This window comes from Eurosta solidaginis, chromosome 1 (assembly GCF_040869045.1).
Source record: "Eurosta solidaginis isolate ZX-2024a chromosome 1, ASM4086904v1, whole genome shotgun sequence".
NCBI lineage: Eukaryota > Metazoa > Arthropoda > Insecta > Diptera > Tephritidae > Eurosta > Eurosta solidaginis.
In genome coordinates this window covers 185,820,396-185,964,574 of record NC_090319.1, presented here as the reverse complement: position 1 = coordinate 185,964,574, position 144,179 = coordinate 185,820,396, and the positions used below count along the sequence as shown (strand labels likewise).

Genomic DNA, 144,179 nt, shown 5'->3' with positions numbered 1-144,179 from the left:
TTGTTTGACCTTCTTCCAATTTGTGAGATAGAGATTATGGGGCATTCAATTGAGGGAGTCAGCTGTCGCCCCTTGCTGCTGACTCGCTTTAGCTTAACGATTGAGTGGACTTGGAGATTTGCTCATCTCCTTCAGCTCTGCGTTTACGGCCACCCACATTGTTGGAGCTATTGGGACCGGTGCTGCAATGTCGTGCAATATGACCTGGGTTGCCGCACTTGAAACATTTAATAACTCCGGCATTTTTCTGTTGTGATCCCTTCAGTGCTTCCAAAATTGTGTCTACCCATTCTGGCCTTTCTACTTCTATACGATGAGCCTTATATGCTGGTTTACTTAATAGGGAGGCAGTTTCCTGGGTCAATGCATGTGACACCGTTTCAGCAAATGTCAGTTTTGGGTTCGCGTATGTAGCTCGCTTCGTTTCCACGTCTCGTATGCCATTTATAAAACTCTGGATTTTTACCCTCTCGGTGTATTCCACGGGTGCGTCCGCATTTGCGAGATGAGCCAACCTTTGAACATCTGAAGCAAACTCCTGCAATGTCTCATTTGCTTTTTGGTAGCGGTTTTGCAACTCAATTTGGAATATCTGTTTTCTATGCTCGCTTCCATAACGTCGTTCTACAGCAGCCATCATTGCTTCATAATTGTTCCGCTCTCCTTCGGGAATCGTCTGTAGTATTACCGCTGCTGGCCCCTTCAATGCCACGAACAATGCGGCAACTCTATCTTCCGCATTCCACTTGTTCACTGCTGCGGTCTTCTCAAACTGAAGCTTGAAGACCTAGAAAGGAACAGAACTGTCAAAAGATGGAGTTTTTACCTTTGTATTACTCGCTGAAGCAGCCGGCCGATAAAGTTGCAATTCCTGTATACGACCTCTCAACGCATCCACCTCGGCCTCGAATTTTTCTTCAAACTGCATTATTTTTTCGTCCATGCGCGCTTCGAGTTTTGATGATATACGCGCCTCTTGTGCTTTTAGTTGTACTGTTATGCGTGTCTCTTGTTCTTTCAGTTGGGTTGCCATATATGTCTTTTGTTCTTCCAGCTGTGATTACATATTTGTGGATATTTGTGATGACATTTCTGTTATACGTGTTTCTTGTGCTTAAATCTTTGATGTTATTTCTGACGACATTTCTGCAATATGTGTCTTCTGTTCTTCCAATTGTGATGACATGTTGGTAGATATTTGTGATGACATTTCGGACATTTGTGCCGATATTGCAGCCAATATCATGTTCAGGTCTGTGTTCGCCATTGTCTGCGGTGTTTCATTTTTCTCTTCAATTTTTGTTGTCTCCTCACCATCAAGATGAAAGACATGCTCTTTAACATCAATGCCTTCTGCTTCCATTGCTTCTCGTAGCCGTGCCTGAAGTTCGAGTTTAACGCCGCTTGTATTCAATCCACGGCTCTCCAACTCCTTCTTCAGTTGCGGGATCTTCAATTCACTTAACTTTGCCATGTCCTTGTTGTCCTCTAGAATTTATTCAACAATTCCTCTTCTGACACCAATTGTAACGAATTTGTTTGCAAATCCTCTTATTTGCAATCCTCTGGTAAGTTCGAATCACTAAACTGTTGAATAAATAACTCCAATTTGTAATAATGCAAAATGGCCTTTATTAAAGTACTTCACAATAACAAACTGTGCAACGAATAGCTTGCTTAATAACCACACTGACTGATAGCTCAATGAAACTCTACTATTCAAAATAACACTGCTATTGCTCGCTAGATATCGTCTTAATCAAACTGCTTGACAACTCAAATCAAACTGAATTACTTCTTACTCGCTTGCCCCGCTTTTATAGTTTACGCTGCATACTTCTAGGCTCTTCGATTTCCAGAACTTACTAGTTGTTTCGGCTACAAAATCGCCAGCCACAACTACGTGCACAAATTATTGCTCTCTCTTGTGACAACTCAGATAAGATATATGCATGTGTTTGTGCATTGCCGCTCCGCTGCTCGTATACGTACATATGTGTAGACGCAATTATTTATTCGTTTATGTAGATACATAAAGATTGAATTATTGATGTGAATGTTTGTAGTTTACAGTCTCTCGCGCGCACATAGGCATATAAGTAAATGCATCTGTGTGTGACATCTCTCTGGGCTGCCTTATATATGTGTATACTTGATTTAATTATTAACGTAAATACTGCTTGGCATGGCCTTAGCATCGCCTTAGTGATGGGATAATTTAGTGATGCTAATATCCGTGACAATATGTTGGAAAGGCAGGCGTGAACAGTTGTTACTATCAGAAGAAAGTGATTGATAAACATTTGCATTTGGACAGGTTCATCTGATTAACATTTGTATGCTGTTAACGAAATTAACTTGTCATAGGTTGGATCGATTTTTTTCGTTAGGTCGGACCGAAATGTAAACTTTTTTTTCTAAAAAAAAATCATAACTCAAGAATGGCTAAACCGATTTGGGATTTCAAAATCAACTAACCATCATCTCTCCTTCCTTTATCTTTCCTCAAAATTTCATAGCAATCTTTCTATCCGTTCTCGAGTCACGGAGTGACAATTAAAATGTACACTTCTATTTATATATATAATACATTGGGAATTCCTTCTGTAAGTATGTCGTATCGTTGAACAAAAACATAGTAGAAAATTGTGGCAATGATGTATCATGTATTTCTCTCTTTAAATTTATTTTTTCAAATGTTCTTTCTTCGCTCATTTTACAGAATACATTTAGTGATTTCAACTGTATCTAATCGTGCGCACATGTTTTATTGTGTTTTTCATCAAATTTTTTGCAAGGTTTGTATTTTCGTTTTGTCTTTTGGACATATACGTGTGGGTGTATTTCGACCGCGCATTTTTTGTTTGCACATGTGCTTTTCGTAAATTAAATTTCTTGCGTTGAGCATGGAGTTTTAGTGAATTTTTTTCCTTTCTCTTGAAGAAAATGCTTCGAGCAGGACGTCAAAATATCGGCCGACATATGCGTAGTTGTTATGAAACCGTCAGTTGGATCACCTTATTATGGATTTGTGAGGGACGCTTGTATCGTCATCACGTAACTGCGGCGTGTGCACTGGCTCAATCTGGAGCTTCAGTTTCGTGGGTTCCTAAACGCAGCCGCGCGATCAAGCGAATTCCTCCCAAAACTAACGTTCTTAAACAATAAACTACACTATTTGCACACTGAGGGAAATCTACTATCTATGAGCCTAAGGGTGCCTAACGGAAAACCGCGTCTTCCTACCACCTTACTTGCAGCTCGTCCGTATAGGGTTTACGGCTGCTCCTAACCCACCCTACCATGGCCGGTTGGTGTTAAAGATGCCCCGTTAAACCACCTACACCTCCATCAGAATCAGACCAAAATGTTTAACTTTAAACAATCATAATCACAATTTTATTACGAACAAAAAGTTGTATGTGTAATCTATTATGCAATTAAAAATGAAATTACTTACGCAACTGGTAATAAATTGAGCAGTAATTTAAAGTTAAACTAAATAACTCGGATATTAATACTCTCTTTTTGGTTAATTCAATTATAGAAAATGCATCTTACAATGGTATTGGTATTTAACCATAAATTGATGTATGTGCGTTACACATAATCCTTTCTTTTTAATTTTAAATGTACTAGCATCATTTCTTGATGGGTAACTACTACTTATTTCCCTAACCTACCTCAACATATGTTTTTTGTTTTTTTGGCCTTGAACTTGAAATTTTATTCAAGACATATATTCATACATATATATGTACCTATATGTATGTAATTTTAAGTATATAGCTATGCAACAAAAATAGCAAACTAAATTTAAACTACAGAGAGTTAAAAAAGTCAAACGCAAAGAGATCAAACGTAAGAAAAATATCAATGAACATATTTGCGTACATACATACGTACATGTATGTTTGTAAGTACTTCCAATAAGATTTTAAGGAAGACAAAAAAATAACAATTTACCGTGCGTACTAGGCATGTATGTAGGCAAGTAGGTTCTAATTACAAACTAAAAATGCAGTGGCGTAGAATAATTAAGGGTACACCTTTATGTTAGCACTCACCCAAAATGTCAGCAAAGAAATCCCACGTAGCGTTGAAGGCCTTCTCGCTAGTGTTCTGCAGCTGATGGTGTATGCGGTTGTTAGGATAAAGGCTATGGTTGAGATTATAATCTATCCTACGCACTCATATTATTAATCATGATTAATTTTTAATCAATAGAAAAAAAAAAAATTTTTTTCCCGCAAAATAAAAGGAACTTGGGCTAATTTTATCGACTGCACTGTATAATAGCAGTTAGAAGCCCATAGAGGTTCTGAGCTAGAAAAAGAAGAACGAAAATTGTTCAACAACATTGATTATGAAAAGAAGCTTGAATGAAAATCGCTTATAGACTCCCTCTCCGGGAAATCTACAGTGGAAGCGAAAAGTAATTTGGCGACATGTTGAGGTTGCTACCATGTGGTTTTAACCTACATGATTACAACAACAACTTAAGAAATAATTATGTATATATAACTACTATGAACTTAAAATTGTGTATACTAAAATTCTTGATTCTTACTTATTGATGCTAAGTAAAACTAATTAACTAGGTATGCATTTCAGACGTATACTCAAGTCTTTTCTGCCGAAATGCTTTTTAAGTATGCTTTGAACGATCCAAAATGATTTGAAGTTTTCTTAGTATTTAATTCAAAATTCAAAAATCACATCTTTATCCTTTTTGTTCTTAATCCATTGTCGATAAAGCTAATTATGTGTGTTCTTGACTCCTTTCATTCGTTTAGCAAAAAAACAATTTGCATAAGTATATTATGTTTATAAGTTTGGATAGACGTCCAAGAAACTGTGTACTGTGTATGCACAGATATACTCAGCTACAGTAGAATTTGCTAGTATATTTTAATGTAATAAATAAATGCCGGCTTTCGTTTCGTTGAATTACGGTTCATCCCTTCGATTGGACAGGTATTCGGGATCCGAAAATTGGACCTTTGGGAATATTGTATGGAAGGTTGGCGTTGTAGAAGGATTTTCCTCTGTGGAGGGCAGAAACGGCGCTGTCCAGCACCTATGAAGAAAAAAAAACCCACTTACTAAGTTTTCACTACACTTTCCCAGACACTTGATAAGCCTATTATTTCTAAACACTTACCAATTGGTAGTCAGGATGGGGAAATCGTCTGATAGATTTCACAACTACACTTTAATTAAACTTCAACTCCTTTTTTGTTTTTGTTTTTTATGAACGCACGAGTTTAAAAAGAAACTTACTGGAGCAATGGTGTGTTCAGCTTGCAGTTCCACAGAAAAAGAGAGATAATTTTCCTGCGGAAATGGTTGCAAGCTGCGCGTGTAAAGGGAAAATCATATGGGAATGTCGATATCGTAAGACATATAGATAGATACAGATAGACTTTTAATATATTTTATAGAAAACAACTAAACTGTGGAAATTTTAATAAGAAGGCAAAAGGAAAGTCCGATAAGGCTATTTGGCTAATATGTATGTGCAGATCGTACCTATATAGTATATACATGCCGGTAATATGTACATATAGAAATAATTCTAGGCACATTAAAATCGAGATAAGTCAGCAAAAAATAGCAATAGGAAAAATGTTAACATGGGTATAAAGCTCAGAAATCTGTTGTAAGCCAGCACCCATGGTACATAGTGCTAACAGAATGTTACTTCAAAGAAGAGCACAAAGTATTGATGACCTGTCATAACAAAATGAAATACGATGTGAACGATATGCACGAAATAGATCTGCAGAACCACAGCGGCAAAGAAATCCAGCACGACCAAGACAAATACGACGTCGTGTTCTAGAAAATATGTATCGTCCTGCTTTTAATTACGATCCACAAATTGATTAAAGTAAAAAGTATATTGGATTAATGAGTGCGATATGTCCAGATTGTGAAACAGCTAAGTTTCTAGGTGAAACGGATGGCATGTGTTGTGCTAATGGCAAAGTGAAATTGCCGGCTTTTGAACTCGCAATCTTTGATTTTTGGAGTATCACTAATGTCGAAGCATTTTATGAATCATATACAAGAATACAATTCATCATTTCAAATTACTTCTTTTGGTGCTACAAAAATTATAAGAGACAATTTTATGCCGACATTTAAGGTGATTACTTCATGTGGAATATCTAATTGTTCTGTAGATCTAAGCAACAGTTTCTGCAATGTTTTTAAGGATTCTGATCCAACATCAATTACATTGCATACATATTACAGATTCAAGGTCAGATTTATCATCGAGCGGGTGCATGGTTACCATTTCCTGACGCTAACCATCAATTTTTGCAAATATATTTTATCGGAGATGAAAATCCGTGAGTTGGATGAACGTTGCACAATTGGCTCACATACAAAACGAGCGATTATTTGCGATCTCCAAAGATTGTTTCATCAGAACAATGAATTGGTGAAATTGTTCAAAACCGCTCTCGATCGTATGCCATTTGATAATCATAAAATCATAATCAGAGCGGTTAAACGCCTTTTGGTGAGCATGCGAGAAGATGTAATGTACCGACGATTGATGAAGTGGCAATTTTAATTCTTGGCGATCAGTTTCAATTCCGCGATATTGTACTTCATCGTAGAAATGAACAATTACAGCGTGTTTCGGAGCTTCCTCGCAGTTACGACGCATTACAATATCCAATTCTACATTGGAAAGGTTATGATGGTTACCGCTAGCTACCGCCAAGCTCCCAAAAATTTCAGAGTTGCTTTATATTTATCCTTTCTCATTCTCAGTGTTTTTTTCAACTGTTTTTTCTTTGTAAATTACAAACATATCTTTACCATTTCTATATTCTTATACTAGTCTATTTTCATTACCTTTCTCTTAAAAATTACTTTCATTTTCAAAAACTGTCAGGTAAAAAGCGAATCCGAACGTTTTGTCTCTTTCTGGCTTTGCGATGGGCTCTCCCATGGAAATTACGCGGGACTGACGGCTAGAGTTGTTGACACTGTCAATGATGGGGAGAAGGGCGTACGTTGGTCATGCATTAAATGCAGATCAGAACTATAGAAATGATCTCTTAAATATGAGCGGAGGTGGTGTCTTGCTAGCTGTACATTCTTCAATTCCATCTGAAGATGTTAATTTAGCCATCGAGTTTAAATACATCCGAATTCTAAAAGAAGATATTAACCTTCGACCTTTGGTGACATTGAAAAAAAATTACTACAAAAAATGATCAACCAACTGTGTTTAGGAAGTCACCACAAAATTGCAACAACGGAAATTTATTGCATTTGTGCTACTGCAATCCATAGTATTGAAGGAAAAAAATTACTTAAATTGAGCAACCTTGGTTAACGTTTCAAGGGTATACCAACTACAGCTATATAGCAGCGGTTCTTGAGAAGCCGCATTAAAATAACAATAAGGTTAAAACACCGGAGCTTTATGTTATTACATCTTTGTGTTATGGCAATTTACATAAAACGGTGAAGTACAGTAAACTAAGCCGAAATTAAATGAGACTACCTTGGATGACATCTGAAGGGTAATGAACTTAATTTTGCAACAAACGAAAGGGAACTTCTAGCTATTATATGGGCATTAAAAAACCTTAGATATTACCTGTATGGTGTAAGCCACTTAAACATTTTTACCGACCACCAACCATTAACGTTTGCAGTTTCAGATAGAAATCCAAATGCGAAACTAAAGCGTTGGAAGGCGTTTGTCGATGAGCACAATGCGAAACTGCATTATAAACCAGGAAAAGAAAATAATGTTGCTGATGCTTTGTCGCGACAACAGGTTAACATGTTGGAACAAAACTCAAATTCCTACTGTGCAACTATGCATAGCGAACAGTCATTGAGTTATACCATTCCGACGGTTGAAAAACCTGTAAATTGCTTCAAAAATCAGATTATTATTGAAGAGTCTGACAATCCATCTATACGGACTTTCATTATATTTGGAAACAGAACAAGACATGTAATTCAATTTCGTGACAAAAACACTCTCTTAGGTACTATTCAAGACCTTGTCAATACCAACGTAGTGAACGCAATTCATTGCAGCTTGCCTATTCTAGCCTACATCCAACATGATATAGTAAAATTATTCCCAAATACCAAGTTTAAATATGCCAGGAAATTTGTGACCGATATTTTTGACCCAAATGACCAACTTGAAATCATAATAACAGAACATAACCGGGCTCACCGCGCCGCACAGGAAATCGTACAACAAATTTTGAATGATTACTTTTTTCCAAAACTGGAAAAGCGAGCAAAAGAAGCGGTCGGAAACTGCAAAATCTGTTCAAGATCCAAATATAATAGACGTCATCAAAAGCATATAATAGCAAAAACACCAATCCCAGCAATTTTAGGAGAAATCCTTCACGTTGATATTTTTTCCACAGATTCTAAATATTTTCTAACTTGTTTGGACAAGTTTTCCAAATTTGCGGTTGTGCAAACTATACCATCCAGAGCAATTGTTGACATTAAGCCCCAACTCATACAACTTTTGAACATATTTCCTAACGCTAAGGTTCTTTATTGCGATAATGAGAAGTCTTTAAATTCGAATACCGTCAGATACCTTCTTGCCAACAGTTTCGGTATTGAAGTTGCTAATGCTCCACCTCTCCACAGTACATCTAATGGGCAAGTGGAGCGGTTTCACAGTACATTGATAGAGATTGCCAGATGCATGAAATTGGAAAGGGCTATTGACGACACACAGGATTTAATTTTATTGTCGACCATCGAATACAATAAAACAATTCATTCGGTAACTAACAAAAGGCCAATAGACATATTTCAACCTACGGCCGACGACACAAATATAAGCAAGGAAGTATCGGCACGTTTAAGACGCGCACAGCAAATAGATCTAGAAACCCACAACAAGGGTAGGGTAGAACGCTCATTTAAAGCGGGCGACAAAGTTATGGTAAAGAGAAATACCAGACTTGGCAACAAATTAACCCCCCTTTACGAAGAACAGACAATAGAAAAAGATTTGGGAACTACGGTTCTTATTAAAGGGAGGGTGGTCCATAAAGACAATTTGAAATAGGTCTGAATTGTATCCGAATTACAATCATATTTGATTTAACATAAATGTAAACATAGTCGAGAAAAACTCATTCTAATGACGAATAAATTAGTTTTTTTGTTATTTGAATTATAGATATGTAAAGGAAACAACACTAACATTTAAAAATAAATTATCTATCAAAGCATTTATCGAAAAACAACTTGTTCAGGAATAAATTCTTTTTAACAATTTTGTTACAACAAAATTTCATTCGAATTATTATCTAAATCAAAACGTATTGGAATAATGCCCAACTATAAATTTAAGAAAATAAGTAAAATGATGCTTCATAATTTGAGTTAATCCGGCATGAGTCCGTAGCAAAGATTTCGAATGACCGTAAACTGAGCATTTCACGAAGTTTAACTTTTATAAATACATATAAGATTTTGTACTCAACAATTCAGTTTTGAAAGATATATGTATGTAACGTAAGCAATATTTATGTATGTAATCTAGTATGTAAGAAAAATAGTACGAAACCTTTACCGCTTACTGCTAAGGAAACAGCTAAAGGTAATATGGCACGAGTTTGCCAATCAAAAACATTATGCAGGAAATTCCTTCTTACCGCCACCATTGGTTGACTACTATGCATTAAATCTTCTAACCGAACTGAGCCGCTCCTCTTGCAGTAACATTCTCTCCGAGGAGGGATTTCAAGCACAATTTAATGATGTGGTATAAAGTACATTAATTGTGAAGATATACCAAAATACAAGAAATCCCGGTCACAATGACCACCCATATAGTTCGATCTGCTTTCTGATGCACTCTATAGCATCACGAGTACAATACATAACGCCATCACCTTGACTTGCAGTGTAGGAGTAGGTGATGCACTCTTTAACATCACGAGTAGAACACTTCGCGACATCAACATCACTTGCAATGTAAGAATAAGTGATGCACAGTTTGACGTCACGAGTACAACACTGCGTCATCATCATCACTTGCAATGTAAGATTAAGTGATACACAATTTAACATCACTAGTACAATACTTAACAGCATAGCCATCTCTCGCAATGTAAGAGTGGGTTATTGCTGGGAGAGCTATCTGTTTGTATGATAACGGCCATTTCTTATTGGAATTCTTTCTCATTATGATAATAATGTTCACCGAATAGAGTATAATGTTTGCGGTGAACAACGTTGACTTCTGGGAGAGTATAATGCATGGTAGAATAGAGTAAGCTAGCGGTAACCTCAGTATTTTTGTATAATGTTTGTTTCATAGCGAAAACCAGTTTCTTGTTACAGCAGAGAGCAAGTAAGCGGTAGGCCAATTCTTATTGGAATTCTTTCTGATCAGATTTTGGTTGCAATTTGAATGTGAAGGTCGTGCGCTACGATATATGTAGTATTAGTATCAGTAGACCCTGTCTGAATTAATAAATAAAACTATTTAAAAAATTAAATAAAATACTTTAATTTATATGCACCATATTTCACTGTTACAATCAGTCAATTCGATGATAAAGCCCACGGACTCAATGATTGTTTTAGGCGACTTTAACCTGCCACATATATCTTGGAATACCGTTGATCACAACATTGTCCCCGTATCATCCAAGATGCATAACAATGACTTTTTGGATGGAATTACTGATCTTTACCTTAATCAGATCAACTTCTTTCCGAATAAGTATGGAAAATTCTTAGACTTAGCATTTGTTGACGACATATCTAAATTCTCTATAAATCGGTGTGAACCTCTTGTTTTGCCAGAAGACGTTTACTACCCTTCTCTTGAGATAACTTACGAAATCATAAGCAACGAAGTCGGCTGCACCAACAAAACACGTGTCTCTACGAGATGCTTTGATTTTTCCAAAACTAATTTCAACAATTAAAATAAAGAGCTTTCTGAGATAACGTGGCCTTGATATAAAGAGGATGTAGAGCAAAACGTTTTACGTTTTAATAAAACCATATATACTTTATTTGAAAAACATGTGCCCAAACGCACATGCTCGTACACTGAACCAGTGCATTCCTGGTTTACTAAAGATTTAAAAGCTTTAAAAAATAAGAAATCACGTTTATTCAAATTATATAAGAGAACCGGTTTATATTCTGATTATGCACAGTACGATATTTTCCGTCATAAGTATTTTGAACTTAATAAAAAGTGTTATAAAGCTTACATATGTAAAATTAAAAGAAGTAGTATTTGCAATCCGAAGTCTTTTTATGATTTCGTAAATTTTAAAGGCAGAACTAACGGGTTTCCTTCTGCCATGAAGTTTAGAAATAGCATTTCCAGCGACGATCAAAAGATTGCAAACTTCTTCGCTCAATTCTTTCACTCTATTTACTCAGCTGTGGTTGATTCATCACCTACAAATTATACGTATGAGCTCCATTCTAGTAACTCAATATATGCCCCACATTTGTTGCCTGAAGATGTTCTACTACATCTAAAGACCCTAAAAGAATCCTTCAAATACGGTCCCGATTTGATCCCAACATGTTTTCTTTCATGTGCGGAATACATTTACCAGCCCCTTACTGATCTGTTTAACCTCTCTTTAAAAAATGGCATTTTCCCGACGTCTTGGAAGGAATCTTTTCTTATCCCACTCCATAAAAAAGCAAGCAAGTCGTCTGTTGAAAATTATCGTGGAATAGCAAAGCTCTCCGCTATCCCTAAGCTTTTCGAAGCAATCGTTACTAATCACCTTACATTTTCGATTTCTACATTGATAGATAGTTCTCAGCATGGCTTTTGTAGAGCCAAATCAACCACAACCAATTTGCTTGAATTTACAACTCACGTCTTTAATGGGTTTAGAAAAAATCATCATACCGACGTTATATACTCTGATTTCAGCAAAGCATTCGACAAAGTACGCCACTCATTACTTGTTTATAAACTCGAATTGCTTGGTTTTCAACCTGGCCTAACTCGCTGGATCTCCTCCTATCTTTTCGGTAGAACTCAAAGAGTCATTTTTAAAAACATTTGTTCGAATGTCATCGATGTTCCCTCCGGTGTGCTCCTCAGGGCAGCCATCTCGGTCCTATTCTGTTTTTGATCTTTATAAACGATGTTTCCACAACTATAAAATATTCTAAAATTGTAATGTATGCCGACGACGTAAATCTTTTTAAGTCATACGCGCCAGTTGAAGAATGTTCTGTACTCCAGGCGGATTTAAATCGTTTAGTTACTTGGTGTGCTGTGAATTTTATGCCTCTCAACATAGAAAAATGTAAATCCATGTGTTTTTCACGTGGGAACATACAGCCAGCTTCCTACACAATTAATGGCCAAACTCTGGAAAGCGTTAATGTTTTTGTCGACTTGGAAGTTACAATGAATTGCAAACTTAGTTTCAACCCTCATATTAATGCCACAGTCAATATTTATTTATTTTTATTTATTTATTTAGTTTTAGCATTTGTGAAAAGATGGGTAAAAGAGTTTAGTGATCCTTACGTTACAAAAACCCTTTTTACATCATTGGTGAGGCCGATATTAGAATATGGATCGATAATTTGGAATCCGCGTTATGAAGTTCATGTGGATAGACTAGAATCAATTCAAAAACAGTTTTTACTTTTCGAGTTGAGAAATCTTCAATGGGACTCCTGCTTACACTCATCGATTAAAACTAATAAATCTTCCTACCCTTGCAAGTCGTAGAGAAATTCTAGGTGTACTATTTATGGCTAGACTTTTAAATGGATCGATTTCAAGCCCATTTCTTTTGAACGAAGTAAACTTGAATGTTCCATTACGAGTTTCAAAGCATTATAAACCTATAATTCTTAAACATTGCAGAAGCAATTTCCAACTAAACGAACCTTTTCTATGTTTGTGTGAAGATTACAACTCTCACTCGAGACTAATTGATGTTTCGGACTCGCTCTTTGCCATAAAAAAGACGGTTCTATCTTCTCTTAATAATTAAAAAATTATATTTATACTTTTAGTCTATTGTATTTTGTGAATCTATATTTCTCAGCTGATGAGTCTCTCTGTAGCTGAGCGGTTTTAAATCTCGGCGCTTAAGAAGTCACTGCCTCTCAAAGACAAGGTAACAAAAAAAATTATAAATAACACATAAATAAGAATTAGGATACAAACAAAAAAAAAAAAGTATCTATGTATGAAATAACAAAAAAAAAAAACAAAAACAGGATTAGCCTGGTTTCATCGGGCCACTTGAGGGCAGTGCGCTGCCACAACATCCGAGAAAAAAATATACCAATGATAGATCAAAGAACCGGTAAATAATATACTAATTATATTAATCAGATATTAAATAAAAAATTAATTTAAAATCGAATGAACATATTTTTACAGGTCGAGATGTTCAAAAGAAAGTTAGTGCAATTAATTATTATTCTTATCGACGGATGATTCGTGCACAAGAACAAAATTACATTCTGAGATGTGGTAAACTTTTTCACCAATACATTGTAGACATGTATGCAAAAATTGAAACTGAACGTCTCAGTTTCATCCGATTCCATCAAGCCAAATTGCGATCTGAAGAGTACATACATTTGCAAGATGCAATTGCGAATGATGCAAATGTGATTGATATTGGACGTCTGACGATATTACCATATTCTTATATTGGTATTCCACGCCACATGCACTAATATGCACAAGATGCTATGTCATATATTCGAAAATATGGCCGACCAGATCTTTTCATCACTTTTACATGTAATCCGATGTGGAACGATATAAAAAATAATTTGTTCGACGGTCAGTCACCAACAGATCGACACGATGTTACAGCACGTGTATTCCGGCAAAAATTGAAGGAACTGTTGCATTTATTTGTGAAATTAAGCGTTTTTGGAAAGGTACAATGTTGGATGTACTCGATTGAATGGCAAAAAAGAGGTTTGCCACACGCACACATATTGATATGGCTGGTACGTAAAATAACACCGGACGACATTGACAGCGTCATATCAGCCGAAATACCAGATCAAACCATCGATCCAGAATTATTTGAAGTGGTAACAAAAAACATGATTCACGGTCCATGCGATGAAATAAATATGAATTGACCGATGGAAAATGTTCAAAGCGGTATCCGAGAGCATTAATTTCCGATACCATGACAGGCAATGACGGATATCCATTGTATCGACGTCGATCATTTGAAAATAATGGTGAAACCGCGATAATAAGAGTGCGCAATCAAGACATCGAAGTTGACAATCGCTGGGTCGTGCCATATTCACCGATACTGTCAAAAGTTTTTCAGGCTCACATAAATGATGAGTAATGTAACTCAGTAAAGTCTATCAAATGCATTTGTAAATATGTGCATAAAGGAAGTAATATAGCTAGTTTTAGAGTAGATGGTGAAAATAGAAACGATGAAATCACTCAATATCAAATGTGGCGATACATAAGCAGTAATGAAGCAGTTTGGCCTACCTTTTCGTTTCCTTTGCACGAAAGACATCCTGTTGTTGTCCATTTGACAGTTCATCTGGAGAATGGTCAACGAGTTTATTTCTATACTGAGAATGTACAGCAGAGAGCAGCACAACCACCAGCAACTACTTTAACTGCTTTTTTTCAATTGTGTGAAATCGATATATGTTGATATACCGCAATATTACACCTGGAAAGCATCATCGAAAAAGTTCCAACGGCGTAAACAAGGAACACCAGTTGATGGTCATCCTGGTATTTTCCATACAGATGCTTTGGGCAGGATGTATACGGTACATCCCAACAATGCTGAATGTTTCTATTTGCGAATGTTGTTGGTAAACGTTCGAGGACCAAAATCATTTCAGGATTTAAGAACAGTTCACGGTCATTTTTGTCAGACATATCGGGAAGCATGTCAGCTCTTGCATTTGTTAAAAGATGACACTCATTGGGATGCAACACTTCATGATGCATCGATTTCATCTCATCCACAGCAAATACGAATGCTATTTACGATTATAATATCAACATCCATGCATTCGATTCCAATTCAATTGTGGAATTAATATAGAGATTACATGACTGAAGATATTTAAATTCGGATGCTATTATTTGACCGAGAGTTGCAGAGTGAACAACAATTCGATTGTGACGATTTACGTACATTTGTTCAATCCAACATCACCAAATTGAACAATCAACAAAAGGATATATATGACAAAATCATGCAAGCTGTTTCTGATAACACTGGTGGATTATACTTTTTGGATGCACCTGGTGGCACCGGAAAAACATTTGTGATTTCATTGATTTTAGCAACTATTGGTTCGCAACAGAAAAATGCTTTGGCACTCGCTTCTTCTGGAATTGCTGCAACTTCATTGGATGTACGACAAACAGATCATTCAGCTTTAAAATTGCCATTAAATATACAGGTCCAACCTGTAACATATCCAAAAATTCAGCGATGGCAAAAGTCTTGCAACAAGCAGCGGTCATTATATGGGATGAGATTTACGCGGAAACCGAAGGATTTTTGGCGGTGTTTTAATTTTATTGTCAGGTGACTTTCGACAAACTTTGCCCGTTATTCCACGATCAACACCGGCAGATGAGATCAATGCATGTTTGAAGTCTTCCCTTTTGTGGCGATACGTGAAAAAATTAACATTACACATAAACATGCGTGTTCAGTTGCACAATGATCAGTCTGCAGAGCAGTTCTCGAAGCAATTGTTAGAGATCGGAAATGGCAAAATTCCAATCGACAAAACAAATGGTTTAATTACATTGCCAAATAATTTTTTTACAATTATCCAATCAAAAAGAGGAATTGGTTTGCTGGGTAGAGCTTTTATTGTCGTTTTAAATCAGTGCACTTTGTTGTTTTTGTGTTACTTTGACGCGTTTCGACGCTTACTGCGTCATCCTCAGAAAGCTGTTTTATTTGAAAACTAGCAGACCCGCTGATGGATTGCCTGCGGAGCTTTTCAAGTACGGCGGCAAGGAGTTGGTAAGGCGCATGCAGCAGCTTCTTAGCAAAATATGGGCGGACGAGTGCATGCCCGACGGTTGGAATCTAAGTGTTCTTTTCCCAGTCCACAAGAAGGGGGATACTGCAAAATGCACCAACTATCGTGGAATCAGCCTTCTTAATAACGCATATAAGGCCCTTTCAAGTATATTGTGCAAAAGATTGAAGCCCACCGTGAGCCGGCTGATTGGACCTTATTAGTGCGGCTTCAGACCTGGTAAATCTACCATCGACCAGATTTTCACAATGCGCCAAAACTTGGAAAAAACCGTGAAAAGCGAATCGACACACATTACCTCTTCGTCGACTTTAAAGCCGCCTTCGACAGCATGAAAAGGAGCTGCCTATATGCCGCTATGTCTGAATTTGGTTTCCCCGCAAAACTTATACAGCTGTGCAAAATGACGTTGAGCAACACCATCAGCTCAGTCAGAATTGGAAAGGTCCTCTCCGAGCCGTTCGAAACTAAACGAGGTTTCAGACAGGGTGACCCCCTATCCTGCGATTTCTTTAATTTGATGCTGGAGAAAATTATACTAGCTGCAGAACTTAACCGCACTGGAACAATATACTATAAAAGCGTGTAATTACTGGCATATGCTGATGACATTGATATCATTGGCCTAAACACCCGTATTGTTAGTTCTGCTTACTCCAAACTGGAAAAAAAGCGGTAACCTGCTGACATCTAGCAAAGAGTGAGCGCATACGCGCATTGGCAAGCACGCTACTGTTGGCAGCCATAATTTCGAAATAGTAAAAGACTTCGTTTATTTGGGAACCAGCATAAACACTAGCAACAACATCAGCACTGAAATCCCGCGAAGAATCAATTTTGCCAATAAATGCTACTTTGGACTAGGCAGGCAATTGAAAAGTAAATACCTCTCGCGGCGAACGAAAATCATACTCTACAAGTTACTTATCGTACCCGTCCTGCTATATGGGCCAGACGCATGAACCATGACAACAGCAGATGAAGCGGCTTTGGGAGTGTTCGAGAGAAAAGTTCTTCGAAAGATTTATGGACCTCTACGCGTTGGCGATGGCGAGTACCGAAGAAGATTTAATGATGAGCTGTACGAGGTATACGCAGACATCAACATAGTCCAGCGAATTAAAACGCAGCGGCTGCGCTGGCTAGGCCATGTTATGCGAATGAAAGATGATGCTCCGGCCAAGAAAGTTTTTCTATCGGAACCCGCCTATGGAAGCAGAGGTAGAGGGTGGCCCCGAATCCGTTGGAAGGACCAGGTGGAAAACGATTTAAACTCCCTTGGTGTGGCCAATTGGCGCCGGTTGGCGGAGCAAAGGAGCGACTGGCGCGCCTTGTTGGACGGCCATAACCGTTTAGACGGTTAAGCGCCAATTAAGTAAGTAAGTAAGCAGACGCGGCAGACGTTGTTCTGCTTTAAATTTGGCCTATCTGCATAAATTTTAATAAGTTTTTTCCGTCTAACTCTGCCCTACCCCTCTACACTTTTTCCTAATATTTTATTCACTCCTCCCTCCGTCTTTTTCGCTTCATCTCCATCTTCGTCCCATTCTATCTCTTTATCAGTCTCCTTCTCTCTTTTCTCAACTCTCAAGTTTTTCTCCTTCATCTCTCATTGCCAGCCCCAGAGGGTGGTATGTATTTTGTTCCAGTCCCATTCCAAGTCTCAGTCGAGTACCGAAGAAGATTTAATGATGAGCTGTACGAGCTATACGCAGACATCAACATAGTCCAGCGAATTAAAACGCAGCGGCTGCGCGGGCTAGGCCATGTTATGCGAATGAAAGATGATGCTCCGGCCAATAAAGTTTTTCTATCGGAACCCGCCTATGGAAGCAGAGGTAGAGGGTGGCCCCCCATCCGTTGGAAGGATCATGTGGAAGATGATTTAAACTCACTTGTTGTGACCAATTGGCGCCGGTTGGCGGAGCGAAGGAACGATTGGCGCGCCTTGTTGGACGGCCATAACCGTTTAGACGGTTAAGCGCCAATTAAGTAAGTAAGTAAGCAGACCCGGCAGACGTTGTTCTGCCCTAAATTTGGCCTATCTGCATACATTTTAATAAGCTTTTTCCGTCTAACTCTGCCCTACCCCTATACACTTTTTCTTAATATTTTTATTCACCCCTCCCTCCGTCTTTTTCGCTTCATCACCATCTTCGTCTCATTCTATCTCTTTCTAAGTCTCCTTCCCTCTTTTCTCTTCTCTCAAGTTTTTCTTCTTCTTCTTCATCTCTTATTGCCAGTCCCAGAGGGTGGTATGTATTTTGTTCCAGTCCCATTCCGAGTCTCAGTCTCAGTCCCAGTCCTAGTCCTAATCCCAGTCCGTCTCTGGTATACTTCCCGGAAAAAAGCATAGTTAATACTAATATAGGCAAACTTATATACGAAATTTCACGCAAATCGAATAGGACGTATGTAAATAGGTGGGTAATATTAATTCTTGTCTTTATTTCGGCTTCGCATGCATATTTATCAGTTTTGCCAGGTTGATGCGACTAAATCGAATATCAATATGAACTTTAGAGCTCTCAGCAACAGCTTTCATTTGATATCCATAATACACACACATTCTAGGGGTATCCGGATCCATGTTTTGGCCTATATCTCGAGACCCTATTCACTCAGCGGTGTAAAACTTACTCTGTACTCTAGCACACATCAACAGCTTCAATTTGATACCCATAATATAAAAACCCATCCTAGGTGTACCCGGGTCCACGTTTTGGGCTATATCTCGATACCCTACCTTCCCAGTTGTATGAAAATTATACTGTACTATAGCACCCATCAAAAGCTTTCATTTGATATCCATATTGTATAAACACATTCGAGGGGTATCCGGGTCCACGTTTTGGCCTATATCTCGAGACCCTAGTCACCCAGGGGTATAAAAATGATCCTGTAATATAGCACTCATCAACAGCTTTCATCTGATATCCATACTGTATAAACATATTCTAGGGATACCCGGGTCCACGGTTTGATCTCAAGATCTTAAACACGTAGCGAAAAAAAAGGTAGACGTTGGCCGATTCTCAGACCTACCCAATATGCTCACAAAATTTCATGAGAATCGGTTCAGCCGTTTCGGAGGAGTTAAGCCTCTAACACCGTGACAGAAGAATTATATATATTAGATATAACAAATATATAAAAATTAACTACTTTTTCCAACATTAACATGAAAATTCAATCTTAACAATTATTATTTTCATTGATTATTTAACTAATTATAATATCACAGTATAAATACAAACAAATATATTTAACGAATTTACTGCAATTCCTATTATTTGCAACCTTCTGCTATTGTTCGAATCACTAAACTGTTGAATAAATAACTCCAATATTCAATAATAAAAAATGACCTTTATTAAAGTACTTCTCAATAACACTACTATTGCTCGCCAGATAGCGTCTTAAATCAAACTGATTGTCGCGCCTCTACTGTTGGTGCCTTTTATACTCTGTGATTTCTCGTTCGCATACTTTTAGGCGCTTCCAGAATTCACTTAGTTATTGCTATAAAATTATAACTACAGATGCACGTGTATAGCTTCTCATATGCGCGTGTATTTGTGAGCGACACTTCCAGAATTATAATTGCCTGCTTTTGGCAATTAATTAGTTAGATATAGATATCCTAGATAAAATTAAGGATACTCACGAGACCATAGCAGCCTCCATGATAAAAACCAAGCTCAAGGGAACAGCTAGAAACCTTTTGAGCACTAAAAATTCAATACTAGCAATAAAGCAAAAGTTCAGTTCAGCAATTAAAGGTGAATCTGTAGAAGTTTTGACGGCGGAACTCCTAAACATCCAACAGCGCAGTAAAACAGCTAACCAGTACACTGCCGAAATCGAAAAATTAACAAAATCGTTGGAGGGTGCTTACATATCTGGCGGTCTTGCGCCTGATGTGGCAACAAAATGTGCCACACAATCAGCTGTAAAAGCCATGTGTTAGAACTCGGCTAATGAAAGAGTTAAACAAATAATGCAAGCAGGAACGTTCACATCTATGAATGAGGCTATTTCAAAATTCACGAGTAGCTGTACTGAAATCACGGGTAACCCAAATACAGTGTTACGCCTGATGCGCTCACAAGGTAATTTCCAGGGTAACTCCCGAAGAAGCTACCAAAATAGTAATTATCGAGGTAACCAAAACCGAAGATATTACAGTAATGCTAACAGATATAATAATAGTAATAGAAAAAATAATAATTTCTCAAGACGCTATTTTGGAGGTCAGTCAAGATCTAATCAGAATAACACGATCAATCTCCGTAATATAAACCAAGAGGAAAATCAGCAAACTCCACTCCAACAGTAAACTCCAACGGTAATAAAGTATGTACATTCAACTTGCATCTAAATAGCTACATATCTTCCAATACCACTCTAAATAAATCAACTTCAACGTTCCTGATAGATATAGGAGCGGATATCTAAATAATAAAGAAGGGTCAAATTGACAGTACTGTCACAATAAATAACTCACAGATCACAGATTTAAAAGGTATTGGCCGAGGCATAAAAAGCACACTTGGAACAGTAAAAGCAGATCTAACAGATGATAGTCTTTTAATAGGACACACATTTCACATAGTAGAAGACAATTTCCCAATCCCATGTGATGGAATTTTGTGACTCGACTTCATTAAAAAATATAATTGCATTTTAGATTATAATAAAAATGGGGACAGCCTAATACTACGACCATCCCAGCAAAAATGCTTGGAGTAATTGTAAAAAGGAGCACTCATTTGTTGGTCCATTAGGAGCAAGAAAAAATTTTTGTGTGTTCGTTACCGTTCGATACTTTTCGTTGTGCCGCCAAACTGCTGATTGCGATCGCGGTGTCATTATGTGTTCGGTTTTTGGTGAAGTAACACCGTACGCTTAGGCCTTATTGTTTTAAAACAAAGAAAAAACTAGAACCTAATACAAAATTAACGAAAATTTAAATAATGTATACTTTATATTCAAAGCGTAATTTTAAGCGCCTTGTAAAGAAAGAAATTAATAGGCATAATGAAGGTGACGCTTTGACGAGTGAACCGCTTGAGAAGCCCCCATTTGCAAATCCTGCCTTCGCTGCAGATGCAAATTGTGAAATAGCTGCTCCAGATGCAAATCCTGAAATAGCTCAGGTATGAAATGAAAAGTATTTCCAAAAACCTGGCGGTATGGGTTGTAAAAAACCAAATCACCCAAAAAGCGTGTAGTGAACTCCTTAGCATATTAAATAATGGAGGTCTATAAGTTCTTATATGCAAGCAAACCCTATTGGGAACTCATTGCAATAATGAACTTTCAATCTTTGATATGCAGCCAGGGGAATACTTTCATTTTGGAATTAGTAAAGCTTTGCAGTTACTTGATGTTAATTTATTTCAAGTGAAAATATAAAAATTGATATATTTGTGGATAGGATTCCAATCGCAAAAGTTCTTCAAAGACATTGTTGGGCGTGGTACATTAAGCGAAATCATGTATTTAATACTAATGGTCAATAATTGTAACCACAATCATACTTTTGCATACTAGTTATACCTAAGTACACATCATACTTTGAATACTGGTTATACCTATGTACACATCATATTTTTGCATAATAACTATACCTATGTACATTTACCTTTTCATACATCTCAAGTAAGAGAGTACAATTTTCATACAGTTAGAGAGCAATCTAGCAGTATCATGTCATGAAATGTTAAATTGTAAGAATCATAGTTGTACTTGAACAAGCAAATAAAGAAGTCACAAAATTTAATTATCGTCGTTTTTACTTCTGCTTGCTTCACTCGCGTCATTGGCGACCGTGACAGGACTTTTATTAAGTGTCCAAAAAAGTCAAAATTTATAGTTTTCGTGATTTAACATACGATCAACGTCATTAAATCGAATTTTTAAACAAATTGTAATTTGACCAAACATTTCACTGAAGCGGTAAAATCAACAAACGTACTTATGTACATGGGCGAGCAGCTAACAACAAGCAACATTTACACCGTTCATCAAGTCTGGTGTTAAGCAAATCAAAGGGCGTAAGATTAAGCACATATAAATTGTAAGATATTACCAATATACAAACATATGTATTAGTAATCATATTATTATTATTTATTTGCTTATTACTGTGCTTAAAGTAAAATAGACGGTATAGTTCAATTGTTAGCACCCACCCAACATACAATACTCTCGTAATAATTTTTTGCAAAAACTTCGTTTGGTAACGTTTTCTGCATCAGCGTGGAAAGCCAATCGAAGGTCAACCGCAGCAACAGTGTTTCGTACCCTTATTTAGCATTTCTGTCGCTTACAAGGTAAAAATCTGGCAGTGAATCTCAATCGCCGTTAGTTTCTTATACTGTAGTCGCACTTGTTGGTTTTTGCTGGTCAATTCAATTATTAAGCCTTTGCGCGTCCACTTTAACTTGTAATACGATGGCGGGAGAAGACGAAGAACAATTATCGTCGCTCAAACAGCAACGATCCACTATGAAACGGAATATTAGCAATATGAAGGCCAAAATAGACAAGTTAGGGGAAACAACGGACCCCACAATTTTAGAATGTCACCTTCAAATCCTTGAGTCCTATTTTAAGCAACAATGCCATATTCAGGGACAAATTGAAAAACTTAGTGCAACAGACAGTGCCAGGAGTGATATCGAGGAGAGTTATATTACCGCAAAGGCAAAGATTATGCAATTGCTAAATAGCATTCGTCGTGCGAGTGCAGCAGAAACAAGTTTTTTAAATACATCGACTACACTCAGTACATTACATCATACCCGTCTCCCTGCTCAAAAATTGCCTAAATTTGACGGCAAATATGCCGAGTATAAAAGATTTTCGCTTACGTTTTCTAACCTCGTCGACAAAGACCCTACAATTCCAACAATTGACAAATTCAATTATTTGTTGGGTTGCCTCTCAGGTCAGGCATTGTCAGTTGTGGGGCAGTATCAAATCACTGAAGACAACTACACTAAAGCCCTAAAACGTTTGAAGGATCGCTTTGATAATAACACTTTAATCTTTCGCGACTACATTTCAACTTTGTTTAATATTTCACCCATGCAGAATGCAGATTCTAACTCGTTACGTCTCATCATTGATAAGGTTTCAGCTATACGTGCATCACTATTATCGTTGGGTTCAGAAACTGAAATTCTGAGTTCTGTTCTCATTCACATCGTTCTTTCAAAAGTAGACAAGGGTTCTCAAGCATCCTATGAGGAAAAACAAGACTATGACTCGCTTCCAACTTGGGAAGCATGTTATAAAATTTTAAATAGGAGATGCCAATTTTTAGAGAGTCATGCAAAACCCACGGAGTCTACTGAGCATAATCGTGACTCGAAACAAAGGTTGCATTCAAAAAAGGCTTCACACACATTTGTGAATTCTCATTCAACATGTGCTTATTGTCAAACAGCAGAACACACATTGGGAAATTGTACCTCGTTTTTAGCTCTTCCTGTGTCAAGTAGATTTGAATTTGTGAAGCGTTCAGGTCTTTGCATAAATTGTTTGCGAAAAGGCCACTCTGTAGCAAAATGCCCTTCCAAATTTAAATGTCGAGTTTGTAAAGGCATGCATCATACACACTTACATATATTTTCACCGAGTTCCGATGCAAAGCCTAGCACTGCTCAGCAGTCTTCTGAGTCAAATCCACCAGTCGCTATGGTGATACGATCACAAAAAAGAGCTATTATCCCAACAGCCATAATTCTAATGAAAGACAGTTTTGGGATTTTCCAAACCGTTCGGGCTCTGTTAGACTCTTGTTCCGAAGTAAACTTTATTACTGAAGAAACCGCTAAACGCTTGCAGCTGAAGCGACAAACATCGAATCAGGAAATCTCCGGAATCGGTGACGTTCAAACAACGTTAAAGCATGCAGTATATGCTACATTTCGCTCTCGTTTTTCAACTTTTTAACGTTCTACACAGTTTGCGGTAACTAAGAAAATATCGTCAATGCAGCCTAGCGAATATATTTTTTCAAAAAATTGGACTATTCCCGAAGGAATTAATCTTGCTGATCCATTGTTTTACAAACCTCAAAAAATCGATGTACTGATTAGCAGTGAGGTCTTCTTTGATATTTTGCGCGGAGAAAAGGTAACTCTAGGCAACGGTTTGCCTTTTTTAGTCAACATTTCTCTAGGATGGGTTGTAGGCGGACAATGTGAACAACCAATAACTCAGCCATTAACGTGCAATGTGGTGAGAGAAGTGGAATCTGTCGAGTCATTACTGCGCAAATTCTGGGAAGTAGAAGAGACTACTTTGCTGCCACCGCAACTATCCGAAGAAGAGAAAGCATGGGAAGAACATTTTCAATCTAATATTTTTGTACACTCCGACGGCCGATTGCAAGTGCGCCTACCATTTAAGGAATCTCCAGCAGCCCTTGGAAATTCCATTGACGGTGCGCGTAAAAGATTTTTTGCACTTGAACGCCACCTCTATCTCAATCCTAGGCTTCATCAGTCGTACTGCGAATTCATGGCAGAGTATCAAACTTTAGGTCACATGACAGCAGTTTCAGATACTCAGCTTGATAGTCTACATTACGTTATACCTCACCATTGCGTGCTACGCCCCGAAAGTACCACAACAAAGCTAAGGGTGGTATTCGACGCTTCAATGCGTACTTCGTCGAATAAAGCATTAAATGAAATTTTAATGGTTGGACCAACCATTCAGCAAGAACTGATTTTAACCTTATTAACATTTCGTCTGCATCGGTACGCACTCACAGCCGATATAGTAAAAATGTATCGACAGTTTCTTGTTGAAGAAAACGATCGAAACTTCCAACTAATCTTATAGAGAGAAACTGCAAGTGCTCCCCTGCAATTATTTCAACTAAACACAGTAACCTACGGCATGTCATCTGCACCATTTTTAGCCATACGCTGTTTAGCCCACCTTGCTGAAATGTATGGGAATCGCTACCCAGTCGGAGCAAGAGTGTTGAGAGAGGATCTTTACGTTGACGACCTATTGACTGGAGCCAACAGTGTAAAGGAGTTGCTAGAGATACAAGACGAAATTACTACTTTACTGGCACATGCTGGTCTACAGCTTGCGAAATGGAATTCAAATTGCCCACAACTAATCGAAAAATCCGCAGAAGAAATTCAGATAAAAGTAAGTGATGACAATGTTACCAAAGCGTTGGGTATGGTATGGAAACCTATGAGGGACGAAATCTGCTTTAGCTTTGAATCCAATGAATGCTCTATTGCAACCAAACGAACAATCTTGTCAACTGTAGCAAAAATTTACGATGTTTTGGGTTTGCTAAGTCCTATTACAATTCGTTGCAATATTTTACTTCAGGAGCTATGGATACAACACATGGATTGGGATGAACCACTCACACAGGATCTGTACTCAATGTGGTTGCAAATAAAAAATGATTTAAATTACATAAATGGTATACGAGTTCCGCGTTATGTATTCACGTGTCTTCAGGACAGTCGTCAAATACATGGGTTCGCAGATGCCTCATCTCGCGCATATGGGTGCGCCATTTACATTCGCCAATCATTCGCCGGAACTTTTAAAACCACTCTTCTCATCGCCAAGTCAAAAGTGGCACCAATTAAGGCTATATCCATACCTCGATTGGAGTTATGTGCAGCTGCGCTCCTCAGTAGGACATGGACAAAAATAAAGTGTAAGGTTTTGAAATACGTAAAAAACATTTATTTTTGGACAGATTCCAAAATCGTTTTACAGTGGTTGAAAATGCATTCTTCCACTTTGACTTAGCCAATCGTATTTCTGAGTTACAAGACAATACAGCAGGAGTTGAATGGAGACATGTCCCTACAAAAGACAACCCAGCAGACATGGTTTCTCGCGGCCACAGCGCGTCAGAACTTGCCAGTACTATATGGTTTACAGGTCCAAGTTTTTTGCAAAAGGAAGCGAAGAACTGGCCTCCAGTCGAAAATCAAACTGAAACACAAACAGATCTCGAGCGCAGGCGAAAAATCGCATTCACATGCAACACAAGTAGTAGTACTGTGGACATTATTCAAAACATAATTGAAAACACTTCTTCGTTCTTCAAAATTTTAAGAATTGTTTCCTTTGTATATCGCACCTTCAACAAATTTCCTCCAAATCGTCATATTAACCCGAAAACCGTGATACACATTCCAGCCACCGAATTGGATTATATCTTTTGGATAATAGTATCTGATATACAACGAATTCATTTTAGCACTGAGATAAATTGCCTTAAATCTGGCGGTATTCTCAAATCGGATCTCCAACGTCTTTCACCGTTTCTACAACCAATAAGCACACACGGCAACGTCAGATTTATTCTAAGAGTCGGCGGACGACTGAAAAATGCTGAAGTTCCCTATGATTGTAAGCATCCCGCACTTTTACCCAAATCACATAGATTTACTCATCTTTATATTGAATATTTGCACCGTAGCAATCTTCATGCCGGACCGAAAGTATTGCTTTGGTTACTGCGTCAACGAATTTGGATCGTGAATGGACGCGAAATCGTTCGCAAGGTTGTGCGCAAGTGTACGCACTGCTTTCATTACAAGCCCAAGGTTATCGGTCAAATAATGGGTGACCTTCCTGCAGATCGTGTTAAGGCTCAACGACCATTTTTTGTATCAGGAGTGGATTTTTGCGGCCCATTTCTCACATCTTATCGCTTACGAGGCAAGCCACCCTACAAAACTTACGCTGCCATATTTGTGTGTTTTTCATCGAAAGCTGTTCACATCGAATTGGTTTCAGATTTGTCAACCAATTCCTTTTTGCTTTGTCTTAAGCGCTTCATTGGTCGACGCGGCATCCCTTCACGTCTATTTTGTGACAATGCAACTAATTTCGTTGGCGCTAGCTCGCGACTTAAGGAGTTTACTGAAAAATACTTAAATGACACGGCGTTGAACGAAGTGATCAGCTACAGTAACGAAATTGGGATTGACTTTCGATTCATACCCCCACGGGCACCCCACTTTGGAGGACTTTGGGAAGCTGCTGTGAAGTCAGCTAAAACATTGTTGCTTAAGAATTTCGTTCAAGCTAATCTTACGTACGAAGAACTTCAAACTCTTTTCATCGAAATCGAAGCTGTGCTGAATTCTCGCCCGCTTACTCCGGTCTCAAATGATCCAAACGATACTGAGGCAATTACGCCTGCTCATTTCCTGATTGGAACGTCACTAAAGGCTTTGCCTGATATGCAGTTCGATGTAGATAAAAATATTTCATACTTAACATATTTTCAACGAATTACTTATATAAAAAATCAATTTTGGAAGCAGTGGACCCGTGATTATTTGTATACACTACAACAAAAAGGGAAATGGACCAAAGCTGAGCCAAATATAAAGATCGGGCAATTGGTGCTCGTGCAGGAAGATAACCTTCCCCCACAGCAATGGCTATTAGCTCGAGTTATCAGCGTAATTCCAGGGAAAGACGGCAAGGTGCGGGTAGCTGACGTACGCACGACTAAAGGTACAATTCGACGCGCTATCCATCGACTAGCCCCACTACCGGAAACCGAAGACGTTTGAAAGGGAGCCCTTTCAACGGAGGGAGTATGTTGGGCGTGGTACATTAAGCGAAATCATGTATTTAATACTAATGGTCAATAATTGTAACCACAATCATACTTTTGCATACTAGTTATACCTAAGTACACATCATACTTTGCATACTGGTTATACCTATGTACACATCATATTTTTGCATACTAACTATACCTATGTACATTTACCTTTTCATACATCTCAAGTAAGAGAGTACAATTTTCATACAGTTAGAGAGCAATCTAGCAGTATCATGTCATGAAATGTTAAATTGTAAGAATCATAGTTGTACTTGAACAAGCAAATAAAGAAGTCACAAAATTTAATTATCGTCGTTTTTACTTCTGCTTGCTTCACTCGCGTCAGATATTGTGGCCAATTTTGGGTGGACTACCCGGACGAGAAAGTCCATTTTTAAAAGGTAGTTACATTGGCCCTTCAAAACCCAAAGACGTGCGACATTTTTTGAGTGAATTCACCAAAGAATATTGTGACATTAAGAACCATGGTGTGTTAATCGGCGAAAAGTTGTGCAGCCTTGAAATAAGGCATTTTATATGCGACACTCCTGCTCGATCTTTTCTTACTGGAACGGTTGACCACACCTCCGCTGTAGGGTGTTCGAAATGTGAGCAGATAGCCTTCTATAAAAATAAGCGCTTAAATTATAGTACTAATATAGCAACAACAAGAAGTGATGAAGACTTTAGAATGCGGAAAAATTTATCGTTTCATCCACCCTTGTTTCAAAATGAAATACATCCCTTAGAAACGTTGGGAATTCGAATGATTTCCCAGTTTTCACTGGATGTTATGCATTTTCTTGACCTTGGAGTCACAAAAAACATGTTGTTGCTTATACTTAAAGGAAAGCATAACAAGTCAAGGCTTACTGCCTCACAAAAGTTGCAGCTAAATAGGCGTATGATCTGTGTTTCGAAAAATACCCCAAAAGAATTTTCGCGAAAAGCTAGAATTTTTGATGAAATCCATAGATGGAAGGCAACAGAATTTCGTCAAATAATTCTTTATACAGGCATTTTAGTATTTAAAGGGATATTAGATAAAGATATATATGAACTTTTCTCTTACTTCACATTGCATATCGTTTAGTTTCTTGCCCGGCAAAGAGTGAGGCAAACTTGGAGTGCGTTCAGCATTTAATTGAGGCTTTTGTTTCCGATTTTGCAATGGTTTTTGGTACCCACAGAGTTAGCTACAATGTTCATAACTTATTGCATTTAAAAGATTGTGTTCAAAACTATGGTATTGCCGACAACTACTCAGCTTATAAGTTTGAGAGCTTTCTGCAAACATTAAAAAGGGCTGTGAAAAAGCTTCTAAAATTGGGCAGCAAATAAATAACAGAATACTGGAAAGAGTTTTGCACAAGCCACCTAAAGTTCCCGATTTCGTTTTTGTAGGAAAACCCGGCAAAGACGTTGTGTATTCTAAGTACAAATTCGATCAAATCATACTATCCGTGAAGTCGCCTGACAGATATTGTTTTAATAGAAATATGGTTCCAATAAAAATAACTGGCTTTTTATTTAATGAGGGTTCTGAATGCGTAAGAGGAAACATTTTTACAGATCCAGTTAGTTTTTTCGATTATCCTCTTAACTCATTGTTTAGGCAGGATGCCTAACTTTTCCGTATCTGATTGCGATCCCCACAATGCAACTCTGCAAATCGATACGCGTTTTAATTTATAACCACCCACACCATCACCGCCACATGCATGTGCATGCATGTACATGCACGTGTATGTGTGCTTTTTGTCAGCACTCATGCATATGCACGTCGGGGTTGATGTGTGGGTGCCTTTCCCCTCCAAAACGGAGGATTTTGCGGGTCAACGGTTGTAGCTTTCAATACAACCGGCCTCTTGGATTCTAACAGCCAACGCGTACACGTCTGCCGCCAGCGATCTCTGCAGTTTTTCGACACTACAGTTAGGTAATATTATAATCAATTTATTTTAATATCTACAAATAAAATCACAGCTATTATAACGAGAAATCTCGTCTATTTGCTTATTTTCTATTCCATACACCTATTCCCCCTGAGATCGACCCCGGTGCGCCAACCTACCTCCAGGAGCACGCGCACCCCGGCCGAACCATTTGGTCCATCTTCACCAGGAATTTGGAACACAGTACCTATATACAGTCCACATCCGTACAAAAACATTATATGCACGCTTGGTTATACACTTTGGTGGTAAAATTATTGTGGTGATACTCAACAATTCTGATAAACACGTTTGGTGATACACTACAACAACATCTTGCAAAAACACTGAGCAAGCGACAGCCAGCGAAAGCCACTGCAACACATCAAGTCATCGTGTCACATCAGCACCATACAAATCACCAAAAAGTTCAAAGTAAGTGCAATATTTCTTGCCACATTTTTTTTTCGATTTAAATTTTCTTTTTGCATCACGTTAATTTCACTAGTTTCTTAATAAATTTTCGCACAAGATTTATTACACGTTTTTACACTTTTCGTCGAGTTCATACCAGCGCGAGCACTTATTATACAATACAATTTAACTTGGAAGTGGCGAGTGGCCCCCTTTATTTACACAAAAGACATTGGTGTTGCTTCCACCTGCTCCCTGTTTTACGGCACATATAATCTGCAAAGTCAGACAAAAATAAACAAATTAAAAGTAATAATCAATTTTGCGTAATTTTAGTAGTTGTTGGTTGGGTGATTCGCTCAGGTTTTCAAGTTTTATATCCCTTGATTAATTCGCTTTCCACTTTTCAACCATGAACATGGACTCCTACATTAGATTGCCGATCGAATAATCGAATTCGAGGCCGATTTTAATGATATCAATGCGGCTCTGCACACTTTACACACTCTTGCAATACAGCAAAAAGAGTTGCAAGCTAAGTGGGAAAAAGCAGAGAACGCCCTAGAGGAGTTGCTTGGCTCTGACACGCTAGACGCAAAGATAATTGCAGCGGTCAAATTCAAGCATAAAGCGGCATATGCCGTATTCCTGAGATGCATGTCGAACATGGCTGAAATGCAAACTAAATTGGAGGAGGAAAAAGATAGGGCAGTCAAACCTGAGGGAGAACGCGTGCGCGAACACAGTATCCGTCTGCCAGCCTGCGATACTGAGGTATTCAAGGGCGACTACCTATCTTGGCCAACGTTTCGTGACCTGTTCACGGCCATCTACAAAAACAACAGTCGCCTAAGCCCGGTAGAAAAGTTGTTCCACTTAACCAAAAAACCCAAGGTGAGGCAAAGGACATTGTCAAGAAATGTCCTTTGACAAATGAAGGCTTCGAAACAGCCTGGAAAAACCTATGTGAGAGGTACGAGAATAAGCGGATTCTCGTAAACACACAACTACAAATTTTGTTTAATCTAAAAAAGATAGATAGCGAGTGCGGCAGCTCAATCAAAACCTTACAGCGCGACATAAGTAATTGTTTAGCATCCTTAAAAACACATCAGATTGACGTTTCAAATTGGGATGCGATTATTACTTATTTATGTTCGACAAAATTACCTGAAAATACGTTGGCTCTATGGGAGCAGAGCATTGACCACAAAACTGACATATCTAAGTGGGAGGATATGCACAAATTCTTGTCAAATCGTTTTCAGACACTTGAAACCGTGTTTGGTTTTACAGGGAATGCCACTTCTAAAGTGCAAAAATCAAATGCGTCGCGCTAGTCGACAGAAACCCCTACAAAAAGACTTGGTGCTTTTCAAACAAAAGTATCCAAGCAACCAACAAAATCAATGCGTAAAATGTGCAAATCTACGGAGCACAGATTACGCAACTGTTCACGTTTTTGCGACTTAAACCCGGTAGAAAGGATTAAATTCGTCAAATCCACAAATGGCTGCCTGAATTGTTTATCCCCAGGACACACAGTGACGAGGTGCACCAGTTCGTACAACTGTTCCAAATGACACTCTCGTCAGCACACGCTCCTGCGTGCGGACACACTTCAGCAACCGGCGGTGCGCAACCCTTTCAAAGATGCGGATGATACCCCTCAACTTCGGTACAGGCACGGAAAAGACAGGAATCGGGACAACCACCTTCCTCTGCGAATCAGAATGTCAAATCTTGCCATGCCAATTCCAGCACAGGTGTGCTATTAGGAACTGCTCGCGTACACATTCACCATAATGGTACCGACTTCTTCGCGCGGGCATTAATTGATTCTGGGTCTGAATGTTCCTTTATAACTGAAAGACTGAAACGCAGAATCAATTTGCCAGCGAGGAAAATGCATGCCCATGTTTCAGGCATCACAAATGCGGTGTCAGCTCAGGTGAAAGAAGCATCCAACATCGAATTACGTTCACCAGTGTATCCCTGTTTCAGCCTGACTACACCCGTACTAGTTCTAGCGAAACTCACTGGGAATCTTCCATCCTGCCATATCAACGCAATGACTATGCAGGCATTCCCAGACTTGGTTTTGGCAGACAAGAGGTTCTACGTCAATGAAGACGTAGACCTCATACTTGGCGGAGACATATATACCCAAATTATAATGAGCGGTATAAAAAAGAATGTGCTAAACACACTTTTAGCCCAAGAGACAGTGTCCGGTTGGATACTAACCGGTCGTATCGAATCACCGAATCCAACGAAGGGCATTATGTCTTTTTACAACGAGGTTGCGTTAGACAACCAACTCAAAGCGTTCTGGGAGGTAGAAAATGTATCAAAAAATAAAATATTAAATGAAGAGGAAAGGTACTGCGAACATTATTTAAGGAAACAACGAAACGTGATGAAGATGGAAGATACACCGTATCACTACCATTCAGGCAGGATTACCCTAATAACATTAATTTGGGACCGTCCCTGAAACGCGCATGCTCTCAATTCTTTCGGAATGAGGGGCGACTAATAAAAAACCCAGATTTAGGTAACGAATATGTTCGAGTGTTGTCAGAATATGATACGCTCGGACATATGAGAAAATTAAAAAATAATATCCCATCCGACGATTCGGATCATTACTTCCTGCCCCAACACGCCATTATTAAAGCGGAAAGTACCACTACAAAGGTAAGCGTAGTATTCAATGCCTCGAGCCCTACGGACAACGGGAAGAGCCTAAATAATATTCTACTCCCAGGCCCAGTTCTACAAGCCGATTTACCCATACTTATCTTACGATGGAGACTATACCGCTTCGTATTCAATAGCGATATCGAAAAGATGTATCGTCAAATTTGGGTGAACGAAAATCACACCAAATTTCAATGCATTGTATATCGCACTTCCCCGAATGACCCTAATAGCCTCTACGAATTAAAGACGATTACCTTCGGAGTGAATCGCGCTCCATATCTCGCGAAAGGAACGCTCCTACAACTAGCAGACGACGTCTCAAGTTCACACCCTACAGCGGCTAGTATACTGCGAGAATACATGTATGTAGACGACGTGTTAGCGGGTGGACATACGATCACATCGACCATTAAAGCCAGAGATGAAATTCGTCAAGTCCTACACTCCGCGGGCTTTCCACTTCCCAAATGGACATCCAATTCAGAGGACATTCTAAGGGACATCCCCAAAGCAGACCTCCTCAGTGAAAACTTCCTGGCCTTCGAAGATACCAGTTCAGTTAAAGCATTAGGAATTCGATGGAATGCCCTCTCCGATTTATTTTATTTTAAAGCAGGGACGCTGGACAACCCGGAAAACATTACAAAGAGATCGATGCTATCAGCAATCGCCAAACTTTTTGATCCATTAGGGTGGCTGGCACCAATGGTCATTGTGGCAAAAATACTCATGCAGCGTATTTGGTTGGAAGGCACCGCTTGGGACGAACCAGTATCTACACGTACGCTGGAACGATGGAAAACCTTCACCGCCCAATACCATGAAATCGATAAAATCAGGATACCTAGAAGGGTCAACTTTTGACCAGGAACCGACATCGAGATCCATGGATTTTGTGACGCATCCGAGAAGGCTTATGCAGCAGCCGTTTACATGCGCGTGAAAACGGATAATGACATCGGGACAAACCTACTTCTAGCCAAAACCCGAGTAGCCCCAGTGAAAATTCTTTCTCTTCAACGATTGGAACTTTGCGGAGCCGTGCTGTTAGCGGAAATCACCGAAACAATTTTCAGGAACCTCAAGTTGGGACCAGTGAAAGTGCACCTTTGGACGGATTCAACTATCGTCCTCGCATGGATAAGGAAACCTCCGTGTTCCTGGTCCACTTTCGTCGCACATCGGATCACCAAGATCATCGACATGGTCGGAAATAAGGACTGGTTGCATGTAAATTCAGAATCTAACCCAGCAGATTTAGGTAGCAGAGGATTACCTGCGTCTGAATTGGTCAACAATTCGTTGTGGTGGCAGGGACCTTCTTGGCTGCAAGAAGAAACTTCCCAATGGCCAGCACAAGAGAGTGACTACATCACCTCCGTAGAGGAAAAGAGGGCGAAGACCTGCGCAACAACAACAGTAAATACTACCGATGTTCTCCAACGCTTTTCAGACCTACCTGGGGCTTTACGGGTGCTCATATACGTTATGAGGTTCTACCAAAGAACTCACCCCAAAACAAAAAAATCATTTTAGGTCGAGTCACCTTTAATCTCTCCTGATGAGATCAAATCAGCAACCCAACTCTTAATTAAAATCTATCAGAAACAACATTATAGTTCCGAATATAATGATCTAAAAGCCGGAAAACCAATTGCAGGGAAAAGTGCAATACTCTCACTTAATCCCTACCTAGACCAACATGGCATCATTCGGGTAGGAGGGCGACTCGGGGCGTCAAAGGACTTAGCTTTTAATAAACGCCACCCAATCCTCCTCCCATACAACTGCCGGTTATCCCGTCTGACAGTCCTAATGTTTCATCAACAAAGTCTGCATGGGGAAAACCAACTCATGTTACGTCTGATACGCACTCAATATTGGATACCTAACATCAAAACCATGATTGCTTGGTTTTCAACCTGGCCTAGCTCGCTGGATCTCCTCCTATCTTTTCGGTAGAACTCAAAGAGTCATTTTTAAAAACATTTGTTCGAATGTCATCGATGTTCCCTCCGGTGTGCTCCTCAGGGCAGCCATCTCGGTCCTATTCTGTTTTTGATCTTTATAAACGATGTTTCCACAACTATAAAATATTCTAAAATTGTAATGTATGCCGACGACGTAAATCTTTTTAAGTCATACGCGCCGGTTGAAGAATGTTCTGTACTCCAGGCGGATTTAAATCGTTTAGTTACTTGGTGTGCTGTGAATTTTATGCCTCTCAACATAGAAAAATGTAAATCCATGTGTTTTTCACGTGGGAACATACAGCCAGCTTCCTACACAATTAATGGCCAAACTCTGGAAAGCGTTAATGTTTTTGTCGACTTGGAAGTTACAATGAATTGCAAACTTAGTTTCAACCCTCATATTAATGCCACAGTCAATATTTATTTATTTTTATTTATTTATTTAGTTTTAGCATTTGTGAAAAGATGGGTAAAAGAGTTTAGTGATCCTTACGTTACAAAAACCCTTTTTACATCATTGGTGAGGCCGATATTAGAATATGGATCGATAATTTGGAATCCGCGTTATGAAGTTCATGTGGATAGACTAGAATCAATTCAAAAACAGTTTTTACTTTTCGAGTTGAGAAATCTTCAATGGGACTCCTGCTTACACTCATCGATTAAAACTAATAAATCTTCCTACCCTTGCAAGTCGTAGAGAAATTCTAGGTGTACTATTTATGGCTAGACTTTTAAATGGATCGATTTCAAGCCCATTTCTTTTGAACGAAGTAAACTTGAATGTTCCATGACGAGTTTCAAAGCATTATAAACCTATAATTCTTAAACATTGCAGAAGCAATTTCCAACTAAACGAACCTTTTCTATGTTTGTGTGAAGATTACAACTCTCACTCGAGACTAATTGATGTTTCGGACTCGCTCTTTGCCATAAAAAAGACGGTTCTATCTTCTCTTAATAATTAAAAAATTATATTTATACTTTTAGTCTATTGTATTTTGTGAATCTATATTTCTCAGCTGATGAGTCTCTCTGTAGCTGAGCGGTTTTAAATCTCGGCGCTTAAGAAGTCACTGCCTCTCAAAGACAAGGTAACAAAAAAAATTATAAATAACACATAAATAAAAATTAGGATACAAACAAAAAAAAAAAAGTATCTATGTATGAAATAACAAAAAAAAAAACAAAAACAGGATTAGCCTGGTTTCATCGGGCCACTTGAGGGCAGTGCGCTGCCACAACATCCGAGAAAAAAATATACCAATGATAGATCAAAGAACCGGTAAATAATATACTAATTATATTAATCAGATATTAAATAAAAAATTAATTTAAAATCGAATGAACATATTTTTACAGGTCGAGATGTTCAAAAGAAAGTTAGTGCAATTAATTATTATTCTTACCGACGGATGATTCGTGCACAAGAACAAAATTACATTCTGAGATGTGGTAAACTTTTTCACCAATACATTGTAGACATGTATGCAAAAATTGAAACTGAACGTCTCAGTTTCATCCGATTCCATCAAGCCAAATTGCGATCTGAAGAGTACATACATATGCAAGATGCAATTGCGAATGATGCAAATGTGAATGATATTGGACGTCTGACGATATAACCATATTCTTATATTGGTATTCCACGCCACATGCACTAATATGCACAAGATGCTATGTCATATATTCGAAAATATGGCCGACCAGATCTTTTCATCACTTTTACATGTAATCCGATGTGGAACGATATAAAAAATAATTTGTTCGACGGTCAGTCACCAACAGATCGACACGATGTTACAGCACGTGTATTCCGGCAAAAATTGAAGGAACTGTTGCATTTAATTGTGAAATTAAGCGTTTTTGGAAAGGTACAATGTTGGATGTACTCGATTGAATGGCAAAAAAGAGGTTTGCCACACGCACACATATTGATATGGCTGGTACGTAAAATAACACCGGACGACATTGACAGCGTCATATCAGCCGAAATACCAGATCAAACCATCGATCCAGAATTATTTGAAGTGGTAACAAAAAACATGATTCACGGTCCATGCGATGAAATAAATATGAATTGACCGATGGAAAATGTTCAAAGCGGTATCCGAGAGCATTAATTTCCGATACCATGACAGGCAATGACGGATATCCATTGTATCGACGTCGATCATTTGAAAATAATGGTAAAATCGCGATAATAAGAGTGCGCAATCAAGACATCGAAGTTGACAATCGCTGGGTCGTGCCATATTCACCGATACTGTCAAAAGTTTTTCAGGCTCACATAAATGATGAGTAATGTAACTCAGTAAAGTCTATCAAATGCATTTGTAAATATGTGCATAAAGGAAGTAATATAGCTAGTTTTAGAGTAGATGGTGAAAATAGAAACGATGAAATCACTCAATATCAAATGTGGCGATACATAAGCAGTAATGAAGCAGTTTGGCGTACCTTTTCGTTTCCTTTGCACGAAAGACATCCTGTTGTTGTCCATTTGACAGTTCATCTGGAGAATGGTCAACGAGTTTATTTCTATACTGAGAATGTACAGCAGAGAGCAGCACAACCACCAGCAACTACTTTAACTGCTTTTTTTCAATTGTGTGAAATCGATATATGTTGATATACCGCAATATTACACCTGGAAAGCATCATCGAAAAAGTTCCAACGGCGTAAACAAGGAACACCAGTTGATGGTCATCCTGGTATTTTCCATACAGATGCTTTGGGCAGGATGTATACGGTACATCCCAACAATGCTGAATGTTTCTATTTGCGAATGTTGTTGGTAAACGTTCGAGGACCAAAATCATTTCAGGATTTAAGAACAGTTCACGGTCATTTTTGTCAGACATATCGGGAAGCATGTCAGCTCTTGCATTTGTTAGAAGATGACACTCATTGGGATGCAACACTTCATGATGCATCGATTTCATCTCATCCACAGCAAATACGAATGCTATTTACGATTATAATATCAACATCCATGCATTCGATTCCAATTCAATTGTGGAATTAATATAGAGATTACATGACTGAAGATATTTAAATTCGGATGCTATTATTTGACCGAGAGTTGCAGCGTGAACAACAATTCGATTGTGACGATTTACGTACATTTGTTCAATCCAACATCACCAAATTGAACAATCAACAAAAGGATATATATGACAAAATCATGCAAGCTGTTTCTGATAACACTGGTGGATTATACTTTTTGGATGCACCTGGTGGCACCGGAAAAACATTTGTGATTTCATTGATTTTAGCAACTATTGGTTCGCAACAGAAAAATGCTTTGGCACTCGCTTCTTCTGGAATTGCTGCAACTTCATTGGATGTACGACAAACAGATAATTCAGCTTTAAAATTGCCATTAAATATACAGGTCCAACCTGTAACATATCCAAAAATTCAGCGATGGCAAAAGTCTTGCAACAAGCAGCGGTCATTATATGGGATGAGATTTACGCGGAAACCGAAGGATTTTTGGCGGTGTTTTAATTTTATTGTCAGGTGACTTTCGACAAACTTTGCCCGTTATTCCACGATCAACACCGGCAGATGAGATCAATGCATGTTTGAAGTCTTCCCTTTGTGGCGATACGTGAAAAAATTAACATTACACATAAACATGCGTGTTCAGTTGCACAATGATCAGTCTGCAGAGCAGTTCTCGAAGCAATTGTTAGAGATCGGAAATGGCAAAATTCCAATCGACAAAACAAATGGTTTAATTACATTGCCAAATAATTTTTTTACAATTATCCAATCAAAAAGAGGAATTGGTTTGCTGGGTAGAGCTTTTATTGTCGTTTTAAATCAGTGCACTTTGTTGTTTTTGTGTTACTTTGACGCGTTTCGACGCTTACTGCGTCATCCTCAGAAAGCTGTTTTATTTGAAAACTAGCAGACCCGCTGATGGATTGCCTGCGGATCTTTTCAAGTACGGCGGCAAGGAGTTGGTAAGGCGCATGCAGCAGCTTCTTAGCAAAATATGGGCGGACGAGTGCATGCCCGACGGTTGGAATCTAAGTGTTCTTTTCCCAGTCCACAAGAAGGGGGATACTGCAAAATGCACCAACTATCGTGGAATCAGCCTTCTTAATAACGCATATAAGGCCCTTTCAAGTATATTGTGCAAAAGATTGAAGCCCACCGTGAGCCGGCTGATTGGACCTTATTAGTGCGGCTTCAGACCTGGTAAATCTACCATCGACCAGATTTTCACAATGCGCCAAAACTTGGAAAAAACCGTGAAAAGCGAATCGACACACATTACCTCTTCGTCGACTTTAAAGCCGCCTTCGACAGCATGAAAAGTAGCTGCCTATATGCCGCTATGTCTGAATTTGGTTTCCCCGCAAAACTTATACAGCTGTGCAAAATGACGTTGAGCAACACCATCAGCTCAGTCAGAATTGGAAAGGTCCTCTCCGAGCCGTTCGAAACTAAACGAGGTTTCAGACAGGGTGACCCCCTATCCTGCGATTTCTTTAATTTGATGCTGGAGAAAATTATACTAGCTGCAGAACTTAACCGCACTGGAACAATATACTATAAAAGCGTGTAATTACTGGCATATGCTGATGACATTGATATCATTGGCCTAAACACCCGTATTGTTAGTTCTGCTTACTCCAAACTGGAAAAAAAGCGGTAACCTGCTGACATCTAGCAAAGAGTGAGCGCATACGCGCATTGGCAAGCACGCTACTGTTGGCAGCCATAATTTCGAAATAGTAAAAGACTTCGTTTATTTGGGAACCAGCATAAACACTAGCAACAACATCAGCACTGAAATCCCGCGAAGAATCAATTTTGCCAATAAATGCTACTTTGGACTAGGCAGGCAATTGAAAAGTAAATACCTCTCGCGGCGAACGAAAATCATACTCTACAAGTTACTTATCGTACCCGTCCTGCTATATGGGCCAGACGCATGAACCATGACAACAGCAGATGAAGCGGCTTTGGGAGTGTTCGAGAGAAAAGTTCTTCGAAAGATTTATGGACCTCTACGCGTTGGCGATGGCGAGTACCGAAGAAGATTTAATGATGAGCTGTACGAGGTATACGCAGACATCAACATAGTCCAGCGAATTAAAACGCAGCGGGTGCGCTGGCTAGGCCATGTTATGCGAATGAAAGATGATGCTCCGGCCAAGAAAGTTTTTCTATCGGAACCCGCCTATGGAAGCAGAGGTAGAGGGTGGCCCCGAATCCGTTGGAAGGACCAGGTGGAAAACGATTTAAACTCCCTTGGTGTGGCCAATTGGCGCCGGTTGGCGGAGCAAAGGAGCGAATGGCGCGCCTTGTTGGACGGCCATAACCGTTTAGACGGTTAAGCGCCAATTAAGTAAGTAAGTAAGCAGACGCGGCAGACGTTGTTCTGCCTTAAATTTGGCCTATCTGCATAAATTTTAATAAGTTTTTTCCGTCTAACTCTGCCCTACCCCTCTACACTTTTTCCTAATATTTTATTCACTCCTCCCTCCGTCTTTTTCGCTTCATCTCCATCTTCGTCCCATTCTATCTCTTTATCAGTCTCCTTCTCTCTTTTCTCAACTCTCAAGTTTTTCTCCTTCATCTCTCATTGCCAGCCCCAGAGGGTGGTATGTATTTTGTTCCAGTCCCATTCCAAGTCTCAGTCGAGTACCGAAGAAGATTTAATGATGAGCTGTACGAGCTATACGCAGACATCAACATAGTCCAGCGAATTAAAACGCAGCGGCTGCGCGGGCTAGGCCATGTTATGCGAATGAAAGATGATGCTCCGGCCAATAAAGTTTTTCTATCGGAACCCGCCTATGGAAGCAGAGGTAGAGGGTGGCCCCCCATCCGTTGGAAGGATCATGTGGAGGATGATTTAAACTCACTTGTTGTGACCAATTGGCGCCGGTTGGCGGAGCGAAGGAACGATTGGCGCGCCTTGTTGGACGGCCATAACCGTTTAGACGGTTAAGCGCCAATTAAGTAAGTAAGTAAGCAGACCCGGCAGACGTTGTTCTGCCCTAAATTTGGCCTATCTGCATACATTTTAATAAGCTTTTTCCGTCTAACTCTGCCCTACCCCTATACACTTTTTCTTAATATTTTTATTCACCCCTCCCTCCGTCTTTTTCGCTTCATCACCATCTTCGTCTCATTCTATCTCTTTCTAAGTCTCCTTCCCTCTTTTCTCTTCTCTCAAGTTTTTCTTCTTCTTCTTCATCTCTTATTGCCAGTCCCAGAGGGTGGTATGTATTTTGTTCCAGTCCCATTCCGAGTCTCAGTCTCAGTCCCAGTCCTAGTCCTAATCCCAGTCCGTCTCTGGTATACTTCCCGGAAAAAAGCATAGTTAATACTAATATAGGCAAACTTATATACGAAATTTCACGCAAATCGAATAGGACGTATGTAAATAGGTGGGTAATATTAATTCTTGTCTTTATTTCGGCTTCGCATGCATATTTATCAGTTTTGCCAGGTTGATGCGACTAAATCGAATATCAATATGAACTTTAGAGCTCTCAGCAACAGCTTTCATTTGATATCCATAATACACACACATTCTAGGGGTATCCGGATCCATGTTTTGGCCTATATCTCGAGACCCTATTCACTCAGCGGTGTAAAACTTACTCTGTACTCTAGCACACATCAACAGCTTCAATTTGATACCCATAATATAAAAACCCATCCTAGGTGTACCCGGGTCCACGTTTTGGGCTATATCTCGATACCCTACCTTCCCAGTTGTATGAAAATTATACTGTACTATAGCACCCATCAAAAGCTTTCATTTGATATCCATATTGTATAAACACATTCGAGGGGTATCCGGGTCCACGTTTTGGCCTATATCTCGAGACCCTAGTCACCCAGGGGTATAAAAATGATCCTTTAATATAGCACTCATCAACAGCTTTCATCTGATATCCATACTGTATAAACACATTCTAGGGATACCCGGGTCCACGGTTTGATCTCAAGACCTTAAACACGTAGCGAAAAAAAAGGTAGACGTTGGCCGATTCTCAGACCTACCCAATATGCTCACAAAATTTCATGAGAATCGGTTCAGCCGTTTCGGAGGAGTTAAGCCTCTAACACCGTGACAGAAGAATTATATATATTAGATATAACAAATATATAAAAATTAACTACTTTTTCCAACATTAACATGAAAATTCAATCTTAACAATTATTATTTTCATTGATTATTTAACTAATTATAATATCACAGTATAAATACAAACAAATATATTTAACGAATTTACTGCAATTCCTATTATTTGCAACCTTCTGCTATTGTTCGAATCACTAAACTGTTGAATAAATAACTCCAATATTCAATAATAAAAAATGACCTTTATTAAAGTACTTCTCAATAACACTACTATTGCTCGCCAGATAGCGTCTTAAATCAAACTGATTGTCGCGCCTCTACTGTTGGTGCCTTTTATACTCTGTGATTTCTCGTTCGCATACTTTTAGGCGCTTCCAGAATTCACTTAGTTATTGCTATAAAATTATAACTACAGATGCACGTGTATAGCTTCTCATATGCGCGTGTATTTGTGAGCGACACTTCCAGAATTATAATTGCCTGCTTTTGGCAATTAATTAGTTAGATATAGATATCCTAGATAAAATTAAGGATACTCACGAGACCATAGCAGCCTCCATGATAAAAACCAAGCTCAAGGGAACAGCTAGAAACCTTTTGAGCACTAAAAATTCAATACTAGCAATAAAGCAAAAGTTCAGTTCAGCAATTAAAGGTGAATCTGTAGAAGTTTTGACGGCGGAACTCCTAAACGTCCAACAGCGCAGTAAAACAGCTAACCAGTACACTGCCGAAATCAAAAAATTAACAAAATCGTTGGAGGGTGCTTACATATCTGGCGGTCTTGCGCCTGATGTGGCAACAAAATGTGCCACACAATCAGCTGTAAAAGCCATGTGTTAGAACTCGGCTAATGAAAGAGTTAAACAAATAATGCAAGCAGGAACGTTCACATCTATGAATGAGGCTATTTCAAAATTCACGAGTAGCTGTACTGAAATCACGGGTAACCCAAATACAGTGTTACGCCTGATGCGCTCACAAGGTAATTTCCAGGGTAACTCCCGAAGAAGCTACCAAAATAGTAATTATCGAGGTAACCAAAACCGAAGATATTACAGTAATGCTAACAGATATAATAATAGTAATAGAAAAAATAATAATTTCTCAAGACGCTATTTTAGAGGTCAGTCAAGATCTAATCAGAATAACACGATCAATCTCCGTAATATAAACCAAGAGGAAAATCAGCAAACTCCACTCCAACAGTAAACTCCAACGGTAATAAAGTATGTACATTCAACTTGCATCTAAATAGCTACATATCTTCCAATACCACTCTAAATAAATCAACTTCAACGTTCCTGATAGATATAGGAGCGGATATCTAAATAATAAAGAAGGGTCAAATTGACAGTACTGTCACAATAAATAACTCACAGATCACAGATTTAAAAGGTATTGGCCGAGGCATAAAAAGCACACTTGGAACAGTAAAAGCAGATCTAACAGATGATAGTCTTTTAATAGGACACACATTTCACATAGTAGAAGACAATTTCCCAATCCCATGTGATGGAATTTTGTGACTCGACTTCATTAAAAAATATAATTGCATTTTAGATTATAATAAAAATGAGGACAGCCTAATACTACGACCATCCCAGCAAAAATGCTTGGAGTAATTGTAAAAAGGAGCACTCATTTGTTGGTCCATTAGGAGCAAGAAAAAATTTTTGTGTGTTCGTTACCGTTCGATACTTTTCGTTGTGCCGCCAAACTGCTGATTGCGATCGCGGTGTCATTATGTGTTCGGTTTTTGGTGAAGTAACACCGTACGCTTAGGCCTTATTGTTTTAAAACAAAGAAAAAACTAGAACCTAATACAAAATTAACGAAAATTTAAATAATGTATACTTTATATTCAAAGCGTAATTTTAAGCGCCTTGTAAAGAAAGAAATTAATAGGCATAATGAAGGTGACGCTTTGACGAGTGAACCGCTTGAGGAGCCCCCATTTGCAAATCCTGCCTTCGCTGCAGATGCAAATTGTGAAATAGCTGCTCCAGATGCAAATCCTGAAATAGCTCAGGTATGAAATGAAAAGTATTTCCAAAAACCTGGCGGTATGGGTTGTAAAAAACCAAATCACCCAAAAAGCGTGTAGTGAACTCCTTAGCATATTAAATAATGGAGGTCTATAAGTTCTTATATGCAAGCAAACCCTATTGGGAACTCATTGCAATAATGAACTTTCAATCTTTGATATGCAGCCAGGGGAATACTTTCATTTTGGAATTAGTAAAGCTTTGCAGTTACTTGATGTTAATTTATTTCAAGTGAAAATATAAAAATTGATATATTTGTGGATAGGATTCCAATCGCAAAAGTTCTTCAAAGACATTGTTGGGCGTGGTACATTAAGCGAAATCATGTATTTAATACTAATGGTCAATAATTGTAACCACAATCATACTTTTGCATACTAGTTATACCTAAGTACACATCATACTTTGAATACTGGTTATACCTATGTACACATCATATTTTTGCATAATAACTATACCTATGTACATTTACCTTTTCATACATCTCAAGTAAGAGAGTACAATTTTCATACAGTTAGAGAGCAATCTAGCAGTATCATGTCATGAAATGTTAAATTGTAAGAATCATAGTTGTACTTGAACAAGCAAATAAAGAAGTCACAAAATTTAATTATCGTCGTTTTTACTTCTGCTTGCTTCACTCGCGTCATTGGCGACCGTGACAGGACTTTTATTAAGTGTCCAAAAAAGTCAAAATTTATAGTTTTCGTGATTTAACATACGATCAACGTCATTAAATCGAATTTTTAAACAAATTGTAATTTGACCAAACATTTCACTGAAGCGGTAAAATCAACAAACGTACTTATGTACATGGGCGAGCAGCTAACAACAAGCAACATTTACACCGTTCATCAAGTCTGGTGTTAAGCAAATCAAAGGGCGTAAGATTAAGCACATATAAATTGTAAGATATTACCAATATACAAACATATGTATTAGTAATCATATTATTATTATTTATTTGCTTATTACTGTGCTTAAAGTAAAATAGACGGTATAGTTCAATTGTTAGCACCCACCCAACATACAATACTCTCGTAATAATTTTTTGCAAAAACTTCGTTTGGTAACGTTTTCTGCATCAGCGTGGAAAGTCAATCGAAGGTCAACCGCAGCAACAGTGTTTCGTACCCTTATTTAGCATTTCTGTCGCTTACAAGGTAAAAATCTGGCAGTGAATCTCAATCGCCGTTAGTTTCTTATACTGTAGTCGCACTTGTTGGTTTTTGCTGGTCAATTCAATTATTAAGCCTTTGCGCGTCCACTTTAACTTGTAATACGATGGCGGGAGAAGACGAAGAACAATTATCGTCGCTCAAACAGCAACGATCCACTATGAAACGGAATATTAGCAATATGAAGGCCAAAATAGACAAGTTAGGGCAAACAACGGACCCCACAATTTTAGAATGTCACCTTCAAATCCTTGAGTCCTATTTTAAGCAACAATGCCATATTCAGGGACAAATTGAAAAACTTAGTCCAACAGACAGTGCCAGGAGTGATATCGAGGAGAGTTATATTACCGCAAAGGCAAAGATTATGCAATTGCTAAATAGCATTCGTCGTGCGAGTGCAGCAGAAACAAGTTTTTTAAATACATCGACTACACTCAGTACATTACATCATACCCGTCTCCCTGCTCAAAAATTGCCTAAATTTGACGGCAAATATGCCGAGTATAAAAGATTTTCGCTTACGTTTTCTAACCTCGTCGACAAAGACCCTACAATTCCAACAATTGACAAATTCAATTATTTGTTGGGTTGCCTCTCAGGTCAGGCATTGTCAGTTGTGGGGCAGTTTCAAATCACTGAAGACAACTACACTAAAGCCCTAAAACGTTTGAAGGATCGCTTTGATAATAACACTTTAATCTTTCGCGACTACATTTCAACTTTGTTTAATATTTCACCCATGCAGAATGCAGATTCTAACTCGTTACGTCTCATCATTGATAAGGTTTCAGCTATACGTGCATCACTATTATCGTTGGGTTCAGAAACTGAAATTCTGAGTTCTGTTCTCATTCACATCGTTCTTTCAAAAGTAGACAAGGGTTCTCAAGCATCCTATGAGGAAAAACAAGACTATGACTCGCTTCCAACTTGGGAAGCATGTTATAAAATTTTAAATAGGAGATGCCAATTTTTAGAGAGTCATGCAAAACCCACGGAGTCTACTGAGCATAATCGTGACTCGAAACAAAGGTTGCATTCAAAAAAGGCTTCACACACATTTGTGAATTCTCATTCAACATGTGCTTATTGTCAAACAGCAGAACACACATTGGGAAATTGTACCTCGTTTTTAGCTCTTCCTGTGTCAAGTAGATTTGAATTTGTGAAGCGTTCAGGTCTTTGCATAAATTGTTTGCGAAAAGGCCACTCTGTAGCAAAATGCCCTTCCAAATTTAAATGTCGAGTTTGTAAAGGCATGCATCATACACACTTACATATATTTTCACCGAGTTCCGATGCAAAGCCTAGCACTGCTCAGCAGTCTTCTGAGTCAAATCCACCAGTCGCTATGGTGATACGATCACAAAAAAGAGCTATTATCCCAACAGCCATAATTCTAATGAAAGACAGTTTTGGGATTTTCCAAACCGTTCGGGCTCTGTTAGACTCTTGTTCCGAAGTAAACTTTATTACTGAAGAAACCGCTAAACGCTTGCAGCTGAAGCGACAAACATCGAATCAGGAAATCTCCGGAATCGGTGACGTTCAAACAACGTTAAAGCATGCAGTATATGCTACATTTCGCTCTCGTTTTTCAACTTTTGAACGTTCTACACAGTTTGCGGTAACTAAGAAAATATCGTCAATGCAGCCTAGCGAATATATTTTTTCAAAAAATTGGACTATTCCCGAAGGAATTAATCTTGCTGATCCATTGTTTTACAAACCTCAAAAAATCGATGTACTGATTAGCAGTGAGGTCTTCTTTGATATTTTGCGCGGAGAAAAGGTAACTCTAGGCAACGGTTTGCCTTTTTTAGTCAACATTTCTCTAGGATGGGTTGTAGGCGGACAATGTGAACAACCAATAACTCAGCCATTAACGTGCAATGTGGTGAGAGAAGTGGAATCTGTCGAGTCATTACTGCGCAAATTCTGGGAAGTAGAAGAGACTACTTTGCTGCCACCGCAACTATCCGAAGAAGAGAAAGCATGGGAAGAACATTTTCAATCTAATATTTTTGTACACTCCGACGGCCGATTGCAAGTGCGCCTACCATTTAAGGAATCTCCAGCAGCCCTTGGAAATTCCATTGACGGTGCGCGTAAAAGATTTTTTGCACTTGAACGCCACCTCTATCTCAATCCTAGGCTTCATCAGTCGTACTGCGAATTCATGGCAGAGTATCAAACTTTAGGTCACATGACAGCAGTTTCAGATACTCAGCTTGATAGTCTACATTACGTTATACCTCACCATTGCGTGCTACGCCCCGAAAGTACCACAACAAAGCTAAGGGTGGTATTCGACGCTTCAATGCGTACTTCGTCGAATAAAGCATTAAATGAAATTTTAATGGTTGGACCAACCATTCAGCAAGAACTGATTTTAACCTTATTAACATTTCGTCTGCATCGGTACGCACTCACAGCCGATATAGTAAAAATGTATCGACAGTTTCTTGTTGAAGAAAACGATCGAAACTTCCAACTAATCTTATAGAGAGAAACTGCAAGTGCTCCCCTGCAATTATTTCAACTAAACACAGTAACCTACGGCATGTCATCTGCACCATTTTTAGCCATACGCTGTTTAGCCCACCTTGCTGAAATGTATGGGAATCGCTACCCAGTCGGAGCAAGAGTGTTGAGAGAAGATCTTTACGTTGACGACCTATTGACTGGAGCCAACAGTGTAAAGGAGTTGCTAGAGATACAAGACGAAATTACTACTTTACTGGCACATGCTGGTCTACAGCTTGCGAAATGGAATTCAAATTGCCCACAACTAATCGAAAAATCCGCAGAAGAAATTCAGATAAAAGTAAGTGATGACAATGTTACCAAAGCGTTGGGTATGGTATGGAAACCTATGAGGGACGAAATCTGCTTTAGCTTTGAATCCAATGAATGCTCTATTGCAACCAAACGAACAATCTTGTCAACTGTAGCAAAAATTTACGATGTTTTGGGTTTGCTAAGTCCTATTACAATTCGTTGCAATATTTTACTTCAGGAGCTATGGATACAACACATGGATTGGGATGAACCACTCACACAGGATCTGTACTCAATGTGGTTGCAAATAAAAAATGATTTAAATTACATAAATGGTATACGAGTTCCGCGTTATGTATTCACGTGTCTTCAGGACAGTCGTCAAATACATGGGTTCGCAGATGCCTCATCTCGCGCATATGGGTGCGCCATTTACATTCGCCAATCATTCGCCGGAACTTTTAAAACCACTCTTCTCATCGCCAAGTCAAAAGTGGCACCAATTAAGGCTATATCCATACCTCGATTGGAGTTATGTGCAGCTGCGCTCCTCAGTAGGACATGGACAAAAATAAAGTGTAAGGTTTTGAAATACGTAAAAAACATTTATTTTTGGACAGATTCCAAAATCGTTTTACAGTGGTTGAAAATGCATTCTTCCACTTTGACTTGCTTTGTAGCCAATCGTATTTCTGAGTTACAAGACAATACAGCAGGAGTTGAATGGAGACATGTCCCTACAAAAGACAACCCAGCAGACATGGTTTCTCGCGGCCACAGCGCGTCAGAACTTGCCAGTACTATATGGTTTACAGGTCCAAGTTTTTTGCAAAAGGAAGCGAAGAACTGGCCTCCAGTCGAAAATCAAACTGAAACACAAACAGATCTCGAGCGCAGGCGAAAAATCGCATTCACATGCAACACAAGTAGTAGTACTGTGGACATTATTCAAAACATAATTGAAAACACTTCTTCGTTCTTCAAAATTTTAAGAATTGTTTCCTTTGTATATCGCACCTTCAACAAATTTCCTCCAAATCGTCATATTAACCCGAAAACCGTGATACACATTCCAGCCACCGAATTGGATTATATCTTTTGGATAATAGTATCTGATATACAACGAATTCATTTTAGCACTGAGATAAATTGCCTTAAATCTGGCGGTATTCTCAAATCGGATCTCCACCGTCTTTCACCGTTTCTACAACCAATAAGCACACACGGCAACGTCAGATTTATTCTAAGAGTCGGCGGACGACTGAAAAATGCTGAAGTTCCCTATGATTGTAAGCATCCCGCACTTTTACCCAAATCACATATGTTTACTCATCTTTATATTGAATACTTGCACCGTAGCAATCTTCATGCCGGACCGAAAGTATTGCTTTCGTTACTGCGTCAACGAATTTGGATCGTGAATGGACGCGAAATCGTTCGCAAGGTTGTGCGCAAGTGTACGCACTGCTTTCATTACAAGCCCAAGGTTATCGGTCAAATAATGGGTGACCTTCCTGCAGATCGTGTTAAGGCTCAACGACCATTTTTTGTATCAGGAGTGGATTTTTGCGGCCCATTTCTCACATCTTATCGCTTACGAGGCAAGCCACCCTACAAAACTTACGCTGCCATATTTGTGTGTTTTTCATCGAAAGCTGTTCACATCGAATTGGTTTCAGATTTGTCAACCAATTCCTTTTTGCTTTGTCTTAAGCGCTTCATTGGTCGACGCGGCATCCCTTCACGTCTATTTTGTGACAATGCAACTAATTTCGTTGGCGCTAGCTCGCGACTTAAGGAGTTTACTGAAAAATACTTAAATGACACGGCGTTGAACGAAGTGATCAGCTACAGTAACGAAATTGGGATTGACTTTCGATTCATACCCCCACGGGCACCCCACTTTGGAGGACTTTGGGAAGCTGCTGTGAAGTCAGCTAAAACATTGTTGCTTAAGAATTTCGTTCAAGCTAATCTTACGTACGAAGAACTTCAAACTCTTTTCATCGAAATCGAAGCTGTGCTGAATTCTCGCCCGCTTACTCCGGTCTCAAATGATCCAAACGATACTGAGGCAATTACGCCTGCTCATTTCCTGATTGGAACGTCACTAAAGGCCTTGCCTGATATGCAGTTCGATGTAGATAAAAATATTTCATACTTAACATATTTTCAACGAATTACTTATATAAAAAATCAATTTTGGAAGCAGTGGACCCGTGATTATTTGTATACACTACAACAAAAAGGGAAATGGACCAAAGCTGAGCCAAATATAAAGATCGGGCAATTGGTGCTCGTGCAGGAAGATAACCTTCCCCCACAGCAATGGCTATTAGCTCGAGTTATCAGCGTAATTCCAGGGAAAGACGGCAAGGTGCGGGTAGCTGACGTACGCACGACTAAAGGTACAATTCGACGCGCTATCCATCGACTAGCCCCACTACCGGAAACCGAAGACGTTTGAAAGGAAGCCCTTTCAACGGAGGGAGTATGTTGGGCGTGGTACATTAAGCGAAATCATGTATTTAATACTAATGGTCAATAATTGTAACCACAATCATACTTTTGCATACTAGTTATACCTAAGTACACATCATACTTTGCATACTGGTTATACCTATGTACGCATCATATTTTTGCATACTAACTATACCTATGTACATTTACCTTTTCATACATCTCAAGTAAGAGAGTACAATTTTCATACAGTTAGAGAGCAATCTAGCAGTATCATGTCATGAAATGTTAAATTGTAAGAATCATAGTTGTACTTGAACAAGCAAATAAAGAAGTCACAAAATTTAATTATCGTCGTTTTTACTTCTGCTTGCTTCACTCGCGTCAGACATTGTGGCCAATTTTGGGTGGACTACCCGGACGAGAAAGTCCATTTTTAAAAGGTAGTTACATTGGCCCTTCAAAACCCAAAGACGTGCGACATTTTTTGAGTGAATTCACCAAAGAATATTGTGACATTAAGAACCATGTTGTGTTAATCGGTGAAAAGTTGTGCAGCCTTGAAATAAGGCATTTTATATGCGACACTCCTCGATCTTTTCTTACTGGAACGGTTGACCACACCTCCGCTGTAGGGTGTTCGAAATGTGAGCAGATAGCCTTCTATAAAAATAAGCGCTTAAATTATAGTACTAATATAGCAACAACAAGAAGTGATGAAGACTTTAGAATGCGGAAAAATTCATCGTTTCATCCACCCTTGTTTCAAAATGAAATACATCCCTTAGAAACGTTGGGAATTCGAATGATTTCCCAGTTTTCACTGGATGTTATGCATTTTCTTGACCTTGGAGTCACAAAAAACATGTTGTTGCTTATACTTAAAGGAAAGCATAACAAGTCAAGGCTTACTGCCTCACAAAAGTTGCAGCTAAATAGGCGTATGATCTGTGTTTCGAAAAATACCCCAAAAGAATTTTCGCGAAAAGCTAGAATTTTTGATGAAATCCATAGATGGAAGGCAACAGAATTTCGTCAAATAATTCTTTATACAGGCATTTTAGTATTTAAAGGGATATTAGATAAAGATATATATGAACTTTTCTCTTAATTCACATTGCATATCGTTTAGTTTCTTGCCCGGCAAAGAGTGAGGCAAACTTGGAGTGCGTTCAGCATTTAATTGAGGCTTTTGTTTCCGATTTTGCAATGGTTTTTGGTACCCACAGAGTTAGCTACAATGTTCATAACTTATTGCATTTAAAAGATTGTGTTCAAAACTATGGTATTGCCGACAACTACTCAGCTTATAAGTTTGAGAGCTTTCTGCAAACATTAAAAAGGGCTGTGAAAAAGCTTCTAAAATTGGGCAGCAAATAAATAACAGAATACTGGAAAGAGTTTTGCACAAGCCACCTAAAGTTCCCGATTTCGTTTTTGTAGGAAAACCCGGCAAAGACGTTGTGTATTCTAAGTACAAATTCGATCAATTCATACTATCCGTGAAGTCGCCTGACAGATATTGTTTTAATAGAAATATGGTTCCAATAAAAATAACTGGCTTTTTATTTAATGAGGGTTCTGAATGCGTAAGAGGAAACATTTTTACAGATCCAGTTAGTTTTTTCGATTATCCTCTTAACTCATTGTTTAGGCAGGATGCCTAACTCTTCCGTATCTGATTGCGATCCCCACAATGCAACTCTGCAAATCGATACGCGTTTTAATTTATAACCACCCACACCATCACCGCCACATGCATGTGCATGCATGTACATGCACGTGTATGTGTGCTTTTTGTCAGCACTCATGCATATGCACGTCGGGGTTGATGTGTGGGTGCCTTTCCCCTCCAAAACGGAGGATTTTGCGGGTCAACGGTTGTAGCTTTCAATACAACCGGCCTCTTGGATTCTAACAGCCAACGCGTACACGTCTGCCGCCAGCGATCTCTGCAGTTTTTCGACACTACAGTCAGGTAATATTATAATCAATTTATTTTAATATCTACAAATAAAATCACAGCTATTATAACGAGAAATCTCGTCTATTTTCCTATTTTCTATTCCATACACCTATTCCCCTGAGATCGACCCCGGTGCGCCCACCTACCTCCAGGAGCACGCGCACCCCGGCCGAACCATTTGGTCCATCTTCACCAGGAATTTGGAACACAGTACCTATATACAGTCCACATCCGTACAAAACCATTATATGTACGCTTGGTTATACACTTTGGTGGTAAAATTATTGTGGTGATACTCAACAATTCTGATAAACACGTTTGGTGATACACTACAACAACATCTTGCAAAAACACTGAGCAAGCGACAGCCAGCGAAAGCCACTGCAACACATCAAGTCATCGTGTCACATCAGCACCATACAAATCACCAAAAAGTTCAAAGTAAGTGCAATATTTCTTGCCACATTTTTTTTTTTTTTTGGTTAAAAATAATAAATAAAAAGTGCGAAAAATCAATTTGAAGTGCCATACGTGATTGTAATAACCCGCGAAAAGTGTGAAAAAACTGTGTAGTGCCAAAAAGAAAATAAGTGCAAACGCGGATCATTAACGTTGTTAAGATTCCTTGTGACTATCTGGCCTGTCCCCCCCACCAGCGGTAAGGCTCTACGGACACAGCACAAGGAAGAGGTACACATAACCTCACTTTTACATAGAATTTCACGCCATTCGATTTAAATTTTCTTTTTGCATCACGTTAATTTCACTAGTTTCTTAATAAATTTTCGCACAAGATTTATTACACGTTTTTACACTTTTCGTCGAGTTCATACCAGCGCGAGCACTTATTATACAATACAATTTAACTTGGAAGTGGCGAGTGGCCCCCTTTATTTACACAAAAGACATTGGTGTTGCTTCCACCTGCTCCCTGTTTTACGGCACATATAATCTGCAAAGTCAGACAAAAATAAACAAATTAAAAGTAATAATCAATTTTGCGTAATTTTAGTAGTTGTTGGTTGGGTGATTCGCTCAGGTTTTCAAGTTTTATATCCCTTGATTAATTCGCTTTCCACTTTTCAACCATGAACATGGACTCCTACATTAGATTGCCGATCGAATAATCGAATTCGAGGCCGATTTTAATGATATCAATGCGGCTCTGCACACTTTACACACTCTTGCAATACAGCAAAAAGAGTTGCAAGCTAAGTGGGAAAAAGCAGAGAACGCCCTAGAGGAGTTGCTTGGCTCTGACACGCTAGACTCAAAGATAATTGCAGCGGTCAAGATCAAGCATAAAGCGGCATATGCCGTATTCCTGAGATGCATGTCGAACATGGCTGAAATGCAAACTAAATTACAGGAGGAAAAAGATAGGGCAGTCAAACCTGAGGGAGAACGCGTGCGCGAACACAGTATCCGTCTGCCAGCCTGCGATACTGAGGTATTCAAGGGCGACTACCTATCTTGGCCAACGTTTCGTGACCTGTTCACGGCCATCTACAAAAACAACAGTCGCCTAAGCCCGGTAGAAAAGTTGTTCCACTTAACCAAAAAACCCAAGGTGAGGCAAAGGACATTGTCAAGAAATCTCCTTTGACAAATGAAGGCTTCGAAACAGCCTGGAAAAACCTATGTGAGAGGTACGAGAATAAGCGGATTCTCGTAAACACACAACTACAAATTTTGTTTAATCTAAAAAAGATAGATAGCGAGTGCGGCAGCTCAATCAAAACCTTACAGCGCGACATAAGTAATTGTTTAGCATCCTTAAAAACACATCAGATTGACGTTTCAAATTGGGATGCGATTATTACTTATTTATGTTCGACAAAATTACCTGAAAATACGTTGGCTCTATGGGAGCAGAGCATTGACCACAAAACTGACATATCTAAGTGGGAGGATATGCACAAATTCTTGTCAAATCGTTTTCAGACACTTGAAACCGTGTTTGGTTTTACAGGGAATGCCACTTCTAAAGTGCAAAAATCAAATGCGTCGCGCTAGTCGACAGAAACCCCTACAAAAAGACTTGGTGCTTTTCAAACAAAAGTATCCAAGCAACCAACAAAATCAATGCGTAAAATGTGCAAATCTACGGAGCACAGATTACGCAACTGTTCACGTTTTTGCGACTTAAACCCGGTAGAAAGGATTAAATTCGTCAAATCCACAAATGGCTGCCTGAATTGTTTATCCCCAGGACACACAGTGACGAGGTGCACCAGTTCGTACAACTGTTCCAAATGACACTCTCGTCAGCACACGCTCCTGCGTGCGGACACACTTCAGCAACCGGCGGTGCGCAACCCTTTCAAAGATGCGGATAATACCCCTCAACTTCGGTACAGGCACGGAAAAGACAGGAATCGGGACAACCACCTTCCTCTGCGAATCAGAATGTCAAATCTTGCCATGCCAATTCCAGCACAGGTGTGCTATTAGGAACTGCTCGCGTACACATTCACCATAATGGTACCGACTTCTTCGCGCGGGCATTAATTGATTCTGGGTCTGAATGTTCCTTTATAACTGAAAGACTGAAACGCAGAATCAATTTGCCAGCGAGGAAAATGCATGCCCATGTTTCAGGCATCACAAATGCGGTGTCAGCTCAGGTGAAAGAAGCATCCAACATCGAATTACGTTCACCAGTGGATCCCTCTTTCAGCCTGACTACACCCGTACTAGTTCTAGCGAAACTCACTGGGAATCTTCCATCCTGCCATATCAACGCAATGACTATGCAGGCATTCCCAGACTTGGTTTTGGCAGACAAGAGGTTCTACGTCAATGAAGACGTAGACCTCATACTTGGCGGAGACATATATACCCAAATTATAATGAGCGGTATAAAAAAGAATGTGCTAAACACACTTTTAGCCCAAGAGACAGTGTCCGGTTGGATACTAACCGGTCGTATCGAATCACCGAATCCAACGAAGGGCATTATGTCTTTTTACAACGAGGTTGCGTTAGACAACCAACTCAAAGCGTTCTGGGAGGTAGAAAATGTATCAAAAAATAAAATATTAAATGAAGAGGAAAGGTACTGCGAACATTATTTAAGGAAACAACGAAACGTGATGAAGATGGAAGATACACCGTATCACTACCATTCAGGCAGGATTACCCTAATAACATTAATTTGGGACCGTCCCTGAAACGCGCATGCTCTCAATTCTTTCGGAATGAGGGGCGACTAATAAAAAACCCAGATTTAGGTAACGAATATGTTCGAGTGTTGTCAGAATATGATACGCTCGGACATATGAGAAAATTAAAAAATAATATCCCATCCGACGATTCGGATCATTACTTCCTGCCCCAACACGCCATTATTAAAGCGGAAAGTACCACTACAAAGGTAAGCGTAGTATTCAATGCCTCGAGCCCTACGGACAACGGGAAGAGCCTAAATAATATTCTACTCCCAGGCCCAGTTCTACAAGCCGATTTACCCATACTTATCTTACGATGGAGACTATACCGCTTCGTATTCAATAGCGATATCGAAAAGATGTATCGTCAAATTTGGGTGAACGAAAATCACACCAAATTTCAATGCATTGTATATCGCACTTCCCCGAATGACCCTAATAGCCTCTACGAATTAAAGACGATTACCTTCGGAGTGAATTGCGCTCCATATCTCGCGAAAGGAACGCTCCTACAACTAGCAGACGACGTCTCAAGTTCACACCCTACAGCGGCTAGTATACTGCGAGAATACATGTATGTAGACGACGTGTTAGCGGGTGGACATACGATCACATCGACCATTAAAGCCAGAGATGAAATTCGTCAAGTCCTACACTCCGCGGGCTTTCCACTTCCCAAATGGACATCCAATTCAGAGGACATTCTAAGGGACATCCCCAAAGCAGACCTCCTCAGTGAAAACCTCCTGGCCTTCGAAGATACCAGTTCAGTTAAAGCATTAGGAATTCGATGGAATGCCCTCTCCGATTTATTTTATTTTAAAGCAGGGACGCTGGACAATCCGGAAAACATTACAAAGAGATCGATACTATCAGCAATCGCCAAACTTTTTGATCCATTAGGGTGGCTGGCACCAATGGTCATTGTGGCAAAAATACTCATGCAGCGCATTTGGTTGGAAGGCACCGCTTGGGACGAACCAGTATCTACACGTACGCTGGAACGATGGAAAACCTTCACCGCCCAATACCATGAAATCGATAAAATCAGGATACCTAGAAGGGTCAACTTTTGACCAGGAACCGACATCGAGATCCATGGATTTTGTGACGCATCCGAGAAGGCTTATGCAGCAGCCGTTTACATGCGCGTGAAAACGGATAATGACATCGGGACAAACCTACTTCTAGCCAAAACCCGAGTAGCCCCAGTGAAAATTCTTTCTCTTCAACGATTGGAACTTTGCGGAGCCGTGCTGTTAGCGGAAATCGCCGAAACAATTTTCAGGAACCTCAAGTTGGGACCAGTGAAAGTGCACCTTTGGACGGATTCAACTATCGTCCTCGCATGGATAAGGAAACCTCCGTGTTCCTGGTCCACTTTCGTCGCACATCGGATCACCAAGATCATCGACATGGTCGGAAATAAGGACTGGTTGCATGTAAATTCAGAATCTAACCCAGCAGATTTAGGTAGCAGAGGATTACCTGCGTCTGAATTGGTCAACAATTCGTTGTGGTGGCAGGGACCTTCTTGGCTGCAAGAAGACACTTCCCAATGGCCAGCACAAGAGAGTGACTACATCACCTCCGTAGAGGAAAAGAGAGCGAAGACCTGCGCAACAACAACAGTAAATACTACCGATGTTCTCCAACGCTTTTCAGACCTACCTGGGGCTTTACGGGTGCTCATATACGTTATGAGGTTCTACCAAAGAACTCACCCCAAAACAAAAAAATCATTTTAGGTCGAGTCACTTTTAATCTCTCCTGATGAGATCAAATCAGCAACCCAACTCTTAATTAAAATCTATCAGAAACAACATTATAGTTCCGAATATAATGATCTAAAAGCCGGAAAACCAATTGCAGGGAAAAGTGCAATACTCTCACTTAATCCCTACCTAGACCAACATGGCATCATTCGGGTAGGAGGGCGACTCGGGGCGTCAAAGGACTTAGCTTTTAATAAACGCCACCCAATCCTCCTCCCATACAACTGCCGGTTATCCCGTCTGACAGTCCTAATGTTTCATCAACAAAGTCTGCATGGGGAAAACCAACTCATGTTACGTCTGATACGCACTCAATATTGGATACCTAACATCAAAACCATGATTAGGGCAACAATTCACAATTGGAAAGTTTGCACTATACACCGAAAGCGTGCTCAGACCCAACTTATGGGTATTCTCCCTCGCGAACGCACGACTTTCAGCCGTGCATTCACGAATACTGGAGTCAACTTCGCCGGACCCTTCGACATTAAAAGTTACCGCGGCAGAGGGTGTCGACTATCCAAAGTCTGTGTTTGCCTGTTCGTATGTTTTTCCACACGAGCAATTCATCTGGAGGCCACTTCTGACCTCAGCACACCATCATTTCTAGCGGCATTTGCCCGTTTCATATCGAGGCGCGTATGCCCGAAAAATATGTACTCCGAAAATGGTACGACCTTTGTCGGAGCGTCACGATCCTTACGATCAGAATTCAAGACCTTCATCTCACAAGCGCGAGAGAACGCTGTCTCAAAGTACAGCCACCAGTCACTCACGTGGCATTTCATTCCTGCGGGCGCTCCCCATATGGGAGGGCTGTGGGAGGCTGGAGTGAAAAGCTTCAAAAGCCATTTCAAAAAGATAGCCTCACCACACAAATTCACCTTCGAGGAATTCCATACCCTCTTGTGCCGTATCGAGGCATGCCTGAACTCGCGGCCGCTCAGCCCGGCATCCAATGACCCAAAGGACCTCGAGCCACTAACCCCAGGTCATTTCCTCACTGGCAGCCATCTACTGGCTCCGCCAGAGCCGGATGCTAACGAGAGCCCGGCCTCGATGATCAATCGGTGGCAGAAACTCAAAGCCCTCGATCAAACTTTCTGCAAGCGATGGAAAACCGAATATCTCACCGAGATCCAGAAACGATACAAGTGGAATCATCCACAATCTAATTTAAAACCCGGGGACCCAGTTGTTATCAAAGAGGACAACCTCCAACCCAACGAGTGGAGAATGGGGAGAATCGTCAACGCACACCCAGGCTCTGATAACCGTGTGCGTGTTGTTGACGTTCATACGAACAAAGGACAAATAACTAGACCAATTACGAAATTGGTACTCCTTCCGTCCCACGACAAGGAGGATTAAATGTAAGGGGCCAAATTCCGCCTTACAAAACCCCAAAACAAAAATTCTATTTCCCCCGACTACCCAAAATCAGAGGCCCACGGTTGGTGATGGCATGGAAAGCATATTAAGGAACCCGCGTCTTCGTGTCTCTCTATCCCTAAGTCTGCGTTTCTCCCGAGCCATATATTATAATCCCCCCGGTCTCGTGATGGTGCGAGTCTACCGGAGGGGAATCCTAAAACGTACTACGCGATGGCAATGGGGAAAGGGAGCGCGGGACATAAAGACGCGTTCAACCACGCGCCGTGATGCCCCGCTATCCCTAAGCTTGTGTCTCTCCTGAGGCCCTAATTATAATCAACCCCCCGGTCTCGTGATGGTGCGATTCTACCGGAGGGCGATCCTACATCTTCTCTTTTTTTGTTCTCTACCCCCGGTCTCGTGTCGAGTCTACCGGAGGGAATCCTAAACCTGACTACTGGTGTGCAATGGGGAAAGGGAGCAAGACGCACGAAGACACGGGAGAGCTTACCAAAAGCTCGCAAACAAAAAGAATTTTTTTTTCTCTCTATGTTTTTTTAATAATGCTAACCGGGGGCCCCCTGAACAGAAAACCCCACAATTCACTCGGTCGCCCCGAGCGAGGGCACCAGAAACCACCCCATTCACTCGTTATCCCATAACGAGGACACCATAAAAGCCTACCGCAGAAGGGCGAACCTATCCGCCACAGAACCTAAAGGCTTTCAGCCCATTATCTTTCTTAATTCCCAGCAAATCAACCCAAGTTCACTCGCTCACCCAGAGCGAGGATCACAGAACACCTACGCACTCGGCCGAAGCCACGAGAGCAACCCAATTTATCAAATTCCTCCTACCACCCAATCGCTAATGTGAGGGTCCACCATCGGAACTTCCGTCTCAAAATCGACAGGCTTCAAAAAAAATTAGTTGTTTGGGAGCCAGGCCTGAAGTTCACTCCTTTTAAACCAATAGATCTTAACAGGCGAATAGGATTAAGAAAGTAGGGGAACTAGGGGATACGCATACCTTGTAAAAAGAGTATTCATATATCTGCTATGCCTTCTCTCTATTCCGGATCGCATCATGTACGAATAGGTGAACGCTTTTGTCATGCATATACAACATTACTATAAACTTCTCACTAGACACAGGAATTGGAGATGCGATATTCAACGTCCGTTCGAAACCTTTAGCTCGAACCATCAATACACACATATGGACATATACATTCAATAGTACATGGAGTTAGGTATGAAAGTCGATGACAACTCTTCACACAAACCTCCCTCTACCTAACTAACAAACAAATGCACACAAGAAGACGGACATGACCGCTTCCGCGCTGACCATAATCAGCAAACACAAATACAGAAGATTAAAAGATCCATGCGGCTGTAGGTATGTTGAAGGGTATGAGACGAACGAGGTGCTACTGTGCCACTTGTCACACACGACCAGGTAAATTCAATCCTTTTCATATATTCGCTGCAGGGATGCTGGCCAAGCAATGCGGCATCACCAGCAATTGCCATTGAAAATGTGAACAACCCTGAGCTCATGCCAGCCCATTTCATACTCCCTTATTTTTCATAACACAGTACATAAAATTTAACCGTTTTGAAGTGGTCTCCGTATACCCTATCGTTAGTTAGTACCACAGAAAACCTTCAAGTGGACGTTAGTAAGAATACTTTTAGTTAGAATACTTTTTTCAACTACTGTTTATGTATGCCCTTATACTTTCATACATTCAATATCTGTAGCCTATGGTGAAAGCTCCCTTACCCAGAAGAGTATCTGATACCCTTATCACTTGTGCCAGACTTGAACGAGGTTATGTTGCTACCAATAGCTATTAATTTCGTTGTTGCTATTACTTCACGCAGTATCTGCTACCCCTTAACACTGGTGGGGGGAAGTAGCAGACTGACGCAAAGTTTCCCTTATAACCCACTGGTGTTTAATAGTGGCGAGAGGTGCTACGACAGGGAGAATACCCAGACCTCCCGCAGCCATATTAATATAAATTTACAAAATGTTACACCCCATTACTCCCTCAATTGCACCAATACACTCCTTTGTGTAGATATGAAAAAAGAGCAACACCATTTCTATGAGTCGCAAGCTATAAAGAAATGATTCAGTTGAAGACTCAATCATTTTGTTTGTACGATACACCCTAATGTGTACCTTATGGCAATACATACATATATACGCTTATAGTAGCTATGTAGTTAGTGAGTTGAGCACGGTGATTTAACAAACATTCTGTATAAATGCAGACGATTTATTGCATCAAGCGGTCTACTGCTGTTGCGGAAAAATTTGCGAGTTATGATTTGCCTTCTGCAGGATGAATGTTCTGCTAACATGATGGTCTGGCTAATACTAATTTAGCACATACCAAAGGGTGGGTTTGTTGGTGTGTACACACACGTTAGGCTCTTTTGCTCCTCGCGTGCAAAATGCTGGTACGCAAAAGACCCGGTCTGTAATACTCAAGGATAAAGAAGAATAGGGAACCTTTTGGGATGTAGCCGCCTAATCCGAGCTGTTCTCACACGTATGGCAGCGCCAGAACGCATACTCAAAACTAATACCCTAGTGGGCTTACTGAAGATATTCGGCGATATATTTATTATTACAAGAACATTTTTTATAGCCTAAAACTCGATTGTCTCCAAAGCGACTTCAAATGAAATTTGCTAGTCGGTCACAAAAGAAAGACATCAATTCCTTTAAGCAGTACAAGCTTATTACTTTTATTAATTCTAAATATTCATTGCCGCGCATAAACACAAAAGAAAACTGATATAGCGTTCAACGCTCAACATAAAAAGAGGACCCTAGTTCATGTCCTCATCGTTTTGTAACCCAATTACAACCCCATCCATCGCGATCTCGTGTGCTGCTATTTCAGCACCGAAACAAAATTATTTGCAATCAAACCGCATCCTTGCACATTTCTTTGTATCTAATCTAACACACACGAAAAAAAAAACAAAAAAAAAACCAATTGGGTCCTTCGAAAATTGAAATTTTAAAATTATTTTTAATCAAACCGCATCCTTGCACATTTCTTTGTATTAAATCTGACACACACAAAAAAAACCAACCGATACATCCATATGCACATATGTTGTATGTACAATTGTGTGCACATGGGATCTACCTACTCCCATTGTAGCCGCTCCTGGTAAAACTTGATCACAAGCTGGAGACACTCAACATTTGCCCGGTCAACCGGCACCAGCTCGGTCTCCTCCTCACCTTTCCACTGGATAAGAAAAAATATCTCCTCAGTTGCGGTCATAGTGGCTCCCAGTATGGTTGAGGGTTCCAGCCCTCTATCAAATCCCGTCGCACCACATTTCCCCTTTCCTGGCGAAAAAAAAAATAAGTTTTACTGGCAGAGTAAACGAGCGTCTTTATATGTGGGTAGTTGACTTGCCCGAAAGCAAAATTTCGGTTATGTTGAGCCTATTTCAATTACATACACATATACCAAAAAATTTTGACCAGCTTAATCAAACCTAGAGGTTACCCTGTTCCATCTTCGCTGCCTCCTCAAATGCCGCAAGCATCGCGGGGCAATTCAAGTTCTCCTCCGGCACCCATGAATTCTCCCACTCGGTGCGACCATTAGCAACGCGCCTAGCCACAATACGTCGTACCGAATACTTGTCAGTCTCTGACATATTACTTAAGTTCGCCATACCTGAAAGAACAAACCAAAGAAGATGAAACCGATCAATATAATATCACACAATAATAGGCAGGCTGTTGCATGCAATTACCGATTATCTTAAGTTCCCTTGACGTCTTCATCAATCACAAAACAAACGTTACAACGCTTCTCGTTTTTTTCTGTGTCCCAAATCGACCTAAAAGAAAAACAACAATGAGTAAGCACACATAACTTTGTAGTGCATTATTTGCCAGTGTCGCTTGGAAAAAAAAAATTAAAACCAGCACCAGGTAAAGCGTGATATGGCCTTAAACGCACTTCACCAAAAATCAGCAAAGACTTTACCTGCTTCCACAGTTGTGTTTTGCACACTGCCACGCTTTTCAGCCTTCTCTGTCCAGCTGCGAATCTCCCCACACGGTTGTTGTGGATGGACAGTGTCGTTTTTTTTTCCGCGCCCTTTTGGGTTTCTATGTATACATATATGTGTGAAGCAATATGCACAAGCGGCCCCATATGTACATATTTGGTCGACCAGGGATGAGGATACAAATTCAATTGATAATAATGAGTGAGGTTTTTTGGTGAAAAAAGTCAAGATTTGACTCACCGCTGGGTAAATGAGTGAGCCTTATACTTCAGCTGCACTTATATCAGATATTGAAGGTATATTTGGCAAGTGTTGGCGTAAGTTGGCTCCTTCTACAATAGCGTAAGAACATGTAATGGCAAAAGCAGCCGAGTTCGTTGTTTTATCACAATCAGATGGCAAAAGAAAAGAAAAGTACATATTAATAATCAAACTATTTTACAATTTATCAAGTACTTATACTTTTGTCGTGATATGCGTACGCACGCCTGACGCTGTAGGAAATGAAAGAAAACGCAACGGGAAAAAATCGTGAGATGTAATCCCGTTGTTTCAATTCATAGGAATTTTTCCATTCAATGCACGACGTGTGTATGGATGTTCGTTGGTTCTGTCCGCTGCCACTGGGATATGTATAACCAACGTATGTATGTACATATGTATATTTGCCGATCTTGTTTTAGTGCTGCGTGAAATGACGCACGCTGGTACCGAAAACCCGCAAGAGAAACCAAACCGGGATCGATCCCTTTTTTGATCCATACTGACCCCTCGGGCAGTCCCAAAACATACTGACGCACAAAGATAAAGGCAAAATCCGATTCAAAATTAATCATGCTCGCATTTAAATTTTTTTGATTTTTTTTTTTTGGTTTTTTTTGCCGTCGATACTGCCTGGTTTTCTTTTTGGGCTGGGGGGCAGGACTTGTTGATTTCAACAACAAACATCATGAACACTCCGAAATCAAGCGTCAGAGTCTCAAAAGGCAAGAGTCCCGACATGGAAGATCCCGACATTACAAAATCCCGAAATGAGAAACAAAATTAACTTTCCTACGGCACTAGTGCGCCAGTTAGCATGACAAAAATTAAGCTGGTCGAAATAACGTCCATTCCAACAGCACTAACTAACAATCTAATACCTAATTAGAGTTCATGCAATATCGCGAGAACAAGCCTCACCCAACCAACCTCACGGCCACTCGCCCCTACACATCCACAAGAGGCCACACCTCGTCGAACAGAATGCAGTCGCCCCGAGAGCGACATTATACGTTAGACGCTGGAACGGAGACCTCGGCCTCTTCGTCCAGCCCAGAAAAACCTAAACAAAAAAATGCGTGTCTGGAACGAAGACTTCGGCCTCTTCGTCCAACCAAACAAAATAATGCGAATCTGGAACGGAGACCTCGGCCTATTCGTCCAGCACGATTGACCTTCTACGTCATATCACTTCATGGATTCTATATATATCTAAGAATTATGTATAACCAAAGGCAAGAAATATTCACTTTCCTCCACTTCTAATGTTTATTTTTCATCGTAGCTTAGGTGGCATGCTGCTCAAGTCGGGCAGGATTCCCGGTCACCCGCGACGCTGGCGAAATACGCGATTTAGGTTAAGTTTAGTTTTAATGCAAACGTTTTTCTCGTTGCTTTTCAGCGGTCGGAGATCGGTGGGGGTAAAACGATGTTGCGTATCGCAAGGGGGGCCGGCGATCCCCCCAATGCAACTCTGCAAATCGATACTCGATACTCGTTTTAATTTATAACCACCCACACCATCGCCGCCACATGCATGTGCATGCATGTACATGCACGTGTATGTGTGATTTTTGTCAGCACTCATGCATATGCACGTCGGGGTTGATGTGTGGGTGCCTTTCCCCTCCAAACCGGCCTCTTGGATTCTAACAGCCAACGCGTACACATCTACCGCCAGCGATCTCTGCAGTTTTTCGACACTACAGTCAGGTAATATTATAATCAATTTATTTTAATATCTACCAATAAAATCACAGCTATTATAACGAGAAATCTCGTCTATTTGCTTATTTTCTATTCCATACACCTATTCCCACTGAGATCGACCCCGGTGCGCCCACCTACCTCCAGGAGCACGCGCACACCGGCCGAACCACTCATTGAACACATTAGGTATTTGCACAGCAAAAACATTAGACAGTTTGAAACATATAATAAAACTAGACGATATATTGCAAATGCTTTTGTCTGCCTGAGGAAGATCATTTCATCTTCATACCAATTCTACATAATTGTCATGTATGAAGTGGTGAAACGCGCGTGGCCCTATTATTAATAATTATTTTATTAATTCATTAATTTGTGTATTTTAGATGAGCAAGTTGACATTTTCAGCAGCAAAAATGGATTGCCCCAAATTATACAGACCATCTGTGGGTGCGCTTAAATCGTTTGATATTGAAACAGTTGGTGAGTTAAAAAAAATTACATATTTTTAAATACACCGCTTTTCCTATATTTACCCACTCCCCATACACTCAGAATGTAACATGTTTTAAATATTTATACTCCTTTTAATTTCAACATTTTTCTTTTGCATTCGTATATCATACATTGGAGTGTGGAGCCGTGTGTAGAAATCCACGAAAGTGGGGAAAGCTTCTGACCGCCATTCACCTGGGAATGGCCAGAGCGATTCCTTTGCATGCGGTTCAAGCAGCTCATTACTGCCGGTCGCTTGCGGCCAATTATCCTCTGGATAGCCGCTAAATATCCGTTTAGCGGTGAGCTAATTTGAGAAGGCGACAACCTGGCTAGGCCACTATGACATAATCGGTTTAAGGGCTAGCCGGGGAAGATCTCATCGGCAGCGTCTGTACACCTCTAGGTGCGGCTGCAAGCGGGCGTCTGTCTTGGAGCAAGCGGCTCGCTATATAAACGTGCAAGTAATATTTTCACCCCCTGCTGAGCGGGTTGTGCGCTGGGCTTTGTACCCGCCATGTAAAACCATAATCCAATGAAATATAACAACAAGCCTCGGATAAATACACTCTCTATTGATGACGACCATGGCAAACGTTTGAAGGACAATGAATTGAGGGCATGCACCTGGAACGTCCGCTCCCTGAATGGGATTGGTGCAGATGCCCGGTTGGTTGATGTCCTCGTCAAAGCAAAATCTGACATCACCGCCATGCAAGAAATGCGTTGGACGAAGCAAGGAACAAAGAAGATCAAAAATTGTGACATATATTGGAGTGGCCATACGAATAAGCGCAGTTTCGGCGTCGGATTCGTGGTGGGAGAGAGACTTTGTCGCCAAGTGCTGGCGTTCACGCCTGTGGACGACCGTCTCACCGCTATCCGAATAAAAGCAAAATTTTTTAATATATCATTCATCTGCGCCCATGCGCCGACAGAGGAGAAAGACGATGAGGTGAAAGACACTTTTTATGAACAATTAGAACGCATATACGAGCGCTGCCCCCGTCATGATATAAAAGTCGTGCTTGGCGACTTTAACGCCAGGGTGGGCAAAGAAGGTGTTTTTGGCCCTACAGTCGGAAAGTTCAGCCTACACAATGAAACTTGTCCTAACGGACTGAGGCTGATTGACTTTGCCGGTGCTCGAAACATGGTCATATCCAGCACGTGGTTCATGCATAAAAAGATACATCAAGCTACATGGCTGTCTCCTGATCGAAATACTCGCAATCAGATCGATCACGTTGTGATTGACGGACGGCATGCTTCCAGTGTTTTAGATGTGCGCACGATCCGAGGACCCAACATCGACTCCGACCATTATCTCGATGCAGCCAAAATACGCACCCGCCTCAACGCGGCTAAAACCAAGGAACAAAAAACACAAGGAAAGCTAGACGTCGAAAAGCTTCAATCACAACAGACTGCCAATGATTTCGCAACTCGACCCTCACACCTGCTCTCTGAGAGCATAACTCATCCTGAAGGAATACAGGAGCAGTGGGAGCATATCTCCAAATCACTTCGTACTGCCGCCGAGGAAAAAATTGGTTACCGGCGGCCACGAAAAAACAACTGGTACAATGAAGAATGCCGCGTTGCAACCGAAAGAAAAGACGCTGCCTACAGGGCTACGTTAAAAGCGAGCGCGACAAGAGGAGTGTGTGAACGCTATCGTTAGTTGAAAAGGGAACGAGACGCCTTTTCAGGAAGAAAAAAGCAGTAGCAGAAAGGCGTGAGTGTGAGGAGCTTGAGCTGCTAGCCACCAGGAATAACGCCCGGAAATTCTACGAAAAAATACGGCGACAGACGGAAGGTATTAAGGCCGGGGCAAACTCCTGTAGGAATGAAAACGGCGACCTTGCAACTGATGTCCAGAGAGTGCTTAGATTATGTAGGGAATACTTCTCTGCTCTCCTAAATGGAGGCAGCATTTCACCGCGCAGAGATGAAGAACCCGATCACGCAATCGATGATTATGACGAAGTTAGAATAGCAATAACCAGATTGAAAAACAACAAGGTCGTGGGCGCTGATGGACTGTCTGCGGAGCTATTCAAGTAAGGCGGCGAGGAGTTGGTAAGGCGCATGCAGCAGCTTCTTAGCAAAATATGGGCGGACGAGTGCATGCCCGACGGTTGGAATCTAAGCGTTCTTTGCCCAGTCCACAAGAAGGGGGATACTGCAAAATGCACCAACTATCGTGGAATAAGCCTTCTTAATATCGCATATAAGGTCCTTTCAAGTGTATTGTGCGAAAGATTGAAGCCCACCGTAAACCGGCTGATTGGACCTTATCAGTGCGGCTTCAGACCTGGTAAATCTACCATCGACCAGATTTTCACAATGCGCCAAATCTTGGAAAAACCCGTGAAAAGAGAATCGACACACATCATCTCTTCGTCGACTTTAAAGCCGCCTTCGACAGCACGAAAAGGAGCTGCCTATATGCCGCTATGTCTGAATTTGGTTTCCCCGCAAAACTTATACGGCTGTGCAAAATGAAGTTGAGCAATACTATCAGCTCAGTCGGAATTGGGAAGGACCTCTCCGAGCCGTTCAAAACTTAACGAGGTTTCAAACAGGGTAACCCCCAATCGTGCGATTTCTTTAATTTGATGCTGGAGAAAATTATACTAGCTGCAGAACTTAACCGCACTTGAACAATATACTATAAAAGCGTGCAATTACTGGCATATGCTGATGACATTGATATCATCGGCCTAAACACCCGCGCTGTTAGTTCTGCTCACTCCAAACTGGAAAAAGAAGTGGTAAAGATGGGTTTGATGGTGAATGAGGACAAAACGAAGTACCTGCTGTCATCCAGCAAAGAGTCAGCGCATACGCGTCTTAGCAACCACGCTACTGTTGGCATCCATAATTTCGAAATAGTAAAAGACTTTGTTTATTTGGGAACCATCATCAACACTAGCAACAACATCAGCACTGAAATCCAGCGAAGAATCGATCTCGCCAATAAATGCTACTTTGGACTAGGTAGGCAATTGAAAAGTAAAGTCCTCTCTCGGCGAACGAAAATCATACTCTACAAGTCACTTATCGTACCCGTCCTGCTATATGGGGCAGAAGCATGGACCATGACAACAGCATATGAAGCGGCTTTGGGAGTGTTCGAGAGAAAAGTTCTTCGAAATATTTATGGACCTCTACGCGTTGGCGATGGCGAGTACCGAAGAAGATTTAATGATGAGCTGTACGAGCTATACGCAGACATCAACATAGTCCAGCGAATTAAAACGCAGCGGCTGCGCTGGCTAGGCCATGTTATGCGAATGATGCTCCGGCCAAGAAAGTGTTTCTATCGGAACCCGCCTATGGAAGCAGAGGTAGAGGGCGGCCCCCACTCCGTTGGAATGACCAGGTGGAAAACGATTTAAACTCCCTTGGTGTGACCAATTGGCGCCGGTTGGCGGAGCGAAGGAGCGACTGGCGCGCCTTGTTGGATGGCCATAACCGTTTAGACGGTTAAGCGCCAATTAAGTAAGTAAGTATCATACATTTCTGTAATTAATTTCTTTTAAATTTTCAGCTCAAAGTGATGTATCTATAATTTTAAAAAGAATGGAGGACAAAATTGATTCAATCTCTGCTGATGTTAAAAAACTTAAAGCAATTGCTTGCCAACATACTGTAGCATTAGATTCAGTTTTAAAAACTATGAATGCGAAGCCAAGAGACCTAAAACTTTTCCCTATAAATTGCTTGTCGCAGCAGCAGGAGTTCGAAGAAAACTGAAAATTATACTCATGCGGAAATAGTAAGTATCTCACCCCTGGTGGTAACAGAAATAGATAAAATTTTAATAACCTATTTATTTGCTTAGGTATCTTACATTAAACAAAAATTTGGAGGAATCGAGTTATACAAAATGTTGCAGGCAATTTTTGCAGATACACTCCTAGCTAAAATGAATTGGGATGAAAAAAAAGCGAAGGAAGCAATACAAAACTTCAAGCTATCCAACTATTTTATTTACGGTATGTGATTTAAATTCTTTAGGAATTAGAATTTAAATTTTTACACATAAGATTCAAAAACGTTTTATATTCATATATGTATCTATGTATTTTTTATTCTTTTGGCAGTTTAAAAAAATTGTATTAAAATCTTATTTTTACAGAAGCCCTGAAGGAGAACCAAGCGTCATATTCCGAATTCGAGAAAAAAATGAAAAAATCTTTCCATTAAGCAAAGGCCGCCTCATCTCGTAGAAAATACAATGAAAAATTGAAAGTTTAATCTCTTAAACAATGAATCTTTTAAAACAATGAAATTACTTTTTTTACTGTTATATGTTAATATTAGATTTGGTCAAACAAATTATTATTATTATTACTTGTACCTACATATTTACTGTTGTTGAAAATCGTTCGATTTTGCAGTGAAAAATGGACTTTGTGAAGTATCTGACACTTTTGTTTTCTTTAGTACCTGAAGTACGAACAAACAATGTTTTAATTGGGGCGTTCCATGGTTGGAAGAACTTTTGAATCTCTGATTTTGTTTATACTTGGTCAATTTGTTGTGGTTAGTTTGCTTTTGAAGTGAAGTTGAAAAAATTTTTTTCTTAATTTTAAAAATTTTGCTAGTAAACGTCAAAGCTTTCCATACAATTTTTATATAAAACCTTTTTTCTGCGATTAATAGATAAAAAGATAAAAAAATTTTGAGAAAAAAGTTACTAAAAAATTAAATTAACAATATCTTGCAAAATAATTGAAATTTTGCAAAACTTTTTTTAAAAGCATTTTAACCGCAACAAAATTACCAAGTATAAACAAAATCTGAGATTCAAAAGTTCTTCCAGACACGCAACGCCCATTGTTTTATACTTTTTCGTGATATGTAAGCTTATGAAAATTTATGTTTTTTTAATAATAAAATAAATTAAAAAACCATTTTTGGACTTATCTGTGAAAAAACGTAGGAATCTTTATTAAGTATACTCCAAGGAGTACTCTTTCCAATACTCCATGGAGTAATTCATTCAATATTCCGAAGAGTGCTCCCTTCGATGCTCCAAGGAGTACTCCGTTCAAAACTCCGAGGAGCGCTCCCCGCAATGCTCCATGTAGTACTTCATTCCATAATCCGAGGAGTGCTCCCTTCAATGCTCCAAGGAGTACTCCGTTCAACCCTCCGAGGTGGGCTCCCCACAATGCTCCATGGAGTACTTCAATAATGCTGCGAAGAGTGCTCTCTTCAATTCTCCATGGAGTACTCTATTAACAATTTTAAGGAGTGCTCCTCTCCAATGACATGCAATGTTAAAATGCAGTAAAATTGCCATGAGCATCGGGGCAATGAGAAGTAATTCTGTTATTCAAAATTTTGCTCCTCAAATACTCCTTGTATTACTTCTTTTTTTGCTGGGATACGATTACCCAAAAGATATAGTTATACAAATGATAAATAAACCAACAATTAATACCATTACAATACCCGCAAGATCCGAAGTAATTAGACAGGTTCATATCAATAGTTACAACAAGGAACTATTAGTACCTCATCAAGAATTGACTGATGGCATTTTTGTAGCCAACACGATAGTAAACTCAAATCAAGCTTTAATAAGAATAATAAATACAACAGATAAATTGCAATCATTCAAGATTATGACATCAAAACAGAAAGTTTAGAGGATTATGTAATAATTGAAAATACACCTCACTGTAAAGCTAATAATAAAGAAATGTTAGAAAGATTGAATAAAAATGTCCCACTATTCGCTAGTAAATCACTCAAAACATTATGCTCAGAATTCGTTGATATATTCTCATTAGAAACAGAACCAATCACGACCAACAATTTTTACAAACAAAAGTTGCATCTTCAGATAACACTCCTGTGTATATTAAAAATTATAGACTACCTCAAACACATAAGAATGAAATAAATAAACAAGTAAATAAACTAATTCAAGATGATGTTGTGGAACCACCAACCTCAGAGTACAACAGCCCTATTTTATTGGTACCTAAAAAATCCCTTCCGGGCAAAGAAGACAAACGGTGGAGATTAGTTGTTGATTTCAGACAAATAAATAATAAATTAACAGATGATAAATTCCCTTTGCCTAGAATAGATGATATTCTGGATCAATTGGAAAGAGCGAAATATTTCTCATGTCTAGATTTAATGTCGGGATTTCACCAAATAGAACTCAGCCCAGAGTCAAGGGATATCATATCCTTTACAGCGGATAACAGCATTTATCGTTTCAAAAGATTACCTTATGGCCTCAAAGTAGCTCTAAACTCATACCAGAGGATGCTTAAATTAGCATTCGCAGGTCTGAAACCATCACAAACATTTTTATACGAGGACGACTTAGTCATATTAGGATGCTCCGAAAAACATATGATACAAAATTTAAGAAATGTCTTTTCAACTTGCAGAAAATATAATTTAAAATTACATCCCGATAAATGTTTATTCTTCAGTCAAGAAGTTACTTATCTGGGACATAAATGCACAAGTACTGGAACTTTACCTGACCCAAATAAATTAAAAATCGTTCAAAATTACCCAACTCCCAAAAATGCCGATGAAGCAAAAAGATTTGTCGCATTTTGAAATTATTATAGCAGATTCATACCAAATTTCGCGGAATACGCCAGGATTCTAACAAGGCTTAGTAATAAAAGTGTAATTTTCAATTGGACAGACGACTGCGGGAAACCTTTTAGCTACCTAAAAAATGCATTAATTAGTCCAAATATCCTACAATATCACAATTTTGATAGAGAGTTCTTTATTACAAATGACGCAAGTGGTTATGCTTGCGGTGCTGTGCTAAGCCATTGCATACTCCTCAAGATCATTTAAAAAAGGCGAAATAAATAAAGCCACGATCGAAAAAGAATTGGCGGCCATACATTGGGCCATTATATATTTTAGACCATATGTTTATGGCAGAAAATTCACAGTGAAAACGGATCATCGACCTTTAACATAATTATTCTCAATGGAAAACCCTTCATCAAAATTAACTAGAATCAGGTTAGATTTGGAAGAGTATGACTTTAGAGTGGAGTACATAGCCGGAAAAGAAAATTACGTGGCAGACACTCTGTCACGAATAGATATCAATGATTTGAAAGAAATGTCAATACAGACATGTAAAAGAATGAAAGTCACGACAAGATCGCAAACTAAAAAGAATTCCAGAAACAAGAGTAATAGAAATGAAGAGAAGAAAATTCACAAAGAGAACCCTATAGTATACGAAGTGCTGTGAAATAAAAAGACTAGTCCAGCTCGTTTTCGATCCTCCGAAATTATATTTCAAAAAAGGAAAGAAAATTTGTAGTAAAATAAATAAAGAGAATCAAATCGTTCAGGCGAAGATTGACTAAGGCCAATTCTTTACCAGGCTTATGGAAAAAGCCGGCAATTTGGGAATTAAGAAAATACAGTTGTCCTTAGGAGACAAATTGTTTAATTATACTCGAGTAGACACATTTAAAGAAATAGGTACCAAAGTTCTCGAAAATTTAACTATTACATTAACTCCGGAGGTTGTGCATGTGACGGAAAATAATAAAATTAAAAAGATTCTTCAAAAATATCACGATGATCCTGTTAATGGTGGCCACCCAGGAATCAATCGTACAACTAATAAAAGAAGACAAAAATATTACTGGAAAAATATGAAAAATGATATAAGAAAATATATAAAGGAATGCGTAAATTGTAATAAAAATATAATTTATAAAAATTTAAAAGAACCAATGATTTTGTTTGAAACACCACCGAAGGCGTTCGAAACAATACAAATAGATACAATTGGACCTTTACCAAGATCATTAAATGGAAACGAATACGCTGTCACTCTGATATGTAATTTGACTAAATACTTAGTTGCAATTCCTATACAGAACAAACATGCAAAAACAGTAGCCAGAGCCATATTCGAAAATTTCATGTTAATTTATGGAAGTATGTAAACAAAAATAACGGATATGGGATCTGATATAAAAATAGCTTGTTTTGAGGAACTATGTAAGCTTCTCAATATTGAGCACAAAACATCTACGCCGTATCACCACCAAACTTTAGGCACTGTTGAACGTAGCCATAGAACTTTCAATGAATATGTGCGTTCATACATATCCATTAACAAAGATGATTGGGATGAGTATCTTAAGTATTTTGCATATTGTTACAATACTACCCCATCTACAGTCCATAATTATTGCCCATTCGAATTAATCTTTGGTAAAAAACCCCAGACTTTACAATTTTTACAAGAAAATATGGTAAGCCCATTATACAATTATGAGGCTTACGATAAAGAAATTAAATATAGGTTACAAATAGCACAGGATAGAGCCTTTAAATTAGTAGAAGAGGCTAAAGAAAAGCAAAAGATTAGTAATGATAAAATATTCATTATAAAGAAATAAATATAGGAGATATAGTGTTAGTAAAAAATGAAGCAGGTCATAAGTCTACTATTTATATAAAGGGCCCCTATAAGGTAGAAAAAATCGATAAAAACAATAATTTTACTCTAATATCCCATAAAGTAGAAAATATCGATAATAAAATTAACGACACTTTATTCTCATCTAGAATAGGAAATGAGGATAAGCAAAAATTTCCAAGTAACATAGAAAATAGCAATATAATAAATAACAAGAAAATAATAATACACAAAAATAGACTTAAATTAATAGAATAAGTAAATTTTCAACCTACAAACATAAAATACAAAATATAGAATTAATTTATACTTAATTAAATAAAAAGAATGATCATGCATTCTCCAAATGCATAAGCATTCTCAAAAAATGGGAGATGTGGTGTAAACAGCCAACAATTTCAGAGCCAAATGAGTAAACCAGTTAATATGCTACCCTGTAACAAAAAGAGTCTGAATTTTAACCAACACAAAAGGTGCATTTGCTAATTGTTGCTGGCAGAGCAATTCACACGAATTAGTATAAATAAGCTGACAATATTTGAATAAAAAGCATTCGCTCATTCGCCACTCACAAAACCGACTATTCTTTTTTTAATCTTTTATAGCATCTCAGGTAAGATATCTGCATGTGTTTGTGCGTCTCTTCTCCGCTGCGTGTACGTACATAATGATTGATTTATTGATGTGCATACAAGTCTCTGCTTAGCATCGGCTTAGAGATGATAGTATCCCTTAGTGTTGCTAATATTCGTCACACTGCCCTCCACCTAAGTCTGATTGGAACGATCAAATCTCTCGATCTAAACGCCGCTATCATCTCCAAATGTACCACTCTTCTACTTCGTGGTTTCCCAATGGTTTGTATGCGGTAGATGGTATCACTGATCTTCTTCACAACTTTGTACGGTCCTTCCCAACTGCACCGAAATTTGGATGGAACACCTTTCCGCTGGTGGGGGTTGTATAACAGTACCAAATCTCCCTACAAGAAACCTTCTGAATTACTGTTCTCATCGTACCAGCGTTTCATCTTACTACTCATTATCCTGGATCGTTCCCTCGCACTATGTTGTTTGGCCAATGAAGAACTACTTCGCAGAGCTTGATCTTGACGGATTGACTTTGCATTATCAGTATCGTATTGAAGTTTCACAACAGTAGTGCGCGCTGGCTTGAAACCACCCTTGCATTCTTTCTGGAAAATTTTTTCAGTCGGTTTAGTGCGTCCATTAGGGCTTGTCAATGACAGTGTTTTTCTCGCAAGTACCTTTGGTTTTGATTTATTTGGCCCATTCGATCCATCAACCTTTGGCTTTCGTGGTCTTTGTCGAGTCTTCTCCACCATTACTCGATTACTGCTGAACCCTTTCTCAAAACTAAAGTTAAGTGGTACATCCTGGTTCTCATAACGCATAACCCTTCTCTGCATATCGATCTTGATGTCATGGTCAACTAAGAAGTCCACTCCCAATATGACTTTATCAACAATCTCCGCCACAATGAATTTGTCTAGAACCATGACCTTCCCAATTAAGACTTCACATATTACTTCTCCCTGGACTTGGTTATACTCGCCTGTGACCGTACGCAACCTTGCTACAGATAACGGTTTTACTCTCCCGTTGACTAAATCAGTCGAATCAAAGAATGGGATGCGCCCGTATCTACAGTCAGTACAAGCTCCTTGCCATCCACATTAGCTCTAAAGGTAAGACTGCTTGATTTCTTTCCAATTTGCGACACAGATATCACACCGCATTCAAGAGTTGTGGCAAGTTTTCGATCTTTACATCTGACTCGCAGTTGCTTATCTCCTCCAGCTTTGCGTTTACGGCCACCCAAGTTTGAACTACCAGGACCGGTGCTGCAATGACGAGCAATGCGACTTGGGTTTCCGCACTTCAAACATTTGATTGCACCATTATTCTTCTGTTGTGTTCCTTTTAAAGCTCCCAATTGCGTCTAGCCGCTCTGGCCTTTCTACTTCCACACGGCGTGCTTTGAAAACTGGCTTACACAGAAGCGACGCTGTTTCCTGAATCAGAGCATGTGATACTGTTTCTGCGAATGTTGGCTTTGGGTTTGCATATGTAGCTCGCTTTGTTTCGACGTCTCGTATGCCATTTATAAAGCTTTGAATCTTTACCCTTTCAGTGTATTCCACGGGTGCGTCCGCATTCGCTAAATGTGCCAGCCTTTCAACATCCGAGGCAAACTCTTGCAATGTTTCTCCAGTCCTCTGGAAGCGGTTCAGTAACTACATTTGATATATCTGTCTCCTATGCTCATTTCCGTATCGTCTCTCTAGAGCACCCATCAATGCTTCATAACAGTTCCGTTCGCCCTCTGGAATGGTTTGTAAAATCTCAGCTGCAGCTCAACGCCATAAACAGTGCAGCAATTTTATCTTCAATATTCCAGTTTGTCGCTGCTGCGGTCTTCTCAAACTGTAGCTTAAAGATCTGGAAAGGAACAGAGCCGTCAAAAGATGGAGTTTTTACCTTCGGATTGCTTGCTGAAACAGCTGGGCGATTTAGTTGCAGCTCCTGTATACGACCTCTCAATGTTTAAATCTCGACATCGATTTTGTCCTCGAGTTGTAAAATGTGTGTATCTTGTGCCTCCAGCTTCGATGATACCCTTATCTCTTGCGCCCCCATCTGCGAGGATATGCGAGCCTCTTGTGCTTTCAACTGTTCAGCCAACTGAGATATCATATATGTCTTCTGTTCTTCCAGTTGAGTTTCCAACTTGGATGTAACCTGTGTCGATATTTCTGAAGTGTGTACCTGCTGTGATTCTAGTTGGGATGCCAATTGCGACGACATTGATGCTACTGTCGATGTTTTTGCAGATATTGCAGCCAATATCATGTTCAAGTCTGTGCTGGTAAGTGTCTGCGGTGTTTCGTTTTTCTTTTCAATTTTTGTTGCCTCCTCGCCATCAAGATGAAAGACATGCTCTTATACGTTAATTCCCTCTAATTCCATTGCCTCTCGTAGTCGTGCCTGAAGTTCTAGTTTATTGCCGTATTCAATCCACGGCGGCCACCGTGGTGTGATGGTAGCGTGCTCCGCCTACCACACCGTATGCCCTGGGCTCGCACCCCGGGCAAAGCAACATAAAAATTTTAGAAATAAGGTTTTTCAATTAGAAGAAAATTTTTCTTAACGGGGTCGCCCCTCGGCAGTGTTTGGCAAGCGCTCCGGGTTTATTTCTGCCATGAAAAGCTCTCAGTGAAAACTCATCTGCCTTGCAGATGCCGTTCGGAGTCGGCATAAGACATGTAGGTCCCGTCCGGCCAATTTGTAGGGAAAATCAAGAGGAGCACGACGCAAATTGGAAGAGAAGCTCGTCCTTATATCTCTTCGGAGGTTATCGCGCCTTACATTTATTTATTTTATTTATTCAATCCACGGCTGCCCAGCTCCTTCTTCAGTTGCTGGATCTTCAATTCACTCCACTTTGCCATGTCCAAGTTGTATTCGCAATGTTGTTGTTGTTGTAGCAGTGCTTCGCCCCACCTAACAGCTGCGACCGATCACAAATTGTCATCAATATCCTCTAACGGGAGTCCTAGGAATTTGCTGTTTCAACAGAGGTGGACCATAATGAAAGGGGTGTTAGATGCGTTGGTTCCACATCTCAGTTAAAGAGATGGTTGGTGTCATGTGGGGACACATTGCAAGCGGGGCATATATTTTTTATGTCTGGGTTGATTCTGGATAGGTAAAAGTTTAACCTGTTACAGTATCCAGAACGAAGTTGAGCTAGAGTGACACGCGAGTTACGTCTTTACGTTAGACGTTGGGCAAGGTACTACCTACATTTCGAAACCGTGCTTAAGAGAGAAGACTTTCACTTGGCTTATTACAATATTAAACCGATTCTTTATTCATTGAACTTTTACTAACTATCGATTAAGACCGACAGGTCGTTTTGATACCCGGGCAACAACTGCCTCTTCAATATTTCTCAATCTTTTGCTTACCCTAATTAAATAAGGCATCTTTCCGATGCACATACATAATTACTTATTTACTAAGCTCACTCAACAATTCACATATTCCCACATATGTACTTTGGCTGCAACATATTTGCAGTCAGCATTATTATTTACTATGCTTCTTGGGGTATATCATTTCATTCAGGAATGTTTTGCATTCCCGAATGTTGACACCAAAAAGTATGTCAGTTTGTATATATGTATGACTCTGTAGAGCAACATAAGCAGAGGCACCAACTGAATTGGTTTCTATTAATGTATGTACATATGTTCGTACATTTTTATGGTTCCAAAGTGGAACCATACACAAAGCCCAGTTTAGCTGGTTGCAACAAAGTATTTTATTTACTTTATTTATTGTGTGGGTGGCCTGATGTGAAATGCTGAGCAAGCATTACATAAAACAACTAAGTTCTTATTTTGGGTGCACAAGTATATTTTAAAATATTTTTTCGAAAGCCTCTCAGAACTCAAGGATGTTAGGCCGGGAGAGCTTCTCAAATTTATAAATCCACGGGATGGACATAGGGGGGCGGGTTTTCCCTGAGGCGCGTGAAGATGTTCATTAGTATTCTTACATTTTCATTTGTTAACTCACGAGTTTGTGGTATCAAAACGGCGCATGAGCGCTAATTGGAGTCAAATATTTTAAAATATACTTGTTTTCCCCTTTTCTTAGGTATAGGGGGCATTCCACATAACTCCGCCACCGTTAGATTTAGGACACTCTTGAGGCCTTTTATCTAAATTTACAATTTGCTTGGGGGCTGTTTCTACTAACATTATTCCCCCAGCGTTAGGATTAGGCCTTTCTTTATTTTTTTCATTTACAATCTTTATTTTTAAATTTTTCTTTCGGATAAATACCGCCATCACGGCGATCAGTATTAGCAAAAATATGGCTATTGTTATAATTATACCATACGAAACATTTTTATGGTATTTTAATTCCTTTATTTCTTTCAACTTTTCAACATTTTTAATTTCCATTTCTTTAAACAGTATGTCCTGTTTGTAGCTCTGATTTAACATTTTTACAGGGTAGTGAAATTTTTCTGCAAACTCTACATTATTATTTTCAAAAATTTCATTGTTTATTTCAATTTTACAATTTGTGAATGTTATCAAAAAGTTATCTTTCAGTACAATTTCTCTATTATCGCAATTTTGGCTTAAGGCCCTTTCATGTTCATTTACAATCAATAATGTATCATCATCTATGTTAATAATTTAAGTTTTATTATTTCTTTTAAACAGACAATCGTTTTTAAATATGCAATTTTTCCTTCGTTTCAAATCCTTTATAGAAATATCCTTTCTGTAATTTAAATGTACTTTATTACTGTAATAAAAAAAATTAGCTCTTTTCCTGCTTCAAGCATCACCATTATGGGCTGCTGTACTGAACCTATCATCATCATCATCATTATCATCGGGGTTTAGGTTAGGCAAATTCGCAAATTTTTGTGGTCTTTTTATATTCGAAGGATGAATGCTGTGTATAGGGTTAATTCTGAAATATGGTTGATCCTTATGCCTTACTCTTTTATAATTTTTAATTGGTCCTGTTTCTCTATTCTCGGTGTAATCTTCTCTTTTTGAATTATGCTTGGCTATTGTTTTTTCTTTCAATACCTTAATTCTATCTTGTTATATGGATGGACAAATGCTTTCTTTAGCGAACCTTGGAGAGCACTTGATAGTTGAGTGATATCGGTTATTATAGTTAGCTATAATCATCTGCATCCTCATTTCTGTTGAAAGACTTGTATCATCAATTCCTGTTAGTTTTTCCTACAGGGTTGAGTGAAGTTAAGTGGACCTCAATATTTTGGGCATTTAGATACTGTATTAATTTGTTCTGCTCTTGTTCGGCCAGGGTGCGTCTAATCCTGGAGGTAGGTGGGCGCACCGGGTCGATCTCAAGGAGCGGGTTGGGTTTTGGAATAAAGAAGAAAAATGAAGACGAGAATTTCTCGTTATAATAATACGTTTTATTGGGTAGAAGTAAAATAAACTGGTTACAATATTACCTGAATATCTTGTTGAAAACAGTGGAGATCGCTGGCGGCAGATGTTAGGTGGTTGGCTGTTAGAATCCAAGAGAGCGGTTGTATAGCAAGCTACAACCGTTGACCCGCAAAATCCTCCGTTTTGGAGGGGAAAGGCACCCACATATCAACCCCGACATGCATATGCATGAGTTTTGACAAAAAGCACACGTAAAACCATGACTTTTATTACTCGTTATAAATAGTTCTTTGAGAATGATAGTAAAAAACTATTTTTTTAATGATATTTTACGTAAAAAAGACGTCGAACTGTGAAAAACGGGGAAGAAATGGGTAGCTGAGGATAGGTTGAACTGGCCGGTCCATGAGGACCTCACATAGACTGAATAAGTCCGTAGTGTTACCAGAAGTTTATTTTGACGGCCAAACTGAAAAACCCTATCAAAAACCAGGACCTATGTTATAAAATAACTCGGTCCTCTTGGCAAATACTAGAAGCTTCCTAGGACTTAAGCCACTTATTGCTTCTAGATCTGACAGTTGTATCACTCCTAATAGCTGGAATATTAGCCTGGCAAGCGTAGGGCACGAGCACAGCGCGTGCTCGATCATTTCCTCCTCCATCCCGCACTTCTTTCATCTGCTATCACTAACCAAGCCTAATTTAAAGGCAGTGCCCAGTCAGAATACTCGTCATGATTCTACAGTCCCCTCTTTTTAATGATAGAAGCAACTTTGTTTGTCTAAGGTTGTAAGACGTACACATAATCTTCAACACTTTACAGCCCCGCGCTTGAACCCACGCTTTTGCTGCTTGGTCGATCATGTGTACCTCTCGCCTTCGCTTAATCTTGCCCAGTCTAATTGGGACGTCTACGGAGCAAGCTTCAAGGGATGCTCCCTTTTTAGCTAGTTCATCCGCTTTTTCATTCCCACCTATTCCCATATGCCCTGGGACCCAATATAGATGTATGCTTCTCCCTGTTCCTATTCTCTCCAGGGACTGCTAACACTCGAACACGCTTTTAGATGCTGTTCTATGCGAGATTATTGCCTTAATTGCTGCTTGACTGTCAATATAAAAGTTAACACGATTGCAGCTTGGGCCATTTTCTTCCAGGATTTCTACTGCTTTGGTTACGGCTACTATTTCCGCTTGGAAAACGCTGCAGTAAAAAGTGATCCACAGTTGAACTGAACAGACGTGTTTTTCGTTGCTCGTTGGACTTGTATTTGTGTTTTTCAACTTAAATTTTTGCACCTGTCGTTTCTATAATGGGAAAGTGCTCTATATGCAGTGATCGGTGCTCACCGGGCGATTTTCTATTTTGTGGTGTTTGTCATTCCAAAATTCATATAAATTGCACAAATTTATCCAAAAGTGCAATTAATTCTATTAATAACAATATTATGTATAAATGTGATAAGTGCGTTGCTATGTTTTCGCGCTCTAAACTACACAAAGCGCTAAGAAGTGTTGGTGCGCTTCAGAGTTTTTTGACTTGCTTATGCCTGGAGAGAGTCATACGGATAAGGTGGACAATGAGAGAAGTGAAATTCATACGCGCTCAAAGACAAAGGTCAGTGTACCTGAAGTAACACAAAAAGCTATAAAACAAGGCGAAACAATGCAAAATAAAGCACAAAACAAATCACATCAGCAAGTGCATAAGGCAGTGAATTCAGGTGACAATGAGAAGCCGTGTTCTTCATCTTTTTTAAATGCGAGTGACAATAACAATAACAGTGAGACAGCACTTCCGACAACAACCATAGCGGATGCTGTAGGTAATGGTGCTGGCCCTCTGTGGAATGTGCTCTCAGATGCCACACCTTGTCTTAGCAATCGTCACAATGACACAAACATTGACTTGCCGCTTGCTGCTGGCACTCGCTCTTTTGCTGCTGCTGCTGCCGCTGTTAACTATCCTATTGCGCCTAACGAGTCTACTGCTGCGCCTACACTACCAAAAAATGCGGGTAAATATGCAAGGGAGAAGTCACATGCAGTTGTGAGGGGGAGAAATAATAATGCTGAGTTGGATGTTTTTGTCAAATTCAAATGGATTCGCATATCCTCTGTTAAGCCCTCTGTCACGGAAGAGCATATTAGAACATGCTCTTATCGATGCTGATAAGATTGGTTGCTTTAAGTTAGTTAATAGAGATGTCAACAATTTGGTCAGAGTTGCTTTCAAAGTACGAGTGCTATCTAAAGACTACAGTAAGCTCCTTAATAACGATATATGGCCCTCTAATGTGACGGTTAAGCCGTTTCACTTTATAAAAAAAAAAAAAAGAAATCGTGCCGAAGAGGTAGTTTTAGCGGTTCAACGCACCTAAGTATTTATTTTCATACACCCCTATTACGGTATCCGACGAATGCCATCCGCGGGGAATGCGAATCGAATTGAGAAGATCAGGTATTCTCATAACCGATCGGCAATGCAGCTCGCGAATAAAATTTTGTAGATAAAGCAGTTCGGTGACTCCCTGCATTCCGATAACCGCAATAGAAACGCAATAGCCGTCATTTGCTCTAAGTGCCATTCGCTAAAAAAACTGTTGCGGATTGAAAAGAAAAATTTTACATAACGCGCAATAAAGTTAAAATAGAATGGAATTCAATAAAAGGTGGCCATGCGAATAAGCGCAGTTTCGGCGTCGGATTCGTGGTGGGAGAGAGACTTTGTCGCCAAGTGCTGGCGTTCACGCCTGTGGACGAGCGTCTCGCCGCTATTCGAATAAAAGCAACATTTTTTAATATATCATTGATCTGCGCCCATGCGCCGACAGAGGAGAAAGACGATGAGGTGAAAGACACTTTTTATGAACAATTAGAACGCACATACGAGCGCTGCCCCCGTCATGATATAAAAGTCGTGCTTGGCGACTTTAACGCCAGGGTGGGCAAAGAAGGTGTTTTTGGCCCTACAGTCGGAAAGTTCAGCCTACACAATGAAACTTCTCCTAACGGACTGAGGCTGATTGACTTTGCCGGTGCTCGAAACATGGTCATATCAAGCACGAGGTTCATGCATAAAAAGATACATCAAGCTACATGGCTGTCTCCTGATCGAAATACTCGCAATCAGATCGATCACGTTGTTCTAGACGGACGGCATGCCTCCAGTGTTTTAGATGTGCGAACGATCCGAGGACCTAACATCGATTCGGACCATTATCTCGTTGCAGCCAAAATACGCACCCGCCTCAACGCGGCTAAAAACAAGGAACAAAAAACACAAGGAAAGCTAGACGTCGAAAAGCTTCAATCACAACAGACTGCCAATGATTTCGCAACTCGACTCTCACACCTGCTCTCTGAGGGCACAACTCATCCTGAAGGAATACAGGAGCAGTGGGAGCATATCTCCAAAGCACTTCATACTGCCGCCGAGGAAAAAGTCGGTTACCGGCGGCCACGAAAAAACAACTGGTATGATGAAGAATGCCGCGTTGCAACCGAAAGAAAAGACGCTGCCTACAGGGCTACGTTAAAAGCGAGCGCGACAAGAGGAGTGTGTGAACGCTATCGTGAGTTGAAAAGGGAAGCGAGACGCCTTTTCAGGAAGAAAAAAGCAGAAGCAGAAAGGCGTGAGTGCGGGGAGCTTGAGCTGCTAGCCACCAGAGATAACGCCCGAAAATTCTACCAAAAAATACGGCGACAGACGGAAGGTTTTAAGACCGGGGCAAACTCCTGTAGGAATGAAAACGGCGACCTTGTAACTGATGTCCAGAGAGTGCTTAGATTATGGAGGGAACACTTCTCTGCTATCCTAAATGGAGGCAGCAATTCACCGCGCAGAGATGAAGAACCCGATCCCGCAATCGATGATGATGGAATATATGTCCCCCCGCCCGATTATGACGAAGTTAGAATAGTAATAACCAGATTGAAAAACAACAAGGCCGTGGGCGCTGATGGATTGCCTGCGGAGCCATTCAAGTTCGGCGGCGAGGAGTTGGTAAGGCGCATGCAGCAGCTTCTTAGCAAAATATGGGCGGACGAAAGCATGCCCGACGGTTGGAATCTAAGTGTTCTTTGCCCAGTCCACAAGAAGGGGGATACTGCAAAATGCACCAACTATCGTGGAATCAGCCTTCTTAATATCGCATATAAGGACCTTTCAAGTGTATTGTGCGAAAGATTGAAGCCCACCGTGAACCGGCTGATTGGACGTTATCAGTGCGGCTTCAGACCTGGTAAATCTACCATCGACCAGATTTTCACAATGCGCCAAATCTTGGAAAAAACCCGTGAAAAGAGAATCGACACACATCACCTCTTCGTCGACTTTAAAGCCGCCTTCGACAGCACGAAAAGGAGCTGCCTATATGCCGCTATGTCTGAATTTGGTTTCCCCGCAAAACTTATACGGCTGTGCAAAATGACGTTGAGCAACACCATCAGCTCAGTCAGAATTGGGAAGGACCTCTCCGAGCCGTTCGAAACTAAACGAGGTTTCAGACAGGGTGACCCCCTATCATGCGATTTCTTTAATTTGATGCTGGAGAAAATTATACTAGCTGCAGAACTTAACCGCACTGGAACAATACACTATAAAAGCGTGCAATTACTGGCATATGCTGATGACATTGATATCATCGGCCTAAACACCCGTGCTGTTAGTTCTGCTTACTCCAAGCTGGAAAAAGAAGCGGTAAAGATGGGTTTGATGGTGAATGAGGACAAAACGAAGTACCTGCTGTCATCGAGCAAAGAGTCAGCGCATATGCGCCTTGGCAACCACGCTACTGTTGGCAGCCATAATTTCGAAATAGTAAAAGACTTCGTTTATTTGGGAACCAGCATCAACACTAGCAACAACATCAGCACTGAAATCCAGCGAAGAATCAATCTTGCCAATAAATGCTACTTTGGACTAGGTAGGCAATTGAAAAGTAAAGTCCTCTCTCGGCGAACGAAAATCATACTCTACAAGTCACTTATCGTGCCCGTCCTGCTATATGGGGCAGAAGCATGGACCATGACAACAGCAGATGAAACGGCTTTGGGAGTGTTCGAGAGAAAAGTTCTTCGAAAGATTTATGGACCTCTACGCGTTGGCGATGGCGAGTACCGAAGAAGATTTAATGATGAGCTGTACGAGCTATACGCAGACATCAACATAGTCCAGCGAATTAAAATGCAGCGGCTGCGCTGGCTAGGCCATGTTATGCGAATGAAAGATGATGCTCCGGCCAAGAAAGTGTTTCTATCGGAACCCGCCTATGGAAGCAGAGGTAGAGGGCGGCCCCCACTCCGTTGGAAGGACCAGGTGGAAAACGATTTAAACTCCCTTGGTGTGACCAATTGGCGCCGGTTGGCGGAGCGAAGGAGCGACTGGCGCGCCTTGTTGGACGGCCATAACCGTTTAGACGGTTAAGCGCAAATTAAGTAAGTAAGTATTTTTTATATTTTTTTGTAAAATTTATGTAATAGTGATATTTTCAAACAGAAGTCGCACCACAAATCGCGAACAATTTTCTTTAATGGTTGAACGGATGAAGCTCAACGAGGACATCGCCAAAAACATATCCAAGCAGCCGCCAGACGTACTTTCAGTGTTTTGGACATCCCTAGGCACCGACTTAAATGCGTTGGGACCTCCAACAAAGTCCATTGCTGAGTGGAAAAAGTAAGAAAATTTTTTACATATAAAAAATTTTGTTTAAGTCATGTCAATTTCAGGTATGGTCAGATTTCAAATCTTCCATTAAGAAGAAAATGTCCCACAACCCCACCCAAATGATAGCAACAGGTGGTGGACCAAACACCACAATAAATTTGTACTGCCTTGGAAGAGGAAGTTGCGCAGCTGGTATGTTTTGGTGACGCCGTAGCAGGAGTTTCTGGCAGACACTTTGGCACACAACAGAACCTGCCCCGCCATATTGAAAGCGGTGCTAGCGAAACATTCCTAAGTGTCGCGGTGAACAATGCAGAAACTGGCATTGCTGGCAGCGAAGAAAACGGCAACCAAAACACTCCTGCAGCTTCCTCTTCGCAGCCACAGCCACGTTGTTAAAAACGCAAATTGATTTGCAGAAAAAGTTTCACGATAACGTTTCATCCGCAATGAGGTCACAAAAAAGAAAAAAGGAAGATTTTACAAAAAGCATCAAAAACATTGAAAAAAGTATAAGCAGCCTGAACAGGAACACTGAACAAATTTGCTCGGTATTAACGGACTTAGTTGCAGAAACTAAAAGGCATAACTTGGCAACTGAAAAGTTATTGTGGGACAAGACTCTAGTAAAGGGGCAACTCTTGCAACTGGAGCTTGAAAGAGTGAATAGTGCGCTACTAAAACCTTCCCTTCCACATCCTAGCATGCATCCACCGCCCCCTTCCCTCCAATCTCCATCCCCACCTCTCTTGCAAAAAAAAAAATTAAAAAAATGATAAAAAAAAATTTCGTTATAAAGAAAATGAAATGATTTAAATATTAAGTGCAATAAAATTTATACAAAAATAATATTAAAAAAGAAGTATGTATATAGTTATAGAAATGTTTGGCGTGGCCATGAAGGCAGTATTTTTATTTATAATGAAATGAATTTTTTTAATTAATGAAAATAAACAAAAAACGGGCACAATTTATAAAATTTGCAATGCACTATAGTTTAAGTATAGTAAATATTTTACATGGCCATGAAGGCAGTATTTTTATTTATAATAAAATAAAATTGTTTTCAAAAAAGCTTGAAGCATTTGATTTCGTAATTCAACTGCTATAATACCTTTCCGGTTGCTCAATTTCTTGAAAATGAGTTTCTCCGTCCTCCTCATTATTTACGTTATAGAGATATTCATCATGGATATTGTAGTGAATGCGTAAATTGTGAAGTGCTGCAGTTACATTGATTATTTGCACAGCCTTTTCAGGAGTGTAGTGAAGTTACCGTGCAGACAAAAGACATCTACATCAGTTCTTCCAAACACCAATAGTTCTCTCTATAATGTTTCGTCCAGAACTATGCCATTTGTTGAAGCGGCTTTGAGGAGTATTAGGTGCAGGGTTGCGAAAAGGAGTTATAAGCCAGGGTTCAAGACCGTATCCTGCGTCACCTATGAATTTGATATAAAGTTATCGTTGAACAGTAAATTATTATAAATTTTCTTCTACCTAATAGACGTAGACTTCTATTTCCGCTTTCGTATTGCGCTTGGAAGAATTGTGATATGTCACTGTTAGACCAAACGAATGAGCCGTGTGTTGACCCAGGGTATTTCGCGTTAATGTACCGTATACACTGTTTATAATCACATATCAGAAAAATTACACACATTGATTAAAAATATTACCATAAATATTTAGCACATTTACAACCAGTACGTTAAGACTATAAAAACCTTTTCGGTTATAAAATAAATGGGAGTTCGGTCCTGAAGGTTTTGCTATCCTTACGTGCGTACCATCAATGCATATAACAATTCCAGGAATTTTGGATTTATTGAAGAAGTAACTTCGGGATTCCATTTGCTCCTCGTCATTCATTTTCAAATTAATCCACTTTTTCGCACAATTCCCTTTCCATAATTTCAAGAACCTCTGAAAATATCTTCGACACTGTTGGTTGAGCCATTCCTAGCATGTAGTGTTTACCAACTGCATTCTGATAGCTTCCTTCGGCTAATATTCGCAGACATAACGAAAAGCCTCTGAAAACACCTTCGACACTGTTGGTTGAGCCATTCCTAGCATGTAGTGTTTACCAACTGCATTCTGATAGCTTCCTTCGGCTAATATTCGCAGACATAACGAAAGCTTTTGTTGGCGACTTATTTTATTTTTATTTATAATATTACTGCAAATTATGCTTAAAAGATGTCTATAAGCGTTTTTATTGACTCGAAATTGTTTAACGAACCTTTAAATAAAAGATGTACACTCGCATGTGTATTAAAATTTTCTTAATTTACCCACTTACGCTATGTCTGCTAGCTCGAAAATGTCCGGTGCCCTATCCCTCACAGATCTTCTAACGCATGCGGTGTTGTTTTCTTCTTCATTTGTGTCAAAATAAAAAGCAATTGAATCCATACTTTTTTATTTTATATTTTATATTTTTCACGCACAATTTAATCGCAACAAACAATTTTGATTTATTCAAAGAAATGTCAAACAGCTTTTGACACAATCCGCTAGGTGAGTGGGTAAAGCAGTCGTCCGACGTTTATGAGAATGGCATCAATTTCAAGAAGTGAGGGGAGTGCGAATCGAATGGCATTCGCGTGAGTGGCATTCGTCGAATACCGTAATAGGCATGATAATGTTTCTAACGTGAGAACAAAATCTAGCATGCTTTTTAACATGTGCTCTCATTCTGATTACGATGTTTTCGTTATCGTCGAAACTTGGCTCAAGTCTGATTTTTATGACGGTGAATTTTTTCGATTGCAACCTATACAATGTGTATCGCGAAGCCCGGGACTACTCTAAAACTGGTCTCTCTCGTTGTGGTGTTCTGATCGCTGTGCGCCGTCATCTCCGCTCATAGTTAGTGGATTTCATCGACAAGAATCAACTATGTGTCTCTGTTCAGGGCACCTCTAAAATCTTTATCTGCGCATCCTACATTCCTCCTGCAAGTCCGGATCATCTATATAAATCACATGTTGATAACATTATTGGCATAGTACGCAATCATGTTGATGATCACTTCTGTATTTTAGGCGACTTTAATTTGCCTAATATTGTATGGTCATGTGTCAACAATAGTTCAAATCTAATTCCTTCGAATGTTTCCAGTACCTCCGAGGTGTACATACATGCACATGCATGGGGGTGATGGTGTGGGTGGTTATAAATTAAGTCGATTATCGAGTATCGATTTGCAGAGTTGTATTGGGGGGGATCGCAATCAGGTGCGGAAAAGTTAGGCATCCTGCCTAAACATGCCAGCCCCCTTGCGATACGCAACATCGTTTTCCGCCAATGACCTCCGTTAAAACGAGAAAAATGAATATAAGACTTACACACTAAACTTAATCTAAATGAGGAGTTCGCCTGCGACGCAAAATGGCCCGGAATGCTTTCCGACTTGCTTAGCATGCCACCTGAGCTAAGATGAAAAAATTAGCGGTTATGAACAGTGAAGTGAATATTTCTTACCATTGTTTTACACATAATTCTTAGATATATATAGAATCCATAAAGTGTTGTGACGTAGAAGGTAAATAGTGCTGAACGAAGAGGCCAAGGTTTCCGTTCCAGACTGGCAAAAAAAAATTTTTTTTTGTTGGACGGAGAGGCCGAGGTCTCCGTTCTAGATTCGGATTATTTTTGTTTGGTTGGACGAAGAGGCCGAAGTCTCCGTTCCAGACTCGCATTTTTTTGTTTAGGTTTTCCTGGGCTGGACGAAGAGGCCGAGGTCTCCGTTCCAGCGTCTAATGTATCGTGTCGCTCTCGGGGCGACTGCCTGTTTTGTTGGAGGAGGTGTGGCATCTTTTGAGGTGCCAGGGCGAGTGACCGTGAGGTTGGTTGGGTGAAACGGAGGTGTTTTATTACAAAACGTATGTTAAAAGAGATGAATAAAACGAGTTTAAGCGGAGCGTAGAGGCCGACGAAATTATGCATTTAATTTTGTGCGATGAATGTAAAGAGGCCTTTATTCGCTGCCGTGGAACATTCTTTGTGTTAATTTTGGCCATGTTGTGTGAGAAACCCAAATTGTGGGGTGTTTGTTGATTTCAACACAACCCTGGCGGGAATAGCCTATACATCGAGTGTGGCAGTTTGTAGAGCTGTCAGCTGATAACTCTTCAATTCATTGGAGTGAGACAGCTGTGCGGTGCTGCCAATTTGGCAGCGTAACGATACCTAATGATCATGTCGCGAAAGTGTTTGAGGACATTCCTGTTTAAGTTCTGACGCGCCCTGAATTCTGAAATGTTTCATTTTTTGTGGGTTTTTCTCACAAAGTTCATTTGGTTGAATTATTATTTCATACAAGTTTCTGAACTTTCCTTTAGTTATTTTTATTAATCTTGAAAATTGTATCATAATCTCCAACTAGCTTTTCCGCAGTTAAGTTTAGCCTAATACAACTTGAAAGGCCTCCTTCGAAAGTTATTTCTCGTAGTTTAAGAGACAGTCTTAAGCTAAGTTGGAGTTTAGAGGAAGGCTTCATATTTTGTTTTGTGAAATTCAGCTTGTCGTCGATCGCTGTTCATGTGATCAGCGCTTTTGGTTTTACTCATTTGCTGATGTTTGTCTGGCAGCATTGTATTTTTGTGTTGTTATGCTCGCTGAGTCTGTGCACATAACCGGCATTTGTAGCGTGACAAGCGAAGTGGCAAGTTTCATCCAAGGAAAAAAACATGTGAGTATACGGGTTGTAGTCCGTTTTTTAGGTTATGGGATCAGCTTCCATAATATAATGATACCACTTTCTTTCCTTTTCGTTTCAGGGCATCGTTCGAACTTCGTCCCAATCTGCGCATTACTTTCTTGAATGTGCCGCGAAACTACAATCGCATAAGATTGACGGTGCGGTATTATGACGAGGGACCCTCGTGGTACACCCGTTTTTATCGGGGTTATGAGGGGGTCCTTAGGGTGCACGCAGGCTCCGCGGGCGGCCAGGAATTTGTGTGCCGAGTGTGTGGACACACGCTCAGCTGCTTTACCACATTGAAGGCCCACCTCAATCTCCACCTGGGTTTCGCACCCTATAAGTGCAGCTGCGGGAAGCGATACCCCTCGGCTTCCTCGCTGGGGTTGCATCGCCATCGAAAGCATAGCTCGCATTAAGCGGGATTACGTCGGTCTCTGCTTTTCAGTGTGTAAATATATTTTTTAAAAAATAAATTGTAATTTTTGGACGGTGAATGGACACATTTTTTTTCTTTTTTTTTTGTGTCCCGAACCATAGTGGTTGGTAGGGTGTGTCATGCACCTATCTAGCTCGCGTAGGACTTGTTTGGGTTCCAGGCTAAAAGGACTGATGAAACTTTATCGGAACTTCAAAACACAAAAACAATTTCTATCATGAAAGCGAGACCACTGTTCCCCAAAGCTTAGGGAGTTTGACATGTTTTTGTTTATGGTTGACATTTTGATTTTGCACTGACCTTTTAACAATGAAAACAATGCAAATAAATCGCGAAAATTATTTCGGTCTCGAGTGGTTCACTTTTTTTTCCACAAGAAATGTGATATTGATTGTGTTTTTATGCACCACATTGTCAAAATAAAACAAAATTTTCATTTGTCGGAAAAAAAGTAAAGTTGTTCGGGTCCTAACACTCGAGTTTGTTGGATCCCGCGGATCCGATTTGTGATCCCATGTGGTCGCGCGCAAGGTGTTTACGGCGTAAGAAAAGACAAAAGCAAATGTAATCGAGTGGCAACCTTGATTCGTTCATTCAAAATGTCATTCATTCATGGAAATGAGTATAGAAATATTTTGAATGAATTTTCGTTATGAAGAAATATATTTATATTTTGTTATATTAATTTCTTTTCTTCTCGTTTCAGGTTGCAAAATGTAAAGTTTCTTTATAAACAACTCCGCGAATAAGCGACTGGATAAATATTTCATGCTTATGGCCGTTTTCACACTGGCGAGTTAACTCAAGTTTTACTTTAACTCAGTTGCAAGAGTTAACCTACACTTCAATAAACTTCAATTTCACAGTGAAGAGTTAACTTTCCAATGAAGTCAAATAAAATCAGCTGATTTCAGTAATAAAGTATGGCAACATTATTTATTTGTGAGAAAGAAGAATAATAATCAAAACAAAATAGCAAAATGTCTGACCAGAAGCGCGCATCAAATTTTTCATCAGCAGAAATTGACAAATTATTATTAATTGTCGAAACAAAGAAATGCATTATGGAATGCAAAAAAACCGACCGCGTTAGTGTCGATATGAAGGAGAAGTGTTGGGATGAAATATCCCTTCGTTTCAATGCCGAGTTTGGTACGGGACGCTCGAAGAAAGTGCTGAAGGATAAATATAGTAATTTAAAGAAATCGTTAAAAAAAACCAAATCAGAAGTGCGAAAATCCTTATATACTACTGGTGGAGGCCCAGCATCAAGCCATACATATTCTCCATCAGATGAGCATTTAATGCGTATAGCGCACGATACGCAAACAAGCGGTAGGGGATCGCAATACGATGGCGGCCACACTATGGAAGATGGTAAGCATACTTAATATTCTATAGGATGAGCTGGTAATTATTTCTGTTTATTTTCAAACAGTTCATGCAAATAGTGGCGAAGATTTTGAAAACGAAGTAGTGACTGAGGAAGGGATAGTGGAAGTGTTAGAGGACTGCGAAGACAAGGAAGGTATTTCTAATATTAATTTCAAATTTGACGACGATGTGACTTTTAACTATGTAATTTTTCTAGATGTTAATGTAAACTGGAACAAATATACTCCTAGTATGCTTAAAAGCGCTAAAAGCGCCAAGCTGGCACCAAATTTAAGACAAAGCTCGAAGTCCAGCTGGGACGATTTGGCTGAAACCAAGAAAATACGCGCTGAAAAGGACTTGGAAATGCGTATAAAGGAACATGACATGAACGTTAGGCGGGAGGAAGAGGGACGTCCTCAACGGCTATTAGAGCATGAACAGCGAATGAGGCATGCAGAAGAAGAGCATCAAATCAGGATGAAGATTTTAAAAACTGATTTGCAAGAAAAACAACTACGTCTGCAAAGCCCAAAAAACGATTTGGAGCAGCTCTAGAGATTTTGGGAGTAGGAGGGCGTGTATGAGCGGGCACAAGAGTAGGAGTATAAGTTGGGAGTGGGAGTGGGAAGTGGTAGTGGAGTGGGGAGTGTGGGGTGGAGTGGGAATTGGGGAGTGTGGAGTGAAGTGGGAATTGGAGAGTGTGGAGTGGGGAGTAGGGAGTCTGGTGGATTGTGGGGAGTGGTAGTGGAGTGGGGAGTGGGAAGTGTGTGGCTTAGTGGGAATTGGGGAGTGTGGAGTGGAGTGGGAATTGGAGAGTGTGGGGTGGGGAGTGGAGAGTCTGGTGGATTGTGGGGAGTGGTAGTGGAGTGGGGAGTGGGAATTGGGGAGTGTGGAGTGGAGTGGGAATTGGGGAGTGTGGAGTGGAGTGGAAATTGGAGAGTGTGGAGTGGGGATTGGGGAGTCTGGTGGATTGTGGGGAGTGGTAGTGGGGTGGGGAGTGGGAATTGGGGAGTGTGGAGTGGAGTGGAAATTGGGGAGTGTGGAGTGGAGTGGAAATTGGAGAGTGGGAAGTGGAGAGTCTGGTGGATTGTGGGGAGTGGTAGTGGAGTGGGAATTGGGGAGTGTGGAGTGGAAATTGGAGAGTGTGGAGTGGGGAGTGGGGAGTCTGATGGATTGTGGGGAGTGGTAGTGGAGTGGGGAGTGGGAGTGGAGTGGGTAGTGGGAGTGTGTGTGCGAATGCGAAAAATGTATAAATATATGAAAGCCAAAGTTCGGAAGGGACAAAGACGCAAATATACAACCTTGAAAATAATTTTAAATTTGTTTTATTTAACTGAATATGTTATTTTAGAGTTTAGCTCATCAGACGACTGCTCATCTGCGTAGGAATGTATCCTTCCGGCTATTCAAATAGTTGGCGGTCCACTTCTTAAGGCGCGGGGAAGCGTTGACTCTTCTATGTGCTGGAGTAGGATGCTGTGATCTACTGTGTCAACAGTTTTGACAGGTCAAGCGCTACGATTACTGTCCTATTATGCGATTCTTGAATTAGCCCTAATGGTGCTATGCAATTTACGGAACCATGATGGCTGTTCAGCGAAAGGGGTTGTTGTTGTTCTAGCGGTACTTCGCCCCGTTCAAGCAAGACCACTACCACTGTTGTTGTTGTTGTTGTAGCAGTGCTTCGCCCCACCTAACAACCAGTGAGTAAGGAGCTGATATTAGGGCGGTATCCACTGGGGCAACAGCTGGCAGGAGGGATGTAGATGTTGATGATTTCTAGGTTTGCATCACCTAACCGGACATAGACCTTCGGTCGATGCCAGGAGCAAATATATAATATTGCACAGAGTGGTGTATGATAAACGCGAGGCCGCCTCCATTTCCGCTCATGCGATCTTTTCTGTGGACATTATACCCAGAACAGGTTTGCAGTGCAGATCTTGCTGTAAGTTTAGTCTCTTGAATCGCAGCAATGCGGATTTTGTGCCGCTTCATGAAATTGACTATCTCCGTGATCTTACCAGTTAATCCATTACCGTTTAACTGCAGAATTCTGAAGTACAGCGGGGGAGACGTCGCCACTCTGGGAGTAAGTGACGGGTGACTACGCCTGGGTTGAGGAATGCCTGCACGCAACTGCTGTCTTGGCCCTGGGACTGGGCGTCCTTGGGCAAGTATTGGGGTACCCGCTAGATTGGGGTTTGCGACCTGGGCGCTTAGGCGTAGACTACCGGACGCCCTTGGGCGTGAACAGCAAGGAGCCACAAAAGATTTATAAAAGTTACGTGGACGTCGGGTTTTGGGGTCAAGCCCAGAACAACCTGTCCGATGCAACCATCCCTTACACGAGACACACTTAACAGAGTATGACCGTCCTAAAAAGATTCTTTTCCGGCAGATGCAGCAAAACCATTTCTCAGGACCGGGGTCAGGAGACGGACCCGGATTGGATTCGATACCTTCCCGGAGCAAGAGAATATGGAGCAGTCCCGCTGCAAGGAGCTGCTGGGAGGATGACAATTTGTGGGTGGGACGCAACAAATTAAGTGGGGTTACACTGAAATGACAGTCCTTGGTCGGAAAAAATTCCGAGTCGTTCCGGTACATAGAACCGACTGCCACTACCACTCATAGGTTGTCATCGAAATCATCTAACGGGAGTCGTAAGGAAACAGCTGCTTCGAAAGGGTTGGACCATACAATGTGCCGTTAGATCTGTTGGCTCCACACCACAGTTAAAAAGATGGTTTGTGTCATGTGGAGACCCATCGCAGGCTGATTGATTCTGGATAAGTATGAGTTTGCTCTACTACAGTATGTATGTACAAGTCATTATTTACAATAAGTTCGAAAAATGCTGATCAATTAAAGTAAGTCTCATATGATTATTTCGGCTAATGCTTGGTAAATGATTGTAAGCTGGAAATTCTAGGCTGCTTCTTATCATGTCTTCAACGCCTGGCGACAAAGGTGGAGGCTCCCAATCTCTATTCAAACAGCAAATATTGTGCAAAACTGGAGTGGCGACAACAATACTCTCAACTTTTGCTATATTTATTCGCAACCCTAGTGATACTACTGGAAATCTACGTTTCCATACGCCATACGACCGCTCAACGCAGTTTCTTGTTCTAACTAAGGACTCGTTATAAAAATTTTCTTCTGGACTATTGCATTGTGACAAAGGTGTTAATACCCAATTTGTATTTTGATAACCACTATCAGCTACAACGATTCCATTTTGGAACTCCCCATTTTCAAGACGTGCGCATATACGAGAATTTCGAAAAATAGTTGCATCATGTGCGGATCCTGGCCACCGCGCTACAATATCCAATATCTTGAGAGTGCTATCACAAAGGGTTTGAACATTGAAAGAAAACCACCCTTTTCGATTCCGATAAAGTTCAGCCTCATCTCCTCCTGTAATAATACATTTCCAATAACTAATGAAGGAAACAATTTTCGAGTTAGTTTACCAGGTGAACTAATTTTTATATGAGTACAGTCCATAGCAGCTATAACCCGGGGGAATTTAGCTATCATATAAAACTGCTTTTGAATACTTCGAAGTTCTTCATCAGAGGGAAAACAGATGATTTCTTTGGCAAGTAGCGCTAAGTTGTGGGAGACAACTGTAACTACGCGCGAAGTTGTTGTTGTAGATACTCCACATAGATTGCCTACTGTTTGCAGAAAACTTCCAGTTGCATAAAAGCGAAGAGTAACTAGCAGCATTGTTTCAGCGGTTAAGGCACTATTCCTACGATTTAGAAAAATTACAGTGATTTCTGCAATGCTACCAAAGTAGCTGCTTACCATTTCGTTTTGTGTTCCAGTTTATCCTTAATTTTAGCTAATACAGCCCAAGCTACTTCTTTAGTCAATCTAAACCGATCACGAAAATCCTTCTCATCATAGTTTGAGAACACAGTTCTTTCGCGAATAGTTTTGCTCCTACGGACAATTATTCTTCTAGCAACACTATGATCTTCTGCATCGTTCATATCCTGCAATTCCTGATAGTCAAAACGGTCCATTTTATTCCGGGCAACGTAAAATAAAATTTTCATTTAAAATTTCTATTTTAAAGTCAACGTCAAATTAATAAATAAATAAATATATATTTCAAAGTCAATCAGCTGATTTCTAACTAGAGTTTAACTCGCCAACATTGGGCAGTAAACTTTTAGTTAACTCGCTACAGTGAAATTGAGAATCAATAGTTAACTGTGGAATGTAAGTTAACTTGCCACTGTGAAAATAGCCCTTAATCAGTTCATGTACACAATTTGGACTATATTGGCATCCTATTGCCAAATAGCTGTGTGACGTCAAAACTATAAGCTCTATCCGCTCGGCATGGATGCATCGCCAGAGATTTATATACAAGAAAAATTGAAGAATGGTCCATCGCGCATTTGGAATGCTATTTTTACGAAAATTTACATTTTCATGCAAAGCACAAAGCTGAAAAAACTGAAATACGATCAATACATACCAGGGAGCAATCAGAAAAACTAATTGAAACGATGCGAAGGCAAAGACAGGCATTCTCCGAACGCTATCACATTGCCTGCCTGGAGGAGAACTGCCTTTTCGATTCAACCCTACATGGGCTTTAGCACCTTGAGTGGCGGATGGCAATGATTTTGTCTTTTGGCGTACCTTTTTACACGGGTATTAGCGGGTAAGGTTGGAACATTTAATGCATGAAGTGAGTATGTAAGATTGGGTGTGATACATTTACGCCATTTTGTGATGGTGCCAGGTGCTTGAACTTGTTTAGGTGTCATTTTATTTTTATTATTTTGAGTGGAGGTCTGTAGTGGGTATGGTGTCAGAGAAGGCACATCTGGTATATTAAAATCCCTCCCTGATTCCCCAAAGGCAACAGCACCACCACCAGCATTAGCTCTCCTGAATTTATCAATATCCGCCGGTTCGTGCAGTTTTTGTTAGTGGTGTATCTAAGCCCTGACCTTTTATCTTCATCGGTTGCTGCTGTAGTGACGAGGACTGGTAATAAACGTCATCAATGTTGCATTGAAGAAAAATTGCGATAAATTGAGACGGTTTTTGTGTTATTTGTAAATTTTGATTATTTGTGAGGAAATAATGGTTTCAAAATGCAGACCGCTTTGGGTTTTCCATGCACCCAGTGCACACGCCCCCAAATATTGAGAACCCTTTATACGCACATCTCTCTTCGATTGAGCTAGAGCGCTGTGAATGATCTCTTCCGCCTCGCCTGTCAGTCTGTTCGGAATTGCTTGCATTAACCGAAGCATCAGCAGCAGTACTAGCATCACTATGCAACAAAACAGCGCCTCCTATTCCACATCTTCATCTAGTCCCCAAGGTTCGATGTTGAGTTTGGCGCCGATCCAGCAAGTGGTGCATTCTTCCAAACCGATGGACGTAAATATGATGACCTCAAGCAAATGTTAGACAGCAATTTCTGTGGCAGATCGCCCTTCTGCGGTAGGCTTTTATGATGTCCTCGTTATGGGATAACGAGTGAATGGGATGGTTTCTGGTGTCCTCGCTTGGGGCGAGCGAGTGAATTTGGGGATTTTCTGGTGTCCTCGCTCTGAGTGAGCGAGTGAATTGTGGGGTTTTCTGTTCAGGGGGCCCCCGGTTAGTATTGTTAAAGAACATAGAAAAAAATGTTTTTTGTTTGCGAGCTTTTGGTAAGCTCTGCCGCGTCTTCGTGCATCTTGCTCCCTTTCCCCATTGCCCACCAGTAGACAGGTTTAGGATTCCCCCCGGTAGACTCGGCACGAGGCCGGGGGTAGATAATAAAAGAAAGAGTATGTAGGATCGCCCACCGGTAGACTGATTATAATTAGGGCCTCGGGAGAGACACAAGCTTAGGGATAGCTGGGCAACACGGCGCGTGGTTGAACGCGTCTTTATGTCCCGCGCTCCCTTCCCCCATTGCCATCGCGTAGTACGTTTTAGGATGCCCCTCCGGTAGACTCGCAACATAACGAGACCGGGGGGTTGATTATAATATATGGCTCGGGAGAAACGCAGGCTTAAGGATAGAGAGATACGAAGAAGCGGGTTCCTTAATAGGCTTTCTATGCTATCACCAACCGTAGGCCTCTGATTTTAGGTAGTCGGGGGAAATAGAATTTTGGTTTTTGGGATTTTGTAAGGCGGAATTTGGCCCCTTACCTTTCATCCTCTTTGTCGTGGGACGGAAGGAGTACCAATTTCCTAATTGGTCTAGTGGTTTGTCCCCTTGCCGTATCCAGTTCGACGACTCGAACTCGGTTATCGGGGCCATAGTGAAGATTGGCTATCCGCCCTACTCTCCATTCGTTGGGGGGTATATTATCTTCCTTAATGACGACTAGGTTCCCCGGTTTGAGATTTGATTGTGGATGCTTCCACTTAACGCGCTTTTGCAATTCGGTGAGATTCTCAGTCTTCCACCGTTTGCAGAAGGTTTGATGCAGCGCCTTAAGTTTCTCCCATCGATTGACGAGTGAAGCGCGATTCTCGCTGACGTCGATCTCGGGTGGTGCTAGTAGGTGCCCTCCAACGAGGAAATGTCCTGGCGTAAGTGGCTTCAAGTTAGACGGCTCGTTGGAGGAGGGGCTTAACGGTCGAGAATTGAGACAGGACTCGATTCGACAAAGTAGGGTTCTGAACTCTTCAAGGGTAAATTTGTGATCCAAAGCGATCTTTTTGAAGTGGTTCTTGAAGCTTTTGACCCCTGCCTCCCATAGTTCACCCATGTGAGGAGCTCCTGGTGGTATGAAATGCCATGTCAGGTTTTGGTGAGTGTACTTGGATAGAGTTTGGTTGCGAGCGTCCGCCAGGAAAGCTTTGAGTTCCGAGCGGAGAGCTCTGGAGGCTCCGACAAAGTTGGTTCCGTTGTCGGAGTAGATGTTCTTTGGACATCCTCGCCGAGCAACAAACCTATCGAAAGCTTCCAGGAATGCGGCAGTGCTGAGGTCACTATTGGCTTCCAGATGAATCGCTCGTGTGGAAAAACACACGAAAAGGCAGACATAGCCTTTGGATAGTCGACACCCTCTACCGCGGTAACTTTTGATGTCGAAGGGTCCAGCGAAGTCGACTCCAGTATTCGTGAATGCACGGCTGAAGGTCGTGCGTTCGCGAGGGAGAATATCCATAAGTTGGGTCTGAGCACGCTTTCGGTGTATAGTGCAAACTTTGCAATTATGAATGGTTGCCCTAATCATGGTTTTGATGTTAGGTATCCAGTATTGGGTGCGTATCAGACGTAACATGAGTTAGGACTATCAGACGGGATAACCGGCAGTTGTATGGGAGGAGGATTGGGTGGCGTTCATTAATTGACGCCCCGAGTCGCCCTCCTACCCGAATGATGCCATCTTGGTCTAAGTAGGGATTAAGTGAGAGTATTTCGCTTTTCCCTGAAATTGGTTTTCCGGCCTTTAGATCATTATATTCGGAATGTTGTTTCTGATAGATTTTAATGACAAGTTGAGTTACCGATTTGATCTCATCAGGGGAGATTAAAGGAGACTTGACCTGAAATGATTTTTTTGTTTTGGGGTGAGTCCTTCGGTGGAACCTCATAACGTATGAGAGCACCCGTAAAGCCCTAGGTAGGTCTGAAAAGCGTTGGAGAACATCGGTAGTATTCACTGTTGTTGTTGCGCAGGTCTTCACCCTCTTTTCTTCTACGGAGGTGATGTAGTCACTTTCTTGTGCTGGCCATTGGGATGTGTCTTCTTTCAGCCACGAAGGTCCCTGCCCCCACAACGAATTGTTGACCAATTCAGACGCAGGTAATCCTCTGCTACCCAAATCTGCTGGGTTTGATTCTGAATTTACGTGCAACCAGTCCTTATTTCCGACCATGTTGATGATCTTGGTGATCCGATGTGCGACGAAAGTGGACCAGGAACAAGGCGGTTTCCTTATCCATGCGAGGACGATAGTTGAATCCGTCCAAAGGTGCAAATTCACTGGTCCCAACTTGAGGTTTCTGAAAATTGATTCGGAGATTTCCGCTAACAGCACGGCTCCGCAAAGTTCCAATCGTGGAAGAGAAAGAGTTTTCACTGGGGCTACTCGGGTTTTGGCTAGAAGCAGGTTTGTCCAGATGTCATTATCCGTTTTCACGCGCATGTAAACGGCTGCTGCATAAGCCTTCTCGGATGCGTCACAAAATCCATGGATCTCGATGTTGGTTCCTGGTGAATAATTGACCCATCCAGGTATCCTGATTTTATCGATTTCATGGTATTGGTCGGTGAAGGTTTTCCATCGCTCCAGCGTACTGGTAGATACTGGTTGGTCCCAAGCGGTGCCTTCCAACCAAATGCTCTGCATGAGTATTTTTGCCACAATGACCATTGGTGCCAGCCATCCTAATGGATCAAAAAGTTTGGCGATTGCTGATAGTATCGCTCTCTTTGTAATGTTTTCCGGGTTGTCCACCGTCCCTGCTTTAAAATAGAATGAATCGGAGAGGGCATTCCATCGAATTCCTAATGCTTTTACTGAACTAGTATCTTCGAAGGCCAGGAAGTTTTCACTGAGGAAGTCTGCTTTGGGGATGCCCCTTAGAATGTCCATTTGCGAAGTGGAAAGCCCGCGGAGTGTAGGACTTGACGAATTTCATCTCTGGTTTTAATGGTCGATGTGATCGTATATCCACCCGCTAACACGTCATCTACATACATGTATTCTCGCAGTATGCTAGCCGCTGTAGGGTGTGAATTTGATACGTCGTCTGCCAGCTGTAGGAGCGTTCTTATCGCGAGATATGGAGCGCAGTTCACTCCGAAGGTAACCGTCTTTAATTCGTAGAGACTAATAGGGTCGTTCGGGGAAGTGCGATACACAATGCGTTGAAATTTGGTGTGATTTTCGTTCACCCAAATTTGTGGATACCCCTTTTCGAAATCGCTATTGAAGACGAAACGGTATAGTCTCCATCGTAAGACTAGTGTGGGTAATTCGGCTTGTAGAACTGGACCTGGGAGTATAATATTATTTAGGCTCTTCCCGTTGTCCGTAGGGCTCGAGGCATTGAATACTACGCGTACCTTTGTAGTGGTACTTTCCGCTTTAATAACGGCGTGGTGGGGCAGGAAGTACTGATCCGAATCGTCGGATGGGATATTCTTTTTCAATTTTCTCATATGTCCGAGCGTTTCATATTCTGACAACACTCGAACATATTCTTTACCTAAATCTGGGTTTTTTATTAGTCGCCCCTCATTCCGGAAAAATTGAGAGCATGCGCGTTTCAGGGACAGTCCTAAATTAATATTATTAAGGTAATCCTGCCTGAATGGTAATGATACGGTGTATCTTCCATCTTCATTTCGTTTCGTTGTTTCCTTAAATAATTGTTCGCAGTACCTTTCCTCTTCATTTATATTTTATTTTTGGGTAGATTTTCTACCTCCCAGAAAGCTTTTAATTGATTGTCTAACGCAACTTCGTTGTAGAAAGACATGGTGCTCTTCGTTGGATTCGGTGCTTCTATTCGACTGGTTAGTGTGTTTAGTACATCCTTTTTTATACCGTTCATTATAATTTGGGGATATATGTCTCCGCCAAGTATGAGGTCTACATCTTCGTTGACGTAGAACCTCTTGTCTGACAAAACCAAGTCTGGGAATGCCTGCATAGTCATTGCGTTGATATGGCAGGATGGAAGATTCCCAGTGAGTTTCGCTAGAACTAGAACGGGTGTAGTCAGGTTGAAGCAGGGATCCACTGGTGAACGTAATACGATGTTGGATGCTTCTTTCATCTAAGCTGACACTGCATTTGTGATGGTTGAAACCTGGGCATGCATTTTCCTCGCTGACAAATTGATTCTGCGTTTCAATCTATCAGTTATAAAGGAACATTCAGACCCAGAATCAATTAAGGCCCGCGCGGAGAAATTTGTACCATTATGGTGAATGTGTACGCGAGCAGTTCCTAATAGTACACCTGTGCTGGAATTGGCTTGGCAGGATTTGACATTCTGATTCGTAGAGGAAGGTGGTTGTCCCGACTCCTGTCTTTCCCGTGCCTGTGCCGAAGTTGATGGGGTATTATCCGCATCTTTGAAAGGGTTGCGCACCGCCGGTTGCTGAAGTGTGTCCGCATGCAAGAGCGTGTGATGAAGAGAGTGGCATTTGGAACAGTTGTACGAACTGGTGCACCTCGTCACTGTGTGTCCTGGGGATAAACAGTTCAGGCAGCCATTTGTGGATTTAACGAATTTAATCCTTTCTCCCGGGGTTAAATCGCAAAAACGTGAACAGTTGCGTAATCTGTGCTCCGTAGATTTGCACATTTTATACATTAATTTTGTTGTTTGCTTGGATAATTTTGTTTGAAAAAGCACCAAGTATTTTCGTATTGGTTTCTGTCGATTGTCGCGACGCGTTTGATTTCTACACTTTCAAAGTGGCATTCCCTGTAAAACCAGACACGGTTTCAAGTGTCTGAAAACGATTTGACATGAATTTGTCCATATCCTCCCACTTGGATATGTCCGTTTTGTGGTCAATGCTCTGCTCCCATAGAGCCAACGTATTTTCAAGTAATTTTGTCGAACATAAATAAGTAATAATCGCATCCCAATTTGAAACATCAATCTCTCACATAGGTTTTTCCAGGCTGTTTCGAAGCGTTCATTTATCAAAGGACATTTCTTGACAATGTCTTTAGCCTCACCTTGGGTTTTTTGGTTAAGGTGGAACAACTTTTCTACCGGGCTTAAGCGACTGTTATTTTTATAGATGGCCGTGAACAGGTCACGAAACGTTGGCCAAGATAGGTAGTCGCTCTTGAATACCTCAGTATCGCAAGCTGGCAGGCGGATACTGTGTTCACACGCACGCTCTCCTTCAGGTCGAACCTGACTATCCCTTTCCTGCTTCAATTTGGCTTGAAGTTCAGCCATGTTCGACATGCATCGCAAGAATACGGCATATGCCGCTTTATGCTTGATCTTGACCGCTGCAATTTTCTTTGCGTCCAGCATGTCAGAGCCAAGCAACTCCTCTGGGGCGTTCTCTGCTTTTTCCCACTTAGCTTGCGACTCTTTTTGCTGTATTGCCAGAGTGTGTGCAGTGTGCAGAGCCGCATTGATATCATTAAAATCGGCCTCGAATTCAATTATTCGATCGGCCAATCTAATGTAAGAATCCATGTTCATGGTTGGAAGGTGGAGAGCAAATTAACCAAGGTATATAAAACTTTGAAAACCTGAGCGAATCACCCAACCAACAACTATTAAAATTACGCAAAATTGATTTAATTCTCTTAATTTGTTTATTTTTGTCTGACTTTGCAGATTATTTGTGCCTTAAAACAGGGAGCAGGGGGAATCTACACCAATGTGTATTGTGCGAAATAAAGGGGGTCACTCGCCACTTCAATCGTCAATTTTATTATAGAAAATAAGTGCACGCGTTGATATAAAAACTCGACGAAAAGCGTAAAAACTCAGTGAAAACTGTTGTAAAAAAACTGTGTCGATTGAATTAGTGAAAATTAAAGTGCTTGAAAAAAATGAAAATTGCCACAGCCGTATGGCTTGAGATTTTGATACGAATGTGAGGTTATGTGCACCTCTTCCTTGTGCTGTGTCCGGAGGGCCTTACCGCAGGTGGGGGGACAGATCAGATAGTCACAAGGAATCTTAAACGACGTTAATGCAACGCGTTTGCACTTATTTCCTTTTTGGCACTACACAGTTTTTCCACACTTTTCGCGGTTAATTACAATCACGTAAGGCACTTTCGATCGATTTTTCGCACTTTTTATTTATTATTTTAACCAAAAAAAATGTGGCAAGAAATATATCACTTACTTTGAACTTTTTGGTGATTTGTATGGTGCTGATGTGCCAAGATGACTTGACGTGTTGCAATGGCTTTAGCTGGCTATCCCTTGCTCAGTGTTTTGCACGCTGGTATTAAATAATAGACTTTCCAAATTTTGTGGTATAGCTGTTGATGGGCAAATGATTTTTGGGACAACTTTTTGTGACAATTTCTTTGATTTGTGCGGTCAGCTATGATCTTTTCTTGTGGACTGTAATTTAGGTGCTGTATTTTAAATTCATGGTGATATAGGACCAAATGTTCGGCCGGGGTGCATCTAATCCTGGAGGTAGGTGGGCGCACCGGGTCGATCTCAATGAACGGGTTGGGTTTTGGAATAAAGAAGAAAAATGAAGACGAGAATTTCTCATTATAATAATGAGTTTTATTGGGTAGAAGTAAAATAAACTAGTTACAATATTACCTGAATATCTTGTTGAAAACAGTGGAGATCGCTGGCGGCAGATGTTAGGTGGTTGGCTGTTAGAATCCAAGAGAGCGGTTGTATAGCAAGCTACAACCGTTGACCCGCAAAATCCTCAGTTTTGGAGGGGAAGGCACCCACACATCAACCTCGACATGCATATGCATAAGTTCTGACAAAAAGCACACATACACGTGCATGTACATGCATGCACATGCATGAGGGTGATGGTGTGGGTGGTTATAAAATAAGTCGAGTATCGAGTATCGATTTGCAGAGTTGTATTGGGGGGATCGCAACTAGGTGCGGAAAAGTTAGGCATCCTGCCTAAACACCATTATAACATTCTAAGGCTTTCCGAATTTTGCCAATTGTTCCATTAATGTGGTCTTTTTTGACCTCCAAATCCTATCAGTAATTCTATACGCTGCTGCAAGTTTTGTTAATTTGTATATTGTGGTAACAAACGAATGTTTGTTAAAGTGAAAAATATCTATGTGAACAATTTCATTTTTATCTGTAGGGGTTTCTGTTATACTAAATTTTGGGTTTATAGGCTTCCTATCATATTTTTTCTGTTGGCACTTCTCACAGTTATTAATTATTTACTGAACGTAATCTCTAATTTTTGGATAAAAAAATTTGTCTTTCAGTGTATTATATGTTTCTCCAATGCCGCTGTGCATCGATTCATTATTGTGATACAAAGAGATTTGTCTATGCAGTTCTTCTTCCTGCAAGATATCTGTCGCTCTCTTGCACTTTAAGAATTCCAGCTTGCTATTACAGGAGAACATGGATATTAGTAACAATTGAATTTTATGATAATCCCTATCTTCAACTGTAGAAAAAATTCCATCTTTAATGTGCCCTTCTAATATTCTTTTTAATGTTACTTCATCATTCATAGGGTCAATTTCTATTATCTGTCTACCATGCATTGTTTTGACTTCAGCTGTAGGGCTATATGTCACCATGATTTGAGTCTTGTACTTATTGACAATTTCCTCCTTTATAGCAAAATGCTCTAATAATTCTTCCTCGGCCGAATGTGTCGTATCCGACATTTCCAAATTTGATTCCTTGTCATTATTTTCATTTATCTTTGGCGAATTTTCGATTCGGCTTAAAAAATCTGCTACTACATTACTCCTTCCTTTTACATATTCTATTTCGTAGTTATACTCCTGTAATTTCAAAAGCCACCTTTGGTGACGTTGCGAAAACTCTTTTCCCTTATATTTATTTTTAAGGTATACAATCGGACAGTGGTCAGTGATTACACTGGTCAACAACATTTTTGTACATGCTTTTGCACCCAGAAATAAGAATATAAACATAAAAAGTTTTTGATTTGGTTTTGTTCGAAAAAAATGAGAAAAATGAAAAACATGGAAATTCATCAAAATTTGACATAGATTTGATTTATTCTAGTATAGTAAAAATCAATTTAAGATTTATTCTTATAAATTTAGTTTTAGAATACATTTTAAATGTTTAAAAATGCTTTTTCCTGCTTTTCCTGCTATATTCGGTAACATTTTCTCTCATTAACGTCCAAATATAGTCCCCCATCATGCTTTCCGTATACTGGTCTTGGTAGCGTTTCTCAAACTCCATTATATCTTGATGGAATCGCTCCCCGTGTTCTTTTGAATAAACTCCCATATTATCTTTGAATTTATCCAGATGTAAATGTAACCAGTGCATCTTTAGCGACATTCTACATCCGATGGCGGAAAAATTCGTAATCATGCCAGTTATCAGCTCATCATAATTTTCATCTCTATGATTTCCAAGAAAGCCATGAACTACTGCCTTAAAACTGTTCCACGCTAGTTTCTCCTCATTGTTAAGTAGGTCCGGGAAAATATCGCAGTTCATACTTTTTTTTATTTGAGGGCCCACAAAGACTCCAGATTTAATTTGCGCCTCTGACAGCTTTGGAATAAAAGTCTGCAAACATTTGAAAGCTTTATACTCAATATTAAGAGCCTTCACAAATTGTTTAATAAGGCCCAATTTAATATGCAATGGCGGCATCAATATATTTTTAGGATAGACAATTGCTTCATGTTTAATATTAAATCTTCCCACTCCATACTCAGTACGTTCAGGCCAATGTTTTTGGCGATAGTGGGCGGCATCATTTCTGCTATCCCATAGGCAAAGATAACAGGAGTGTTTGGTATATCCACCTTACATTCCAGTAAAAAAACAAACCATCTTGAAGTCTCCAATAACTTCCCACTTGTATTCCGTATATTTGATTGCAGTTAATAGCATTTTAATACTGTCATAATCTTCTTTGAGATGTATGGAATGTGCCAGTGGAATAGATGGAAATTTGTTCCCATTGTGTAGTAGAACTGATTTTAGACTTTTTGTTGAGCTTTCGATAAAGAGGCGCCATTCATTTTTATTACAAGGAATAGCAATTGCTTCAAATAAACCTTTCACGTCATAGCAAAAACAGAGTCCATCTTCCTTACTGTAGAAACAAGAAAATTCTTCATGACGCTTTCTTTGCCGAGATATTCGAATATCAGAAGTAAGTAAATTTCGTTGTTTAACCCGCGATGCTAATAACTCTGCTTTGTTTTTCTCGCTCTTATTAAGTCATTGATATCTTCAGAGTTGATGAGATTTGGTATTCCTGGTTCAAATTGAGGAACAAATTCGGAATGTACGAATACAGATGAACTCGGTGTTTGAAAGCTGCCTTGAGGGAATAGTTGCTTTTCCAACAGAGGTGGCTCAGGTTCAGGATTTTGTTCCGAATGTGGTACTGGAGCGGATGTCGATGGTAGTTCCGGATATATTGTTTTCCTTAAACGTTTCCCTTTCAGTGGTTTCACTACACAAAAATAGCAATCAGTGTCATGATTACTGGTTCCCTCCAAATTCTCGGCACTGCGAGTTTCACAGCTCTTTTCTCACCCTGGTACCAAACTATAATAAAACGTAAAGCATTTCGTAACAATCTCAGTTATTATGCAATTATATATATGTAGATATATGTATAAATATATGAAACAGTTAGTACAATAAAAAAGAGAAAATAAACTTACGCTCCAGAATCCTTCTGCAAGAGTTACATGAAACATGTGGAGCCAATTTTTTGTCCTCGTTTTTAACAGGTCGGCCTAAGTAGGCTAGGTAGGTCTCGCAAATCCTTGTGTTTTTAGTTAAATCTAACTTTTTTTTGTCTTCTTTTAATACATTCGCCACATATATAGCAAAACAAATTAGCCGCTCGTTTACAACTTCTCGAAACATCATTCCTCTGTGATATGCAAAAATATAGTGTCGCCCACAATGAGTAACCCAAGAAACTACAGCTTCTTAAAAAAATGTTACTTACAAAAACGCTATCTGGTAGCTGGCATGCTCTATTGCTAGGCCTGCCAATCCGTCAGTAAAACTTTCGATGAGTTTCTTAATATGTACTTAACGAATTGCCAAATCTACCTAAAATCATGTGTATCTGGGACCTTCTATCTCCTTTTTACTGTTTCCCAGCCACATTTTTTTGTTTTTTTTTTTAAAATTAGTATGTTGTGCTTTAACTAGATCTTTTTTCGGTGCATCGATGCATCAGGTAGCTACCCGCCGCCCTCTATCGACGGAAATAGCGCGAAAGGACCTACATTAGCCTGGTGCAAAAATGCAAAATTTTCAAATCGCTATAACTCCTACAAAACCAAATATTTTTGATTCGTAATTGCATTTTTTTTATATGTCGCATTACGCTGTGCAGCATTTTCCATTTTTTAGATTTTGTTTTTCCTCAACAAACCAACAGACACAAACAACAAAACAAATATTTTGCCAACAATTGCCTTTTAATTCACTCTATTTTTCTTAAAAAAAAAAACATGGACAACACGGATTTCAATACAAATTCCTTTCAATTTCCTTTCTTCTTTTTCGTTTCTTCTTTTCCTTACAGATATTTCTTTTATTATTATTATTATTATTACATCTGTGTTTTTCTACTTCAATTTATATTTCTTTGTTTCACAATTAAAATCACTTAATAGCTTACTATTATTATTTTTTTTTATTTTTACTTTTTATTTATTATTACTACTTATTCACAAGAAAAAACAATTTTTTTTCCTGCTCACCCTGCTTAATGTCCTTCGCTGGTGCTGCTATAGATGTGATGGTTTTCTATCCTCTTTTTCTTTCTATTCCTTCCAGCTGACAAGTTAACTGATTTATAATACCTTCAATAGTTTCTTATTCCACTTTCTTAAGCTGCTTGTAGGTTTTCCGGTGCCGGATCGTATCTCGAGTCAATATTCCACCTCGCTATGCCGTTATCCCACTTCCTTATGCTGCCTTTTTATATTTATTATTTTTTTATTATTATTGAGTTGCCGCCCGAATTTTATACAATTAGAAAATTATTATTAGATTACTATTAAATTTTTCCTCGTTTAACCGGGGTTTCCTTTTTCCGGTTTCCCTTAACTTTTATACGCTTTATATTTTTTTTCCTTTATTTTTTTTTCACAATTCATCCGTTTCGCCGCGACTGCGCCAGTTACGTCTTTACGTTAGACGTTGGGCAGGGCACCACTTACGTTTCGAAACCGTGCTTAAGAGAGAAGACTTTCACTTGGCTTATTACAATATTAAACCAATTCTTTGTTCATTGAACTTTTACTAACTATCGATTAAGACCGACAGGTCGTTTTGATATCCAGGCAACAACTATCTCTTCAATATTTCTCAATCTTTTGCTTAACCTAAATACATAAGGCATCTTTCCGATGCACATACATAATTACTTATTTACTAAGCTCACTCAACAATTCACATATTAACGCAACACAGTTGCAGTCAGCATTATTATTTATTATGCTTATTGGGGTATCTCATTTCATTCAGGAATGTTTTGCATTCCCGAATGTTGACACCAATAAGTATGTCAGTTTGTATATCTGTATGCCTCTGTAGAACAACATAAGCAGAGGCATCAACTGAACTGGTTTCTATTAATGTATGTATGTTTGTACATTTTTATACTTCCAAAGTGGAACCATAAACAAAGCCCAGTTTAGCTGGTTGCAACAAAGTATCTTATTTACTTTATTTATTGTGTGGGTGGCCAGATGTGGAATGCTGAGCAAGCATTACCTAAAACAACTAAGTTCTTATTTTGGGTGAACAAGTATATTTTAAAATAGTAATATACTTGTTTTCCCTTTTTCTTCGGTATAGGGGGCATTCCACATAACTCGCGTTTCCCTGGGGAGTATGCGTTCCTCTTCCGTAAGTTTTGGGTACTGTTCTTTGAGTACTGGATTCACTGGGAAATTCCTGGTATAAAGGTCCGACGCCTCTTTGTGGAGTTCACCAAGGACCTGCTTGTTTTTTTTTTTTTTTTTTTGCTTCATACGGCTGAGTTCTCAGGTGCCGAACTTCCTCAAAATGCTTACAGAGATGACTCCTTAAGCCCCTAGGCGGTGTTGGCTCATCAATCAGATGTCTGTTGGGATGCTCAGTTTTCTGGGTATTCAACAGGAACTGTTTGGTTAGCATCTCATTTCTCTCATTGATGGGGAGTATTCTCGCCTCATTATGTAGATGGTGTTCTGGGGGCATAAGGAGACAGCCCGTTGCGATTCTGAGAGCAGTATTTTGGCCGGCCTGCAGCTTCTTCCAGTAGGTAGTTTTTAGGCTTGGCGACCATATAGGGGACGCGTAGCACGCAATCGGCTGGCCAATTGCTTAGTATGTGGTAATGAGCGTTACTTTGTCTTTTCCCCAAGTACTGCCAGCAAGGGATTTTAGGATTTTATTACGGCTCTGGATTTTCAGAACAATTGCGGCTGCGTGCTCACCAAAATGTAGATCCTGATCAAACGTCACACCCCAGATTTTGGGTTGTAGGCCAGTCGGTAGCGTAGTGCCATCGACGTGGATGTTCAAAATGGTCGACATTTGGGACGTCCATGTTGTAAATAAGGTTGCGGAGAATTTAGTCGGTGATAATGCCAGGTTCCGCGAGGCGAAAAAACTGGAGAGATCAGGGAGGTAGCCGTTTATTCTGTTGCAAAGATCATCAATCTGTGGCCATTATTGTGCAGTCATCGGCGTAGGAAACGATAGTAGCTCCTTCTGGTGGCGAAGGTAGCATAGATATGTAGAAATTAAACAAAAGTGGGGATAGGACACCACCCTGTGGCGCACCTTTTTTAATTCTTCTTGGTTTTGATGTTTTATTTCTAAATTGCACCGATGCCTGCCGACCAGATAATTTGCGGTCCACCTTTTAAGGCATGGTGGAAGGGCGTTCGCAATCTTCGGAATTTATTCAACAATTCCTCTTCTGACACCAATTGTAACAAATTTACTGCAATTCCTCTTATTTGCAATGTTCTGCTAACGTTCGAATCACTAAACTGTTGAATAAATAACGCCACTATTCCATATGCAAAATGGCCTTTATTAAAGTACTTCTCAATAACACTACTATTGCTCGCCAGATAGCGTCTTAAATCAAACTGATTGTCGCGTCTCTATTGTTGCTGGATTTTATACTCTGTGATTCATAACCTGGTATATTTTTTGTTGTATTCTTAAGCTCTCTAAAGTTAGTCGTGTTTTTTCTCTTTTTTCTATGTCTAATATTTGTCCATGGTCAAAATCTTCTGTATGGTTACTCTTTGTAAGGTGCTGTGCGAGAGCCGTTGTCATCTTCTTATTTTGCGCATCTGTTCTGTGTTAGTTTAGCCGTATACCCAGTTGGCGTTTTGTTGTGCCTATATAGTATTGATCACATTTTTCATCCACTTTGCCATTACATTTTATTTGATATACTACGTTGTTCTGTTGCTCTTTTTCAACCGGATCCTTTGTTCTTGTAAAAATATTTCTTAAAGTGAAGTTTGGCTTGTGTGCATAGTTCACATTTTTAATTTTCATTATTTTATGAAGATTTTGGTTGTCCGTTAAACCCGGGATAAATATTACTCCGATGTATTTTTTGGTGTATTTCTTCGGATTTTTGTGTTTCCTTTTTATCTTCGCGAATTTTGTTTGTGACATTTTCTATTAATTTATCAATAAGCTTATGTGGATAGCTGTTTTTGTACACAATGTTTTTAACCTTGTGTTTGTTTTCTGGCATAAAATCGTGGTCAGTGGGTAATATTGATTTCTTAATTAGGTTGTTCGCTGTGTTTAACTTTTGCTTCCACGGATGGGTCGAATGGTAATTAATTATTCTCCCCGATGCAATGGTTTTCGTGAACCATTTGGTTGTACATTTTCTATTCTTATGATTACTTTTAGATCTAGGAAGGCTATTTCATTTTCTTGTTCTATTTCCATGATAAATTTTGTTTTAGTATGCTGTGCATTCAATATTTTCAAGATTTCTTCCACGTCCTTTTTCTTTATAATGGCGAATATATCATTTACATACTTTTTTATGTATCTGATATATATGTCATGAGTTTTAAGTTCAGCTATGCTGTCGTCAAGTATTTTGTCAAGTACTATGCCAGCTATGGTTGGTGATTGGGGATTGCCCATGGGCATGCTGTATATTTGCTGATAATAAGTCGAGTTGTACATAAAATAATTATTTTCTCTCAGACGAGACTCAAGTATCTGGAAAGGTTTCTTTGAAATTTTTGTGTGTTTTTCCAACTCTGGTCACTTTTTCATCATTGTTTGTATTACTAAATATATTGGGATGTTTGTAAATAATGAAACTACATCAAAAGATATTCGTCATCTTCTATATGAATATTCTTAAGATTTTCTTTTAATTGAAATGAATTCTTGATATTATATTCTTCAGATATTATATTCTTCAGTACAACTACAATATGCTTAGATAACTTGTAGCCATTTGACTACATTTGACATCTTTCCTTTCAGATAGTTGCCAATAGAATGATTGTAACATTCAATATCAAGCACCCCACGCTTTTTACTGTGAATTAAATTATTCTGTTAATAACTTAAATTTTATTATAATTTTATTTTGAGGTGATTAATTATAAATGATTGTTTGACCTTCTACTACTCTTATATAAACTCTTTTGAATTGAAAATTATTTTCTATTTTTTAGTTCGGTTAGCTATAAAAGCGGTTTTTTTAGTTTTTTTTTAACTATTATTTATTTTTAATTTTTTAGTTTTAGCGGTCCATGGATGAATCCAACCCCACGGCACCGAAAAGAGCCAAGACGGAAGGGGCTGGACGCGGTCTTTCGCCGAAGTTGCCAAGGGTCGGCAGATCATTGGCATTATAGGCGAGAGCAGCAAAGATGGCAGGATCCCGAAACAACAATTGAAGTGGATCGAGGCCGCTACAGTGGCCGTTAAGATTAAGAAAGACAACCCTGGTCCACCGCCATCTTACACCGATCAGGGTAGTTCCAGGGCAATGTCAAGCTAATTGCCTGTGACAACACCACGGTGATACGGGTGGTATATCAAGGTAGTGGAGGCGCGTGTTATCCCCTCACGACGAAGGGCTAGAGCCTGGGTTCCAGTGACGGACCAGCAACGGACTCAGCTGATATCCTGGAGCTGCTCCAGGAGTACAACCCGCCACAGGTTTGGAAGTCAACCCGGATAAAAGCCAGGTTGTCCTCTTCACGAGGAGGTACAAAGTACCAAATCTTACACCGCCAAGAACGTTCTTAGCGTTTAGCAATCAAGTCAAGTATTGTATTTGGGAGTCATTCTGGATAGGAAGCTATTATGGAGTGACCATATAGTGGACCGATCCAAGAAGGCAGCAGCAGAGCTGTTCACCTGCAAGAGGGCAATAGGCACCTCCTGGGGATTCTCCTCTAAGGTGACCTACTGGATTTACACAGCCATTGTGCGCCAGATTCTTCTTTATGGTACCTTGGTCTGGTGGCCTGCACTATCTAAAAGTACCTATCTTAAAATATTTCAAAAGGTGCAACGGAGTTCGGAGCTCTGCATTACCGTGGATTTTGGCTCTACTCCAGATTCGGTTACATGTATGTATGAATACATAGATACATAGATAGATACACGGAAAGCTATTAAAAGCGTGTTAAAAAGGGCTCCAGTATGCTCTTTCGTAGATGTGCCATGCATCCCCTTCTATCATTAATAAAGGAATGCGTTCTTCGCATTATGTGCAAGGTTTCAAATATATGGCCATTTGGAGTGGTTATAAGTTCAATTGCTCTTATGTCCGTTAACCTTATGTCACCACACCATTTCATTAATGCATTGTCATCGAGCCCTGATACGTGTGCAAAGTATCAATCAAACTTATACATTCAAAGTGATAATAACGCCAATTCACCTTATGGCCGTTGACCTTATGTCAAGCATCGCATTAATGCATTGTAATCGAGCCTTGATACGTGTGCAAAGTTTCAATCAAACTTATGGCCATTCAAAGTGGTAATAAGGCAAATTGACCTTATGTCACCGCACCATCACATTAATGCATTGTCATCGAGCCTTGATACTTGTGCAAAATTTCAATCAAACGTATGGTCATTCAAAGTGGTAATAAGGCCAATTGACCTTACGGCTGTTGACCTTATGTCACCACACCCTCACATTAATGCAGTGTCATCGAGCCTTGATACGTGTGCAAAGTTTCAATCAAACTTATGGCCACTCGAAGTGGTAATAAGGCCAATTGACCTTATGGCCGTTGACCTTATGTCACCGCACCATCACATTAATGCATTGTCATAGAGCCTTGATACGGGTGCAAAGTTTCAATCAAACTTATGGCCATTCAAAATGGTAATAAGGCCAATTGACCTTATGGCCGTTGGCCTTATGTCACCACACCATCACATTAATGCATTTTCATCGAGCCTTGATACGTGTACAAAGTCTCAATCAAACTCATGGCCATTCAAAGTGACCATTGAATTGACCTTATGGCCGTTGGCCTTATGTCACCGCACCATCACATTAATGCATTGTCATCGAGCCTCGATACGTGTGCAAAGTTGAAATCAAACTTATTGCCATTCAGAGTGATAATAAGGCCAATTGACCTTATGTCACCACACCACCACATTAATTCATTGTCATCGGTCCTTGATACGTATGCAAAGTTTCAAATTAATCAGACTTCTAGAAACCGGTGAAAATTAAGCTCAAAGATTCCGTTACATACAGGCCAAGCTAATAAAAGCGTGTTAAAAATACACCAGGTTATGAATTTCATAGAGGACGCTAACAATATAAGCAACATTTATACCGCAGTTGTACAAAGAGTGAAGAGACAATCATAAATCAGTGCTAGTTAATAATATGTAAATATGTGTGTTTGTATTTATACTGTGATATTATAATTAGTTAAATAATCAATGTAAGCAATAATTGTTAAGATTGAATTTTCATGTTTATTGTTGGAAAAAGTAGTTAATTTTTATATATTTGATATATTTTCAAATAAAACAGCTTTCTGAGGATGACGCAGTAAGCGTCGAAACGCGTCAAAGTAACACAAAAACAACAAAGTGCACTTAATTAAAACGACCATAAAAGCTCTACCCAGCAAACCATATAGTTTCAAATTGGTCTAAATAAAAATCGTAAAAGAAGAATTAATTGAACGAGTGTTTCCAAATATTGTTCAAAATTACATGAATCACGATTGGATGAGAGAACGCGCAATACTGGCACAAAAAAATGTAAAAGTCAATGAAATCAATCATCACATTCTGAAAAAATTACCAGGTGTGGTGACAACATACAAGTCAGTGGATAGCGCAATGAATCAGATGACGCAGTGAATCCAGTTGAATCTGGTATGCCTCGACATTGTTTAAATTTGAAGGGCGGCCCATCATTATTTTATTACGGAATTTAAATGCACCAAAATTGTGTAATGGAAAAAGACTGAATGTAAAACAGTTGATGACGAATTTAATTTAAGCAACAATACTGACCGGCAAAGCGAAAGGTGAAATTGTGCTTATACCTCGAATCCCACTGATACCAAGAGACATGCCATTTGAACTCAAGCGTTTGCAATTTCCAGTGCGCCTGTCATTTGCTATGTCAGTAACAAGGCGCAAGGATAAACGCTTCGAGTAGCGGATTGAATTTGGAGGAACCGTGCTTTTCGCACGGACAGCTATACGTTGCCTGTTCCAGAGTAGGCATTCCAAATTGTTTGTTTATTCATAAAAGTCAATGAAATCAATCATCACTTTCTGAAAAAATCGCCAGGTGTGGTGACAACATACAAGTCAGTGGATAGCGCAATGAATCAGATGACGCAGTGAATCCAGTTGAATCTGGTATGCCTCGACATTGTTTAAATTTGAAGGGCGGCCCATCATTATTTTATTACGGAATTTAAATGCACCAAAATTGTGTAATGGAAAAAGACTGAATGCAAAACAGTTGATGACGAATTTAATTTAAGCAACAATATTGACCGGCAAAGCGAAAGGTGAAATTGTGCTTATACCTCGAATCCCACTGATACCAAGAGACATGCCATTTGAACTCAAGCGTTTGCAATTTCCAGTGCGCCTGTCATTTGCTATGTCAGTAACAAGGCGCAAGGATAAACGCTTCGAGTATGAGGATTGAATTTGGAGGAACCGTGCTTTTCGCACGGACAGCTATACGTTGCCTGTTCCAGAGTAGGCATTCCAAATTGTTTGTTTATTCATATCCCAGATGGAAAAAACGAAAAATGTAGTGTATCCAAATGTTTTGGATTAAGAATTGAAATAAAGATTAAAAAAATTCTATGATATTTTATTCTTTTCCAATATTTCTTTGGTGTAGCGAAGCACACCGGGGTCCCGCTAGTATTATTATATGCCTCAATTTTTATATTCATCTAACTTCTCTTGCCTTGTCGGTAAATAACGACCTGTACGTAAAACGCGTTTTTTTATTTTAAAGAAATTTTATCTCAATTCTTTGAGTTTTGTTTCGACATTAACAGAAGAAAGAGGTGTGAGAGCTTTGGATGTTTGTGTATTAACAAAGTTGAATGTAAAAGTTGAGATGATTTTGTAACCTAAATTGAATTAAGAAAAAGTTGCGAGTTTGCGTTATGAATGTTAATTAATTTGAATGGAAAGGAAATTTGAAATGATTTTATAATCTAAATTGAATCCGCCTTACTTGAATTGTGTATTGAATGTTGGCATATATTTGATAGAATTAGTTGAAAGTGAGTTGAATTGTATTCCTTGTGAACTATCAATTAAAATTTTGGCTTAAAAAAATGTTTGTTTTGTACCGGGTTTGCTACCATAAACCGTATACAAGAGAGAAGACTGATCTATTTTTCCGATTTGCGCAAGACGATGTTGATTTTAGACGGAATATATTTATTGCAATATACTATTTGACACAATTGTTTCACGTGATGGCCGCACTGTTGCACAAAAAAAGTATTAAATTTTACGTGACGACGTGTTACTTTTAAGTTAATAAGATGAATATTATTTGACAAAAATCTTTAAAAATGAATTTATTGACAGTATTAAAAACTAGAATCAATCTTAAAAAACGAAATGAAGAATCGGATTCAGCGTCATAAATTGTCTTAAAAACCACTTTAATTGCCTAGATCCAAAACCGTGTATACTTGTGTTATTTAACGTATCGGCCGCGCCGTTTCACAGCAAAATGTTCAGTAATTGAAAAAAAAAAATGTATTAAATTTTCATTATTTAATGTGTCGGCCTAACCGTTTCACATCAAAATATTTCTTTTTGTTTTTTTTGTATTAAATTTTTTTTTTGTATAAGTATTTCAAAAGTATCTATGTTTAAAGTTTTTAAAGTTTAAAGTTTTCATAAAATGTATCTATGTATATGCATAATTTGTTTTTTTTTGTAATGCAATATATTGCTTATTCGCTTTTAGCAACAATGTATGTACATATTATATATATGATGTACATATTATATGCATTATATATTTTAAAATTATTAAATGTATTCAAAATTAATTAAATTTTAATGTGTTAAATTTTCACACAATGTATCTGTGTATATGCATACGTCGTTTTTAAAAATGCAACATACTCGCTTTTGGCCATAATTTATGTATTATATGCATATACACACATTTTCTATAAAAATGTATTGTTTCTAAATATAGACTGCATATTACGTTGTATTTTGTATGTTTTTTAAAGAAAATATATATGTATCACCAATATCACTTTTCACATTGTATCGGCAATTTTTTTTTTTTTTTTTTGTATGTAAATTTTAGAGGATAATTTTAATTGATGCAAAAAAATCCAAAATTTAAATCAAATTTAAAAAATGTAAATGTTTTATATGAACGGATGCACCGTTTTGAGGAAAAAAAAGCAAAATGTGTGACTGGCGTGGGTTTTTACATGCCGTTATGGCGTGGTACCATTATTTTATAACCTCATTATCCGAAGATGGCAAATTGGTTATAATCTGGGTCATTTCATCCATCTTCACAAGTTTCTGTTGATGTATTTTAACCGTACTATTTTTCCCCAAAATATTTATTGCCTTGTGTCTCTTAGATTTCTAGGCACGTACGTACACACGATTGAACTTACACACGTGTATACGATATGAATCCCACTTGCACATATCCGCAAAGTTATCCTTAAACGCACCAACTCTCCCCACACTAGCAAGGAGGCATAAACTTGTCTGAATAAAATTACTGAGCAGAAAACCAACTTTTTTGTATATTGCGCAAAGACTAATTCACCAATGTCACGGTTGCCATGTGAGATTCAATTTTGGAACCTCTGAAACAAATGTTCTTGCGCGCACACTCTAATACGCCCGTACTCCTCAAATACCAAACACGTATTTTTAGTTTTGGTTTGTGTTCTTTATTTATGTTGGTTTTGGTTTCCACGGGGTTGGAACGATTCAAGTGTCGCCTTTATACCAAAATTCCACGTAGACGGCCTTGCATGCAGTTGTCCCCTAGATCAAGAAATCCTTGGCGTGCAAGAACTTCACACTCATAGCTTTTCTCGACATTGAGGGAGCTTTCAACAACGTTACGCGCTCTGCGATAACTGATGCACTAATCGGTTTGGGCCGATCCGGGGCTAGTGAAACTTGTTCAGCAGTTACTGTTGCGAAGAAAGGCTCTATGGTAGTCAAAGACATACGGAGAGGCACCCCACAGGGTGGGGTAATTTCTCCACATCTATGGGTTGCCACACTTAATGAGCTCTTGGTTCTTCCGCAGTTTCCGCAGACACTATGCGATATGATGCAAAATATAAATAAATAAATAAATAAATAAAGCTGAGAATAGTGGAGAACTGGACCAGGAGTAAAGGTCTAACGGTGAATTCGTTCAAAACTAAACTGATTCTGTTCACCAGGAAATATAAAGTACCTGCGTTGCAGCTGCCGGTGCTAGCGGGTATGACCCTGACGCTGAGAGAATCCGCCAAATACCTAGGAGTAATTTTGTATAGGAAACTATCCTGGAGGGAAAACGATCAGGAGCGTTTGAAAAAAGCAACGGTTGCACTGTACATCTGTTGGGGAGCTGTTGCGCGTATATGCGGACTATGACCGGATATTACCCTGTAGCTCTACACTGCTGTGGTTAGACCAATCCTTTTATACGGGGCAGAGGTCTGGTGGGCGAGCTTAGATACTAAATCAAACCTACGGGTATTCCAGAAGGTACAAAGAAGTGCCATAATCTGCGTGGGGGTACTCTGCGCACCACCCCTGCGGAGGCGGTGTACACTATTTTTAATGTGTTGCCAATAGATTTAATGGAGAGACAATGTGGATGGTCATGCAGCCATCCTTAAGTATCTGGATTCGCCTTCGTCGGACTATTGCGCTCCGACTGAATTTTTAAATAATGAAGTACGAGGTTATTTCCCCGCATAGGGATTATTGGTTGAAGGAGCCGCCGGACCTGAGCGATAGGCTGCAGATATATACTGACGGCTCCAAACTGGATAATAAGGTGGAAAGCGGTGTCTTTGCCCCTCAACTAGGGTAAAATCTATCATTTAGCCTACCCGATCATTGCAGCGTTTTTCAGGCGGAGGTGGCTGCTATAAATGAGGCCAGGCTGCACTAAAAGCACTTGGATCGGTCAGACGTAAATTCAGGACAGTAGAGAAGAGCCGCAAATCTCTTAACGATATCACTGAGTAAATCTGCCTCAGTCTGGTGTGAGTGCCTGGACACTCGGATATAACGGGCAATGAGATGGCTGACGAACTTTCAAGTGGGGGCACATCCGTTCCAATTTCGTCGTCCTGGAAGGGATTGAGCATGTCGCTCGCTACCTGTAATCTCATTTTGAAAGGGATTTTAATTAGGGAAGCGGGTGTGAGATGGAGCAATTTTGAACTCTACTACCACTTTAAGCTCGTGTGGCCTGAATGGGACGCGAGACGTACAACAAGTCTTCTCCTTCTTGGAAGGGGGGCATATCTCTACTTGTTGGACTTATAGCCGGCCATATAGCAATCGGCGGGCACACACAACGGCTGGGTGCCCCCTATAATGATTACTGCAGGTGCTGCAAAGACGAAGAGGAGATAAAAACAGTCAAACATTTTCTGTGCGATTGTCCCGCGTTTTGGGGGACGTTTTCTGTACCGAACTGTTGGTTTGAGTAGGGAGAGATCAACGTGGTATCACAATGGGATATTTTTGGGCCTAAGTGCACTGGTGCGCGTACCGGTGGCCACTCTAATCTAATCTAACCTACCCCCTTAAGCTAATTAACAGTAACGTGTTTATTTATTATTTCCTCTTCCTGTATTACAGCTTTTGAGCTACGTTGCTTTCTAGTAACTCCCTCTTCTATGCGCTTTGCAGATTTTGAGGCTAGGTTCCTGTTATTTCGGCTAGTTCGCCTCCTGGTTATGCGACTGGGGCGTTTACCCTCCCCCTTTTTTCCATTTAAAAGCAGGCTTGTCAAGTTCAACCGATCGCTGCTTCTTGCCTTTCGGGGCTTCTTCCTCTTCGATGTAGTTGCAAAATTAAGGGTTGTTAGTATAATAGTTTTTGTCAGTGAAATGTCTTCGATATTATTCCACTGTATTTCTGGCCCATGCCAAGCTTCGTTGGTTGGGTTAACCACTGGAATCAAGCGCTGATTATTTCTTGTTGCTGAGTGGAATTGTAAGAGTTTTTCTTAGGCTTCCTCTTCCGTTGGTCCCACTCTAACGTTAGTTCTTTGTGCGGGCCGGTAGACTCCTCTTTCTTCAGCGCACTGACTGCATACTACCATCGTTATTCGCGTCCGCATCATCGCTGATAGCGATTTCTTCTCCCCCGTCTTGGAACGCCATTTCCTCTTCCTTCTCATGCTTACTTTCTTTAGAAAATTTTGAGATCACCTTGGTCGTTCGACCACCTGCCGACAAGGCGGGCTCACCGGTAACATAGTAAAAATAGGGATAAAAACGTCCGCCACAACAGCGCCCCTTGATGAGGTAAGGCCATCACCACTTCCCAAGCGGGCCAGCCCCGCCTCCCTCCTATGAAGTGAAACAGCATAAATGCGGGCCCTAAATCGCTCAGCCCCCTGGTCAGGCACTATGGAGTTTGACTAAGTTCTCACACCACCGACACTTGCCTGCTATAGTGAGGGATAATGATACCAAAGTCATTTCGAAAAGATCATATACGAGTACGAAGTACTAACAAGATTCTGAAAAGATCCTGTACAAATCCCGAAGAAGACCATAAACAAAGACCTTTGAAAATGACTACAAACTCGTGAAGTCATAATCTCATCATTTTCCATAAAAGGTTTCACAAATGGTCTTATATCGTTTCTATACTTAAAGCTTTATACGAGATTTAGATATCTGAAAGGATTTAACATTAATATCATATACCCACTTAGAGCTTTATTCAAGATTCAGGCATCTGAAAGGATGTAACGTTAAATCTTGCAAGTTTTATCATAGATAAATTAATCTCGAAACGCAGAAGTTTCAGTTAAATCTACAAAATATCTTCACTCATCACAAAATTTATGGTATGGCAACCTACAATTCATATGTCATGTAGTTTTTTCATAGGAAAATATTTTAAGGTAGGGGCAATTTTTAAATTCATAGATGACAGATGTATTTTGAAGATTTTCAAATTTGGATTTTCATTGCCAAACGTTAGTACAATAAAAAATATATCAAAATGGAATACTCAGACAAAAAAAATAAAACATTTTTAAGTTTTATTAATAGCCTTATAAGTGTATTTTAACTTTTTGTTTAATTATTGAGCTCAATGCCGCAGATCAGATGTTCGAACAGATGAATGAACAAAGACAAAACAGGAAAAAAGGTAAACAAATTTAAAGTACCGTAAGTGTAAACAAATTTTCTTAAAGCATGTACAGTCAAGTATAAACAAAAATAACAATATATGTAACAACAAACAATCAGAACAAATTTCCTAATCTTCGTCTTGCTGTTTTTGTTGTTGTCGCCTAGTATGTGGGTAGCGAGATATTCATTGTCGTATGATGAACACTGCAACTCTCACATTGTATTTTGTTGTTGTTTCAGCACTAAATTTCGATAGACGTGCGCATAGCCATCTGTGTCAGATTTATAATTTATCCGCTTCTCATTAGGGGTGTTCATAGTGAGCTCAATAATTAACAAAAAGTTTAAAAAATAAAATTATAGTGGAGACAGTGCAGCTTAAAGTATGATATTTAATAAATATTCACAGTTAATAGCACATCTCCACTTAGAGCTTTATTCAAGATTTAGGCATCTGAAAAGATTTAACGTAAATATTTTAAGGTAGGAGCAGTTTTTAAATTCATGGATGACAGATATTTTTTGAAGATTCTCATGCTAGGATTTTTATTGCCAAACGTGAGCAAAATAAAGAATGTATCAAAATAGGGCATTCATATATGTTTTTGCTTTAGAGAAAAATTGCAAAGTTTACAAACGGCGATGGTTACTAGGAAATGTTTCTGAATTTTACTTCTTCATCAGCTAGCTTCTCGGGAGCTGAGTATTGAACCCGAATCTCCAACATTCATACCGCTGTAAAGGCAGATGCCTTTAACCACTCAGCCATATGAATGCCCCGCTGCTCGCTTTTGTTTGGATTTTGTCTTTAATACTTCCACCGTTAAAGGCATCTCGCTAATTACATACATATGATGCATTGATATAATAGTAACAGTGGAAGTATTAAAAGCAAATACTGTCAAAATCCAAACAAATATTACTAAGCTTTCAAAAGTGCACCTAAAAAACATTCTAGACAATTAGAATTAAACAACATACAGAGTGTATGCACGTGGAAAAAAAAGGAATAGCAACAAAAAGGCATTTCATAGAGACCAATTGCGAAGCGAGCAGAGGTGCATTCATATGGCTGAGTGCTTAAAGGCATCTGCCTTTACACTGGTATGAATGTTGGAGATTCGAGTTCAATACTCAGCTCGCGACAACCTAGCTGATGATATGTTCTACTAACCATCGCCGTTTTGTAAACTTTGCAATTTTTCTCTAATACCAATAACAAAAACCATTGTATAAAGCAATATGAACCAGTCTCGCTAATTACATACATAGTTATAGAATAATGCGAAAATGCATGTGGTTAGTTCAAAAATATACATTTTTTGTGGCTGAAAAACTTCACAAAAATTTAAACTGTGCATGCGGTGTCACTTCATAGTTTTTTCAATACAAAAAAATAAAACGTCAATTAAAACTACAGTGCAGACAGTGCAGGCTATTATAAGAGATTTAATAAATCTCTTCAGTTATAGCTCTAGGGGAGATATACTATAAATCTCGAAAAGCAGAAGATTTCAGTAAAATCTTCAAAAAATCTTCAATCATTTGTTCTATAATCACAATATTTCTGGTATCGCAACCTGAAATTCATATGTCATATAACTTTTTGACAGAAATATGTTTTAAGGTAGGAAATGTGTTTTTTCAAGATTTTCAAGTCTGGATTTTTAGTATATTTTTGTAGAAAATCAGTCATATATATAAATACATATATCTTATACAGTTGATTATTCAGATATTATAAAAGGCAAGCGATTATCACCAGCTCCATTCATGAAAGGTATGAGGTCTTCGGTACAGCCGTCCTTAGTTGTTGCCACCAAATTTAGTGAAGCCTATGGCAAATGCTTAGTGCACTAGAAGCTAGGTGTCTTACGCCCGGGCAGACTAGAAATCTGAAGAAAACATTTTAATTTCACAGTTAGAGTGCTGGGGGAAGAACGAGATAAACCGCTTCCTCTTACTCTTTGATAAAGAAGGTGTGATGAAGTTGATAAGGCGGAATAATAACAACAACTTCAAATGGTTAAAGGGATTTTATCCAAACTTCCAAAGAAAAGGCTTCTCGTGTATCCGTACACAAAAAAGAGTCAGCACTATATCCTCCAAATAAAAAATGAGGTGAAGTAAATGTTGTACTAATAGAAAAAAGAAGGGGTAGACGTAAAAGAAAATAAGAGGTAGTTGTAAAATTTTGGTTTTTATAATTTTTATTTTTATTGTTGATATTAGCAAAAATTGTAAGTTTGCAAACGGCTACCTGGACCTGTTTCTGAATTTCACTTCTTCGTCAGCTAGCTTTTCGGGAGCTGAGCGTTAAACTCGAATCTCCAACATTCATATCAGTGCAAAGGCAGATGCATTTAGCTACTAAGGCATATGAATGTCCCGTTGTTCGCTGTACAATTCGTCTCTAAGAGTTGTATTTTTGATTCTGTTCCTTTTGATCACAATGTAGGCACATACACTCTGTATGTAGTTTATTCCTAATAGTGTGGATATGATATTTAGGCGCACTTTTGAAAGCTTAGTAACATTTGTTCGGATTTTTACAGTATTTGTTTTTAATACTTCCGCTGTTACTATTATATCAATATGATCATATGTATTTAATTAGCGAGCTGCTCATATTGCTTTATACAATAATTTTTGTTGTTGATATTAGAAAAAAATTGTAAGTTTACAAACGGCGATGGTTACTAGGACCTGTTTCTGAATTTCACTTCTTCGTCAGCTAGCTTTTCGGGAGCTGAGCGTTAAACTCGAATCTCCAACATTCATATCAGTGCAAAGGCAGATGCATTTAGCTACTAAGCCATATGAATGTCCCGTTGTTCGCTGTACAATTGGTCTCTAAGAGTTACCTTTTTGATTCTGTTCCTTTTGATCACCATGTAGGCACATACACTCTGTATGTAGTTTATTTCTAATAGTGTGGGTATGATATTTAGGCGCGCTTTTGAAAGCTTAGTAACATTTATTCGGAGTTTTACAGTATTTGCTTTTAATACTTCCGCTGTTATTATTATATCAATATGATCATCAGACCAATTCTAAATATTCTCGCGGAATTTTGTTCTCGCGGATTTTTTTATTCCCGCGGAAAAATTCCTCCAATTCTGTTCTCCTAGGGAGAACAATAATTGGGGAATAGGAATTTCGAATTTTCGAAGTCAGCTGTTTTGTTAATTGAAATTTCGTTGCACATTTCTTATTTTGTTTAAAAAATTGAAAAGTTTAATTATTGTTGCAAATTTGTTGGAAATTAAGAAATAAAATATAAACATTGCACATTATTTATTGCATTTCATGTGGTATTCACTGAAATGAGTAATGAATTGGTGCCACAGCAACATCAACAGCGGAACATAAGAAGAAGACGGCCGCATAACACAAATCTGCCGGAGTTGCCTGCTTTCATTCAGCAAAGCAATTTTCTGGCGGCCAAGTTGAGTTGAATTCGTCCTTCATCATATGCCAAAATCTATTTAAGCCTTATTAAAAAATCCTTGCGCAATTTCTGGATGGCTGCATCAAATTTGTATACCAAGAGCTCTACCGTTGCTTATGATATACTTTTCAACTTAAAATAAAGAATATTGTGGTTGTAGTTGTTGTTGTATTAGAAGTGAGAATATTGTGGTAGAATATAAATACATCTTTTAGCACAAATTTGTACAAATAAGTGTTCTTTCTTAAAATAACCAATTTCCTTTAACTATTTTGATGCATTCCCTTTAATTTAACAAGTGAAAAAACTCCTATGAAATGGCAGAGAAATCTCCCTCTCCCTCACATTCATAATACCTACTTTTCTCCCATAACCGGTTTCCGCTTTTTCGAACATTTTTCAGAATAGGAGGAAAGGGAGAAGTGAAAAAACTCACAAGGAATTTTTATTTAGAATACGAGGAATGGGAGAAGGGAGAAAACTCGCACGGAATTTTCGTTTAGAATTGGGCTGCATATGTATTTAATTAGCGAGCTTTGCTCATATTGCTTTATACAATCGTTTTTGTATACTTACAATTTTTCTCTAATATCAACAACCAAAACCATTAATTAAATACATTTTTGTTTTTATTGAAGATATTTTAGTTGATTTCAACAAATTTTTATAATTTCAATTGATATTTCTAATATTTCACAATAAATAAAAAAATTTTAATAAATAAAACAATTTTTTAGAAGGAATTGAAACCACTTGTCAAATGGTTGCTTAGAAAGAGTTGCCGCATGTGAATATGATACGTAACTCCAATAGAGAAGTATATTTTTGTTGCTCATTATCCACAATTTCTCTGTTGGTACTGGGCCATTTACACATGGCAATTCTCTCCATGCAACTTTTTGACAGGTAATTAAAATTTGTATCCATAAATTTTTGTTATTCATTCCAAAATTCACAATGAAACATCAAATGTTCATTTTTTTAATAAAAATCAAAAAGTTATAATTAAAATGCAAAAATATTAGCAATTAAAAAAAAAATAATAACAGAAAACAGTTTGTGAAAAGAAGATAGACGTCCTCTCCCCTGGTAATGAGTTCCAGCAACAAAAACTTTTGTGTATAAACAGCGACTTGAAAAATTATGCTATTATACGTTCTTTGGCACCCTTTTTACTTGTTTAAGTATTTTTAGCTGGCTTGAGGTCCACAACATGTAAAAATAAAACGCATATTGGTAATTCTATACGACAGCAGGACACAAGTCTAAAAATATCAGGATGGGTGTTAAAACATATTTTGGTCCCAGGATCGCGAACCCGAAAACGGACAACAAAATTTTGGAGTCGTTCAGAACATACTAACGAAACCCGAAAAATGAACCCGGGTCCCTCCGAAAACGGGGGTAAAATACTTTTTGTACACATGTAAAGTTTCAATTTCGTTTGCAAATATCTCTTAACAGACCCAAAAGTTTTTACTCTCTGTTTTCGGATTCGCGATTCTGTGTCCAAACCGCATCTTTGACACCCCTCCCGATATTTTTGGACGCGTATTAATAGTGTCTTGCTGTTGTATAGAATAACCTGCAAGTTTTATCCGCTTTTTACTAATATATTTCGATTACACTGTAATTGTCTGAGTGGTAAATTCGTGTGCACGTCTGTAGCGCTTGACGTGGAACTCATTATACGAACTTACCCTGAAGACGATAACCACTTGACGTGGAGCGCTACAGACGGGCTCACGAATTTACCCTGAAGAAGATTACCGTGTGTAATTAAAATATGTATAATAATATTATGTTTGAACGTGAATTTGCGCTCAGCATTGGGTAAAGATCATTGACACGAACACAGTTTATTTTAAATAACGTTAAAGTGAAATTCCCTTGTTTATGGTATCTTAATAAAAAAATAATTTCGTAAGTTTTCGGATTCAGGAATATGATAATAATATGTGCCATATTTATAAATATCTTATTACTTTCAATGGATGGCACCATGGCTAAGATTTCTATAAAAGCAAAGTCTGATCCGGTAATTAACGCCATTGTTCTTAAATCTGCTTTGACGCTTAAGGAAAGCAATCGTGAACAAACAGGAAAATCTACAGGCAATGAGTATCACTTGATGGTAAGCATTCGAGTGAGCCCTAGCTTTGTAGCGAAATGGGAAAAGATAATTATACTTGATGAAATATTTGACACACTCAACAGACGTAAAGCAAAAATAATGTCCCCTTTTTTAATTGAAATCTGCAGAGCTGAGCCGATCATGATCTATCCTCTGGCACTTTCTAAGGTTAGTCGAAATTATTTTACATTTGCTTGTAAATATTAAAAAATAGATGCAATATAGTCCTTGAAGCTGGTAAAGAAAAGCAGTCCTCGCTTTTTTAATAACAGCTGCGAACGAAATCTCCCATCACGAAAGAAGAAAGTGTCTACAAAGTGCAAACAGTGTCCACAAAGCAAGGTAGGTTTGGGCAATTTCGTTTAGTAGAATAAATGAATGCACTAATTATTATTTAAGAATTCATGAGCTTAACACCGGCTTATAATAATTGAATATTCAAATATTTTGTTTTCTAAGAGAAACTGCAAAGAAAGAAACATAATAACTGAATATTCAATTATTATAAGCCGGCGTTAAGCTCATGAATTCTTAAATAATAAGTATAAATTGAACACACCATTAAACAAACAAGCAAACAATGCACTAATTTATTTTTCAAGAGAGAACTAGTTTATTCTCGTCGTTCAGCACCTCCCATTATACTTCCCTTATATTCTAATGAATCTTATTCTAATGAATTATATCATTTACCAAAGGATAAAGGCAACAACAGGCAGTGAAGGTGAGTGTATTATTTAGTATGCGATTAGGAATTATATGTAAATTCTTTGCAGCAAAAATTAAACGATGCCGTTGCTTATAGCACAAAGGTAGAGAAAAGAATGAATCATCTTTATTTAGTATGTATATGGTAACATGAATGTATGTATGTATAAAGTAAAGATGGTAATAAAAGACGATAATAGATTATTAAGGTGGTTTATATAGATAAAGGTTTGTGACATTATATTGTGCAATATTCTACACGCTCTTACTCAAGCTGAAATGTTATGTCTAAAATTATTTACATTTATAGTTAAAAAGATGGTATTAATTATACGGTTTGATAGCTTTGCCATCTTTACGAGGGCGAAGCTTTCTCATCCCTTCCGTTACACAATCTTGGTCTTTTAGATTTTCGTCCCCAGTATCCAACTCAGCTTGGTCGAAAAAATCAGGTACATAATTCGGTTCTTTGATTTTTGAATCATTAATGTTTGGTAGTTATAGTTGAGAATCGGGGCTTGCACCTTCAATGGATGTGTCACTTTGTTTCTCGCCATTGTCTTGGTTTGAGGTACTCTATATTTCGTATGAAATATCGTTCGGTGACTCTGATTTGATTGATTGATCACGAATCTGATCAATGTGTCGTTTGATTTCTTTTTGATTTTGATTGTAGACACAAATATTGTTCTGGTTGAAAATTTACATTGCGTTTTCCTGCATAATGCTTCTGTTGCCGTTTTTCATGAATGACTTCCTGTACGGTGGGTGGTTGAGTTCGCAATGAGCGCCCAAAAAATAATTTGAATAGTGTTTCAGCCGTTGTACAGCGAGTAGTATTGCGGTAATCAAACAATATTATATTTATAACAGTGTCAATATCAAATTGTTTCAAACCATTCAAACTGCACGAAGAGTCTTTTTAAGTTACTTTATGAAATTTTCTGCTTGGCCATTGGTCGTAGGGCGACCTGGAGCTGTTAGAACATGTTTGATGTTATTTTTTGGACAAATTCCCTAAAGTCAACCGACGTATCGACTAAATAGTTCACGCAGTTTGTTTATAACAAATTTAGAAGTAATTGTTTTCGTTTTGAAAACTTCAACCCAGTTAGAGTATGAATCAATGACGATCATGTAGTAAAAATTAAATTTTGGGCCTACAATATTAATGTGGATACGATTCCATATTGCCTCATTTGGTTTCCACGAAATCAACTCAGCTTTAAGTGGACCAGATTGTAACTGTTGACAAGGTAAAACATTTTTTATTAAATTTCCAATTTCCTGTTCAATTTTGGGCCACCAAACATATGAACGAGCTAGTGCTTTTGTCTTAACCATCGCCATGTGCGATGAGTGCAATTCATTTAACACATATTTATGAAATTTTAAAGGAATAATTGTTATATAACCCAACAGTACCCATCCGTATTGAACTGTTAGCTCAATAGCTTTCTGCTTGAATGCATCAAAGCTAGAATATAGCTTTGCCACAGAATTGTTTTCAACTGATTCGCGAAGATTGCTTAAAATGGGATCTCACGAGTTTCAATGGAAATATCTCTGAAATTTATCCGCAAAGTGTTGTTTTTTGAATCAGGTTAACATAGTTTGCTTCCTGCGTATCGATGCAGAGGGCGCGTTGGGGTATGCGAGACAAAGCATCAGCATCATTGTTGATCTCTTTGACAAATTAAATTTTGTAGCTAAATCCACTTAAAATGAGTGCCCAACGTTGAATACGAGCTGCATCCATTAAGGGAAGTCCCTTGTTCTCACCAAACAGACTCCGCAATGGCTTGTGGTCTGTTATAAGTGTAAAAAAATTACCAATTAAATATTTTTTAACTTTACAACTGAAAATATTATTGCTAATGCTTCTTTTTCAATGGCTGGATAATTTAATTCGCTTTTCGTTAACCACCTCGACACAAAAGCTATAGGTTTTAACTGACCATCAGGAAATCTGTGCGACATAATACCAGCCACTGAAACTTTGCAAGCATCCGTCAATGATCGGCAATTTTGGATTAAAAAGATTCATTACCTGATCAGAGGTAATTTCTCGCTCTATCGTTTTATAAGCGTTTTGACACCCTTTCTCCCATTTAAAATCATTATTTTTTAGCAGAAGCTTGTATAGAGGGTTCATTATTCTGGCAAAATTAGGAATAAAACGAGGATAATAATGTTCCATACCTATAAATGCTCGTAATTCATGAATGTTGATTGGATTTGGTGCGTTTAAAAGCGATGAAGTTCTATCTTTGTTTTTATATAAGCCTGTTTTATCTATGGTAAAACCATGATATGAGATCTTCTCTTGAAAGAAGAGGCACTTTCTTTCATTTAATTTAAACCCTGTGCCATTTAGTGTTTTTAGAACTAATTTTAAATTTGTAATATGACCTTTGAAATCTTTGCCTGTCGTCCTGATAAACACAAACACCATTAACCCCTCCTAGTACATTTTCCATGGCCATTTGAAAAATATCCGGTGCTGTTTTTACACCAAATGGCAACCTTTTCATTTTAAAAGTACCAATATGTGTAGACCAAGTACATAGCAGCTTTGATGGTACATATAAACACGATTGGTTATATGCAGAACTCATGTCTAATTTACTAAATAATTCGCTCCCTTGAAGCGATGCAAAGATATCTTCCATTAATGGTAAGGCGTATTTTACATCAACCAGAAATCTGTTAATTGTGACTTTGTAGTCACCACATGTGCGCAATTCACCATCAGGATTAGGGACAGGAACTAATGGAGTGCCCCATTTTGAGCTTTCAACTTGTTCAAGAACACCTTTTTCTTCGAGCATGCGTAAATTTTTCTCAACTCTAGGCTTCCAGGCTAAAGGAATAGGTCGAAAACTGGTTTGACCTCGGAATAAATTGCTAATGAAATTTCTGACACATTGTACCTACCTAACTGTCCGTCAAATAGATTCGCAAACTCTCGTTTAATATTTTTAATAACCGTTGAACACATCTCTCTATTAATTAATTTTTCTGACTTAATTTGATTCACTTGATCAACTCGAGTTAACTGAAATCCGAAAGTACGTAGAAAATGTCTACCTACTAAAGGCGGTGCTTCTTCATTGGTCACAACAACTAATATAGATCGACTGATTCCCCGAATATTAGTATATGCTTCACACTCACCAATTACTTTGACGTTCTTTCCTCCATAAGCTTTGTACGTAACCTCACAATTTTTGATCAAACAGTTCGACAAATGTTTTTGGTAGAATGCCTTCGAAACAAAAGTGCGCGGTGATCCCGTATCATATACGATTGTCAACTTGAAATCTTCAATTTCAATTTGTACCCTGTACGTATCCGACGAATCATTGTTGGATAAACTGTATAACGAAAAATCAAAAGGGTTGTCTTCATACATTGAATTTAAATATTGGCAAAGTTTATTAGAACTAATGAAATTAAAGTTCTTCTTATTTTTTTCCTTCATATGACAAGCGGAACTTATGTGACCCTTCTTAGAACACGTGTGGCAAATTGCTTCTTTATATATACAGTTGGCTGCGTCATGAGTTTTCCACCCACACCTCGTACATGCGGTCTTCTTGCCATGCGGTTGCTTCTCTTTGGAGTAGTTGCCTGGTCTACGGGCTTTTCCGTAGTGAGCCACGAAGTAAATTTTTGCGTCGATGTGCTCATGTTTTGATGCCATTCATTCATTTTCATCTCGCTTTGCATCATGGAATTTTTTTTCTTTCATAATATACAATGGTATGCGGTGTGTAATGATCGTTCAAAATTTTTCAAATTTCTTCATATGTCTTCTTCACTGGCGTTATCTGGTCACATAAGGCTCTTAATAATTAATTAATTTATTGGGTGGGCGGGTATTTGTTGTTGGTTGGTGCTAGCAGTGTTGAAAATTTGTAAGGCTTCCAAAATTTCAGATTTGCATGTTTGATAGGTTTCCATGCATTTAGCGAACTTACTTCTCGATGGGACGCTAGCACCTTTGCCCATATTTTATCTAGGTCTTCTAATTTGACCTTAAGCATACACTCTGATAAATCGGTAGCTTGGGAGGGTGACCATCTTGAGCAGTAAACCTCTACTTGGTTACCGTCGTATATGAATTCCTGCAGGCATTTATCTGCAGTGGTCAGTTTTTGGGTTTCGTCCGACGACTTCGGCATTATAAATTAGTTTGGTGTATTAAAAGGGGAGCTTTTATTAAGCTGTGAAAATCGAAAAAAAATGTTGTCAAACGGGCAAAAAAATTTTTTTTTTGAAACCAGCCTAATGTACGCTTGGTTTTTAATACGGGCTTGTCTCAGCGCTTCTGAGTACAAGTAATGTGAGTATATAAATGGTTGGGTGTTCACTGGGTTTTATTTTTTTTTTTTTTTTGAGACCCTCCTGGGTTTTTTGTTATATGTATGTACTTGTCTCAGCGCTTCTGAGTACAAGTAATGTGGGTATATACGTATGTATATATATAATATATGGGTAAAATATATTTGCCGGTAAACTGTGGTGTACCAACAATTCCTTTTTGGTTGCAAATGCCAATGTACTTGATCTGTATTGACAAAGTAAATGTATGTAAAATATGTAACCGATGATCTTCTTTGTTGCTTCGTTCTATTACGTAGTTACATATGGTCAGGCAATTACTTTGTTGAGGGTGGTTTTTGGCTTATGCAAAAAATATACAACTGCGTGTGGGTGATATGGGTGCATATAATTGTAGGTTTGTATGCACCGGTAAAATAGACTTTAGGAAAAGTGACAAATTTTGGCAGTTTGTTGCTATGGGTTTTTTTTTATAAAATATATTTTGTGTAATATATGTATATATGGTTAAATTGGGCAGCGGTGAATTTCAGGCTGAAAAAATATGTAGCTCGGAGAATATTACCGAACTATGTGGGTATATACATATATTACATATATACTTATATATTTTATATTTTCGTAGGTATATGAAGCAACGAACTTCTCGGGTATATAGAACCGGGCAGTGGATTTTCCGTTGGTACGGGAATGCAAATTTATTTGTTGAGAAATTTATATGGGTTTTTTGAAGAGACTGTACCTGTTGGTAACAGTGAGTAAGCAAATGAAATATTTTTCCGTTTAGGCTTTTTTATGTGGGTTATGTACCCAGGGTCCGGATCGTTAGATCGGAGAGTCTAAAATTGGGGAATTTTTAGAATTTGTGTCCGTACTTTAGACGGAGGGAATATATATATATGGTATATATACTGGAAAAAGAAGCGGTAAAGATGGGTTTGATGGTGAAGGAGGACAAAACGAAGTGCCTGCTGTCATCCAGAAAAGAGTCAGCGCATACGCGCCTTGGCAACCACGCTACTGTTGGCAGCCATAATTTCGAAATAGTAAAAGACTTCGTTTATTTGGGAACCAGCATCAACACTAGCAACGACATCAGCACTGAAATCCAGCGAAGAATCAATCTTGCCATTAAATGCTACTTTGGACTAAGTAGGCAATTGAAAAGTAAAGTCCTCTCTCGGCGAACAAAAATCATACTCTACAAGTCACTTATCGTACCCGTCCTGCTATATGGGACAGAAGCATGGACCATGACAACAGCAGATGAAGCTGCTTTGGGAGTGTTCGAGAGAAACGTTCTTCGAAAGATTTATGAACCGCTACGCGTTGGCGATGGCGAGTACCGAGGAAGATTTAATGATGAGCTGTACGAGCTATACGCAGACATCAACATAGTCCAGCGAATTAAAACGCAGCGGCTGCGCTGGCTGGGCGAATGAATGATGATGCTCCGGCCAAGATAGTGTTTCTATCGGAACCCGCCTATGGAAGCAGAGGTAGAGGGCGGTCACCACTCCGCTGGAATGACCAGGTTGAAAACGATTTAAACTCCCTTGGTCCTTGGCCTTGTGGGGCGGCCATAACCGTTTAGACTGTTAAGCGCCAATTAAGTAAGTAAGTACGTAAGTATATATATTGGGTAACAAAGTACTTACTCAGACATTATTTTATGTGAACTGTGTGTTACTTGTGGGTTTTGTGTTGTCCTTTAGGCTTTTTTGTAATGTGCTTCTTGTTGTATTGATGTAATGGTGATGTGTGTCTTTCCCCAATTATGTTTTCCAACTTTAATTTTATTTCCTTCAAGTGTATTTTTATTTTTTTTTTCCAATTATGGTTTTCACCCAAGATTTTTTTTTTTTCAAATGTATAGGTATATTTTTTCTCAAATTTTTTGTAAAAAACATTATTTAATTTTTAATGTAAACTCAATAACATTAAACTTTTTCTGTTGTTTTTTGTAAATAAAAATTGTAATTGTGCTTTGTTTTGTCCAATAAAAAATTATTTGTTTTCACCTCCCTAACGTGTAGCACTTATGTAGGTTTTATTTGTAGGTATTTTGTTTTTTCGTTACACTTTTTGTTTGCACTTTTCTTCTTTCTCAATGTTACATTTTTTACATTATAAAAAGAAGCGGAACGAGTTATTATTTCTTTTGAATTGCGATTTTTATTATTTAAATTCACTACAATATTTTTTTGGCATATACATATGTATATATATATTTTTAAACTGCGCGATGGCGGGCGGGCAAAAATACTCCGATTTGCGGGAACGATCGGTGCGTGATTGCGGGTTGGTAGTTAAGATAAAACTGATTTAACTTATGCGCGGTGGTGTTCGGCAAGCACAGCTGAGCTGCACTTGCTCTTGGCCGCACTGGCCGGGTGTTGCTAGACGGAGGGGGGCGGACTTAGTCCGAAAATTGGATAATGTCTTCAACAGTATTAATGAGGGTTTTAAAAGGGAGTGGTGGTAGTTGTATAGGTGGTCGCCTTTTCTAGATATCGGCATAAAGGTGGACCAGGTGTGACTCTAGAATGCGTTTGTACAATATGGGTATCAAACGAAAGGTGTTAATGAGTATTTTAAAAGGGCGTGCGCCTTAGATATATAGGTGAACGCATTTTCGAGATACCGCCATAAAGGTGGACCAGGGGTGACTCTAGAATATGTTTGTACGATATGGGAATCAAATTATGATGGTAGTTGTATAGGTGGCCGCCTTTTCGAGATATCGGCATAAAGGTGGACCAGGCGTGACTGTAGAATTTGTTTGAACGATATGGGTATCAAATGAAAGGTGTTAATGCGTATTTTAAAAGGGAATGACTCTTAGTTCCATAGGTGGACGCCGTTTCGAGATATCTTCATAAAGGTGGACCAGGGGTGACCCTAGAATTTGATTGTACGATATGGGTATCAAATGAAAGGGGTTAATGAGCATTTTAAAAGGGAGTTGGCCTTGGTTCTATAGGTGGACGCCTTTTCGAGATATCGCCATAAAGGTGGACCAGGGGTGACTCTAGAATGCGTTTGTACAATATGGGTATCAAACGAAAGGTGTTAATGAGTATTTCAAAAGGGCGTGGGGCTTAGTTCTATAGTTGGACGCCGTTTCGAGATATCGCCATAAAGGTGGACCAGGGTGACTCTAGACTTTGTTTGTACGAAATGGGTATCAAATGAAAGGTGTTAATGATTCTTTTTAAAAGGGAGTGGGCCTTAGTTCTATAGGTGGTCGCCTTTTCGAGATATCGCCATAAAGGTGGACCAGGGGTGACTCTAGAATATGTTTGTACGATATGGGTATCAAATGAAAGGCGTTAATGAATATTTTAAAAGGGCTTTGGGCTTAGTTCTATAGGTGGACGTCTCTTCGAGATATCGCAATAAAGGTGGACCAGGGGTGACTCTAGAATATGTTTGTACGATATGGGTATCAAATTAAAGGTATTAATGAGGCTTTTAAAAGGGAGTGGTTGTAGTTGTAAATGTGAAGGCGTTTTCCAGATATCGACCAAAATGTGGACCAGGTTGACCCAGAACATAATCTGTTGGATACCGCTAATTTATTTATATATATAATGCCACGAACAGTATTCCTGCCAAGATTTCAAGGTTTTTTTATTTCGCCCTGCAGAACTTTTTCATTTTATTCTACTTAATATGGTAGGTGTCACACCCATTTTACAAGGCTTTTTTTCTAAAGTTATATTTTACGTCAATAAACCAATCCAATTACCATGTTCCATCCCTGTTTTCGTATTTGGTATAGAATTATGGCATTTTTTTCATTTTTCATAATTTTCGATATCGAAAAAGTGGGCGTGGTCATAGTTGGATGTCGGCTTTTTTGTATACCAATTCAAAGTGGATTCAGGTAAGTACGTGAGCCGAGTTTAGTAAAGATATATCGATTTTTGCTCAAGTTATCGTGTTAACGGCCGAGCGGAAGGACAGACGGTCGACTGTGTATAAAAGCTGGGCGTGGCTTCAACCAATTTCGCCCTTTTTCACAGAAATAAGTTATCGTCCTAGAATCTAAGCCGTACCAAATTTCACAAGGATTGGTAAATGTTTGTTCGAGTTATGGCATTAAAAGTATCCTAGACAAATTAAATGAAAAAGGGCGGAGCCACGCCCATTTTGAAATTTTCTTATATTTTTGCATTTTGTTGCACCATATCATAACTGGAGTTGAATGTTGATATAATTTACTTACATACTGTTAAGATATTAAATTTTTTGTTAATTTTTATTAAGCATACATATTGTAATACGAGTAACGTTCCTGCCAAATTTCATCATGATATCTTCAACGACTGCCAAATTACAGTTTGAAAAAATTTTTAATTACCTTCTTTCAAAAGTGGGCGGTGACACGCCCATTGTCCAAAATTTTTCTAATTTTCTATTCTGCGTCATAGGTTAAACTTACCAACCAAGTTTCATCGCTTTATCCGTCTTTGGTAATGAATTATCGCACTTTTTCGGTTTTTCGAAATTTTCGATATCGAAAAAGTGGGCGTGGTTATAGTCCGATTTGTTCATTTTAAATAGCGATCTGAGATGGGTGCTCAGGAACCAAGGTACCAAATTTCATCAAGATACCTCAAAATTTACTCAAGTTATCGTGTTAACGGACGGACGGACGGACGGACGGACATGGCTCAATCAAATTTTTTTTCGATCCTGATGATTTTGATATATGGAAGTCTATATCTATCTCGATTCCTTTATACCTTTACAACCAACCGTTATTCAATCAAAGTTAATATACTCTGTGAGCTCTGCTCAACTGAGTATAACAAGTAAGGACGGGACTGTCTTCGGCTGTGCCGAAGACGTCATACCTTTCATGAATGGGGCTGAAGAATAATCTTATCCCGTTCGTAATCTCCAAATAATCGGATTATAAGATATGAAATATATAGCGAACAGATGTACATTCCTAAACGATTTTTAAGATGTGAGAATGCAAAGTTTCAGGTTTTTTGTGGTCTGCGTGTAAAAACTAGGACTGCGAATCACGTATTTCAACAATACATGACGTAAACGTAACTATTTGATGAAATTTGATGAATTTTGAAGCTTCTAGCCGTAAAAAAGGGACAAAAATGACAGTTTATATGGGGTATATAATATATATACCACCGATATATTTGATGTTTTCAGACAAAAACATATGCTATATAAGTAAGCATTTGGTGAAATTTGAAGCTTCTAGCTGTTAAAATGGGGCAGAAATTGCGCAAAGTTTCTTATCTCAACAATCGGTTGTATGAGATATATACTGTGTATACCACCGAACTCAATGATTTTTTCAGACATCAATATATGCTATACACGTAAGCATTTGATGAAATTTGAAGCCTCTAGCTGTTAAAATGGGGCTGAAATTGCAAAAATATATATTTATATACTATATATATATAATATATATTACACAACAATATATGCTATATACGTAAGTAATCGGTGAAATTTGAAGCTTATAGCTGTTAAAATGGGGTAAAAATTGCGAAAATTTTCTTATCTGTACAATCGGTTGTATGAGATATATACTATATATGCAACCGGTCTCTATTTTTTCAGACAAGAATATATGCTATATAAGTAAGCATTCGGTGAAATTTGAAGCTTCTAGCTGTTACAATGGGGCAGAAATTGCGCAAAGTTTCTTATGTGAACAATCGGTTGTATGAGATATATACTATATATACCACCGGTCTCTATGATTTTTTGAGACAACAATATATGCTATACACGTAAGCATTTGGTGAAATTTGAACATATCTAAACGATTTTTAAGATAAATATAAAATAAACAAGTAAGGAAGGTTAAGTTCGGGTGTAACCGAACATTACATACTCAGTTGAGAGCTATGGTGACAACATAAGGGAAAATAACCATGTAGGAAAATGAACCGAGGGTAACCCTGGAATGTGTTTGTATGACATGTTTATCAAATGAAAGGTATTAAAGAATATTTTAAGAGGAAGTGGGCCATAGTTCTATAGGAGGACGCCATTTAGGGATATCGCCATAAAGGTGGACCAGGGGTGACTCTAGAATGTGTTTGTACGATATGGGTATCAAATTAAAGGTATTAATGAGGCTTTTAAAAGGGAGTGGTGGTAGTTGTATATGTGAAGGCGTTTTCCAGATATCGACCAAAATGTGGACCAGGTTGACCCAGAACATAATCTGTTGGATACCGCTAATTTATTTATATATATAATGCCACGAACAGTATTCCTGCCAAGATTTCAAGGGTTTTTTATTTCGCCCTGCAGAACTTTTTCATTTTATTCTACTTAATATGGTAGGTGTCACACCCATTTTACAAGGTTTTTTTTCTAAAGTTATATTTTGCGTCAATAAACCAATCCAATTACCATGTTCCATCCCTTTTTTCGTATTTGGTATAGAATTATGGCATTTTTTTAATTTTTCGCAATTTTCGATACCGAAAAAGTGGACGTGGTCATAGTCGGATTTCGGCCATTTTTTATACCAAGATAAAGTGAGTTCAGATAAGTACGTGAACCAAGCTTAGTAAAGATATATTGATTTTTGCTCAAGTTATGGTGTTAACGGCCGAGCGGAAGGACAGACGGTCGACTGTGTATAAAAACTGGGCGTGGCTTCAAATCAATTTCGCTCTTTTTCACAGAAATAAGTTATCGTCCTAGAATCTAAGTCCCTACCAAATTTCACAAGGATTGGTTAATGTTTGTTCGACTTATGACATTAAAAGTATCCTAGACAAATTAAATGAAAAAGGGCGGAGCCACGCCCATTTTGAAATTTTCTTTTATTTTTGCATTTTGTTGCACCATGTCATAACTGGAGTTGAATGTTGACATAATTTACTTATATACTGTAAAGATATTAAATTTTTTGTTAAAATTTGACTAAAAAAAAATTGTTTTTAAAGTGGGCCTGGTCGATCTCCGATTTTGCTAATTTCCATTAAGCATACACAGAGTAATAGGAGTAACGTTTCTGCCAAATTCCATTATGATATCTTCAACGACTGCCAAATTACAGCTTGCAAAACTTTTAAATTACCTTTTTTAAAAGTGGGCGTTGCCACGCCCATTGTCCAAAGTTTTTCCAATTTTCTATTCTGCGCCATAAGTTAAACTCACCTACCAAGTTTCATCGATTTATCCGCCTTTGGTAATGAATTATCGCACTTTTTCGGTTTTTCGAAATTTTCGATTGATTCTAATAAAGGATTCTAATAAACATTCCAGCTAGAGCTCTGCGTAGCTCGGAGTTCTTCCATGTTGGTATTTTTAAAGCTCTTTATGTGAAAAATGCTCCAATTACTAGAGCTTTAATTGAGTTCAACAGAATTGCTAGATTTATCGAGGTAGATTTTTCAGGTTCGAAAGATCGCTTTTTAAGTTCTTTAACAACTCTTTATAAATAAAGTATTTGAAGTGTTAGAATTATTGTTTAATATATATATATATGTCTAAATAGCCTATAAGATTTGTATGCTGATTGGCTTAAATAAATAAATAAATAAAAAATTTGGTGAATTTTGAAGCTTCTAGCCGTAAAAAAGGGGCAAAAATTACAGTTTATATGGGGTATATAATATATACCACCGATCTCTATGATTTTTTCAGACAACAATATATGCTATATACGTAAGCATTTGGTGAAATTTGAAGCCTCTAGCTGCTAAAACGGGGCAGAAATTGCGCAAAGTTTCTTATCTGAACAATCGGTTGTATGAGATATATACTATATATACCACCGATCTCAATGATTTTTTTAGACATCAATATATGCTATCTATACACGTAAGCATTTGGTGAAATTTGAAGCTTCTAGCTGTTAAAATGGGGCTGAAATTGGAAAAAAATATGTATACATACTATATATATATATACTATATATACCATCATATATATTATATATACCACCGATCTCTATGATTTTTTTACACAGCAATATATACTATATACGTAAGCAGTCGGTGAAATTTGAAGCTTATAGCTGTTAAAATGGGGTAAAAATTGCGAAAATTTTCTTATCTGTACAATCGGTTCTATGAGATATATACTATATATGCAACCGATCTCTATTTTTTCAGACAAGAATATATGCTATATAAGTAAGCATTCGGTGAAATTTGAAGCCTCTAGCTGTTAAAATGGGACTGAAATTGCGAAAACATATATATACTATATATACCACCATATATATACTGTATATACCACCGATCTCTATGATTTTTTTACACAACAATATATACTATATACGTAAGCATTCGTGTAAATTTGAAGCCTCTAGCTCTTAAACTAGGGCAGTAATTACGAAAAGTTCCTTATCTGAACAATCGGTTGTGGGGGATATATAATATATATACGACCGATCTCATCAATTTTTTCAGACAACAATATGTGCAATATACGAAAGTATATGGCGAAGTTTGAAGCTGCAATCTGTTAAATTGAGGAAGATATGACAAAAATCATATTTTCTGAAAAATCGGTTGTATGGAGGATATATGCTATAGTGGTCCGAACCGGCCGGTTCCGTCAAATGTCTAATCGGACACACAAATACACCCGCTCACCAAATTTTATCAAGATATCTCAAAAATTGAGGCACTAGTTTGCATACAAACAGACAGACGGACAGACGGACGTGGCTCTTCATCCTGATTATTTCGGTATACTTAATGGTGGGTCTATCTATTTTCCTTTAAGGACTTACAGTTTTGGGTATCGTGCCGAAATTAATATACCATTTCATTTTCATGAAAGGTATAAAAATAGGTAGGTACTTTGTGTGAGGATGGAAAGTTTCAGGTTTTTTGTGGTCTGCGTGTAAAAACTATGACTACGAATCACGTATTTCAACAATATATGACGCAAACGTAACTATTTGATGAAATTTGATGAATTTTGAAGCTTCTAGCCGTAAAAAGGGGCAAAAATGACAGTTTATATGGGGTATATAAAATATATAGCACCGATCTCTATGATTTTTTCAGACAAAAATATATGCTATATGCGTAAGCATTTGGTGAAATTTGAAGCTTCTAGCTGTTAAAATGGGGTAGAAATTGCGCAAAGTTTCTTATCTGAACAATCGGTTGTATGAGATATATACTATATATACCACCGATCTCAATGATTTTTTCAGACAACAATATATGCTATATAAGTAAGCATTTGGTGAAATTTGAAGCTTCTAGCTGTTACAATGGGGCAGAAATTGCGCAAAGTTTCTTATGTGAACAATCGGTTGTATGAGATATATACTATATATACCACCGGTCTCTATGATTTTTTCAGACAACAATATATGCAATACACGTAAGCATTTGGTGAAATTTGAACATATCTAAACGATTTTTAAGATAAATATAAAATAAACAAGTAAGGTGTTTGTATGACATGTTTATCAAATGAAAGGTATTAAAGAGTATTTTATGCGGGAGTGGGTCATAGTTCTATAGGTGGACGCCATTTAGGGATATCGCCATAAAGGTGGAACAGGGTTGACTCTAAAATTTGTTTGTACGATATGGGTATCAAATGAAAGGTGTTAATGAGTATTTTAAAAGGGAGTGATCCTTAGTTCCATAGGTGGACGCCGTTTCAAGATATCGACATAAAGATGGACTAGGGGTGACCCTAGAATTTTTTGTACGATATGGGTATCAAATGAAAGGGGCTAATGAGCATTTTAAAAGGGAGTGGGGCTTAGTTCTATAGGTGGACGCCTTTTCGAGATATCGCCATAAAGGTGGACCAGGGGTGACTCTAGAATGCGTTTGTACAATATGGGTATCAAACGAAAGTTGTTAATGAGTATTTTAAAAGGGCGTGGGCCTTAGTTCTATAGGTGGACGCCTTTTCGCGATATTGCCATAAAGGTGGACCAATGAGTATTTCAAAAGGGCGTGGGGCTTAGTTCTATAGGTGGACGCCTTTTCGAGATATCGCCATAAAGGTGGAGCAGAGGTGACCCTAGAATTTGTTTGTACGATATGGGTATCAAATGAAAGGGTTTAATGAGCATTTTAAAAGGGGGCGGGCCTTAGTTCTATAGGTGTACGCCTTTTCGCGATATTGTCATAAAGGTGGACCAATGACTATTTCAAAAGGGCGTGGGGCTTAGTTCTATAGGTGGACGCCTTTTCGAGATATTGCCATAAATGTGGACCAGGGGTGACTCTAGATTTCGTTTGTACAATATGGGTATCCAACGAAAGGTGTTAATGAGTATTTCAAAAGGTCGTGGCGTTTAGCTCTATAGTTGGACGCCTTTTCGCGATATTGTCATAAAGGTGGACCAATGAGTATTTAAAAAGGTCGTGGGGCTTAGTTCTATAGGTGGACGCCTTTTCGAGATATCGCCATAAAGGTGGACCAGGGGTGACCCTAGAATTTGTTTGTACGATATGTGTATCAAATGAAAGGGGTTAATGAGCATTTAAGGGGGTGGGCCTTGGTTCAATAGGTGGACGCCTTTTCGAGATATCGCCGTAAAGGTGGACCAGGGGTGACTCTAGAATGCGTTTGTACAATATGGGTATCAAACGAAAGGTGTTAATGAGTATTTTAAAAGGGCGTGGGCCTTAGTTCTATAGGTGGACGGCTTTTCGCGATATTGCCATAAAGGTGGACCAATGAGTATTTCAAAAGGGCGTGGGGCTTAGTTCTATAGGTGGACGCCTTTTCGAGATATTGCCATAAAGGTGGACCAGGGGTGACTCTAGATTTCGTTTGTACAATATGGGTATCCAACGAAAGGTGTTAATGAGTATTCCAAAAGGGCGTGGCGTTTAGCTCTATAGTTGGACGCCTTTTCGATATATCGCCATAAAGGTGGACCAGGGGTGACTCTTGACTTTGTTTGTACGAAATGGGTATCAACTGAAAGGTGTTAATGAGTCTTTTTAAAAGGGAGTGGGCCTTAGTTCTATAGGTGGTCGCCTTTTCGAGATATCGCCATAAAGGTGGACCAGGGGTGACTCCAGAATATGTTTGTACGATATGGGTATCAAATGAAAGGTTTTAATGAGTATTTTAAAAGGGTTGTGGCTTAGTTCTATAGGTGGACGTCTCTTCGAGATATCGCCATAAAGGTGGACCACGGGTGACTCTAGAATGTGTTTGCACGATATGGGTATCAAATTAAAGGTATTAATGAGGCTTTTAAAAGGGAGTAGTGGTAGTTGTATATGTGAAGGCGTTTTCCAGATATCGACCAAAATGTGGACCAAGGTGACCCAGAACATCATCTGTTGGAAATCGCTAATTTATTTATATATATAATACCACGAACTGTTTTCCTGCCAAGATTTCAAGGGTTTTTTATTGCGCCCTGCAGAACTTTTTCATTTTATTCTACTTAATATGGAAGGTGTCACACCTATTTTACAAAGTTTTTTTCTAAAGTTATATTTCGCGTCAATAAACCAATGCAATTACCATGTTTCATCCCTTTTTTCGTATTTGGTATAGAATTATGGAATTTTTTTCATTTTTTGTAATTTTCGATGTCGAAAAAGTGGGCGTGGTCATAGTCGGATTTCGGCCTTTTTGTATACCAATACAAAGTGAGTTCAGATAAGTACGTGAACTGAGTTTAGTAAAGATATATCGATTTTTGCTCAAGTTATCGTGTTAACGGCCGAGCGGAAGGACAGACGGTCGACTGTGTATAAAAACTGGGCGTGGCTTCAACCGATTTCGCCCTTTTTCACAGAAAACAGGTATCGTCCTAGAATCTAAGTCCCTACCAAATTTCACAAGGATTGGTAAATGTTTGTTCGACTTATGACATTAAATGTATCCTAGACAAATTAAATGAAAAAGGGCGGAGCCACGCCCATTTTGAAATTTTCTTTTATTTTTGCATTTTGTTGCACCATGTCATAACTGGATTTGAATGTTGACATAATTTACTTATATACTGTAAAGATATTAAATTTTTTGTGAAAATTTGACTTAAAAAAATTGTTTTTAAAAGTGGGCGTGGTCGATCTCCGATTTTGCTAATTTCCATTAAGCATATATAGAGTAATAGGAGTAACGTTTCTGCCAAATTTCATCATGATATCTTCAACGACTGGCAAATTACAGCTTGCAAAACTTTTAAATTACCTTTTTTCATAGCGGGCGTTGCCACGCCCATTGTCCAAAGTTTTTCTAATTTTCTATTCTGAGCCAGAAGTTAAA

The 144,179-nt window shown here is 39.2% G+C and overlaps 1 protein-coding gene and 1 long non-coding RNA gene across 2 annotated transcripts; one reads left to right on the top strand and one right to left on the bottom strand.

The window, feature by feature from the left end:
• Nucleotides 1–62,391: 62,391 nt before the first annotated feature.
• On the bottom strand, nucleotides 62,392–127,687 carry LOC137240166 (uncharacterized). Its single transcript, XR_010949618.1, has 4 exons — nucleotides 127,590–127,687; nucleotides 62,896–62,987; nucleotides 62,631–62,755; nucleotides 62,392–62,481 (listed from the first exon to the last, which is right to left on the bottom strand). It is a non-coding gene; the product is annotated as an uncharacterized lncRNA (long non-coding RNA).
• On the top strand, nucleotides 91,349–92,309 carry LOC137238728 (myb/SANT-like DNA-binding domain-containing protein 3). Its single transcript, XM_067763806.1, has 3 exons — nucleotides 91,349–91,754; nucleotides 91,816–91,905; nucleotides 91,969–92,309. The coding sequence occupies exons 1-3, from the start codon at nucleotides 91,358–91,360 to the stop codon at nucleotides 92,307–92,309; spliced, it is 828 nt and encodes a 275-aa protein (XP_067619907.1). The 5' UTR covers nucleotides 91,349–91,357.
• Nucleotides 127,688–144,179: the final 16,492 nt, after the last annotated feature.

What these genes read in the sequence shown, in the direction of transcription:
- LOC137238728 (XM_067763806.1), top strand. Translation starts at nt 91,358, where the DNA reads ATGTCTGACCAGAAGCGCGCATCAAATTTTTCATCAGCAGAAATTGAC. An exon ending in CGGCCACACTATGGAAGATG is followed by an intron (nt 91,755 to 91,815) that starts GTAAGCATACTT and finishes ATTTTCAAACAG; the next exon opens with TTCATGCAAATAGTGGCGAA. An exon ending in GGACTGCGAAGACAAGGAAG is followed by an intron (nt 91,906 to 91,968) that starts GTATTTCTAATA and finishes TAATTTTTCTAG; the next exon opens with ATGTTAATGTAAACTGGAAC.